The following is a 142864-nucleotide window of genomic DNA, read 5'->3' as shown; positions in this document are numbered from 1 at the left end:
ATTATATATGTATTTCGGGTTATGAATAATGCATTCACTTTTTTGTAGTTGACCTACCATATCTAATTTATTTATTTATATTCCTCCTTTCTATACGCATGTACCATGTATTAATAATTTAATATATAAAACAAATACGACTTTAAAATCATTCTCTATATAAACGGTTAAACAGACATTTTTTTTTTCTGTTGTTACAAGAGTTCTTTTATTCTTTATTTCCCACTAAATGATAGCAAAATTCTAAAAAATTGAGTCATTTTTAGGTGTTTATATCTAATCAATTTATTGTTAGAATTTTTTTAAATTTTTTTGACTTTAAAACCATTCATATAAAATTATTAAAAAAGAGAATTGCGAGCGAAATCATACTTAAATTTGTGAATATAATTAGATCAGAACTCTTCTGATGAAAAATGAAAGCACGCAGAAATGACTTTGATATATTAAAAATAAAAATTTTGAATTAATATTTATATTTGAGTGTGATATTTAGTAAATCTTAAAATTTTAATAAAATAGTATTTTTTTACTTTATTTTTGTTTAAACATAAATAAAAAATAATAATAAATTATTCAATTTAGTATTAATGATAATAATTGAGATCACCGTTATATAAGTAATTTAATATGAAATAATTTAATTGATAATTGTAATTAATATATGTATTATTCATAAATAAATTAAAAATTTAATAATTTCCTAATATTTATACAATAAAATAAATGATTGTTATAAATATTCATTAATGATTTATTATTCAATTAATATATCAATACAAGGATCATAATTTGTACAGAGAATACTTAAATTTGTTTCTAAAAAAATTGAAATACTTAGGCTTGGTTTGGTAAAATTTTTTGAAGAGGTGTTTGTACTTTTTAAAAGCTGAAACTCTTCATTTTGTGTTTGATAAATTAAAAAGACCATGTGCTTGTGCTTGCAGCTTTTAAAAGATCGGAGTACTTTTGAAAGCACCTAAGATAGAGCTTTTTAGAGTTGGTTTGTACTTTTCAAAATTTAAAAGTCTAATATAACGTCATATGTTAACTAAATTTTAAATTTAATACTTACATTTATGTCTATTATAATATTTTTAAATTTTAAAAGTTATTTTACTAAATGTAATTGATGTTGCTAGAATTTATTAAAAACTATTTTTAATTTGATTTATCAAACATAAATATTACAACTTTTAAAACGTTATTTTTTAAAAGTTAACTTTTATAAATTAATTTTAAAAAATAAAAATTTACCAAACTAAGCCTTAACACTATGGAAGAGAGAACTCTAGATCATGCAAGAGTATTGTCACGGCCTTAGACACACTCCAACGCTACCGTGCCGGCACTCGAACTTACTCAACCTCTTGAGCTAAGACCAAGTCAGCCTAACCCTCAATACTTAGCAAGAAAGCTAAGAATACAAGAGAACACAAGAGAAAGGAAGCTTTGGTGGAAGAACACTTTATTGCTCAAGTGTGGTTACAAATGATTCACACACACCCACACTAACTCTTACCTCCTATTTATAGCCATCCACCTCCTCAATGGATGGTTAGGATTAAATCTAATCAATGGTCTAGATTAATCATCTAGAACCTTCTTTATAAATATCTATCCTACTACTACTTTCTAAATACTTCTAGATTGTTCCATACAACTCTTCATACTTTTATATCAATCTACACTCTTCTAGAATATTCCATGATCTTCTAGAGTCTTCTAGAACCTTCTAGAGTATTCCGGAACCTTCTAGGACATTCTAGAACGTTCCGGAACCATCTAGAGTATTCTCAAACACTCCAGAAAACTATACAAACACTGTTAAATCTAACCTTCTAAAAATTTACCGTGACATTCTCCCCCACCTAATGCGCAGACGTCCTCGTCGCGTTTTGTTCATGGTAGCGCTCTAGGTGTTCTTGGAATTGCCACAGATCTTCATGAGCTTCCCAACTAGCTTCAGTTATCGGAAGTCCTTTCCACTTGATCAAGTATTGGATACTTGGTGGTACTCCTCTTCGTCGCACAACGCGATTAGCTAAGATCTCTTCGATTTCTTTATCAAAGGATCTAATCACCACAGGCGGAGCACGACTCGAATCACCTCTACTCGGTTCATCTTGGTCTTCGTGATATGGTTTAAACATACTCACATGGAAGACCGGGTGAATCTTCATAGAGGGAGGAAGTTGTACTTTGTAAGCAACCTCCCCAACACGTCCAATGATCTCAAATGGCCCTTCGTATTTACGGATTAAGCCCTTATGAACCTTGCGAAAGGCTTTGAATTGTTGTGGAAGAAGTTTGATCATTATCTTGTCTCCCACTTGATAGCTTACGTGCTTCCTCTTCTTATCTGCCCATTTCTTCATCCTCTTGGCAGCTTTGTCGAGGTAAGAACGAGTGACATCTGCTTGTTCTTCCCATGATTTAATCATATGATAAGCTCCAGGGCTCTTCCCTGAGTAAGAGGAAGAAAGAGAGTGAGGTGTAAGCGGCTGTTGTCCAGTCACAATCTCGAATGGGCTCTTCCCTGTAGACTCACTCCTTTGCAGATTGTATGAGAATTGAGCAATGTCTAGGAGTTTTGTCCAATCCTTCTGATTAGCGCTTACAAAATGCCTCAAGTAACACTCAAGTAAAGCATTCACTCTCTCAGTCTGCCCATCGGTTTGAGGATGGAAGCTTGTTGAGAAATGAAGCTCCGACCCAAGGAGTTTGAACAGCTCTGTCCATAGTCGTCCTGTGAAGCATGGATCTCGATCACTAATGATGCTCTTAGGCAATCCCCAGTACTTCACCACATTCTTGAAGAATAGTCGTGCTGCTTCCTCTGCAGTGCAGTCAGTAGGGGTAGGTATAAAGGTAGCATACTTCGAAAATCGATCCACTACCACGAGAATAGATCCAAACCCCTCGGACTTCGGTAAGGCAGAGATGAAATCTAGAGAGACACTTTCCCACGGTCGCTCTGATGGAGGCAGGGGTTCTAACAACCCGCTTGGTGTCTTGTTTTCAATCTTATCTTGTTGGCACACAAGACAAGTCTTCACATAGCTCTCCACTTCATCTCTCATTTTAGGCCAATAATAAGAAGATTCAATGAGTGCTAAGGTCCTTTGCTGACCTTGGTGACCAGCCCACTTGGTGTCGTGGCATTCTCTTACCAACTTCCTTCTTAGATTTTCCCATTTAGGAACGTATAGTCTTCTCCCTCTTGTGTAGAGAAGGTCGTTTTCTAACCAAAATCTTTTGGTCTTACCTTCTCTAGTCAACTCCACCAACTTCTTGGCTAATGGATCGTGATGCAACCCTTCCTTGATGGTATGCACAATATCTCCTTCAACCATAGAAATGGCCCCCATCCTGTATGGTTTTGAGATAAGCGGTTTTGCTCCTAACTCCAATTCAATGTTGTCATCCATCTTTCTTCTAGGTGGTAACTGCTTTGGCAACTCGAGAGGTATCACATCCTTATTTTCTTCAAGGACTTCCTTGATTTTATAGGGAACATCTTCTCCTTTGGCTGTTGACTCCTCTTGTAGTAAAGCCAAAGACATCATCTCCTCCTTCTTGAAACCTTTCTTGAGTTGCATGGTCGAGAGCATCGAGATTCCTCCCGCCTTTGAGATTGTAGGGACCATGCATGGAGACCCTTTCTCCATGACACATACTATATTGTAGTATGGCATAGGTATTATATTTGCCTTCCTTTGCAAATCGAGCCCGATGACTATTTTAAAATCGTCCATGGGTGCTACTGAGAAATCCACAAGGCCCTTCCAAGAACCAAGAGTCATCTCAACCCCTTTTGCTACTCCCTTAAGGGGTTCACCCTTGGTATTCACGGGTTTGAACCAGCCATTCTTTTCGGTGATCTTCAACCCAAGCCTCTTTGCTTCATCAGGCGTGATGAAGTTGTGTGTAGCACCAGTGTCGATCATAGCCATGACGGGTTTTTCATTGATAAAGGCTTTGACATACATCAAGCCTTTCTTTTCTGCGGTGATTGCCTCTTTGCCCTTCACAGCATTTATGTGTTGGATGGATCCAACACACTCAGTTACTTGAGTTTGAGCTTCTCGTTCCTCGGCGATAGATGCCAGAGTCCCTAGCTTGGGACAGTCCTTCATTTGGTGTGGTCCCTTGCACACGAAGCATCCTCCTTTGGGCACGAAAGCCTTCTTCTTTTCCTTGTACTCTTTCTTTGAAGAGTATGTTCCTTCCTTCTTGATTGAGAAACTCTTCCCCTTGTCTCCCCCACCTTTAGCAGAACTAGGCTTGGAGGAAGACTTGGGTTTAGAGTCTCCCCTATGATACTCAGTGAGTGATTCGGCCACCACGATGGCCTCATCGACATCCTTAACATTCCTTCTTTGTAGTTCTTGCTTTGCCCAAGGTTGGAGTCCATCAATGAAGAAGAACAATGCATCCTCTGATGCTAAGTTGGGGATTTGAAGCGTGAGAGTAGTAAACTCCTTTACGTAGTCGCTAATCGTACTCTTGTGCTTCAACTCCCTCAACTTCTTCCTTGCTTCATAAACCACATTCTCAGGGAAGAATTGTCTTTTCAGTTCCCTTTTGAAATCTTCCCATGTGGCTATGTTTCAAGTACCCTTCTTCATATCTTCGCACTTTCTCCTCCACCACAAAGTAGCATTATCAGAAAGGTAGAGAGCTGCAGTGCGTACCTTTATTGCTTCTTCGACCACCCCTTGGCCTTCAAAGTACCTTTCCATTTGCCATAGGAAGTTCTCCACCTCTCGAGCGTCCCTCACGCCCTTGAACTCCTTTGGCTTTGGGAGATCAATCTTTGTCATCTCCCTTATAATGGTTGGTCGAGATTTTGCCTCCTCGAACCAAACTCGAACTTCCTCAAATAGTTTCAAGGAATTCTCAAGCTTCTCTTCAATTTGGAGCATGCTTTCTTTGAAAGCATCTAATTCTCCCAACACGTGAGCCTCGAGGGTTTCCTTGTCATGTTCTATCCTTTGGAAGCGCTCATCCATAGAGGATAGAACATTTTCTAACATAGAAACTCTTTCTTCTAAGAAGTTAGAGTCCTTACCTCTAGGCTCACTTGAAGAACGGATCTTCTTACCTCCCCATTGAGAAGGAATAGCATCCCTTCCCCTTTGAGACTCAACATGCTCCATGGTGATATTAGAAGCCATTCCCACAAACCACTTGTGCTCCCTCTCAAACCTTGCTCGGATACCAAATTGTCACGGCCTTGGACACACTCCAACGCTACCGTGCCGGCACTCGGACTTACTCAACCTCTTGAGCTAAGACCAAGTCAGCCTAACCCTCAATACTTAGCAAGAAAGCTAAGAATACAAGAGAACACAAGAGAAAGGAAGCTTTGGTGGAAGAACACTTTATTGCTCAAGTGTGGTTACAAATGATTCACACACACCCACACTAACTCTTACCTCCTATTTATAGCCATCCACCTACTCAATGGATGGTTAGGATTAAATCTAATCAATGGTCTAGATTAATCATCTAGAACCTTCTTTATAAATATCTATCCTACTACTACTTTCTAAATACTTCTAGATTGTTCCATACAACTCTTCATACTTTTATATCAATCTACACTCTTCTAGAATATTCCATGATCTTCTAGAGTCTTCTAGAACCTTCTAGAGTATTCCGGAACCTTCTAGGACATTCTAGAACGTTCCGGAACCATCTAGAGTATTCTCAAACACTCCAGAAAACTATACAAACACTATTAAATCTAACCTTCTAAAAATTTACCGTGACAGTATGCTGCTTTTTTTTTTCTCTTTTTTTATTCACTTCAAACGACAATACTTCTAGTAGTTTTTCCAATGAATTATCGTTTGTATGATATGCTAACAATCTAAAAGTAAATAAATAAATAAATAACAAAAAAATATAGATAATCAATTTTTAATCAGTCAATTTTAAACATCAATAATTAATTAATAATAAAGACAAGTCTATATAACTCAAAGATACATCCATTAAAAATAAAGATACATTCACTTAAAACACAATTCACTTTTTTCTTGGACTATCGGATAACTGCAAACAATACTTCTATTAAAACTACACACATCTCCAGTGATGAATTGAAAAAATTTTATTAGTGGGGAGGATAAAATATGTATAATATGATAATAATTTTATAATTATATTTTATTATTATAAAATATAATTAATTTTCTAACTATTTAACTAATAAATTAAAATATTTATATAGTAATTTAAATAATAATATATAACTTAAAATTTTATTCTTTTAAATTTGATATTTTAAATGGATTGAATAATTCTTTCATTGTTAATACAATTAAATATTTTATTTTTTATATATATCACTAAATAATTATTTAAAAATTCATGTCTTATAAAATTACGAAATTGACTTTTTATAATATTTATAATTAAAGTTTTTTTAATTAGTGTCATTATTACTAACAAAACTAAAACTAACTTTAAAAAAAAATATCAATAAATATTTGTATATTTGGATCTTATTTTTTATTTTAACATTTTTTATTATTAGTTAATATTACTATATTTCAAAATTTATATTGCTAATGGATCTTATTTGGCAACAGCTTGACTGCAAGTGGGAGAGAAAGGTTATTATTCAAAATTTATATTGTTTTTTATTTTTTGAATGTTATGTAAAAATGAAAAGTGAAATTAAGATTACAATGAGATAAGATTTTAGGATGTATCTTAGGTTTTTTTTGAATAGTCCATTACAGTTGACTGATAGTTAGCTACTTAGCTGGTTGGGTGTTAATTACTTAGCGGAATTCATAACAAAATAGCATACCACTCAACTGTTGGAGTTATTGTTTATCTTGATATCATGAGTATTTTACTATTTATTTTATTCTCTAAAATTGATTACTGCCTAGTTAATTATAAAAGATATTAAAATTAATTTAAATTTTCAAAAAATAATAACATAAATATTTTTGGTAATTTAGGAGGCTAAATTATTAGTATATCGTTATGTATTAATGTGAAAAATTTATGTATACCTTTAAAGTATAAAATAAATAAATTTTTACTCTAAATTGATAACTTATGATTTAAAAAAAAAACTGTCTACATGAAACACAATAAACATATTGATAATTAATGAGAAGAAACCACTACATCCTCTAGCAGTTTTTTATGGAATGCTTAAAAGGCATAAATCGCAGTACTCCTATAACAGTTTATGTTAGGTATTAAACAAATGACACAGTAAAATATAGAAATGAAAAATTAAAAATTTGTAAAAAATATGAAAATAACTGAATAACTTTTTTTGAGAATTATAACTTCTCTCTATCACAAGGAGATTACCATAACACTCTCTCTTGACAAAAGGAGAATACACCTCTCTATATATATATAGGAGAAAACTTCTGAAAGAAATAAAACTCTCTATGTAACTCAATGTTACTATTGTTCTTGTTGGATGACTTGATTGAAATGAATTAAAGAAAAACTCAATTTATAGATGAGTTTTTTCAATATGAACCATCCGTCAACTAGAGATATATAATTCTTCTCTTTTTCAACCATTAAAATTCTAAGGTTATAAACTAGGATTGTTTATTACCTTTCATTTTATTTAGTTATTATTTATTTATTTATGTATTTATTTTTTTAAATTAGCTTTACTAATTTCACAATCTCCCACTTAAAGCTAATTTTGATAAATTTTTAAAATTCATACTGCTCATATATTCGATAGGCCATGTGAGGATCTACAACATTCAAACTTTTCTGTGTTGATTGATTTTGTCATGACATCTGCTAGGTTATCTTTCGTGTGAATCTTCTGCATAGCAACGCTTCCTTCTTCTACTACTTCACAAACAAAGTGATATTATACTACAATGTGTTTTGTTCTTGAATGAAAAGTAGGATTTCTTACAATGTGCAAGGCACTCTAATTGTCACAATACACAAGAATTTTCTGTTGTTTGTGCCTGGGTTCCTCCATCAATCTTTGGATTCAAATAGCTTCTTTACATACTTGTGTAGCTGCCATATATTCAGCTTTTGTAGTAGATAAAGCTACAACAGTCTGTAATTTAGATAGCCAGCTCACAGCTCTTATTGCAAATGTAAACACATAGTCTGTAGTAGATTTTCGTTTATTAAGATTACCTGCAAAGTCTGAATCGACATATCCATTGACAATGAATTCTGATCCTCAAAAACATAATGCAACATTTGAGGTCCCTTTGATGTATCTCAGGATCCTATTAACAACATTCCAATGCTCTTTACCCGGATCTACCGTAAATCGACTTATTATTGCAACTATTTGAACAATATCTGGCCTTGTACAAATCATGGCATACATAAAGGCTTTCCATCGCTGATGCATACGGTACTTGAGACATTTTCATCCTCTCTGCTTCACTACTAGGGCACATACTTGAGAATAATTTAAAATTTATAGGAAGTGGGGTTGAAATTGGCTTACATTCTTACATCTTGAAGCATTACAAGATCTTCTTCAAATAATTCTTTTGCGATAGCCAAATCTTCCTATCCCTTTTGTCTTGGTGGATTTATATCCCCAAAATCTTATTTGCTGGTCCCAAGTCTTTCATATCAAACTCCCTAGTCAACTGTGCCTTCAAGAATTTAATCACGCTGAGGCGAATTCTGAATTCTGAATTAAACATATTAAACAAGACAAGGTTAGATTAGGGGTGTATATGGTCTGGTTCGGTCTGAAGATTCGGTCCGGACTCAAATATTTTAAGGACTAATTTGGTATGATTTTATTGGATTTAGGGTCTTAAAAATAGACTCAGTCATTATCTAAGGTTGAATCGGGGTCAAAGCAAACCCAACTTCATCCAATTCATGTGCACTCTAAAAAAACTAAAATATGTATATATATTTTAAATTAATTATAATATTATGTTATATTAATTATAAGCCTATTATTTTATTTTTAATTACACTTGTTGAATTAAAAAATAGATCAAAGAAGCATCAAATTAAAATTTATGAACAGTTCAAATATGGATATATCAACTTCTCGGTAATAAGTTTGTTCTTTATAAATAATTTTTTTTATAAAGTATTGTTAAAACTTTAAAGGTATGGTTTTCATCCGGTTTAGACCTGATATAATTTTAGCTCGAAAATATTTAGATTTCATTAGATCTAGGATGGAGTTAGAATCTAAAAAAATAAATCTGATGTATATTTAGAGTCGGGATCTGGATAAAGACAAATCCGATTTCACCCGACCCATGTACATCCCTAAATTAGATAATTGGAAGTAACAAAAATATTTGACAACAAAAAAATTAATAAAAAAAATTGGTTTTTTTTGTTGTCTCTTTAGTATTATCATTGAAATAATTTTATCTTTTGTGATTATAGTCTTAATTAATTAATTATCACATTAATGTAGTTAATTAAAATATTTGTATATTTATCAAAATGATACTATATTATCTCTTATCATTAATGATAAAATATTAAGTATTTATATGTTATTTTGCTTGTCCTATCTTTGGTTTCTCACCTATAAATAGATTATATGTTGTATCATGTTTTTCACGGTAATTAAACACAGTCTTCTCAAATTTCGTCGCAATAGTAATATGGCTAAATTAGGTGCCACAATCCACTCCCTTTGTTGTTTCATAATCTTACTGCTGTTGCTGGGTGAAGGAGTCTCAGCAAGCAGGCAAAACTTGGCAAGCCATATTAATAATACAAGCCCTTCATGCATCAAATAAATCAAAGCAAAGCTAGCTAATAAACGAGGGCGTATTAGTAATTAATTATATGTGTATTTCGGCTAATGCATAATGCATCCACTTTTTTGTAGTTGACCTACCCATCTAATTTATTTATTATATTCCTCATTTCTATACGCGTGTATTAATAATTTAATATATAAAATAGATTTAGAGTGTGTCGCTGGCCGATTTGAACCCCCGACACTTGCTTAAGCGAACAAGTGAGCTGATCACTCGATCAATCCAAGTTAGTTAAAATCATCTTTTATATAAACAGTTAAATAGACATTTTTTTTTGTCGTTATAAGAATTCTTTTATTATTTATTTCCAACTAAATGATAGCAGAATTCTAAAAAATTGAGTCATTCTTAAGTGTTTATAGAATAAATAATTTATTCTCTCTAATCAATTTATTGTTAGAATTTTTTTTTTAATTTCTGAACTTTAAAACCATTCATATAAAATTATTAAAAAAGAGATTTGAGGGCAAAAACAAACTTAAATTTGTGAATATAATTAAATCACAATTCTTCTGATAAAAAATGAGAATATGTAGAGACGACTTTGATATATTAAAAATCAAAATTTTGAATTACTATTTATATTTGAATGTGACATTCACTAAATCTTAAAATTTTAATAAAATAGTATTTTTAATTTTATTTTCGTTTAAATGTAAATCAAAAGTAATAATAAATTATTTAATTTAATAATAATAATAATAATTAAGATCACCGTTATATAAATCATTTAATATGAAATAGCTTAATTGACGATTATAATTAATATATATATATATATTGTCTATAAATAAATTAAAAATTTAATAATTTCCTAATATTTTATACCATAAAATAAATGATTGTTATAAATATTCATTAACGATTTATTATTCAATTAATATATCAATACAAGAATCATAATTTGTACAGAGAATACTTAAATTTTTTTTTTCCAAAAAAATAGAAGTACTTAGCATGATGGAAGAGAGAACTCTAAACCATGCAAGCGTATGCTGCTTTTTTTTCTCTCTTTTTTTATTCATTTCAAACGACAATACTTTTAGACTTTTAGTAGTTTTTCCCTGTCATCAATCAATGAATTATCGTTTATATGATATGCTAACAATCTAAAACAAATAAATAAATAACAAAAAATATAGATAATCAATTTTTAATCAAGTCAATTTTAAACATCGGCAATTAATTAATAACAAAAACACTTCTATATAACTCAAAGACGCACCCACCCAAAATAAAGACACATCCACTCGAAACACAACTCACTCCCTCCTTAGACCGTCCAATAGCTGCAAACAATATTTTCGTCAAAACTGCAAATACCTCCATGGTTCCATCCCACTCTAAATACCCGCCTAAAGTAAAGGCACATCCATATAACTCAAAGATATATCTAACCAATGTTAAAAAATTTTCAAAATTTCTTAACCCATAGATTATCTATATTAAATAATTTAAAAATAAAATACTTGAACGCAGAAACGTACCTAAATTCATAAACATAAATCATGATTGGAAGAGTTTGAATTTTACAGTTCTTTCGATCTTCCTCAACCAAATTCTTCTGTATTTCTACGCAACTGAATTGCAACTTCTCTAATGGGGAAAGAGTTAATGAGGTGGCTTTGGTATATTGGAGACCGAAACCTTAAAGGCATTATTTATATTTGAGCATGACACCTATTAAACCCTAAAGCCCAAATAAAACAAGTGTAATAACCCGTGTCATGCACGTGATAAAACTGAAATTATAATTTTAAATTATTCTATTAAAATTAATTTGAATTTTAATAATTTAATTAATAAATAAATAATATGATGTGCATTGTTTGTATTTTTTTAAATATAGTATTAAATGTATTAACTCGAATGTAGCTATTAAGTGTATAAAAATTATGTTTGAATTATGAATTCTCTAAATGAAATTATCCCGTTTAAAATATTTAAATTATGATTTCAATCATAAATTATAATTATGATTTAAAAATTTTTTTGATATAATATTACATTTTTTCTTCATTTTAATATTAATATGTTGATATTGCAAGTCTAAATTACAGTATTTTACTTAATCTTGACTAAAAAAAAATAGTTACGTGTTTCTATCATTTAATTTATTTAATACACAATGTGCTAACACTAACGATATTTTTTTAAAAAATATATTGATAAAAATAGATATAATATAATTACAAATATAATATAAATAAATAAAATATATAAATAAATGCGAAACCAATATGTTTACCAATGTCTTTGTTAAATTTTATAAATTAGAGAATAAATTATGTATTCGATTGCTTGGTGATCACATAGATGATCAAGTAATTGGATTGTAAATTGATCTCATAGTGTACATCTTATTTTTTTCTTATTTTTGAATGAAAGCAGGAATTAAGGGAGTAAGTAGTAATATATAAAGAAAAAAAATTCAACCGCAACACATAATTATAACCTAAAGAAATATTCATATTAAAATTTTACATACTACAAATCATGAAGATCAATCAGAATGTACCGGTCACTTCTCTTTATTTTTGACCATGATATGAGTTTTTCTTTTCTAGTCAAAAATCTAATAACATATAATTGAACAAAAAAATTGAATTAAAACTACCAAATTAAGGACAAATGAGTAAATAATATAAGAAATTATAACTTCGAACATGTATAAAATAAAAAGAATTTACTGATTTATTTTATATTAAACGATAAAACTAACAATAGTATATTAATAAAAGGATATACCTTTAAAAAAAGTCACAATACAATTTCAAATATTTTCATAAATAAACTTTTAAAATTTTTGTTATCAATAAAATGATGCTATTATACAATTTTTTGATAAAACTTAAAATCAAAAGAAAAATAATTTTGTGTGGGTTAATATAAATTAATTACGTACCAAATAAGTAGAATCGTTCATTTGTTTGTTTCAATATATCAGCATGAGCAAGCAAATTAAAATGATTATCCAGAATTTTACGATCATCGACCAAATGTACTATACTTGACTCCGTCTTAAAAGATATTTTGCACGTGTGTACAGTCAGAAGATATATTCCGCTTGATTTCTCGATCTCAAAATTTGAGAAGACGTAGACTTTCCTTTCTACCAATTCATTCTCAAATATTTTTGTCAAATAATTCTTGATTAAACAATGAATTTTATCATATTGCAAAACAAATTAAATATAAAAACTAATAGCATTTACAAAACTATTAAAAAGAATTGTCTTTAACTTGATTGAACAATAAATTTTATCGTATTGCAAAATAAATTAAATATAAAAGCTATTAGCATTTACAAAGCTATTAAAATGAATTGTCTTTGACTTGTGAAATGGTGTACTTATAAAATTAACTTAAAATATGAACTACAAATATTTATAAGAATTTAATTTTGATACACTGCAGTGTAAAGTAGTTTTACACGTGTATCCAATTACGTAATGACACATCAATAAAAATAAATATATTTCACATTGACCGCGTGAATGGTCATCCAAAAAAACGGATGTGATTGCACGACTAAGTAAAATGCTTTACACTGTCAGTGCATCAAAATTAAATTCTATTTATAAATTGAACTTAGCATTACTTGAAAAAATTTAGTAAATGAATCAATTAATCTTATCATCTATTAGAACTATTTCTATGTAAACTGTCTTACTCTTGTCAAACTTAAATGGAACTTTTTATAGTCTTATAATTCTTGTCTTTATTTTTCATACTTTCTCTTCGTATAATCTACTATAGGTGATACTATTAACAGAATCATAGTAATTAGTCATTAGGTATGAAAAAAAAATAGAATAAAGACTATGTAAAAATTATAAATTTTTTAAATAATAAACATGAAAAAAAATTTACTGCTTATTATATATACTAATAATATGTCAATAATTTTAAAAATTTACTAATAATACTAATAATTTAAAGATAATTTTACTATAGTTATAATAAATTTAGTTATTACTCTAAATAAATAAAATAAATAATATATTTGAAAACTAAAGAAAAAAAGATTAGTGATAATCATGTTTAGAATGTTTCCATGTTTTTTTTTTCATTTTTTTTGCTTGTTATTTTTTCACTGCAATGTTAGATAAAAAAAAACTCTAAATTTAAAATATAATAATAAATATGTCATGTAATGAAAAAATAACAAACTATATATATATATATATATATATATATATATATATATATATATATTATTGCTATATAGGAAGTCAATGCATAAAGATATGTTATCGTAATAAAATATCACACTATGAATAATTATATTTGTCAAGTAAATTTATTTATACTCTATATCTATTATATTATTTTATGTAAAATTAAAATCTACTCTTCTAATTTAATATTATATATATATTTGCTTCTTACATTGTCTAAAATTAAATTGGAATTATGTCTAAAGACTTAACATGGTAAACAGAATATAATTAATATCTAATATTTTAATAATTAAAAACCTAAAATAAGTTAATAGATAATAATAATTAATACCTAAAATATCATATATATATATATTTGTTTTTTTATATTGTCCAAAATTAAATTGAAATTATGTTCAAAGTCTTAATACCGTAATTGAGGTATAATTAATACCTAAAATAAGTTAATTAAATAACAATAATTAATACATAAATTATTAAAAAGGAATTTTCAATAAATGTGAGGAATAAAAATAAAAAAAATTAATAAATAATATTAGTGTTTAAATGAAAGAGTTGATAAAAAATAATAATTATAAGTAAAAATAGTATTTTTATTTTGAAAAAAAAAACACATGAAAAATTGTTTAATAATCTGTGCCATGTACATGATAATAAATTGTTCAATAATTCGTACTATGCATGTGATAAGTTTAAAATTATAATTTTAAATAATTTTATTAAAATTAATTTAAATTGTAGTAATTGCGTTTATTTTTTCTTAATCTAGTGTTATGTGTATCAACTCTAATATAGTTATTAATCATTTTTGTTAATCTACTTTTTTTCTCTAAATTTATGATTTAAAATAACAATTATAAATATTAATAATTAAATAAATTATTATATTATAATTATTTACGTTTTATTTCCAAAATTGAAAACATACTATTTTTTTATTTAATTGTTTTTTATTTATACTACTAGTATATATTAATCGATTAGTCAATAGTTTTTTTATTTGTAGGATATATTTATTTATTTTGTTTTAAATAATTTTAAATCTTTCCTTATTTAAGTACACATATATTAAATCACATATATTAATTATTTTTTGAGTTTTTTATTATAAATAATTTTTTTAGCCTACAATAATTATATTGATTTTGTTATTTCATTAATACCATCATATGCGTAATAATATTCATAAATCATACTAATTTTCGTATTTATATCAATTGTTTAGTTAATAATTTTTTTATTTTTAGAATATATTTATTGTTTTAAATAATTCTAAATACTTCTTTATGTAGTTTATATATATATATATATATATATATATATATATATATATATATATATATATATATTGTATGTAAATATATTTAAATTGTATATATTAATTAATTTTTTTTAGTCTATAATCATTCAATAATTGTTTTATTCTTTATTATTAATGTCATCGTATGTATAATTTTTATAAATTATAATAATTTCTTTATTTATCTATACATACATATTAATTTTGTTAAATAATTCTAAATATTTGTTTATATATATATGATTATTTTTTATTCTATAATTGAGTAATAATTTTTTATTTTTTATATCCATGTATATTCCCCAATCCCTTTTCATATGTATGATTAACAATTTTTTTTTAAATGGTGATATTTTAATTTTTTTCTTTCACGTATTTTTATATATTAGCAAGAAAGCAAAATCACGTATTGTGACACTTTTTTATTTTTCACGCCTTAATCTTAATTAACTAATCTTGTGTCCAAAACAGATGTTAGTTAATCTTAATTGAACTTTTAATCATTTTAATTTATTGATGAATTACATTTCTCTTAATAATTGCATTACTAATCTGAAATACAAAAAAAAGTGATACATATATCAAAAAAGAAAATAAACTTAAAAAAAATCATATTAAAAAGTTTAAAAATAACATATCCATAAAGAATAGTCATAATATATAAATTGAGATAACAATTTAAATTTCTCTAAAACTAATTTAATCAACTACCAATATTAGAACTAAATTATTTAAATAATATTTAATCTATTCTAATCCTTAGATACGTATAGATTAGAGTCATTCTCGTAACAACCAACCGAAATAACATCATAAGATTGAATACTTAGAATCGGTACAAATTCAGACTATCTTCTTGTTAAAATTGTCAAATTAGAAGAGACTTTTATAAAATTATTTTTAATACAAAAAGCTTAAGAGAACAAAATTTAAATATAGTACCAATATTTGAATTGCATCTTCAAGGTTGGCAAGAATTTTTCAAAATTAAACCTAAATTGAGGAAATTCGATCTCATTATATGCTGCACTTCGAATATTTTTGGACAAACGTAGAAAACGTAGAGGGGATGTGACTTGAACTTGACCTACAAAACTCCTTAGAAACAATTGCCCAATCAAAAAAAATAACAGATTAGAAAAAAATGCTTTGATTCTTAGATTTAGACTCACTAACCACAAAGAAACACTATATATAACCTTTAGTAGTACAAAAATAACTATAAAAATTAATTATTGCAATATCAATTTACCACTACGAACGTTAGTATCATATTTATAGCAATTAGAATTATAAATTTATGTTTCACTTTTTATATAATTAAGATATTTTTAAATCAGTATAATTATGCATTATTCATTAAATGCTAATTGTAATATAATTCTAGTAAAGATATTTTTTAAAATAAATTTAGAAGAGAGAATAGTGCCTTTTTGAAAAGAAAATAAATTCATGGGAAATTTACACCTTACTTTCATTAGTTGGGAAAAAATCCAATTTTAGTATATTAAGTAGATTATTTTAAATAATTATAATAAATATATTTTTCTAAATTGGTATAATCATGCATTATTCATTAAATGCTAATGGTAATATAATTATGATAAATATATTTTTCTAAAAATAATTTTAAAAAAGAGAATAGTGCTTTTATTACATGAGAATAGTACTTTCTGAAAATAAAGGTATTTTCCTAAATTAGTATAATCATGCATTATTCATTAAATGCTAATTGTAATATAATTATGATAAAGATATTTTTCTAAAAATATTTTTAGAAGAGAGAAGAGTGCTTTAATTACATGAGAATAGTACTTTCTAAAAATAAAGATATTTTTCTAAATTAGTATAAACATGCATTATTCATTAAATGCTAATTGTAATATAATTATGATAAAGATATTTTTTTAAAAATAAATTTAGAAGAGAGAAGAGTGCTTTAATTACATGAAAATAATATTTTCTAAAAATAAAGATATGTTCCTAAATTAGTATAATTATGTATTATTCATTAAATATTAATTATAATATAATTATAATAAATATATTTTTTATAAAATAATTTAGAATAGAGAATAGGATAGTTCATTTTGGAGAGAAAATTGAGTCATGAGAGATCGACACGTCACCTTAATTAGTTGGGAAAAAATCCAATTTTAGTATATTAAGTAGAAGTAGATAGTAAATATGTCATGTAATGAAAAAATAACAATATATATATATATATATATATATATATATATATATATATATATATATATATATATATATATATATATATATATATATATATATATATATATATATAGGGAGTCAATGCACAAAGATATGTTATCGTAATAAAATATCACACTATGAATAATTATATTTGTCAAGTAAATTTATTTATACTCTATATCTATTATATTATTTTATGTAAAATTAAAATCTACTCTTCTAATTTAATATTATATATATTTTTACTTCTTACATTGTCTAAAATTAAATTGAAATTATGTCTAAAGGCTTAACATGAAAAATAGAATATAATTAATATCTAATATTTTAATAATTAAAAACCTAAAATAAGTTAATAGATAATAATAATTAATACCTAAAATATCATATATATATATATATATATATATATATATATATATATATATATACGTTTTTGATATTGTCCAAAATTAAATTGAAATTATGTTCAAAGTCTTAGTACTGTAATTGAGGTATAATTAATACCTAAAATTTTAATAAGTAAATACCTAAAATAAGTTAATTAAATAACAACAATTAATACCTAAATTATTGAAAAGAAATTTTTAATAAATGTGAGGAATAAAAATAAAAAAAATTAGTAAATAATATTAGTATTTAAACTAAAGAGTTGATAAAGAATAATAATTATAAGTAAAAATAGTATTTATTTTAGAAAAAAAAAAGCACATGAGAAATTGTTTAATAATTTGTGTCATGTACATGATAATAAATTGTTCAATAATTCGTACTATGCACGTGATAAGTTTGAAATTATAATTTTAAATTATTTTATTAAAATTAATTTAAATTGTAGTAATTGCCTTTAGTTTTTCTTAATCAATGTTATGTATATTAACTCTAATATAGTTATTAATCGTTTTTGTTAATCTACTTTTTTCTCTCTAAATTTATGATTTAAAATAACAATTATAAATATTAATAATTAAACAAATTATTATATTATAATTATTTACGTTTTATTCCCAAAATTGAAAACATACTATATCTTTTTTATTTAATGGTTTTTTATTTATACTATCAGTATATATTAATCGATTAGTCAATAATTTTTTTATTCGTAGGATATATTTATTTATTTATTTAAATAATTTTAAATCTTTCCTTATTTAAGTACATATATTAAGTCACATATATTAAATATTTTTTTATTTTTCTATTATAAATAATTTTTTTTAGCCTACAATAATTATACCGATTTTGTTATTCCATTAATACCATCATATGCGTAATAATATTCATAAATCATACTAATTTTCGTATTTATATATATATCTATATATATATATATATATATATCAATTGTTTAGTTAATAATTTTTTTATTTTTAGAATATATTTATTGTTTTAAATAATTCTATATATACATATATATATATATATTAATTGTATGTAAATATATTTAAATCATATATATTAATTAATTTTTTTATTATAATTAATGTTTTTTTAGTCTACAATCATTCAATAATTTTTTTATTCTTTATTATTAATGTCATCGTATGTGTAATTTTTATTCTTTATTTATCTATACATATATATTAATTTTGTTAAATAATTCTAAATATATATATATATATATATATTAATTGTACATATAAAAATTTAAGTCACATATGCTAATTATTTTTTTGTTATGATTATTTTTTTATATATATGATTATTTTTTATTCTACAATCGAGTAATAATTTTTTTATATCCATGCATATTTCCCAATCTCTTTTCATATCTATGATTAACAATTTTTTTAAATGGTGATATTTTAATTTTTTTTACGTATTTTTATATATTAGCAAGAAAGCAAAATCATGTATTGTGACTCTTTTTCCTTTTTCACGCCTTAATCTTAATTAACCAATCTTGTGTCCAAAACATATGTTAGTTAATCTTAATTGAACTTTTAATCATTCTAATTTATTGATGAATTACATTTCTCTTAATAATTGCATTACTAATCTGAAATACAAAAAAAGGTGATACATATATCAAAAAAGAAAATAAACTTAAAAAAATCATATTAAAAAGTTTAAAAATAACATATCCATAAAGAATAGTCATAATATATAAATTGAGATAACAATTTAAATTTCTCTAAAACTAATTTAATCAACTACTAATATTAGAACTAAATTATTTAAATAATATTTAATCTATTCTAATCCTTAGATACGTATAGATTAGAGTCATTCTCGTAACAACCAACCGAAATAACATCATAAAATCAAATACTTATAATCGGTACAAATTCAGGCTATCTTCTTGTTAAAATTGTCAAATTAGAAGAGAATTTTATAAAATTATTTTTAATACAAAATGCTTAAGAGAAAAAATTTTAAATATAGTACCAATCTTTGAATTGCATCTTCAAGGTTGGCATGAATTTTTCAAAATTGAACCTAAATTGAGGAAATTCGATCTCATTATATGCTCCACTTCAAATATTTTTAGACAAACGTAGAAAACGTAGAGGGGATGTGACTTGAACTTGACCTAAACCCTAAACCAAAAGATAATATATCTAAAATCCAAAAGATAATTATCTAAAGAACAAAAGATAATATCTGATTTTATTCTCATTTAATTCCAAATCAAAAGTAATTATGACTTATTCAATTTAGCATTTATAACAATAAATAAGATCACCATTATATAAGTCATTTAATTTGAAATAGCATAATTCATGATTATAATTAATATATGTATTGTCCACAAACAAATTAGAAAATTAAAATAATTTCCTAACAATCTCCCACTTGGGCTATACATATATTCTTTCTTGACACATAATCACATCTTATAAACTTTATGCGCGCATCTAAATGCTATTTCCCTTATTACTTTAATAATCTGATCTGTCTCATACATTAGATATGGAACTACCGCAGCTTTTATCACATTAATGTCATGACTGAACCACGACAATCACCATCCTAATATACTTGACGACATAGATTAAATTTGGATGAATAATATGAAAATTACATACCAAGTGATCTCCTACATGTCTATTTCCAATTGGTCCAACTTTAAAACTTTATTGAGATCAAACACAAAATAAATATTAAAAAATGAACATTTCACATAACATGAAATAACCACCAACTTAATTCTGCATAAAATAATTCAATATCTTTCATAGGACATATAGCATAAAATAAACTCCTACTAAATCAAGGCATCACAAATATTGACACCCATCCGACCAGTGTGCTCATGAAAGACTTTAGGGGTCAATTCCTTAGTAATGAGTCTGTTAGCATATACTCTGTTCCTATATGTTCTATAGAAATCTGTTTTTCTTAACCTTTCTCCTTGACAACTAAGAAATTGATGTCTATATGCTTCGATTTTGTCAAGCTCTTCTTATTGTTGTTGGAGTATATAGTATTGTTGACTTATTGTCACAAAATATCTTTAATGGTCTTTCAATGTCATCTATTATACGAAGCTCAGTGACAAAGTTTCCCAACTATATATGCCATGAAATCGGAATCAGAGTACCCAATGATCTCCAAATTTTTTCTGATTTCCAATAAATAAGCATGTAATCCTTTGTTCTCTTTAGATAACGCATTACGCGTTAACAACTATTCAATGATCTATGCCGGGATTGCTCAAGTATCTACTCAACACTCCTACTGTAAATGATATACCGGGATGTGTGCAGACTTGAGCATACATTAAATTTCCTAGTGCTGATGCATAAGGTTTATCATGCATTGTTGTCTTCTCAAGATTATTTTGGGGCATTGCTTGAGACTGAACTTGTCTCCTTTAGTTACGAGTGTGTCTATTGATCTACAACTTTTCATGACATATCTACTTAAAATCTTTTTTATATAGTTCTTTTGTGATAATCCAAGAATACCTTGGAAGCGATCTCTTAGTATCTCGATTCCTAATACAAGTCCTTACAAGTCACTGATATTTTTTACGTGAGCACGTTCTTCTTCTCCTCTTCCTTCGTTATCATCGTCACTAACACCTCCTCCTCCTCTTCCTCCTCTTCCTCCTCTTCCTCCTTCTTTTTTTCATTAGAATTTCTTCTCCTCTTTCCTTTTCCCACTTCTCCTCCATCATTTATCTCGTTGTTAAAGATGATGAATAAGTCAAGTTCAGATTGTCAATTGAATCAGAACGAAATTGATTATTATTTTGAATCAAATCAAGTGGTAGTTGAGGTGTGGTTCAATTCTAGTCAATTTTTTCGTTAGTAGTCTATGATTTTATATGTGAATAATGTTTCATCCTTGATGGTTTGAATTGAGTGTAATGTAAATGTTCTGCATTAGAGAAAATATTTTTCTGTATTTGTAGCTAATTTGGGTGTAATACGAAAATATTTGGGTGTAACATAAAGATATTTGGGTGTATTTTTTAATAATTTTCGGTGTATGTATGCTGATAAGTTCTGTATAATTCAAAACTCTTCTTCTCTCCCCTCCTCATCTTCTGCCGCTTCTTCTTCTTTTTCATCATCATCATCATCACGATTATTATTTTGAATCCAATCAAGTGGTTGAGGTGTGGTTCAATTCTAATTAATATGTTCGTTAGTAGTTTATGATTCTATAGGTGAATAATATTTTATCCTTGATGGTTTGAATTGAGTGTAATGTAAAAGTTCTGCATTAGAGAAAATATTTTTCTGTATTTGCAGCAAATTTGGGTGTAATACGAAGATATTTGAGTGTATTTTTTAAGAATTTTCGGTGTATGTATGCTTATAAGTTCTGCATAATTTAAAAGTCTTCCTTTTTCTCTTCTTCTTCTTCATCTTTTTATTTCATATTCTCATAATTCTTCTTGGGAGAAAAAAATCAAACAAAGAAGAAAAAAAATAAATAATGTTGCAAAATTAATAAAAAGAGAAGAGGAAAAATTTGTAGCAACAACGAGGAAGATGAAACACGCGAAGAAAAAGGAAGAAAAATCCAAACAAGAAGGAAAAGAAGAAGGAAGAGCATAAAGAGGAAAAACGCGCGCATTATATAAATGACTTATATGACTTGTATGCCAAAAAGACTTGTATGTATAGTAGTACTCTAAAATCAAATTATTACTCATCATGTACAATAAAAGACCAAATTATTGTCATCTGCATAAAAAATGTTTTAAATATATTACCTCTTATTATTAATTATAAAATATGGGTAATGCTAGGTAAACAAAAAAAAAAACAGCCAGAACTTGCCTTATTTAGCATTAATTAATTGTCACAACAATTAATGAATGCTAAATAAGGCAAGTTATGGCTGTTTTTAGCTGATTTTCTTTGGTTACCAACATTTCCGATAAAATATTAGGTACGTATTTATTATTTTAATTGTCCTATCATTTGTTTCTCACCTATAAATAGATTATATGTTGTATCATGTTTTTCACCATAAACACACAGCTTTCTCAAATTTGGTCGTAATAGTAATATGGCTAAATTAGGTGCCACAATGCAGTCACTTTGTTGTTTCATAATGTTACTGATGTTGGTGGGGGAAGGAGTCTCAGCAAGTCGACAAAAATTATTTACTTCTATGGAGCAAGAAAATAAGGGAATGGGTAATAATAAAGATGCATTCGTTGTTCTAAATAAGGGACCAATCCCACCACCATCAGGACCAGGCCATCGCCATAATCCAGAGCCACCGCCCTCTCTAGTTAAGGGACCAACCCCACCACCATCCGGACCAGGCCATCGCCATGATCCAGAGCCACCGCCCTCTCTAATTAAGGGACCAACCCCACCACCATCCGGACCAGGCCATCGCCATGATCCACTGCCACCGCCCACACTTGGCAAGCCATTTTAATAATACAATCCCTTCATGCATCAAATCAAAGCAAAGCTATAGCTAATAAATAATGGGCATGCATCGTATATTCTATGTATGACGACTTATTAATGATTAATTATATAAATATTTCGGTTTACTTATGCGTCTACTTTTACAGGGGACTCTATCTAATTTATTTATATTCCTCCTTTCTATATGCATGCAATAATATATATTATATAGAAGTATAGAACAGATACACGATTAAACGAACATTCTTTTTCTGTCGTTATAAGAGATGATACACAAAATTCTAAAAAATTAAGTCATTTTTAGGTGTTTATAAGCTAAATTTATTCTCTCTAATCAATTTATTTATTGATTGGATTGTATTGAATTCTTCATCCTTAAAATCATCCATATAAAATTATTAAGAGAGTTAAAAGCGAAAACGTACTTAAATTTGTGAACATAATTAAAATATTTTATTCTTTGATTTTTTTTAATCATAGCTTTTTTTTTTAATAGAGCTTATTTGATAACAAAAAAAAATTGTAATGCAATTTTAATATATCGGAAACGAACCAATATTCTGAATTACTAATTATATTTAAATGTAACATCTGTTACATCTAAATACTTAGATAAAATAGTATTTTTGATTTTTTTTTAATTCAAATAAAAATAATAATGACTTATTCAATTCAACATTTATGATTATTAAATCGCTTGTTTTTATTTTATCTATATTTGTTTTTATCTTATCTTATTTTTATTTATACTAAATTGATTTTAAATTTTAAAATAAACTAAAATAACAAAAATCTCTGATTTTAAATTTTAAAATAAGCTAAAACAACAAAAAATTTTAGATGTGGTAACTATCAAAATCAAACATAGAAAATTCAAAAGAAAAAAATACTAACTCACAGGCAGAAACGGAAAGAGAGGGATTCAAACCCTCGGTACAAAAATTCGTACAACGGATTAGCAATCCAACACTTTAGTCCACTCAACCATCTCTCCCTAATTGAAATATCTATATATATTATTTGGATCACTCTACGATATAGATGTAAGTTGGTATAGATATACAGATATTTTCTTTGTTTCACTACCAGATCGACAAGTGGAAATTGATGCCAGAGCTTGTCTGGTGTGATGGTAGCTGTGGCTAAGCCAAAGCTGTCCGTTGCTAGTGTGAGTTGGTGGGCTTTTAGACTGGACTGTGGCAGTATTGGAATTGGGTATTTTAAATAATGAATTGGACTTCAAATATTTGGATTTGTTAATAGAAAAAAAAAAGAGAGAGAAGTAGTTCATGTTCAACAATCAACGCCGTAGCTCACACGGCATTCCGCCCCTTCCTCATCTCAAAGGTCTCGGGTTCGAGTCCTATCAGCTGCAACCGAGAAGAAAAATTGATAAGTATATGAGGTATGTGTGGGTGTGTATTGTGTACCTAGGATTGGGGGTTGTCCAATCCACTGGGGTACCTAGGATTGGGGGTTGTCCAATCCATCGACCAAAAAAAAAAAAAAAACAATCAACGATAGCAATGGAACCTCAAATAAAAATTTACATTGTCTTCATGTTAATTTATTTTTTTAATACTTTCTAATTCCTTTTATATTTATCTGGTTTAGAACAGTTTATATTGATTTTAAAAAATGAAATGATTTAAAAAATTCATTTTAAAATAGCAAAATTTATATAACATTTAATTTAAGTTATAAAAATATTTAAAGATTGAAAGTTGAAACACAAGGATGGAAAAATTAATATCCAAAATTTATATATAGCTTGCAAAGATTTTTTTTGGTAAGCTTTTAAGAAAGTAGTTTCCAAAACTATTTTCTAAGATTATAAAGTTAGCATTTAATATTAATAATTTAAAAACATGTTATATTAAATTTATAATTATAAAAATGAAAATAAGTTTTTAAATTTTAAACCCATCATTGAATACATGACTCTTCAAATACTACCACAATATCAACCCCATTGGGTCAAGCTTCTCTACAATAAAATACAAACACATCAGCCATTGGCGTATAGGTCCAATGACCCATTAAAACATTTGGCCCATTACGGTATCCAAATCCTTATGAAGAACGCCCCCAGGCCAACACTATACTGATTAGACTCAGCCGCCGGAGGATCTTGTTCGCTACAGCTATAGAGTCGGTTGATTGAGGCATTTTGGTTGGAGTGGATACACACGTTACAATTGGGTGGTGCAGCAGTCGCAGATCCTTGCCCATTGCTGGCGACATCTTCACTGCTCGCTTTTGTTGGTTCTCTCTCCAATCGGGTCTGTTTCCGACTGCGTTTGCCAAGGAGAATACGACGCTATTTCTCTGAACTGTTGGACCTTCTCGCTGAAGCATCGCCCACCGTTCTGCTCGCCACCCGTGACCACGAGCGTCTTATTTCTTGAGCTCGTTGCCTGTCGTCTTTTCTTTGTCTTCTCAGCCACACTTCCACTGCCGTCGCGGTCAGTTGCTTCTGTCGTCGTCTGGTCGTCGCCGTGCTTGAAGTCTCGAACCCCTTTCCACATTCACCAATGGCAGCTCCTTTCTCGATCTCCAAGTCCCTCATCTGGATGTACCTCTGCTGAGTAGTGCTTTTGCCGCCGTCTGTCGTCTCGTCGCCGTCCTCCGTCGCTCTGAATTACCTTGGGTCATAACAACAATTATTAAGTACACATCAATTTGAGATAATAAATTAAAAAATAGGGTTAATAAAAATGGTTGGATATACATATGTTCTCAGGAATCAGATTCCAACTCTCCATGTTCTTTTTTGGATTGCCAAAATCATACATAAAATACAAGCATTGAAAGATTCATTTACTGGTCCAACAAAAGTGTCCAGTAGGCATCCCTTAACGGGCCAAATATGAGCCCATTAACTTGTCAAGTCACTCTCAGCTCGGCTTGCCTCTTGGTCAACATCCAGCCATGGCATACCCCCTGCAGCAACCTCTGCAAGCTGCTCCCTCACTACCAGCATAAATCCACGTGCCTGCATGACATTCGTTCCAGGAGAATATCTGTAAAGAAACATCTGCATACTATAATTATCCATATTATTTATGTTAGATTCCATAACCAAACAAAGTAGGGGTTGAAAAAAGACTTTTTTGTTTAGATCTTATATATATTTTTTCTATTTATAATGGATTGAATTTCTATTTAGTATTATATCGAACATTATAGATATAGAACCTTCCAGATAAGATACATATACTTTTCTATAGTATATCATTATTATTTCTATAGTATATCTATTAAAAAAAATAAATATAACAAATTTAAAAAAATGATAATTTAATAATGATAATAAATTATAAATAAGTTTATTGTTATATAAATAATTTAATATAAAATAATTTAATTAGCAATTATAATTAATATATATTGTTCATAAATAAATTAAAAAATTAATAATTTTTTAATATTTATACCGTAGATAAATGATTTTGTTATAAATATTAAATAATTATTATTCAATTAATATACCAATACGTGAATCATAATTTGCAGAGAGAATATTTAAATTTTTTTTCTAAAAAAATTGAAGTACTTAACATGATGGAAGAGAAAACGAGTAAATACCCATAGTCGTCCTTGAGATTCGCGTAAATATTCAATGTAAATTTCAAGATCCCGATTTTCCTATTTTAGTCCTCCAGATAAAGTTCCGAGCACTCAAAATGGTTCATGGGCATATTTCTAGTGATGAGTCATCATTGGAGTGCTGACGTGGCCTCTGTTTACCACGCTGGAGTGGTCCAACGACTATCTGAACTGGCCAATTTCTAATTTGTACCCATGTTGATCCCTCCCTTTATATCTAACCTTAAATTCCCAAATTTTCGTATGCATGAATGCTGCAGAGCTCACCAATTTTTCGATATTGCTGATTTCAAGAAATCTGAGGCTACGGTGTGGATGCCCTGTATCAAACAAATCAATCTATGGGCAAGCCACTAATGAGAGTTGTTCAAGTTGAGGTGCTGCCATCCATAGCGTTGCCACAGATTTCAAAATCCCACAATTGTCGATATATAAAAAACAGAGACATAAAAGAGAGCGTGACACTACAATAAACTCCATGTTTCCACAGTTGTTGATTTGAAGATGCACGAGATTCGGAAAGGAATCCAACAAGGAGTAGGATGCAAGTGAATCACAGCTGCTACATATGTATAGTTCCTGAAGTGAGTGGTGTTGGCCATCCATTTGGATTTCTAATTCTCTACAACCCTCGATCCTCATCTGTTGTAGTGATGGGAAAATAGCACTCATTGAAAACGATATCTGGGAGGAACAATTTGAGATGCTTAAAGAAGTGAGGCAACTCAATTGCGTGTTCGTAATGGCCTCCACTACGGATCCCACTAGATACTTTTCTGAAATTGAAAGATTGGTAATCTCAGGAGCCTTTAAAACACAACAACTCAGCTCATCGCACTCCTCAATCTTAAGTGATTGTAAAGATGTAAGTTGATTTGGCGAATCTCCTCTCAACATCGGACACTTCCTTATGGTAAGCTCCCTAAGTCAAGGAAATACATTGAACTCTAATGAATACCACTCCTTCCAGCGCCACATTGAGTGAATCGAAAGAGTTTTAAGTATTGGGAATGGTGGTGTCTCCAAACAAGATTCACCGTTCTAGTAAAAGTAAAACTCAGTACCCACAATTGCCAGACTTTCAAAATATAAAATTGATAGGTGCTTCAAAGAGGGCAACTGTTCAAGTGAAGGAAACATACAACAACTCCTGCAACGATCCAGTGATATTTTGGTGATGTTGTGGTAGGAAGAATGTCCCACCCAATCTAAAAATGTTGTATCCTGTAACCCTCGATCTGTAACTGTTTCAAATTAGCGTGCTCTTTCCATCTGGGAATCAACTATATCTTCGTCTACTTCATCAAACGACCAACCCAACATCATAGAATCAATGCCATCCTTATCAGACATTCTTGCCATCAAAGTTTCACTGCCGTTCACCACATTCTCCAATTTGGCAATGAAAATTGATTGCTGTAGAATGAGGAGAGTGTGATGAACAAGAAGAAGAGATGAAGTTTACAAAAATTTGGGGATTTAGGGTTAGATATAAAGGAAGAGACCAACATGGGTACAAATTGAAAATTGGCCAGCTCAGATAGCCGTTGGACCCCTCCAGCGTGGCAGACAGAGGCCACGTCAGCACTCTGGTGATGACTCATTACCAGAAATATGCCCAGGGACCACTTTGAATGCTCGGAACTCTATCTAGAGGACTAAAATGAAAAAATCGGGATCTTGAGGATTATATTGAGTATTTACGCAAATCTCAGGGACGACTATGAATATTTACTCAAGAGAGAACTGTAGACCATGCGAGTTTGCTGCTTTATTTTTTCTCTCTTTTTTTATTCATTTCAAACGACAATACTTCTAGTAGTTTTTCCCTATCATCAATCAATAAATTATCGTTTGTAAAGAAAGGTTTTAAGTATACTAATCTACTGGTATTTTAGTAATTTTAAATTATTGATCTTTGTTATATATTATACATATTTTTATAATTAAAATTAATGATTAAAAATTATTGAAACACAAATGTATAAATACACTTAATTTTTTTTATAGTTTATATGATATGCTCACAATTCAAAAACAAATAAATAAATAAATAACAACATCATTTTTTAGTGTACCACTTCAGTAATTATTTATCTTGATCCCATGAGTATTTTATTATTTATTTTATCGGTCTTAGTATATATTTAAGTTTTTTTTTACAATTAAATTGGGTTAAATCTAACAAAAGTTAATTTTATTAGTGAGAGTGTATAAACACGTTCCAACTTCCAGCGACATCGTGCGCTTTCTCTTTTTCGCATTCTTTCTTTTTCTTTGCGTTCTTTCTTCTTCTCTGCATGCAGTTGCTACATTTTTTTCTTTTTCTTTTAATTTTTCTGATAATTTTTTGCAGCATTATATATATATATATATATATATATATATATATATATATATTATCTTTTTCTTTATTTGATTTTTTTCCTTCTATTTTTTTTATTTTTTTCTTATTAAAAAGGTAAAATAAAAAAATTATGAGAATATAAGACAAGAAAAGAAAAAGATGATGATAACGAAGAAGAAGAAGATGATAAATTTTGAATTATAAAAAATTTATTAAAAAATAAAATCAAAATATCTTAACAATAACACTGAAATTTTTTAATTTTGATACCGAAATTTAACTAGAAAAACACAGCTTCTTTAATGCTGTATTTTTTGTGCTTCTTATGATGATGATGATGCTAATGATGATAGTGATGATAATGATGATGATGAGGAGGAGGAGGAGTAGTAGTAGTTTTGAATTGTTAAGATCACAACATAGCACCGAAATTATTTGAATGAACATATTTATACTATATTGCAATTTTATTTAGTTGAATGAATGTAACTTTATATTTATTCGATTGAATTCTTACCAAAAATAAAAAACACCAAAAATTTTTTAATTTTGACATTGAAATGTTGCTAAAAAAACAAAAAAAAACTTCTTAATTTTGACACTAAAATTTTATTACAAACACAAAAATGTCTTCTTATGCTTCAATGAGAGCTTCTTTTCTTCTTCTACTTACTAACAAAAGATAATGAGAATGAATATTTTAATTTAATGTTCTAATCTTGCTAACTAATAATGATAATCAAGATAACAAGAAATAAGAGGAGGAGGAAGAAGAGGGAGAGGAGTTATTCTTTTGAATTGTTATTCTTATTTTTTTATATGAGTATTGTTTCTCGTATTAGACTTGAATGAACATGTATTACAATCTTATATAATTAAATGAATGTAAAAAGTAAATTACATATTAAAAGATCATAAGATAAGACCGAAATCACTTGAATGAATATGTTTATACTATGTTAGAAACTTTTTTAGTTGAATGAATGTAAGTTTACACTTATTGGTTTGAATTCTTATCAGGAACAAAAAATATCGAAATATCTTAATTTTGACACCGAAGTGTTGCTATAAAAATATAGAAATATCTTTTTGAGTAAACTACCATTTCTACCAACGAAAGTTGAAGACGCTGACATATCTACCCATAGAAAAAGGAAATTACCATTTGTACCCATGAAATATGAATTTCGCATAATAAAACTATCCAAACACTAAAAAATAACTTAAAATTCCTAAATTATCCTTATCTTCACCACCACACCACCTCCTTCACCCAATCACCTTTCTAACCCTAACCCTCTTCACCCAGCCACCACCCCTCTTTCCCTTTCTAATCTCAAATTCCACCACCACCCTCTTCACCCAACCACCACCCCTCTTTTCCTTTCTAACACACTCTCACCTTTACTTCCCACTCAGTCCCCACCGCTACTCCAATGACTCCTTGCCACACCCTCCTCTCTTTCATCCTCACAGTCACAGCAACACTTGTTGCCGCTTCCCCAGAGAAGAAGAGCATCTTTATAATGCAAGTCCACCATAAAGCCAAGTCCTCCATCTTCCCAACCCACAAGCACTGGAATGAATCCTCTCTCACTTCTATTATCAAACATGCCACTGCAGCTGAAACCACCACCACCACCGCCTTCGCCGCCGTCCTTCACACTTACGACACTATCTTTCACGGTTTCTCAGCAAAGTTCTCACCTTTAGAGGCCCAGAAGATGAAATCCCTGTCCCACGTCATCGTAGTGATCCCGGAGCAGGTCCGCCAACTCCACACTACCTGCTCGCCGCAGTTCTTGGGTCTCAAAACTGCCGACAGGGTCGGCCTCCTCAAGGAGATGGATTTCGGTTCAGATCTCGTCATTGGAGTCATTGACACCGGTATCTGTCCTGATAGAGAGAGTTTCAATGACCACGACCTCGGCCCTGTTCCTCCCAACGGGAAGGGCAGCTGCGTCGCTGGAAGGAACTTTCCCGCCGCCTTGTGCAACCGAAAGATTAATGACACCTTTGAGTACAGTTCTCCCAGGGACTCCGATGGTCATGGCACCCACACCGCCTCCATCGAGATTGAGAGAGAGAGAGGAGGGGGGAGGAGATGATAGTGGTAGTGGTGGAGAGAGGGGTAGTTTAGGGATTTTATTTAATTTTTTAGGGTTTGGATAATTTTGCTTGTAAAAATTATTTTTTATGGATACAAATGGTAATTTTCTTTTTCTATAGATAGATATGTCAGCGTTTTCAACTTTCGTGGGTAAAAATGGTAGTTTACTCTATCTTTTTAATTTGTATTTTTGCTTCTTATTCTTTTTTTTTTTCTGTTGCTCTTACTTCTTTTAAAAGCATTGTTTCTCAATTAGACTTAAATGCATACTTATTAGATCGAAATCTTCTATGTGCAAAATTTTAAAAGAGAATGAAGGAGGAAAAGAAACACGGTAACTTATGTATAAAAAGAAAACGACATTGACGACGATAATGATGACGATGATGGAGGAGGAGAAAAAGAAAGAAGGGGAATAAATTCAAATGAAAAAGAAAGGAGGAGGAAGAGGAGCACGCACAGACCCATGCATAGTAGTGAGGGGGCACTTGCCCCCACTCTCATTTCATATTTTTCAACAAAAAAAATTATATATATATATATATAATATGCTCCCATTTTAAATTTTAAATGACCCCACTACAAATAAATAAAGTCCAGTTGTTAAAAACTCCAAACTCATTTTATCTTTCTATCATTTTGACTATTAGTTAACCTAATCAAATTTAGTCTTCTTCTATTCTCAAATCCTAGTCGTCACTCATTTATTCTTTTAAACCCTCTTCTTAGTTTCATATTTGCAACCTTCTTTTCTATTCCTTATATAGTGGTCATTTTTTCTTCATCAAAAGGTAAATTTTAAATTCTTTATTTTGTTTTATATAACTCTCTATGACTCTATTTATTTTTCAATTTCATTGTTTCTCTTTTTTATATTTTCAATTACAAATTTTAATTTAAACAATTATAGTTTAGGGATTAATCTATTTTTTTATTCTCTTCATGAATTTATATATTTTATTTTATTCTCAATTTAGTGATCCTTATTATTTATTTGTTTATCTTTCGTTCTATTCTATTATATGTAATTATGTTACATATAAATTTTTAAAGTCAATTGATCAATATACTAGTTTTAAATATATATTTTTTATTTTTAGAAATAATAATGAAAAAATATTTCAAAAGAAAGCTACCACTAGAATCTGAAGTCATTCCATTAGTCTTTTCTAATAAAAAGAAGTTCTTAAAATTGAAGCGAAAAAAGTTAGCGGCTAATGTAATTTTTGGTTTTTTTTATTCGAATAATTAATGTGCATTTTTATATTTTTAAATTTAAATTAATATATCTTTTTGATAATAATGTGTATCATTTTTGTCTCCCGAACATAAATTTTCTGGGTCCGTCACTGAAGAGGAGGAGTTGGTGGTGGTGGTGACGATGACGACAACGATAACAAAAGAGAAATATGACAAGAAAGGAGGAGAATAAGAAGAGACAGTAGCAGCAACAATGACAATAACGATAACGATGATGATAATGATGATGAAAGAGGAGGAAAATAAATTCAAATAAAAAATGAAGGAGGAAGAAGAAGAAGAAGAGGTGGTGGTGGTGACAACGGTAACAATAACTAAAAAGAATGATAAGAAAAAAAGAGGAGAATAAAAAAAGGCAATAACAACAATGATATATGAGAAAAAGCGCGTAAACAAAAAATATATTATAATAATTTGATTGGACTTGATTAGATAAATAATTTGAATGCAGAACTTTTCGTTATTTTATTTCTTAGAATTGATGACTTTGTGGCTAATTATAAAAGATATTAAATTTAAATTATAAAAAATATAAGTATAAATATTTTTGGTAATTTAGGGGCTAAAATATTAGGATATCATTATTACGTATTAATTTGAAACAAATTTATGTATACCTTTAAAGTATAAAATAAATAATTTTTTACTCCAAATTGATAACATGATTTTTAAAAAAACTGTCTACATCAAACAGAATAATAATATTGACAGATATAGAACAGTTGGCCTATTAGCTCAGTTGGTTAGAGCGTCGTGCTAATAACGCGAAGGTCGCAGGTTCGAAACCTGCATGGGCCATTTTAATGACACCTTTTAATAAGGAAAGAAAAGCCATAGGGAGATTTTTGCATAGGTGAATCGAACTAAGTTGTTTGGTAATTTGGATAGAGCATAAACCTTATTTTTGCATAGGTGCTTCTACTTGCTCACAGTCACAATAGTTGTTATCAATCATTCGAAATGAAAGCTATGGCAGCACATTGAAGAAAATGCTAAAATGGGTGTTCTCTGCTTTCCATGATAAGTAGCCCACAGAGTCAGAGAGATATTTACTAGGGGTTTGGTTACCTAGTTGAGAAATCACCAAAATAAAACTCACATGTAGGACTGTTTCTCAGTTATTTACTATGTCATCGTAAAACTGTTTTGTTTTGTTAGATAGATAATGACTTTTCTAAACAATGTGAACAATATGTTTTAGAATTGACCAAATCCTCAAATTATCTCCTAACCTATAACTTTAAGATAACCATCCAATTAACAATAATCAATATAATTATCTGCATACCTATTGAATTGAACATCTGACGTATTCATCGTTCACTGTTCACATTGTATAATATTCTCATTGTTTTCTATACTTTTCCATTGCAAAGATATATAATTAAATAAATTCAAGGTTTCAATGGAGTCTTAAATACATTATGATTACAAAGTACAAACCTTCTTTGTCTCTATACTCTGTCCATGTGCATGCCATCATTTGTTTGGAGAGAGTAGGATCAATTATTTCTCATAAGGGGCAATGTTTTCCAAACTAACAGTCAACTTCTTATTGCAAGCCACTTTATTATAAACAACTTGAATCTCTATCTACCTCTTTTATAACCCAAATAGAAACTGCAAGCTAACAGATTGTCACATGGAGTTGAACTTTACTAGAGGGTAAGCATTAAGCAAAGATGTTAATTGACTATGGTAATAATGGTAATTCGGAAATAATTATGAATTGTTAGATACACTTTACCTGTTCTAGGAAAGGTTTTAAGCATAAACCTTCTTGTTAATTAATTAGCTACAATATTCCTATGTTCAAACATAGAAAAGTTGTTGTGGTTTATTATTTCCTGTGAATTACATGAGATGAGAAAAATTGTTGATTCGGTCTTGTGATTGTACAAAGACATTAGCTAAAGGTTATAGCAGTACTTGTCCTAATAATGCATGTTAGATAGCAATCCCGTGAACTATAGTCAGAAACATCAGAACCTCCAAGTTATAACCCATCACCTGAAAAAAGAATGTGACATTTCCAAACATTGGTACTTGTCTTTGTCTACAAAGCCAACAACCTAACTAGTAACTACCCTCACTCATATGTGAGACCACTGTTTTATCTTATCTTTGGTTTAATCTAATCCTAATGCACTAATTAACATTGCTGTACTAATTATTGATAGTAAAACAATCATCAAAATATTCTCTCAAACTGCAACATTCTTATAAATCCATGTACCTTCCCTTCCCAACCACCTAGCCACCATCATGATCATGTCCCCTCTATTTGGCGCCAACCGCTTAATCATTATTTTGGCATAAGCAATAGTTTTAGCACTAGGATTTACTCAATTCAAACTTTCTCTGGCATATATCAAAATCAGAATAGTAATCTAAAGAGACTTGAGTGGTATGTACTAGAACAAAAGCTTGCCAAACATTACTCATTACTCATTACAATATACACTTGATATTGCTAATCATTTAAGCTACAAAGTAATGGCACCATACCATAAACAAATTTTTAAGAAAGTAAAAGAAAAAGAAACGAAATTTGACTTTTGAGACCAAATATATGCATTCTAACTCACTGGAGAAAGGTAAACCTGGCTCTGTATAACACTTTTTCCAATCATAAAACCTGGAACCACCGTGAAACCCACCCGAAGCTCGCCGGAATCGGAATCAGTAACTTCCTCTGAGGAGGTTGAAACTACTTGTTCTGCTTCACATTCCATGTAGGCCTCAGAGAATCTAGTGTTCTTCTTCACCTGAAAAATTCTGACATCTTCATCTAAAGAAAGTGCCAAACAGTGCAAACACCACACACGCTTTGCCATCTCCGCAAAAGCAACGAAGAAAGCTGAATCTGGGACACCACCATTGTTGAGTTTGAGTAGCTTCCTATGGTTAAGGTTTCCAAAGAAGGAACACTCCATTTTTTCATGAACCACATGAAGGTACTTGGATTTCAAGAATCTGGCAAACGATGAGTTTGGATCGTGTGCTGATAAGTAGTGTTTTGTGTTCAGAGATTTGTGCCTCTTGAAGTTTTCCAAGTAAAGGTTTCTGTTATGGTGTTTCTCAAGTGGTTCACTTGGAATATTGAAGCCTTCAAACATTGTCATGTTTACAAAAGATTCAAATGCGTAGCATTGATGGTTTTGTTTGATAAAAACTGCATCTGGTTGGATACATTTGGCTGCTAGTTCTAAATCCCAATTGGATGATTCCATTTCTTTGATCATCAACTTGGTGAAGCTCTTCATTGAGCTTAGGGTATGTTGAAGAGAATGGATGAAGTGTGTTGTGTTAAGTGCTGAGAGATGAAGATTCTCGAACTTTGATAATGAAGCACTTGAGTGTAGCTTCTTCTCAAGTGATTTGTTGAATGCAGTGCACTCATGAAGCTGTTTCTTCAGTGATGAGATTTCAGAATCTTTGGTATCAACCAAAGATTGGAGCTTTTGAATGGTGATTCCAAAGGTCTTCATTAGGCTTTGTTGTTCTTGAACCTCTGCAAGCATGAGAGTGACTTGTGGTGATGAAATGTTAAGTTCTTTCTTCAAGTACCTTTTCTTCAACTCAGAGATGGAAATGAGTTCATCAACAACAGCTTGATCAGCTTTCTGAATTGCTTCATTGTTGTAAGGTTGCTGAGCCATTTGCAGCTCTGCATAGGAAGCTTTAATGGTGGTGACACCAGCAAAGAGCCTTGCAATAAGAGCCTCCATAACAGCTCTTCTTCTTGTTCTTGCTTTGAATTCTTCATTTTTGTTCTTAGCTTGATGATGATGTGCTTTGGTTTCATGAGTAGTGAGGAAGAAAAGAGCATTGTTTGAAGCAAAATTGAGAGTAGTGAGCTTGTGGATTGTCTTGGAGAGTTTATTATTGCTTCTACCTTTGGTTACTGATTTGGTTGCAATGGTTTCCATCTCATGAAAATAATGCTTAGTTTGAAGCATGAGAATTAGAACAAGAGATATCTATCTATCAATCTCTCTCTAACACAATCAAATCAGACTCTATGGACTTGTCACTTGGGAGAGAAAATTTGGATTGGTTTGAAAATGCTCACAAATCTTTTTGACTAAACGTTGTAGCTAGTCATGTTTAATATATATAAATACAGACTGCTAGAGACAGAAAGTTTGTAATTTGTAATCATCAATTAGTTATTATTGATATTTTCAGTGGCGTAAGATTTCATTTAATAATGTAAAATTATTTATTTTTTTTTTACTGATTAAGTGTTGGCCAAATTTTAATAAAAGTGCTGTCCCTAGACTTTCTCATAAATATATTGCAAGCACAGTCAATTATTTTGGAGTTAAAAATTAAGGAAAAATGTGTAGCAGTATCTGCTTTTTTATGATAAAAATAAAAAGAATGTTATTATATATTATAAACACATGCACCCACGCGTAGACATAAAACGATTAATAAATATTAAATAAAATAAATCTAAATTATCTTTTTATTAACGCTACTGTATATACTAAATGATTCTTTAATTAGTGAGATTTATTAAAATGGGTGGCTAAAATGATGTAAAAAAATATGGGTTGATCAACCTACAAAATGTCAGAGATTAGTATTTTTATTAAAATTTAATTACTATTTAATTATTTAAAAAAATATATAATTTTATATTATTAGATATAATCTGAAACTATTAAAGATATTAATAGTTAATTAATAACTAAAAATCATAAAATATGTTGATCGTCTAATACTACTAATAAATTAAAAAAAAACACATACTATTTTTTACAATTAAAAAATAAGAAATGCAAAAAAAGATAAAAACTTTGTTTTTTGTAATATGCAAAAAACTTAGGTCCTTCTTAAAGAATTTAACCAATTTTAAAATCATATACAGATTTTTCAACCACATATATTATTTTTTGTATATTTCTTTTTGTTTTAGTACTAAAGTGATTAATAAAAATGAAATAATGTCTTTTTATACCGATAAAGAATACAAATATAATCTCTTCTAAAATAAATAGTAAAGTACTTGATTACTTGGAGAAAGTAGTCATGTGGTAGGGTTATAGCAGAAGGAGTTTTGCAATTTACATGTAAAGCCATTAATTTTGTCCTTTCTTTTTTAATTCTTTATTTAATTTTCCCCCTCTCATTTTTAATAATAATATACTTGTAGACTTACAAATTAGAATTATGTAGTGCTATACAGAAACATTATATGATCCGTGGGCCCTTTTGTCATACGTGATTGATGGCTACAATATTGTTTTGGACAAAAATGTGGAATATGAAATTTGCATAACATGAGCCTCAGATACATTAAATTATACAACCTATCTATTTGAGTTTTTGTTGCTTCAATATCAAGTTCCATGCGATCTATTATTTTTCTCTTGGGTGGGACCCATCTCCACATTCCATACACGCTTTCTGTAATTATATGTTCCACAGATCGCAACAATTAATTAGATCTGCCGAATACATACATTATTATTAGTTAATTAGTTAATATATATAGCATTGCCATATCTTCTTGAGCACACAACCTTATTAGATACTATATTAAAGTAACAAACTATAATTTGTATTAGTATTAGATTCAATCTTTGGCATGCACTTTCATGCGTAAGTACTAAGTACTGTCAATAGTTAACTGTGCAGTGAAGTCTATCTCAAGCTTAATAATTTTCACTGTGAAGGAATTAAATGCGAAAACATAAGATAAGAATACACCACATCCAACTTAAAAATCTTAAAGTGTCAAATTAATGGGTCTCTCGTCTTATAAACTCCTCACTCTTTTTTGCTTTCTTTAATGTGAAACTAACTTTAACACTCCTTACACTTGCAATACTAACATATTTAACTACTACATCAGATAATAATAAAAAAGGTTTCCATATAAAATATTTAATTTGTTGGCCTTGTCAATCTATCAACAGTTCAACACCGAATCTTATGATTGATGCATATATACATCCCATGATTAGCAATATCTTGAATTATAGAAGTCCTATAATAATATAATATTATCTAAACATTTGAAAATCCCATTATCTTTGATTATTATTATTATTATTATTGTATTGATTGGAAAAATTTAAAATTTTTTATTTTTTATAGCGCTCGACTCCGACCGACCACCTTAACAATCAATAAAATAAAAGAAATTATTAAATACCATCAAGGATTTGATTGGGTCAAATCCTAGAATAGGAGGTATGATTTTGGCGTTCTCAATAATAATATAGAGTTACTGGCTACAACAGTATATTTGCGATACGATGCCATTGTATTATTTCCACAATTTGATGCATATGTATTATATATATTAAAAATAATAAAGTCAAACAATTTAAATTTATTTTATTTAATATTTATTTATTATAAAATATATTAAATAAAATTAAAAATAATAATTTTTTGTAATTTTTAATTAATATTTTTTAACTATTAATTTAAAATTATTATATTTTAACGATATTTATAATTAAAGGTGTAAAATTTAAAATAAATAAAATAATTTTAAAAAATAATTAATATTAGCTAAAAAATATTGATTACTTAACCTTATTCTCTTTAAAAATATAAAATTTAATTAAGGCCATCCCGCTTTCTGCTATCTACATTATCAAAAGATCCAATAACACCTTCTCCATGCGCAGAAAATGCACCCTTTCTAACTAGTAATGAGTAAAAATTAAATACAATTTTATTATATAATACGGCTTTTTTATTTAAATAAAATAAGAGAATTAATCTGATCAGATTCTCATGCACCAAATTTTAAATTTTAAAATGTGAATCTTTTATTTTTATTAATATATAAAAATTATTCCAAAATTTAATACTTTTTATAATATGAAAATCACCGTATTCTAAAATAATTTATGCATTAAACTTATTCTAAAAATGCACATAAATCGTTCTAAGACTTTGAACTTTTTAAATTGAATATAATTTGTCCCAAAAATAACATGATTTATAGTATTTTTCACCTAAAGATAACACAATTTATGTGCAAAAGGTATCACAGTACCCTAGTACGATTTACGTACTATTTATTTTATTTAGTAGCTAGGCCAAAAATTTTGCTAGGAACTCAATGAGAAATCTTAACCATGTGTACAATGAGTTGGTTATTTAGTCCAATTATTTCATAAATTACTTAAATTCAAAAACTCTCATTCAATTATTTCACATCAAATTTTAAATCCTCCAATTTCAATTTTTAAATTTTAAAAAAATCCAGTTAGTTATTTCAAAAAATAACCATCTGAAATCCTAATTTACTAAAGCATTTCACTCTAATACTCTCTTCTTTTTCGACCCACAGCCACCCAATCTTCATCAATAATCATCCCATTTTACCGTCGCTGCTTGACTTGCCACACGCCACTCACCTTTAGTAAAAATAACCATTCACTTAAAGATAAAAATAATCATCCGCATACCTAGTGAATTAAACATCTAACATATTTTAATTATATATAACTAAATCCAATCCAATCAAAATAATCATCTACATAAAGATATTTAAGTAATGTTTTTTGTTTTGAATGATTCAAGTAGGATTGTTTTTGGTTTATATAAGTGTTTTAAAATTATAAAATAAAAAATTTCACTTTTTTTTTCTCCTACACCTTAATTTATGTTTAGAGAAGATTTATATGTCATAACTCATGATAATAAAATAATGAGTAGGTAAATGAATAATAATAATAATAATAATAATAATAATAATAATAATAATAATAATAATAATAATGTGTCCTCAACATGTTTACTCGAGTTTGTCAGAGTGTGTGAGTCAGCGTTGCAATTGGCAAAGGAAAGCACATAGAATACAATAATGGTCTAATATGAAGGATATGGTATCTTATAAGGTCATGAAGTTGAGGAATTTAAGACCTCAAGTGGCAGAAAATAGCTAGTAGTGTAGTGATGCCAATCTTGTCAAACCCTGCTTATTGCATTGTCTCCGTGTTTCAACATGAATTATTTATGCAATTTTGTAATATAAATTTTAAACTCACTTTTAGGATTGGACATATTTATTAAATAAGATAAAGGAAAGAACAAATAATTAAGTGAAAACTTCACTCGAAGGAATGATGTTAAGGTTTAGCCCTTAATCTCCATCATAAAGTATAAACAAGCATTACAGTTACCAAATACCAAGTACAACAATAAATCATCAAATGAATCAACGAAGACCCCAAAATAATTGGCATCAAAAGCAGCTTTTCTTTTGTCAAATCACTCTTTCAATTTTGGTTGGACTTTTCATGTTGGAACACAAGTACCGATAGCTCGTGAAAAAATGTACGGAAAGATAAAGAACTTGGGCTCGAATGAAGTTTCAATTCTTGTTTAGGACATGATGAAGTTCCTTTTTTCTTTTCTTGGGCTTTCTCGGAAAATATACAAAAACAAGAGACTCGGACCAAAAACAATTTAAGAGACACAATGACACATCCACTTAAGCAAGTGTCACCATGATTAAAGAGAAAAAAAAAAAAAAAGCAAGTGTTGAAAATTAAATTTCGTTTTGCGTGTAATAATTTACTAGTCAATAATAAACTCTTAAATAAAATTTTAATCTACGACAAATTACTTCTTAATCTATTGAGTTAAGAAATAACATAAAAAAACTCGAGTAAATACACCTAAAATACACTTAAAATAACCTCCACTTTTATTAACGACAAAAATACATCTAAAATATTGAAAAACACTACAAAAATATCCACCCGCAAATCAAAATCTATTCCATTAACAGAGTTGCCTGAGCTGTCAAACGAATTCTGTTACATCATTCTTCTGCTTCTCTTTCATTATCTCTCACTCCCTCCTAGGGGTGTCAACGGGGTAGGGCGGAGACGTGGGATGCCTTCCTGCTCCCCATTTCCGCCCCGTGATTTGCTCCCCATCTCTCTCTCCATTTTCTGCCGTGGGGGATATTGCTCCCCATCTCAATTCTCCACAGGGTCCCATTTTCCGTGGGGACCATTTCCCATCTCTCTAATAGTTTTGACTAATTATTAATTTCCATAGGAATAGAGTTGAAAGTATCCATTCTACACAAAAATAGCAATATTTTATACAAAAAATCTAAACAACAAGATAATGACTTCTTTCAAAATGACACAATGAGAGACGCCACGGCGAGTCAGAGTACAGAACAATGGATGAGGTGGAGGACGCGGCAGCAGAGAGGAGAATGGACACTGCGACAGAGTTGTGGAAAGGAACGCCACGAATATAGAGAACGACGCGATGAGGGAATAGAATGGTAAGGGGTGACAATATAGTGAGACAGGAGAGTGGCGAGAGGGTGGCTGCAGAGAGGTTGGATGGAGTATGGACGACACTAAGGTTCTATGAATTGAAGAAGGGTTATGCAAATAAGGATTAAGAATTTTGGATTTCTCTCTCTCTTTCTCTCTCTATATATGACATGTGAAATTATTAAAAAACATATATGCGAAATAAATTATGACGGAAAATTAAGTAAATTTATGAATTTTGGGGATTAGCGAGGACGGGGGCGAAGATCCCTGCTCGGGTTCCCACACCTATCTCGGGAGAATTTTGCCCCCGTCCCCATCTCCACGGAGAAAATTTTTCACATTCGGATCTCCATTCGGGGCAGTTCCTGTAGGGATCTCCACGTCTCGGAGAGTTTTGCTATTCCTACTCCCTCCCTCCCCCAAACCTCCCAGAAAGAGCTTACGCCTTACCTTCTTCACTCTCACTCTGAATCTATGGCTGTTGTCTTTCAATTTTCTCTGTCTCGCGCTCTCACACCCCACTCCCTGCTCATTTTTTCTTCTCCCTTCTTCTCACTTTCATTTCTCTAATACACAGAACAGTTGCTCATCAACTCACGCCACTTTCTCTTTGTCTTCAACGGCAGAACCTCGTTGTCGCTACTACTGCTTGCTCACCGCCCCTTCATTGTCGTCAGAAGTGGATCTCGCAGTTCCTTACCTTCTTCACTCTCGCAATAGATCTCTCGATCTTTCCTCTCAAGATTCGCCATCGATGTCGCTGCTTGCTTGCCGCCCCTCCATCGCTGTCAGAAACCTGTTTTGCACATAGTAAGCCAGCAGTGGACAGTCCCTCTCTCTCCAACTCCTTTCTTTGTCATTCTTTTTCTTTGGATTCTATTTTTATTAGATTATTTAAAAATCATAATGTAAAATTATGGAATTGCTGATTATAGGTGATTATTATTAATTATGGCTGATTATTGCTGTGGTTGAGATGAAGAGAGTGAAGCGTAAGGTCTATTTTGAGAGGTTTGGAGGAGGGAGGGAGTTACTAAGATGTTGCTTGTTGTTGTTGTAATTGCTTTGGGGAGTAAGGAAGGATGGGAGGAGCGGGCAGCATCACAGCAGGCACCATCGTTGAGGAGAAAGAGAAGCAGAACAACAAGGAGAGAGAAAGAGAGAGGCAGCGAGAGAGAAGAATCAAAGAATGAGAAGTGGATGAGCAAGATGACATTGACAAAGAGCAAGATCATTGTCGTACTTGAGGGAGAAAAACTGTGAAAGAAGAAGCGACATCGTATTTGAAGAGAGAAATAGTAAGGAAGATGTTGTTGTTGCAGGAGTTTCAGCTAAGAAGATGATGTTGTCGTTATTGCAATTTTGGGTTGAATGAGATATGTTGTTGTTGCAGCTTGTAGCGGCTTCTGGGAGGTTTGGGAGAGGGAAGGAGTGACTGAGATGTTGTTTATTTATAGTTGGATATTTTTGTAGTGTTTTCTAATATTTTAAATGTATTTTTTGTCATTAATAAAAGTGAAGATTATTTTTGTCAGCATATTAATAATTTGAGAATAAAATTAGTAATTTATCCAAAAAAATTATGACAAATAAAAGGGAATATACAATGAACATGGAAAAAAAAAGAGTAGATTACTAACTAGCACAAATTGCTTCTAAATTTCGTCCAACCAACGAAAATGTATAAAACCAAACACACTTTAATTTGTGTGGACCATTATTGTGTTTCCCTTCTCACCTCATGAGTATAGGATGTACCTAGTAGTTATAGGAATCATCATAATATCTAAGGAAACGTTTGCATGGATTTAGTCTTCTGATTGGATACTTGCTTCCCAGAATTGCATTGTATGGGTATACCTCTACTAAGCTCATAGATGACTTGATGGCTATGATTGATATCTGACATCATAATTACATAATAAGTTTATTTAATTTGCACCAAACTCCAAAAAGGTCTATCATTTTCTTTTGGGTCAAATATACTGATATCTGCCATTTGCACATATTCAGTTAGCACCGTTGTGAAAGATTCCCAGCCAACAACTATCTACAATAATGTATGTATGTTCTTTAATTAAGTGTAGCATATCTATTTATTTTTGTAATTAACCCAATTGCATTAGACAAATTCATCAAAATTACAAAAAGTCAGAGATAAGAGGGATGACTAGTACAATACATATCAAAATCCTATGTAAGGTAACATTTTGTTCATATGATGCTCGTCATGCTGACAGTTATATATATTAAGTTTATTGAGTATTATTACATATTAATTATCAAAAAATGTTTAGTAACAAAAAAATATTAACCAAAAATAGTTGAAACTTATTTTATTTAGCATTCATTAATTATTATTGAATGTTAAATAAGACAAATTTTAGCATTTTTTTTTTGTCTCTCTTGCATTACCGATTAATTATACTCTTAAGTATAGTAGCTAGTAAACCTTCTCCCGCCGCAAAGGTGCAAGTTATGGTGCTAATAATAATGATCAAAATCCAATGTAAGCCAGTTCAGCTTGCTTTTCTCAACATTATTAGAGTTTATTGTATCACTTAAAAGGATTAATTATTTTAAAAGAGATTACTAGATTTCACATATCGGGAAGTTAACTAAATGTTTACCCGGAACCATACACTAGAACTCTTTCCCCATGACTCAAAATGATTCCCTCCACCATATCCACTTAAATTATTCGGCTCCCTATAAATAAAAAAAATGTTAATGAGTCATCATCTAGCTACTAGAGTCAGCTACATGCATTGGGGGTATGTTTTTTCATAGTGTTAGCATTTAGCAGTCAAAGACAACATATATTATTCTATGCTAGACCAAGCTATAAGCCTTATTACAATATGATCACATGTTCCACCACTAATAATCTAAAAGATCATTCATTATAGTCACACATGCAATGGATGGTATCTAATTAGATAAGTCACTTTCCAATAAGAACAGTTAATTTATTAGTTTTAAAAGATGTGCTATATATCTTTCGTCATTTTTCCTCTATAATTTATAATATATAATGAAATTGAATATAGAAAAATTCTTGGGTATACAACCTTTAATATTTTTTTATTTGACTAACATAAATATTAAATTATTTTTAATAAATAAATTTTATAAATTAATGTGTATAAATTCTAAAAAATATGAGTATAAATTATATTGATTTATGTGTGTAAAATTTTAGTAAATATATATATATATATATATATGCATTTAAAATATATTGATAAATAAAATATAATCATTTTAAAGAATTTATTTAATATGTTATAATTTTACTATCACGAGAAAAATAAATAAATTTTAAAATAATTTACTTTTATATATGTACTATATATAATATATAAAGATTTTTTTAACATCTAATTAGATGTTAATGTTATTAAAATTCAAAATAAAAAAAAGATAGTGGGCTTAACCCAACAGTCACAAAAAAACCCAACAAAAACATATATATAGACTTTGCTTAATTAAAGTTCACACCAGAAAAAAATATATTCAAAACATTTTTGCTCGTCTTTTCTTTCTACCATTGCTTCTCGTCTTTTCTTTCTACCATTGCTTCTGCTCCAAGAAATTCTTGGAACTGACTAAATCATCATAATGAGGTAGGAAATGTAATGAATTAATGGTATTATACTCTGTTTGATTTCTATTTCTAACATTTATTTTTATCTTCTGTGTTAGCTCAAAAGAACTGCACAATATATCTAGCATTCCATTCAAGAAAGATATCAAGAAAAATGAAAGGTCTGCAGCACAAATAATTCAATTACTTTCTTTACTATATCTAATTGTCCCTTAAGATAATTTTCGTTTTATTTGTAGGTTTAAAGAACCTTTTTTCAATCCTAATGCTGAGGGATTGATGCATCCAAGGAATCAACAGTACAACCCAGAGGAATTGCATACTTCAAGATCTAAAATGTCCATATCAACTCTTGTAAAGAATTATACAAGTAGCATTCTGAACAAGAATGATTACAGGTCTGCAGCAGTAAGAATTCAATTACTTTCTTTTATTATATCTAATTGTCACTTAACATTTGTTTTATTTGTAAGTATACTGGTAAGGCAATTCTGGTTTGGATGCCAGGAATCAACAGTACAACCCAGAGGTTTATCATGGTACTATTCCCCGGGACCTCAATGCACCAGCCGGGAATTCCCATTCTAAAGAGGACCAACATTCTCATTCTCATACAGACAAACCACTTCACACTTCAAATTCGAATGTTTGGGAGGGTGATGAATCCAAAAAATGGATTTGCAAAGCTTTGAAACAAGGTGCCAAAGCTTGTGATAAAATTGACGATAAGAACTTGCCTATGGAATTGCCTAATCGCTATAACACACACACAATTGTCTAAACAAAGCATATGTAGGCTGGGTTTGGTAAAACTTTTTTAAGAGGAACTTGTGCTTTTGGTAAATTAAAAAGTCCAACTACTTATGCTTGTGGCTTTTAAAAGTTAGGGGTGCTTTTGAAAACACCTAAGCGGGAGCTTTTCAAAGCTGGCTTGTACTTATCAAATTTTATTTATTTTCTCGCATATATTTATATTGCCATTGAAATCCTCATATGTTTTTAACTTCTCATCCTAACATTCACAAATTCTAACACAGTCTTCATATATTTTTTATTTTTCAACCTAATCTTCACAAATTTCAACACAAATATATCTCTATCACATATTAAGTATGAACTTCTATCTATTTATATTATTTTTTGTGTGTTATTTTTGTATTTATATTAAGTATGAACTTCAACCTAATCCTCATATGTTTTTAACTTCTATCTTTGTATTTTTGTTTGTTTTTTATCTGTACTTTGAAATGTGAAGAGGATGACTTGGTTTATGAAAACCAATCATAAAATTTTTAATTTGATTTTACCAAATTCAATTACTTTCAAAAGAACTTGTACTTATTAAAAGTCATTTTTAATTTGATTTTACCAAATGCAAGTGCTGCAGCTTTTAAAAAGATGTCTTTTAAAAGACAGCTTTCATAAGCTACTTTCAAAAAGTAAAAACTTTACCAAACCAAGCCGTAGTAAGCACGATTAGTAGCAAAAATGAAAATAAAAATTAAATGAAGCACCAATCAGAAAATCACTTCACAAAGAAGTACAGATTTGGATATTCTAGATTTTATCTATAGTTTCTTATCCATGTACTCTGATTTGTCAAAACCAATGAAGCAAAGTAATCTACATGTAATGAACAAGAGAGTAGTCTCCAATTCATATGAATCTGTTTTTTTTCCTCTTACTATTTACTTGCACTCAATTTGATTTAAGAGAGACTTCAATTTGCAAAAAAGAAAGGATCATACAGATAGACCAATCCAAGAAACTTCAAATTCCAAAGAGGATAATGAATCCAAGAAACTTTGTGAGGCTTTGAAACAAGCTGCAAAAGCATGTGACAAAGCTAAAGACCAGAAATTGCCTATGAAATTACCTCAAGGTATCAAATTGCCACGAGGTATGAAATTGCCTTATATTAAAGGGACTAAAGAAACTGTCTGTGTACTTTCTAAGATTCTTGCTGAACTCATATGCTAAAATGTTTTTGAAGGGAGGGGGAAAGAGAGAGGGGTTATTATCATTGCTGAATCATGTATCCCTGTAACCAGATCATGGATTATTAGTTTTGTTATGCCTTATTAGTTTTCATTAGTTTTTGAAGGGAGGGGGAAAGAGGGGGTATTATAATTGCTGATTCAACTTCCCTGTAACCAGATCATACCAAAGATGTTGATGCATGTTGATTCAACTCTCTCTCTCCTCTCTCTCTCTCTCTTCACAAGTTTGTCTAAGAATAGACTTCAAATTTTAATGCACCAAAAAGAAATTAAAAAGAACATGTATATTATCTTTTCATGACCGACACAAACTTGACACACTACTTAATCACTAAATCAGTAATAGGAAATAACATCACCATATATAACGTTCACGAAATACTAATTATATCTAGTTTAATTTGTCTTCAAGAAAGTACTGACTCTTAATGAGCAAACACAAAGTTACCTGCATGTGTGGGCCAAGGGATGCATGTGTGGAGAATAGTGTGTGTGTGGAAGCACCAGTATTAGGAGGCCAGGAGGGGGAATAAAAGATAGCTTGTTACTTGAATCAGTTCCATTAGTATCACTAATATCATTTGATATTAATTTAAGAGAGTAAAATCAATGGGGATGCAAATTTTGGTATGAGAATAATTTAATGAATCTATTAGAATGAATAAATAGCAAAAAATATCAACTCAGAATCAGGTCCATACCCTCAATAATCACAACAGCTATCACGAAGCCACCTCGAGTTGGATCAAAGGCTACTGCTGTTACACCAGAGCCCCATGTCGTGGCTGCAGAAGATTGCGCTGCAGCTTCAGGACTCACATATGCTGAAAAATTCGAAACTGGGGAGCAGTGAAGTGGTATAGAATCCCCAATATTTTGGTCTGTTAGCTTTTTCCCTCACTTTTCTTCAGATATCAGATAATCTTGCCAACTAAACAAATAGGCAGCTAAAGGGGCAAATCCGCTCCAGTTTGGTGGACTAAGAGGTGGGGCACAGTTATTGATACTTGTCTTTGAGTTGCTTGGAAACCATTTCCAGGACCAGGCATAACCTCCCAAACAACAACGGTGGATGGATTTACAATTGGCACACCTGCGACATGCATGGCACCACTGTCCATGATGATAGCATCAGCATCCATAATGCCACTGGGTCCACAACCCAGTAGCCCTTTACTTGTGCAAAACCATCTAGCTGGTGCTGCATTCTGGCAATGAGGCCACTGTGACCAGTGAAGTTGAACGGAGCCTGATGAGAACACAGAACACACACAAAGAAAATTGGGCCATCTAGCTGAAATAAAAATAACTCCAAGTGTCAGATATATAAAAATGACGTATTTGAGCTCATTATTAATTAGAAACAAATGAACATGTAAAATGAAAGATTAAGAGAATAACTGAAAGAATTCATAAAACTAGGCGTGAAAAGAATTGACCTGAGGTTTGAAACTGTTGAGAAATAAACTTTTCCTCAAATATTGACTTTGAATTGGCGGCACAGCTAGACTTAGATGAAAGCCACCTATACTGATTTTTACAGAAAGTAATTAATTTATATTTAAATTAAACAAAAATTAAACTGCAAACACATACATGCTTGCTAAAGTGCAAACTTTACGCTAGTGCAATGACTTTATGGTTGAATTATGGATAATGGAATTTTCACTAATACCTCAAAACCTTTCTCTTCAATTTTTCTTGACAGTTACAAACTCCCAATCAGAGTTTTGGAAGAATTAAAAAAAATTACCTATCTGTTAGTAAAATTATTTCTAAAATGCTTTTTATGTAAACATTTTTTAAAGAAAATCTTCTTTAGAATCTTCCTCTCATTCCTTACATATCTACATAAGATTTAACGCCATCAAAAGTGTAACTGAAATGTTTATAAGAATTCTTGAAAAATAATGCAGAGAAACTATAAACGGTGAAAACGTAAGTTGCATACCAGAGGCACCCCTGATAGCCACTTTGTAACAACTGCAATATCTTGTCGCCACTCATGCTCAAGCTGCCAGTAGCTAGTATCACGTACAAGATTAGCTGGCCCCTGAAGGGACAAGAAAACAGTAACAATAATCAAACAAGCAAAGCATGTATTAGGAATGGAAAAGCAAGAGAAGCTGAAATGTAGGCCGAAAAAAAGTATCATCCCACCAGCAGACACAAGTATCAAGTCAATTAATTAAATTAGCTTCCTAGGACTAATCTATACTATATAGTCAAATCTCCTTTTCATCCAAAGATTTTGATAATCTGCTCAATCATACAGGAAGCTGAATAGAAAATGTTAACGAAATCTATGGTCATAGGAAAACCCATGGCAGAGAACTTCTAACTATATTATTATACTAAAACTACTAAGTTGTGCTATAAATTTTTATTGCAGTACCCACTTATGTAACCCTCACTTACTTGAGATGGTTGAGTCCAAATAGTTACCCTCCCATGAAAATTAGCTATCAATAATGCACGGGACAAGAAGTAGGGGACCACTCAATAAACTGTACAGAATCACGAGGAGAATCTGCGGAATGTATACAGTGTAACTGGTCAAATTCTCATAGACATATAGATGAAAAGATAGAAAGAATACAAAGCAGTTCAATTGAAAAGGGAAAAGTCCTAACTCTACTACTGCGTGGCTAATTATTCGGATTTGGTTGTGTGAAGAATAATAAGGTCAAACAAAGCAACCTGGCATAGGAAAAGTAGAACTCCTCTGGTAAAAGGAAGTAATGAAATTAAAATACCTGCTAGGACATCGAATACTGCACATTCAGTAGGCCTCTCTGGGATCACAATATGTATAGGGATCCAAAATGGTGGATTTGCAGTTGAGCTATGAAAACAAAAGACCAGAAAAAGCAAGAGCCATTACAGAAGATCATCAGTTACCCAAACTAATAGACATGTTGGCAACAGAACATTTAGTACATGATCAAAGATAAGGTGAGAAACACAGGCACTGGATAACAAGTGTACACTAACCTGGGAATTCTAGCACATGTTTCAGAGGCACAAGCTATAGCATTCAGTTTTCCACACCAGGAAACTACACTGCGAAAAAGACACGCGATCAATAAGTTCTTTCAGAAAATAAACACAACCCAATTCGCTCTACACAAGGTTCTTAGGAGATCAAAAACATAATCTCAGTTTCACACCAACAGAATCATAGACTGCAAAATCAGTCTACACTCTACACTACATAAGCATCAAATCACGAAGTTCTTATAATTTAAAATCAAAAGATGCCATAATAGAAAACCTCGGAATCCTTAAACAATATAACTTGCAGCCTGCCTGAAACTCCTAAAAGCAACAAAAGTCTTCATCACAGAAAATTTTCACAGCAAAATTACTTAATACTTACACACTTATCCAGTATCACTATCATCTCTACTCGAGCTCCCTTCTTTATTTATTTATTTACCTTTTTTTCAAGGATTATTTGAAAAAGGAAGAAAGGAAAACATACTCAAATCTTAATCTTACTGAAGATATGGTGATCCCAGTTAAGTGACACAAAAAAACAAGGGAAAAGAATGAGAAAATCAAATTACAAACAGTTCAACAGCAACAAGGCAAATTCAACGAGTACCAGGAAATAAATGCAGGGACTGAGATAGAATCTAGCAGTGCATATGCATATATACCTGAAATTGCGGCAAACTTCAGGGACACTCATCTTGTGGAGCAAATGGGACTTTGGTTGCTTAAGCCTAATGCAAAAAACTGTAGCAGGGGTGGTAGTGACTGAGTCTTCCTCCATTGGATTCTCCACAGGTGGCTGCTTCTGTTCACCACTAAATTCCACTGCTTCATTCTTCTCTTGAGCCTCAGCCACAGCCTCCGGCTCCTCGTCCTCCACCACTGGGCCCTTTGTCCCACCAACTTGATTCATATACACACGAAAGAGAAAGTTGCAATGCGGTAAAGTGGTGCAAACTGCAAAGTCGCAATTGAAGGTGACAGATATCACTATTGTAGAGAAAGCGAGAAAGGAGATTAGTGGGGTTCGTGTCAATTTTTTCTTTGCGGAAACTTTGATGTGATTTCTTTTGAGGGTTGGGTTTTTATTTTCGTTTCATGTGGTGGTAGGCAAAGCAGGTGTGAATGTTATTCCAAGCTTGGTGTTATTGGGAGGAAGCTTCTTTTTCAATTAAAGAAGATTCAATGTATTTTGAGGTTTTCAAAGTTTTGGCTTTTGAATAGTTGAATGGAATTGGAATTGGAATTTGAATTTGGAATGGATGGCATGCAACGAATTAATGGAGTTTTTGTTTGACAGTTGCAGCAATGAACAATGCAATGAAGATTGAAGAAGCAACTATGATAATTTTCTAATTTGTTTGTAATTATATAATCCCAAATTAAGTTATTTTAAATTAAATGACTTATATAATAGTGATTTTATTTACGGGTCTGCTACACATACAAGTAAAAAAGTTTTATAAGTCATACAAGCTCTCAGCCCATACTCCTTGCACACACGCACTGAATTAGTTTGAATGAAGCGTAACATTCACGCGCTCCACTTAACACTCGCGCTTCGCGAAAACCGCTTCTTAATGGCGCACTCTTCCACTTCTACAAGCCATTCAAAGAAAACACAACCGTTCCATTTTCGAGCAACATTGCAAACGCCAGAGATAGCAATCGTCGCAAAAATTCGAACTCTCCATCAACACAACATAGAACTCTCGATCAAGAATCTCCAGAAAAAGCAAAGTTATAATACTCAAGGTACGTTACGTTACTATTTTACTCATCCTGTATATTTTTCAGATTTTGAAAACGAAGAACTAGGTTTTACTGTTCTTCTACGTTGTTGTAGGTTTTACTGTTCTTCTACGTTCTTCTAGGTTTTACAGTTTTTAATATTCTACTTGTTATAGGTTTTAGTGTTATTCTTGGTTCTAGGTTATACTGTTCTTCTTAGTTGTTCTAGGTGTTACTGTTCTTGTTGTTTTAGTTCTTCTGGTAATTGATTTTTGGAAGTATATTGCTTGATTTGGTGGGTGTATATGGAGTATTTTATTCAGTGTATATTTCTGAACTGATATACTGTAATATAGTGATCACTTGCAGCTGTTTTAATATTTGCTTGTCCATAGGTGTATATTGCTTGACCTTGTATATTAATGCATGTTTGAGTAATATCTGACTGATATCTATGGGTGTATCTGACTCATACCTATGGGTGTATCTGAATAATATGTATGGGTGTATCTGAATAATATGTATGGGTGTATCTAAGTCATATCTATGGGTGTATCTGACTCAAATGTATGGGTGTATCTGACTCATATCTATGGGTGTATCTTACTGATATCTATGGGTGTATTTTTCATTTCAGAAACAATGGCAACCAGAAACCAAGCTGGAAAAAATGTAAGAACAAATATATGTCTTAGGCGAAATCAGTTTTATTTAATAGAAATATAACTGACTATAATTTTGCTTTGCTTTGTTTACAGCAAACCAAGGACCTTAAGTGTGCAACACACTTGTTAAGTGAGAAATTCACAAACATGAGTGAGGAGAAGAAAACAATAGTCAGAAATTTGGGATTTAGCGGCCTGATGCACATCCCACCGCTGAGGGTGCATCACCAAATATTAAGGGAGTTGGCTAACTCCTTCAAATTAGGGGAAAACAAACTGGAAACCGGCTATGGTTCATTTAAAATAAGACAAAAAACAATAGGGGCTGCGCTTGGCATCAATGCGTCAGGTAACTCGCTAAAAATTATAGGTGTATATGAGCCATATTCAGTTGTATTTCAATTGATGCTTGGGTGTATTTGAACTGATTTTCATACTATGTTATTTTTCTTTTTGTAGGAGATACATTTCATCAGAAAGTCAATTATAAGAAACTTTCTGAAGATGACAAACAAATTTTTAGAAGATTCCAAGGTAAGACCCTAAAAAATCTAACAAATGAGATGATGGCTATTGCCGTTGATAATGAACAGGATCGCCTCATGTTCAAGAGAATTTTCATCCTCTATATATAGATGGTGTTCCTATTACCAACGACAATAAACAAAATCTCATCTGTTCATCTGGCCCCAATTTTTGAGATGGACACAATAACAGAGCGAAACTGGGGAGGACATGTTTTGAGTTTTATCGTCAAGGGCATAACGGATTACAAGGTGAAAAAGAAAAAGGAAATTGATGGTTGTCTCTTTGCCCTGATGATAATTTACTTTCATCTTTCAAAAAACAAAGACAAGAAAAGGGAAGAAAGACCTCCAGAACCCTGGATTGCCAACTGGACTAAGGAACAGTTGGTCGAAAGAATGAGAGGAGAAATGGAGGACCATATGGTAAGTGAACAAAATATCTTAAGTGTATTTTATTTACCTGAATGCTGCTAACTACAATTTCTAATGTTTCAGGGGGTTGTAAAGATGGGTGAAGCAAAGGAAAAAATGAAAGAAATAAAGAAAAAAGAAAAAAAAGAAGAAAGCAAAAAATCAAAAAAAGAAAGGTAAGTTCAACATCATCATCTGAGACTGAAAAAACTGAAAGTGACCATTCTACTTCTGAGTCTGAAGCTGAAGAAGACTCAGAGGATTCAACAAGAAAACAACCGACCCGAAAATCCAAAAAGTAAGTAACATGCTTGGGTGTATTTTGTTTCTACATTTGGGTGTATTTTGTTTATCCATTTGGGTGTATTTTAATTCTCCATTTGCGTGTATCTTGTTTATCAAGTTGGGTGTATTTTGTGCATTCCTTTGGATGTATCTTGTACATTGATTTGGGTGTATTTTATCCCTTTTAGAATATTTTTAAAAAATGATTGTTTGCCTTCCAGAATCGAGTCCAAAAAAAGAAAGAAGATTGAGGAGAATTTTGATTCAGAATCTAAATCAACTGAATCTGAATCAACTGATAAGTAATGTTCTGAAATTATTACTCTTTTCCTTTGGGTTTATTATCGAGATTTCATGTATTATCAAAGTGTCTCTTATTAACTTATAGAAGCGAAGAATCATCACCAGTGGAGAAGCAAAAAACAAAGAAAAAGACTCAGAGAACACAAAAAAAGTAAACACTTCTTTGGATAGTGTTCTGTGATCAGATTAATTTTGTATTTCTGATTCATACTTGTATTTTTCCCCCAAGACACAATCCAAAAAGAAAAAGGTCATTGTGCGGGATTCATCTCCTGAGCAAACTCAATCCTATCATGGGTACAATACTTTCTAAACAATATTACCATCTATCATCAAAATTATATTTGTTAACATGTTCTTTTATGCATGTACTGTCAGATCTGAAATTGAAACTCAAGAATTAGATGAATTTTTTAAGGGAAAACAACGAAAAATCTGCTGCACAGGGGTATGTCTTGTTGGGGTGTATTTTTTAGATTTTAGGGGTGTTTTATTTGCTAATAATTGTTTCTTGTTTCGCAGGGAGAAACAAGCTGACCTGCGATCGACCGAAGGTCATTATGTCTCATCTGAAACGTAAGAATCTTTATTTGATTAAATCTTATTATCATGATTTAAAAGTATGGTATTTTTTTGTGAATAACATGTACTCTATTATGTTTAGAATACCGGACGTAAACTTGAAAAGTGATGATCCTTCCTCTCAAGGACACACAGAACAAAGTAGCGTAAACAAACCGGCAGAGAGCGTGTAATTTCTCTTTCAAATAATTGTTACTTTTATTCTTTTATTACGTTCTACTTCTAATTCTGTATATATATTTTTTTAGAAAAAAAAGTCCTTTATTGTTTTATTCGAGAAAAAAAAGGCAGGAAAAAAAAAGCAAAAACTGCAAGTATGTAAGTTCTCAAAAAACAAAGCCTGTCTTTCTTTTAAATTATTCGGGTGTATTTTTTGACTTTCTTAAGGTGTATTTTAGGTTGAGTCTGTTTGAAGAGTCAGCCAGTGAGCTAGCTGAAGAAAACATGATGGTTATAAGAGAAGAGACACCGTCCGAAGTGCTTGCGATGTGAGTTTTTCAAAAAAATTTCAACCTTATAACCTTTTTTATTTTCAAAGGCATTGTTAACTTTTTGTTTTTCTTCTTGTTTAGAGTTCCGATTCAAGTGTATTTACCATTGTCCCAAACAACCACTACACCTGAGACAGAAAATGAACCAACTCCTCTGCTACAAATTGAAGGAACTACAAAAAGGTAAGAAATAGTGTTGGGTGTATATTTGGTTACAGTTTGGGTGTATATTGGTCGTGTTGGGGTGTATATTTTGACGATTGATCCAGGACTAGTTTTTTTGCATCATGATTAAATTTATGTACCGTGCAGCACTCCTGAACCCCCCAACAACTTGAAGAAAGCACACCAACGCTTCCCCCAACACCATCTAAAATGTAAGTTCATCAAAGTAAAATCAATGTTTAGTTATCATCAGTATATTCTTATTCTTATAATACGTTATACATGATCACGCAGTAATCCAGCCCCAAAAGACGCTGCTGCGTTGATGACGATGGTACGGACAGTATCGTATGTTCCTAAAGCAGATCCGTTGCCATCATTCAGCCTTGGCTTGACTGATTTAAGCCAAGAAGAAGCAGCGACGCAGGAGGGGGCGTCAACGCAAGAAGGAAGCATGGAAAAAACTCCAAAAACCCCAAATCTGCTAGAACAATTAGGGAATTTGGTGAAAAAAATAGCAAACAGTGGGGTAAAGGAAGAAAGTAAAAGTCCACAAATTCAAAAGGAGAGTGGCGGAGAAAGTTCTGGGAAGTTTGAAACTCCTGTGAGAATAAATCAGAATACGGCTGAGATGAAAGAGAAGTGCTACATCTGGAGGACGCGATTGAAGAAATACGCAGATGGCAGAACTAATGAGTTTGACGACGTGTGCACTCTGATTGCCCAAGATAAATACATTCTGACAAAAATGCACCTTGCATCACTCAAAGCAAAAAGTTATATAGAAACTGAGGTAATATTAGAATAACATTAATGTTTTTACACCAAAGTTAACTGCAATGTTTATTAATCTAAATTGATTTCGGCATATTTTTCTAGATTGTATCTGCCATGTGCCTCATCCTCAACCAGAAAAATGATAAAAGATTTCAAGAAAAAATATACTGTCTCCCCCTGATATTGTGGTAAGTTTTACTTCTACGAATTTTGGGTGTATTTTCTGTATTTCTTAGGGTGTATTTTCTTTGATCAACTGGCTCTGTTTTATACTCATTTGGGTGTATTTTTTACGTTCAATTGGGTGTAACTGTGTATTTATTTGGGTGTAAGTTGTGTATTCATTTGGGTTTATTTAAAGTATTCAGTTGGGTGTATTTTCAGTATTTCATTTGTTGTTTCACAATTTTTGCAGAACATGGCCATTTCGAAGCATCCAAAGGGAGAATTCATATCACCTACAACCAATAAAGAATTCAGAGTGGAAGACTACCCAATGTTTATTCCCTTCATAGATGCAAAAAAATTAACATCACATCGATATGTAAGTTTTCATTTGTAAAATTTGTTAGTACCATTCTTTAGTTATATGCCAAATAAAATAAAACACTGTTGAAATGTCGCCATGCATCAGATTTTTGCACCTGTTTGCCACTCAAACCATTGGTGGTTATGGTTGATTGATACAAGAAAGCAGAGATTTTATATACTCGACCCGGTACACAAGAAATGTCCAAGCGATGAAAGAAAGGAGCTTAATAAATTCATTGTAAGTTGGCTCTGTGTTCTTTATTTTAATAGTTAGGTGTATTTCAATTCAATATAAGGTGTATGTATGTTTTGCTTTGGGTGTAAGTATGTTCTCCTTTGGGTGTATTTCCTTCGGGTGTATTACTGATTTGTTTTATTTTTTAAGGGATACGTAATTTCAAGAATGAGAGTATATGCTGGCGGGGCACCTCTGAAGAGAAAAGAGAAGGAGAAGGAAATTAGAGCACCATACGTTAACATCTCAGGCCAAAAGACAAGGTTTAAATTTGTGACTCTGAACATTAAAGTTTCCTAAATGAGATTTGTAATTTATTTTCTTCGTTTTCAGCTATGACTGTGCTATTTACGTTATGAAGTGACTTGAGTTAATTGAGCCCGAAAACATTAAAAGGGGAAAGTATGAGTGGAATAATTGGACACAGGTAACTGTCTTTAAAACTATATAACTCTGTATTACTTTACTGAATTAATATTGTTATTTAAACAGAATATACTTTTTAATTGTAGGACGAGGTGGACCACTATAGAGTAGAATATACTTCCCGGATACTATTAAGTAAAATGAATAAAGACAGAGCTGAAGCAATTAGAGGGAGTAATGCAATAAGACTGTCCAAGCCATCCTCAATATTATTGAGTCCATTTTGTCAGATAAATTCTAATGATATAGAAACTGAGTAATGTAACTGCTAGCTAGTTTGTAAATTGAACACATGGTGTAAAAATTTGCCAATTATAAACAACTTCTTTTCAATGAAATTTTTTTCCATAGTTAAACTGTCTGTGCTACATTCAAAAGCTCTGTATTACAGAAGGTAAAATATGAAGGAAAACATCAAATTAGATATAAACACAAATTATAAAATTTTACACCCAAGGAAAGTTTAATACACCCAATATTGCTTAATATACACCCAAACTTCTATCCCCCTAAACCCTAAACCCAAAACCCTAAAAACACTAAAAACCATAAAACCCTAAACCCTAAAACCCTAAAAAGCTAAACCATAAACCCTAAAATCATAGATCCTAAAACCCTAAAACCCTAAAATCCTAAAGCCTAAACCCTAAAAACCTGAACATTAAAACCATAAACCCTAAACCCTAAACCCTAAAACCCTAAACTCTAATACCGTAAACTATAAAAACCTAACCCTAAACCCTAAACCCTAAAATCCTAACCCCTAAACCCTAAACCAACGAAACTACTATACACTCAAATCAGTAATTTTTTAAAATTAACAGCAGATTATGAAGTGTGTGTATATATATATATGTAAAATGTCAAACACAAGAAAATTCACAAATACACCCAAAAGAACAGTTCTTTTACACCTATATTCTGTAACTATATACCTAAAGAGTTATCCGCTGCTGCTGATACCCTGAACTGATAATTCATAACACGTCCTTGATATTGGCTAGAATTTGAATGCACCATTGATCCAACATCAAAGAAGTTTAACTGAATATAACAAATTTACATATTAGCTAAACTATTAACAACAAAATTAAACTCAATTACCACATATTTAAAAAACATCACTTTTACCTCGTTTAAAGCTTTCGTTTTCTTCTTCTTTGAAGCATTTTTAATCTGTTTGTCCAACTTTGAACCTAGCTTATTTTTTGGACGTCCTCTTGTTTAAATCCTGGGAGGGCTCTGAAGCTCGTTAACGGATTCCAAGTTGGCGTCTTCGTGAGATAAAGAAGATGTCCCCTTCCTTTTGGCTTTCAATTCTTTCATCTCAACCATGACGGTACCGTACACACGGTGCAGAATTACAGTCAGCTCCTTCGATTCTGATGCAAATTCGCAAACATTTTGTGAACGAAAAACCAATTCGTCAAACCTCTTGCTTCTTGGCTCCAACAGTGGCTCGTTGTGGCTGCTCTTGATGTGTGTGTGTCGCCTCTTTACCTTCTTGCTCCATCGTTCCAGTATATATCTAGGTGACACTTGGCTTACTTGTTCAAAGCTTAACACGCTTAGTGCGTGACGACACAGTATCCCTCTTGACTCGAATAGTAAGCCTTGGCATTTTACATCGGCTGCTACTGAGTCGTAAGTAACCACAAACTTGTTGAATATTGAGCTGGAAACTTGTTCTCCAACTTCGTATACTGAATAGCCTAGAGCGGAATTCGTTAATCTAGTTATACAATTTGCCTTTCCTCTGAGTTGTGCTTGGACTTCCCTAAACTTTTAGGAGGTTTGGGAGAGGGAAGGAGTAACTGAGATGCTGTTTATTGTTGTTGTAGTTGCTTTGGGGAGGGAGAAAGTGAGGGAGAATGAAATAAAAACAGAAGAAAGGGTGTAACGAAATTCGGTTGACAGCTAAATTAATTCTGTTAACGGAATATATTTTTATTTATAATTGGATATTTTTGTAGCGTTTTTTAATATTTTAAATGTATTTTTGTCATTAATAAAAATGAAGGTTATTTTTGTCAGCATATTAATAATTCGATGATGAAATTGGTAATTTATCCAAAAAATTCTGACCAAAAAAAGGGAATATACAATGAACATGGAAAAAAAAAAGAGTAGATTACTAACTAGCACAAATTGCTTCTAAATTTCGTCCAACCAACGAAAATGTATAAAACCAAACACACTTTAATTTGTGTGGACCATTATTGTGTTTCCTTTCTCACCTCATGAGTATAGGTTGTAGTGTTGTACCTAGTAGTTGTAGGAATCATCATAATTTTTAAGGAAACGTTTGCATCGATTTAGTCTTCTGATTCGATACTTGCTTCCCAGAATTGCATTGTATTGGTATACCTCTAATAAACTCATAGATGACTTGATGGCTATGATTGATATCTGACATCATAATAAGCTTATTTAATTTGCACCAAACTCCAAAAAGGTCTATCATATTCTTTTGGGTCACAGATACTGATATCTTTGTTCATAAGAAGAGGGATGACTAGTACAATACATGATCAAAATCCTATGTAAGGTAACATTTTGTTCATATGATGCTCATCATGCTGAGAGTTATATATATTAAGTTTATTGAGTATTATTACATATTAATTATCGAAGAAAAATGTTAGTTGTTCTTTAACTTTTAGATTTTAATAAGTCATTTTAAGAATTTATTATTATTTAATTAATTTAAATACTTATTTTTATGTACTAGTTGTTGAAAAATTACTTATTTTTTATTTTTTTCTCTCCTCCAAAAGTTGAATAAAAAATTATATTTAAAGGATACCTAGTTGTATTCGAAAATATTTGATAACAAAAAATATTAACAAAAAATAACTATAATTTATCTTATTTAATATTTATTAATTATCACTGAATATTAAATAAGACAAATTTCGATTATTTTTTTTGTTTCTCTAACATTACCGACTTTTAAGTATAGTAGTAAACCTTCTCAAGCGTCAAGCTCCCCCGCCGCAAAGGTGCAAGTTATGGTGCTAATAATAATGATCAAAATCCTATGTAAGCCAGTTCAGCCTGCTTTTCTCAACATTAGAATTTATTGTATCACTTGAAAAGATTAATTATTTTAAAAGAGATTACTAGATTTCACGTATGGGGAAGTTAACTAAATGTTTACCCGGAACCATACACTAGAACTCTTTCCCCATGACTCAAAATGATTCCCTCCACCATATCCACTTAAATTATTCGGCTTCCTATTAAAAAAAAATGTTAATGAGTCATCATCTAGCTACTAGAGTCAGCTACATGCATTGGGGGTATGTTTTTTCATAGTGTTAGCAACTTAGCATTAGCAGTCAAAGACAACATATATTATTCCATGCTAGACCAAGCTATAAGCCTTATTACAATATGATCACATGTTCCGCCACTAATAATCTAAAAGATAATTCATTATAGTCACACATGCAATTGATGGTATCTAATTAGATCAGTCACTTTCCAATAAGAACAGTTAATTTATTAGTTTTAAAAGATGTGCTATATATCTTTCGTCATTTTTCCTCTATAATTTATAATATATAATGGAATTATATATAGAAAAATTCTTGGGTCCATAATTTTTAATATTTTTTTTATTATTTGATTGACATAAATATTAAATTATTTTTAAAAAATAAATTTTATAAATTAATGTGTACAAATTTTAAAAAATATGAGTATAAATTATATTGATTTATGTGTGTAAAATTCTAGTAAATATTAATAAAAATGATATATTTTTTATGTACAAAATTTTTGTAAATATGAATGTAAATTATTACTGATTAAATACTGACAAAAAATAATAATATTAACACTACAACAGAAGCGGGGGATGCCTGCGACAAACTACCTACGAATAAAGTCTATAAAAAATGCTACAACAAATAGCGACGGTTTGAAATCGCCGCAAATAAATTTCTTAAAAAACGCTTGTACAAATTGCAGCGGTTGAGGATTGTCGCAAATATGTGAGAGAAATCACTCTTGGATAATATAGCGGCGGTTATATGCGGTTTATAACCGTCGTTAAACTGATCGCCGCAAAATGTAACCCCGCGCCTTTATGTGCTGCAAACACCGTTTTGCTAGCAAGCTGTTTAGCGGCGGTTTAAAACCGCCGCAAATTAGCAATTAAACTGCCGCTATCCTCTACATGTCCCGTAGTGCTTGATTATAATGTAATATTGTTTTTAATTTAATTTAATCTAGTGCTTGATTTGGTCAATTCCCTAAAGTAACTTTAAAAGCATTGTTTAAATAAACGGTTTGCTTATATGGCCAAATCATAAAAGCAAAAGTAAAAGGCAGTAGTAGTCAAGTAGTAGTTAAGATTTGTTGTGATAATGAGTAATAATGATATCTTCTTCCTTAGCTTCTTCCGTTGAGAACTTAATTAAAAAACTTGTATGCTTTCATGAACTAAAACAATCAAAACAATTAGGGTTAGTTCAACTCAATGGTGAATGTTCTAGCTAGTGAAGTAGAGATAGATAGATATATCCCTCACAAGAAAATTGCTTTCAACCACCACCTTCTCAATTACAACTTCAGCCTTATTCCCATTTTATGGCACCACCATTTTCATCCATATATATATCATACCAATATTAATGAATAGAGGCAGACCCCAGTGTTATTCGCTTTCTTGCATCACGTGTTGTACTCATACTCACCACTCTCCACGTACACACATTAATATTATTTCCCCTATCCTATATAATAATAATAATAATAATAATAATTAATAAGAGAAACAAACTCTTTAAAGTTTGGACCTATATATTTGGACTATATTCAAACTCAATATATAGTTATATATACAACAAATACTTGAGGATGGTCCTAAGTTTCAATGCATAGGTCGGATTTTAATTTGGCCATGTTGGTTAATAAATACTACTTTAATAGACTGTTCGGCATTATTGCTACATTGGAATAATTAAATTGGGTATCTAGAGTTTAGCTGTGGAACAAAAAAAAAAAAGTCTCAATAAGATTCAAGTATACTTGTGTCTACTATAAATAATTAACAAGGAGGCTCTTCTATATATATAACTAGTTTAATTTGTCATTTGGTATGTAGATAAATTTACTTAAGCTCTAATTTAATATTGATCAATATGATTAGATGAAGTCTTTTGTTTTTTACGTGATTCTCAAGTTTTAATCTTAAAACGGTGAAAACTCAGGTGCAGTCGACTTCACGTGAAGTTAATAATTGAGAGCCGTTAAATAATTTGACTGATTTGACTAAATTTTCATCTAATGGCTCTCGACTATCAACTTCACGTGAAATCGACTGACCATCTTAAAATTAATCAAAAGACGCACGGTATCACCACCAAACCCTAAACGAAATCACTACAATAGCAGGTGGTTTCAACGAGTACGAGTTGGTTCAATTTTTAAAAGCATTTATTATTATCACTACAGCTATTTTTATTATTTTCGATTCATTGTGTGTGGTCCATTCATTTTGTGTTTATAGAAGTGGAAAATAAAAATTAAAAAAAAAAGACTATGATTTGTCTCATCTCATGTTATTATATTTTATACTTGAGAGATTTTATGACTTGCACCACCACACTTTGAATTGGACCACCGTCATAATAAAAGATCTAATAAGAATAACAATACATCATATATCACTCTCTCCTTTTCTTTTTGTAGAAGACTTATGAAAATAAAATAAAAGCGGATGCATGGCATACTTGAGGACAATCTTCTAGAATCTAGACCACTTGAAGCATCATATCATATCATATATATTGTCTTAAAACATGACACTTGAACATTGTGTGTTGAATTGGCAACATAGTTCACGCAGAGTGTTGGATATTAATTTAAAGTCATGTGAGTAATAACATGGTCCATGCACCATATATATGAATAATGACATTAAGGATTCTATTATGGTGAGTATATATATATATATATATATATATATATGCAAGAATATTTTTATATATACGGAAATGATGAAGATATAATGATATATTGATATCGGAAATGTTTGGTAACAAAAAAAATATTAGCCAAAAACAGTCATAATTTGTCTTATTTAACATTCATTAATTGTCACGACAATTAATGAATGCTAAATAAGATAAATTCTGACTGTTTTTTTTTTGTCTACCTAGCATTACCCGATTGATATATAGAGATGATGGTAAAACTCCATCCCAATAATTACACTATTAGTGCATACACACTTTTGAAACCAAAGATGCATGTATGGTGTCAATAAGTGAATAGAAAAAGTATATCCAACACCACAAGAAATTGTGTAATTATGGACGCTAGAAATGAACGGTCAGATTTTTTTCGATAATTTTTAACGGTTTGTCATCAATAAAATAAAAAAATTATTAAAAATAAAATATTAAAATAAAAATTTTTAAAATTTTTAAAAAATTGACACATTTAAAAGCGACATATCACGTCGTCTATTTTATCATCAATTTTAACCGTGTTTCTTGAAGTGAATGAATTTTTTTAGTTAGTTAATATTAATTAATTTTAAAATTTAAAGTGTAGGATTAAAATTGTATTATTTAAAATTTAAAATAAGTTTAAAAAATTGATTAATACTAGTTAAAAAAATTAATCTACTAGCGTGATGACTTAAAAGAATAATATGAAAAAAATTAAATATGTATGTGGTGTATTGTATGAAATGACTAGACTTGTTTATTATGTAATGGCGATTGGCGAATATAAGGGTATCTTATCTTCTCCGTATATGGAGTAATGGTTGGTTTGTTAGCATGCATGAAGACATTCAGAATCATTCATTGCTGCTTTCTGAAACATTTGATCAAATGACAAGTGATGGATGATGATGGCCACGTTATTATTAGTTGATATATCCCCTCACTACCAGAAAAACGGTGATTAGCCACGGAAAAAACCGTGGCTAAAATCAAGAAAATCCGTGGCGATCCAGCGTTTACAACGGATATACTTCCGTGGCTAACAAGGGCGACGCCTTTTCAATTAGCCACGGTTTTCGGCCGGTTAGCCACGGTTTTATGACCCGTGGAGACATCTAAATAGCCACGGTTTCTACGTTATTGGCCACAGACTAAACCGTGGCCAAATGACAACAGTGTAACCAATAAGTATAGTTTCGCCACAGTCTTTCCGTGGCTAATACTGATAGGCTGGGCTTTTTTGCCACGTTTTTTCTGTGGCAAAAAAATACTGGGTTATTTAGCCACGGTTTTTTTCTATGGCAAAAAATACCATGCACAAATTAATATTTGACAGACTGGGTTTTTTTCCCACGCTTTTTTCCGTGGCTAATTTTTTCTTTCAATTTAAAAAAAAAAACTCTCAATTATAATTACCAATTGAATATTTTTTTTAATTAATATTGCATATATTTATTTCTATATATATAGTAACATATTAAAATAATGTTATAACAATATAAATAATCAAAGCAACGATAATAAAATTAAAATAAAAAATAGCAAACTAAGTAATAAAAGTATTTTAAAGCATATGCATTGTTCAAAGATATAGTAAAGAAATAACAGAAATCAAGTTGCATAATTCTGTACAATAAGAAATAAAAATATCTCTAATCACAGTATAAACTAGACATAAATTAAAAATAAAATAAACATGACATGAGGTGCATCATTCCGACTCAATGTGTGGCACAGAATCAGATAAGGTAGGTACTTCATCACCGTATTTCTGTTGTAGAAATCTGTAAAGAGTTGCCACTTGACCTTTAGCTTCTTGAAGTTGCTTTTCTAATTCTGCAACATGCTGTTGCGATGCACCGCTAGAACCTCCGCATATTGCCCCTCCAAAGATGCGCTTTGACTTGCCAAAACCACTGGGATATGCAGCATTACTAAAGCCACGTACACGCTTACCATTCTCAGGACCGCAAACTTTTCCAATTGCATCATCCGGATGAGCCAAGACCTTTGAATGAATACCTTCAGCGGCAGCACGCTCTTGGTCTTCAGACAAATGCTCTGCTATCTTTTCCTACAAACAAATGCACATCATATTGGAGTAAAGTATTGACATAATCAAGGCATATTAAAAACTATACAGCCATATAAAATATAATTGAGACACTCACAGCTAATCGTTGTCCTTCCCCGCTTACATAACTCCCATCTTTCTTTAGCAAAGTTGATACAATAACCTCGCTTCGACATACAGGCCTTCCCAATTTTTTTTCCTAATACAATAAATAAAATATTAAAGTTAATCTCAAATTTAGTTAAAACTGCTAATTTTATAGTAATAGTAATAATAAAAAAATAATACCATCTGAGTTGCTCTTCTAGCATTGCTTTTACTTCCACCGGCGTGTGAAACTATAAGCCTCTCACGATTTCTGGCATTTTGCAAACATTGTTTCTATGATTTTCAAGAACAAGAAACAAGTAAACAAATGTTAAGAGATAGCCATTATAAATATTCAATAAAAAAATAAAAAAACATAGATTAATTATTTACCTTTGTTTTAGGATCCATATAATGATCCACAAAAGCAATCCATTCAACAGGCGGTATGTCTGAGGGATTCGCAGCCAGAATTTCTGCCTTTCTTTTGTTAGGAAAGAAGTATTCTCCCCGTAAATTATACTTATGGGCCTTCCATCTATCACCTAAGGTCCTCAGAGCCCATTTGACGCCAGCAGCATAATCAAACTCAAAATTTTCCTTAAAATATTTCATAAACGAGATTAATTATTAAAAACTATGCAATTTGATTACCATACTGCATATTATATCGTAGAAAGATAATATTAAAAAAAAAGACTTTTTAAAGCTAATCCTAACCCATGCTTACTGTAGTTTATCCAATTCTGAAACATTCATAACAGTGTACTATAACACAATGTTCTGTCAAATAGCTGACTAGCCCCAACAGCAGATATTTGAAAATAAAAAAAATTCAGAAAATGAATGATGCATAACAAAGGCTTATTATAAGTTTTTACAATGAACATTCTTGCTGTAATGTGATCATAAACATGTTTGACCAAAAACAGGAAGGAATCCAATATACAAACCTAGTTGCAAAAAGACTGACCACCTCAAATACATAGCCCCTTTTGAATTCTGCTAGGGTAGAGATAAAGTTTTTCTTGTTTTAATTTTATTAGTTTTTATCAAACTGAGACAGGTATATATCTTAACAAAGTTTTCCTCTCAAGTATTTCTAATTCCAAATTTTCATTTCACAAAATTCATGACAATAGCAATTGGAACGGGAAAATAAATCCAGGAAGTGTCTCCCAACTCCTAAGAATGAAATGCAACTAACTTAACCTGCAGCAGTACCTGTTTAATACTTAATCAATTCATAAATCATAGAGCAATGGCATCTTGTTAAACATTACTTAAAGTACCTCCAAATGAATCTATCTACACCAAGATTTTAGCTCTTACACAATTTCTTTTTAACAAGAAATAACAATAATAAACAGAAAATGCAAACCTAAATATAGGCAAGCTAGGAGCTAAATTAGGATGACAACAATTTAATAAAAATGCACATCAAAGTGAAAAAAACTTACTTCAATAAGTTCCCATTGTCTTTTTGTGTTATCTTCTGGCATCTTATCCCATCTTTTGATTGATATGGGACAAAATATAATTCGACGAGCTACCTGACCAAGAAATCTCACAAACAGGTTCGAGCCGTTATCTCGACCTTGTCCATCTGCATCCAACTCCATCATAACTTTTTCACTCTTTTTCAAGGCCCAAACCTGAATCGCTGTCATCTTGCGAGTGATAATTTCTCCACTAGAGATGTCTGAATTAATGGAAGAACGTCAAGTCAAATTAAACCAAAATTTAAAAAAAAAAACCAAAAGGCATAAATAAAAAACTTACATGGTTCAAATTAATTACACACATATATATCAATAATTAATCTAAATTACATACTCATCTAATAATAAATTATATAGACATATCAGTACCAAACTGAATAGAGTATCCGACAATAACAGCAGAGTGGGCTCTCAAAAAATTATCTCTAGAAGTCTGAACTTATCAACTAAACAAGGCGGCTTTAATGACTAAGGAAATTAGATTATATGGTTCAAGGCAATTCTACCAACCTGAATGCCGAATGAATTAAAATGTCATTAATAACATTCATTGTTCTCAATCAATAAAAATACACATAATACAGATAAAACTATCATAACTAAAACTCTAAAACCCTGTTCATAAATATATAGCCTTTCTCTTTCTTTCTTTCTTTTATTTATTATCTATCATTATTTTAGTATATAACATTAGCCATTGATACAAATAATCTTACAATCTAAGTATGATTGTCCAGGATAATAACAATATATAATAGAAATCAGATTTCTCAAAAAAATTAAATTCTGACATAAATCTGAGAGAAGAAAATTAAAGAAGCTAAACTTCGTATTAAAATAAAAAATACTAATAATTTCTAAAAAAGAATGATAAGAATTTAATAAAATTACGTCGTGATTTATTTTCTAAAATCAGTTTTTTATTTTTTGTTAATATTTTATTTTATTTTGTGTTTGATTAAAATAATCAAAAGTGACTGCTGGTATGTTTTTTTATGTCTTTGATCACGGACAACTGATAAGTTATAAATAACAAACCATAATAATTACTCAAACATAACAATGAAAAGCAGGGACTTATTTAATTCCAAATTCAATTCTGGTCCAAATTTTTAACTTACCAAAAAAACTTAATCTGCCTATTTAACACTTTCATTCAAAAATTAATTTCGATTAATATTTAATAGAAACAAACAAATTACTACAAACTATCTTGTTGTTTAGCCAAGAGACTACAAGACCTTATTGAACATAGAGTACAATACAGAAGGTGTCCATTTTTAACAGCTTCCACCTAAGTTCAATATGTATAGAAAAAAATTACATTCTACACCATAGAATTCACCATCCAATCACTTTAAAATATATATATAGTTACACATATCCAAGAGACGACAGAAAATTCACAAGTATGCTTTGTGCAGAGCAAACACAGAAGGAACCAAAATGAAAGGGAACAAAAACTGAGTTGCGTAAACTAAAAAAAAGAGTGAAAAAAAAAACAACCAGCACAAAGTCAATAAATTGGACTGAGATAGTAGTTAGAGTCTGAATAAACTTACCTTTAACTTTCACAAGCAGTGGCTCATTTTCATCTCTTTTATTCTTAGGTGCAGCACGTTCCGGTAGATCACCACCACTTTGATTTAACATCTCCGTCTCTGAAATTTCATCCCCATCATCATTGAGCCTAATTTGTTCCAACCCATCTTCCGAACTCAAGTTTATGTCTTCACTTTGTCTTCGTAACTCTTCGAGGATTGACTGTCCGGAGATATTATGTTTACGCGTCATAGTATTCTAAATGCCTGCAACACAGTCATCGACATCATAAAAAGAATTCAGAAAAAATAAAAATCATGTTACCGTATTAGGGATATCAAACTATTTGCTTAATATGCGTCATGTTACCGTATTAGGGATTCTAGTGCTAGGTTGCTGCTAGTGTTATGGCAATCTTGGCTTTGCGATTGCTGCTCTGTACGAGGCCGGCAACAAAATAATAAATCCTTACAACATGAATCCAAATAATATAGACACATGCCCATTTATAAATCATCATCTAATCCCTTATTTTTTCCGGAAATACAGAAATACCAGATAACACAAAAATTTACAAAGGATTAAAATTGTAAAAAAAAAAAAACCTGGAGAAGTTCTCGACGTTGAGCAGTTTGACCGACGAAGAGCTACCACCAGTGAACGCAAAGCACGATTGTGACTGTCGCCTGAAGTGCGATGTCGGAGGCTACTGGAGGTGCGAGGGTTGAGATCGGAGGGGGCGACCACAGGCAATAGGTACAGCAGCGTGAGCGAGTGATCTGTGCGCGTGTATCACGAGCGTTGGTGTTGCCAGCGGCACGAGATCGGAGGCTGGTGGGGTTGCGAGATCTGAGCCCGAGGAGAGGGAGACATGCAGAGGCGGATTAGGGCCGGCTAGTGAAATGTTGAATGAGCTTCGAAACTAAAAGATAAGGGGCGGTTTTTAGTCAAGCTTAAGGTTTTTGGTGTAGATTAAAGAGTAATTTGAATTAAGCTCGGTTTTTTTGGCGCAAGTTTCCAAATTGAAATAAAATTAGGAGTTTAGTTTTTTTTTTGTGTATTTATAAAAAATTATCTTTTATGCCAATATGTTATGATTTATTTTGCATATAATATTATGTATTTATCTGAGTTTATTAAGTGGTTTAAAAAAATTACATTTAGATAATTGGTTTATCTTCTAAATATTTTATATTTTTGAATTCAAAATTTATGATTTTTATCTTTATTTCAAGGTTTTTTATATATTATTCTTATCCTGTTAGTCAAAAGTATGAATATTAATTTTCGTTTTTTTATTTTTAGGATAAGCGAAATAATGGCATTCTTTTTATAAATTAAATGAATTAAAAAAATATTTATTATAGAATAAGTTAAGTCTATTTTTTAACTTTAGGAGTACATATAATTTACTCTTGAAAGTAATTAAAATACGTATAAAATTTTTTATTTTTATAAAATTTATGTTAACTATTAAAATTATGATATAATGGATGTACTCCTATAAAAAAATAAAAATAACTTCACAAGCATCCTTTTTTTGGAAGTAAACATAACCCAATAAGTAAGAACTTTAACTTAAACGAGTAGTAAAAAAAGTAAAATATATAATAAAAAACGAACATAAAATTTAATTTTTTTCAAATATTTGTTATAAAAATAAATGTAATCAAAATAAAAATTAATAATTTAAAATAGAAGATAAAAGTAAAAATAATTAAAGATGTTTAATATAAAATTAAAGAAATAATTTTTTATCTACTCGAATTTTGCATAAAGATAAAAAGTGTTTTGACTATAAATTTTTAAATTTGCTTCAAATTAAATAAAATGAAAAAATAAATAGATTTAATATATAAATAACTAACTTATAAACCATGTCCTGGATCTCTATGTTACTTTTATTATATATAATAATAATAATAATGTAACTTTTTATTTTTTTCAATTTAAATTTAATTATTTTTTGTTTTCTACATATCTTAAATAATTTAAAATCTATTTATTTTTTTATAATTAATTGTTATTCATTGATGTTAAATTTATGTTTTTAAAAATAAAAATATGAAAATATTTTTTATGACCCGCTGGTATAAGACAATTACATAGTTTAAATTATATTTTATCTAATTTTTTGCCAACAAATTAAAAAAAGATAAGATTATAGCATTACTGCCTAAAAGACAAATTTTAGAGCATTAGTACTTATAAGATAAATGTTAAAAAATCACATCTAAATTTAGTTTGCAATCATTTGAATTAAGTTACACATTTAAATATTCATTTCACATTCTAATTGACACATTTTGAAATTGAATCATAGCGAGCAAAATTTTTTTTCTAAGTTATATCTAACTGAAGTTATTCTAGGAGAAAGAAACTTTATTTTGGCGCTAAAAATTTTGTACATTTTATTATAGATGGTAATTTGACTTTTGCAAAATAGAGTAACTATAATTTTTAATTTAGAGTAAAGTTTACAGTTAAATAAAAAGATATCAGATTGTAAATTTTATAATCTTAAACATCATTGTGAACAATTAAACATAATTACTAAAATTTGGAACTCTGCACGTTGGATTAAAAAAACAAGGCGTCAATAAAAAATTAGAGTAGATCAACTTAAAGCTTAACAATTTTCTGCCGTTTGATTAAAATATAATAAATAAAATTTTGCACATTGTTAGAAAATGAATTTCTGTGCAGTTAATTTTAATCTATCTTTCTAATAAATTAATAAAATAATAATAAATAAGGATAATAAATACAATATAAGGGTAAAACTAATATTTTAAATTTTAACAGTTAAAATTCTCCTCGTTACTATTGTGGTAAATTAATGTTGAAACGTTCATTTAAAAAATACATAAATTAAGTATATACCACTAATTAAAATCCTGCAAATCACCAATGCCAATTTCGTCCTCAGAAACATTGTGATTGTTTTCAGCAACATCCACTTCATCTGATTCTGGATCGTTAATGTCGTCCCGTACTAATGGAAATTTTTCTAGATTCTCTATTTGCTGCTCACAAAATGGTATGTCCTCCACCAAAGACTCATCTGGATCCTCCTCATTCAAATCTCCCATATCATATAAATCTCTGGGTTTCATGTGACATACAGAACACCAACCTTCGTCAACTGGATCGTCAACATAGTAAACCATTCTCGCATCTGTTGCAAGAATAAATGGCTCATCTAGTTCAAGAGCACCCGTGTGTATCAACTCTGAAAACCGTACACTCGTGATCCCAAATTCATCTACTTTAATGCCCTTATTAAGCGTGGTATCAACCCAGATACATTTGAAGAGGATAACCCTTAGTTTGCCAAAATAGTCTAACTCTATTATATCGATCACTTTTCCGTAGTATGTACTGTCAAATGATACTGAAACAGGATTCCGTCCACGGCTAATACTAGTCGTAATTGCAGACATGACTACACCACTATTTTGTGTTTTAAGTCCTTCATCTTTATTTACCGTGCGAAACTTGAATCCATGAATGTTATACTCTTCGAATCTCTTTACAACATCATTAGGTCCTTCTGCAAGCCACTTGATTTCAGGAGTAATTTCGTCTGCATCATCTGTATACGCCACCTGCATGTGATAGATTATTCTGATTTTAAAATGCTTTCACAAATTAGAATATAGAATAGGAAAAGCATTAAATAAACGTAACTAACTCACATAATCCCTAAACCACTCATGGAATTTGGCGTGCATGTATTCTTCAATGAGTTTAGCTGCATTTCTTTTACCGCGGTGTAACTTGGAAATTTCACCTCTGCATATCCTGTTCAAGTAGATAATACTTACACATTAATTACTTAAATATAATTAAAAATTTAATCAAAGATTGCCCTAGGAATTACTCGCGAAATTTGTCCAGTAATGAACAATTTGTCAGCACATAGCGATGAGCCTGTGTTTTCTCAATTGGTGTCAACAAACTGATCTTTTGCGATCCACGAGGACTTCCTCTTGCCGGAAAAATTTGAGAAAGAATGTTTGAACAGCTACTAGGAGTGTTGTCAATTTGATCGTCGTTACGATTTGGTCGGTTAAACCTTGTCTCAATCTCATCTTCCTCTAAATATCTGGAGCAAAAAGTTAGACATTCCTCCATCAGGTAACCTTCAGCTATACATCCTTCAGGTGCAGCCTTATTTCGGACATACGATTTTAAATGGCCTAAAGTCCTGTTTGCAAGAAGATAAAATAAATCTACAAGGTCAACAAATTACAAATAAATCCAACCAATTTAGTGATAACATGATGCACAAAATATTAACATAATAGGATACCTTTCAACAGGATACATCCATCTGTACTGCACTGGACCAGCAATCATTGCCTCTTCTGCGAGATGAATAACTAGGTGAACCATCACGGTGAAAAACGAAGGAGGGAATATCATTTCCATGTGGCATAGTGTCAACGCAATTCGATGTCGAAGTTTTTCTAAGTTATCAACGGCGAGAGATTTGCCAGACACTTCTCTAAAATAGTTACACAACTCTATTAGCACAGACGTCACCTCTTTAGGAAGGGATCTTCTAAAAGCGATCGGTAAGATGTGCTCCATGAGAATATGTGAATCATGGCTCTTTAGGCCAAAGACCTTCCTTTTCTTCAAATCAATGCATCTAGAAATATTAGAAGAATAACCATCTGGAAAAGAAACACTTTTAAGAACACTAAGAAAAATATCCTTGTCAGCATTTGTCATTCTGAAACAGGAAGGCGGGTACTTGGAAGAATTAGTGAAAGGATGGAGCTGTTCTCGGATTCCCATCAATTGCAAGTCCTTACGGGCTGCCAAGTTGTCCTTAGTCTTTTGTTTGTCATCAAGTACAGTAAACAAAACATTGTCACAAACATTTTTCTCTATGTGCATCATGTCAAGACAGTGACGAATGAGATTATCCTTCCAGTATGGTAAATCCCAGAAAATACTCCTCTTTTTCCACTGCAAAGGGTTGTTGCCAGCATTGAGAGCCTCATGTGATCTTTTGCGACTGCTCTGAATTTGAGACAAAATAGCACTGCCTGATAATGTTGACGGAGGGCCTCTTAGTTCGGTAGTGCCATCAAATGAGTGCATGTTTTGTCTATACTCGTGGTTATCGGGTAACCACCGACGATGTCCCATGAAGCAATATTTCATGCCATGCTTTAACCTCCTGGATACTGTATCAAAGTTACATGACGGACATGCAAGACTAGTATGTGTATTCCACCCAGACTGGTTATCAAGACCTGGAAAATCACTTATGGTCCAAAATAATGCAGCATGCATGCGAAAAAACTTTCCATCAACAGAGTCGTACACGTCAACACCCTTCCATAGTTCTTTTAACTCATTAATAAGTGGTTGCAGAAAAACATCAATATTATTACCAGGCATCTTTGGACCAGGAATTATCATAGACATAATAAGAGAGGCTTGCTTCATACAACACCATGGAGGATAGTTGTATACATACAACATCACCGGCCATATGCTAATGTTGGAGCTGAGAGTCCCAAATGGATTGAAACCATCGGAAGCCAAAGCAAGTCGTATGTTACGTGGATCTTCAGCAAACTCCGGATATAACAAATCAAACTCCTTCCATGCTTTGCTGTCTCTTGGATGCTTTAACTTTCCATCTGAGTTAGGAAACTCTGAATGCCAACGCATTAGTCTTGATGTTTTAGAGGACATGTATAACCTTCTTAGCCTAGGAGTGAGAGGAAAGTATCTCAATACCTTTTCCGGAATTAGCCTCGGCATATGTTCAGCTGTGTCCAAAACTCCTGGATTGCTGCTGGTGTTATCATCTGCTTTATATCGAGATGCATTGCATATTGTGCATTTACTCTTGGTCTCATTATCTGGACCCCAGAAGAGCATACAGTTGTTTGGACATACATGAATTTTTTCATATCCCAAGCCTAGCTGCTTAATCATTTTTTTTGCTTCATAAAATGAAACAGGCAGATTTGCATGAGGAAACGCTCTCTTTAGAAGATCAAGTATCATCGAGAATGTCTTGTCAGTCGCACCGCATAGCACTTTGATATGATACAGCTCAACTATAAATGATAACTTGCTATACTTCGTACACTCGGGGTATAATCTGCGATTTCCATCCTTTAGCAACTCTCGAATCCTATCAGATTCCTCTTGAGTATCATCTTCGATATGAATTGGAAAAGAGTTGTTCCTCTCTTCAACGGGCTCATCATCAACCCCATCAAAGTTGTTGGCAGCTGAACCGAAGATATCGTTAAGCATATCCTGTAGCGGAGCTCTTTCCTCTGATTCGCTAAGGTCATGGCTTGATGATGCTTCTTCATGTTGTACTACACTTTCTCCATGCATATACCAAAAAGTGTATTTTTTTGAAAAACCTTTTTGGAGTAAATGTGCTAACACCTCAACTCTAGTCCTCATGTTCTTAAAACCACATCTAATGCACGGACAAATAATTTTTCCATTTACGGCAACCCTTTGAAAGGCAAAATCTAAGAAATCAGCTACACCGCATTTGTACTCCGCTGTTGTAATTGATTTATCAATCCAACTCTTGTCAATCATAGTTAGACACTCTGGTCTAAATGCCGAGATATGCAAAATGTAAGTATTGAAAAATCAGAAAAATAACTAAATCTAAAAAAAATTTAAAAGATAATAAGTTAATGCATAGTTGACACCAAATTTATGAAATTCTAGAACCGTAGTCAGAGACAGTGACAGATCCAAAATTTCTTTCAATTGGGGGCATTAATTAAAAAATTAGAATAATTTTATATATTTTTTTACTATTGAATCTTAGTATTCATTAGCTATTAATCATGTTATAAAAATATATATAATAATATTTATACAAAATAAAACAAAGCATGATTGTTTGAATTGAAAAACATAAACAGGAATATTTAACTAAAAAAAATTAAAAAAGGAAGTTAAGAAGTCTTACTAGGAAATGGAAAATCAGAAACCTGCAGAAAAATAGAAGAGAATTAAAATAAAAATGCGAAATGGGGTAAAATGTATTGATTGAATGAGGGGAAGGGTGCAAATAAATTTTTATCCTATATAATACATGGTACGTTATAAAGTGTCAGAAGGGATATTTATCCTACAATCTCCTATCTAAATTTGTCTTTGGAACAAAAAAAAAGGAGTTTAAAGGGTACTGACTTAACTAATTTGAATAAAATAATTTGCTCGAATTAGCAAAGTATGACTTGAATGGCAGGTTAACAATATGTTAATAATTTTCTAGAATTTTGGATTGAAAATTTGCCTTTCAGTATCATATGAAATAATTATATTAGAATAATTAAATAAATATAAAAAATAATAAATGTGATTAAGGTATTACTTTGGAAAAAAAAGTTTAATTTAAAGAAGAATAAAAAAAACTTTAAAATACAAATTCATAAAAATTCTGAAAAGTTAAATTTATTCTTGCTCGTATTAAAATTAGAATGCAGGTTATTCACATGTATAAAAAAATTTGATGGCATTTATAAGTATTAATTAGTATGTTTTAATGATAAAAAACATTAAGAAGATAAAGACATACTATAATAACGATATAGTGTGTGTTTGGATTACAGTTTACAAACGGGAGTTTGAATAAAATTGATTTTGCAAACTTGATTTTGATGAAAAGTAAGATTGTGTTAAAGTGATTTATGTTTGGCAATCTTTACATCAAAATGAATTATAGTAAAATAAATGTTGTTTGGATTATACTACTCAAAATCACTTTTAGATAAAAAAAATTACTAAAATATACACCAACTTAAATAATTTTGGTATATTATCTTATCATTTTAATTTAGATAATTGAATATATCTTATTAATTAATTCTATAATAAAATTAACATTTATACACTAAAATAAAATAATATATAAACATTGGCAAAATATATTTTTAATTAAAACTAACAAAATATAAATTTTATAGAGTACTAAGAATAATTTAAAAATTAAATATTTATTTTGGTAGTAATTGAAATAAATAAAAAAAATTTATGATATTTTTTATATAGTATATTTTTAATACTCTTAATACTATTTTTTAGTATACTATAATTTATTATTATTATTATTATTTACAATTAATTTTTTGTTTAATTTACTTTACCTAATAGAATCAATAAATCATATTATAAAAAGATAATAAAAATAATACAAAAAATTACAATTATAAAAGTGTATAATATTAAATAAATAATGAAAAAAAAATAAAAATAATAAATAATAAAAAAAGAAAGTTCATGTAAACAAAAATAATAAAAATTTCATAAATAATATAATAATACGTATAAAGGATAAAGTTGGTAAAAAGTAAATAAAGATGGAGTATTGATAGCTAGAAGTCCGTTGGTGAAACGCGGAAGCTTAAAATTGTAGCTTTTTGAAAACCATGGTTTTGAAAGCAAAATCACTTCTGCTTTCATGAATAAAATATTTGCCAAACCAAAAATTGAAACTTTCAAGAAGGCTAAACGTGCTTCTTCTTTTGTAACGCATTTGCCAAACACACCCATAGTATGTTTTAGTGACTAAAAAAATTAAAAGATGAAGACATTTATAATTATTAAATAATATGTTTTAATGATTTTAAAAATAAGAAGATACCGAAACAGTTATCATCAAATAAAGACTTACTTGTCCTTTGATCTCCTTAATCTTATCTCTTCTATTCTTTTTTCTCGGTTGCAACAAAACAGATGTGGTAAACTCTATGGAATGAAATAGAAGAAATAATACTAATGACCTATGAGTAAACCAACGGTGAACAAGTATTGTATAATAAATTTTATGAATGATTGAAAATATCAGCCCTTATCTATATAACACTATAAACTGCACAAGTTTAGGAATTAGTTACTCAATTATGTTAAATAGATGACTAAGTCTATTCACATATCTTATCTTGGCCGTTTTAATCTTAATCTTTTATATAAAATATATCTTATCTATTATCTGTTTTATTTTTTCTTTTATATTATTGTTATTTGTTTTGTACCTGAATATTTAAATTTTAAAAACGTAAATTCTAAAGGCCTCAACGCAGCCACCAAATTGTTATAGCATTTTATGATTCATCTCTTTTATTTCTGGGCACCCACATCTCAATTTTCCCCACCCTTGTTTCTTATCGAAACAGGACGCTAGGAATGAGAAGAGGAATGCCAAATAACAAGCCATGACTACTTTCTAATTTCTGCAATCGAATAAGGTATGCATCTCGAGCGGCCTTTGGTTTTCGAATTCAAGTTGTTCTTCCTCTTGTTCTTCTTCTACTTCGTCACTATTTTTCTTAAATTCAAATTAGAATTTGGGGCTGGAATTAAGAAAACACATATTACACATGCAATTGTACAGGCTTCCCCAGTGGCTCTGGTGGTGCCTAATCCCTCTGCCGCTGGATTCATGGCATCTCGGAAGGCAATAATAACTACGGGCGCCGCACTTGGACGAGGAGCTGCCGCCACAGGGTTTATCCACTTCTTGGCTCTAACTGAAGCCTCCAAATACAGGAAGGATGGACCTTTCCGGTATCTTTTTCATCCTTAATAAAGAGTGGGTTTGAACGAAAATGTTTGTCAGAAGCTTCTGGTGGGTTTTTCGTTGTTCCGTTAGTCTTTGCAATCAGGGCAGGTGCAATTAAGGTTCAAAATCATGGCATGTGCAGTTTAGCTTCATAAAATTAAGCTTTCTTTGGTCTTGAGAAGCATTTATTATTGTTGAAATATCTTTAATTAAAAAGGAAATACATTACTGGTGTTTTCATAAACTCTGTTGCTCTAAGGATTCACGTAACTATTTGATAAGCTTCTGTGAAATGGCACTGCCCCTTTTTTACTCTCAAAAGCAAGGGGAAAGACCAGAAGAGGAAAAAAAATTATTGGCACGTCTTAAGTTTTTCAGGGTCACGACAATAAAGCGTCTCTTTTGAAGTGTACACAACTATCTTCTTAGATCCCTTACAAGAATCTATCATGTATTATATACAAACTTAGTTGAGACTTTTTATCGAGAAAATTGTCCATGTTATAATTTAGTGTTGTTAATAAGTTTTCTGGTGTCACTTATATTAGGAAATTTTCTCAACAAATTCTGTATAGATGTCTAAATTTTTGCAGTGATCGTTGGGGGAATAGCCAATTTTGCAACTTATGCAATTGCACATGCTATTCTTGTAAAAAATAATTGTAGTTGCTTTCTTGTTGCATACCATTGGTTATGAGCATGAAAGCAGTAGGAATGGTTTTGAAGCTTACATTTGAAGGCACAAATCAATTCTAGGAATTTCTGAGCTGATTTTTTACAATGATCTTGTTAGGATGTTATATTTTACAGATTAACTACGTGAACAAGGTATCATATTTAGCAGTGATGACGTAATGTATTCTGTTTGCTGCATATTTGAGAATTAGAAATAGAGTCATCTCTGCTGTTTGTAGAATTCTCAGAATATTCATCTCCGGTCTAGATGAATATGTCTATGGCTTTTTCTGAATTAAAAATAGTATGCAGTCTCCCTCTTTCACAACGTTAATGTTACATACTATTTTCATTTATGGAATTAACAACATTACTATTAATATCAAGTATAAATAAAAATGTTCACATGGAAAATAAAAGAAATTAGAAAACAAAGCATAGAATAGCATAGTAAATTGAATTGGAAATTTCAAGTACTTCATACATTGATGATCGAAAACCAAATGTGACATTAAACATAAAGAATAAGCCTATATAAAATTGGAACAGGAAACTAAAAGAGCTAAAGAACTAATAATATAGTGGACTTATGTTAAACGAAACTAAATTAGAAGCACACTAGACATAATATTCTCCTGGATACCAAATTTCACAAAATTGTCTAGCCTTTTCACGAGCAATAGGATCCAAATTATCCTTCCAAAATGGTTTTTTGTTGAGATCAAAATCTTTTACCGCAGCCTGGGTCTCTGGTGATTCAGTTGTAGAGCGAATATATCCTTTCTTTTGAAAAAACCTTGCAATGTATTGTTTAATGATGATTAATTGTTTTCGACGTGCCCACTCAAACTCGCATGATGGCTTGGTTTTAACGCTTGTCTACATACATAAAAAAATGCACTATTTTATCTACAGTGTTATATATAGGTGTGAGCAAACAGTTTTGAAAATAGTAAAAAGGAAATAACAATATATTTTTGTTACCTTTAGATCCATTAGTATAACATCTGCATCCCATTCAGAAGAAATAGTAAAATATGGAAATCCATGCTTTTGCAGATACTGCACGCTAAGTGCATATATCTCCTACAAAATTATTCAAACAGACCGAATAATTATAGAGAATTATTAAATGATAACATTATGTTAAATTGGATAATAAAACACATATAGAATATTAAAAGCAGAAAACCTCTGTAATAGAATCCATTGGGGTATTAGTGTAGAATGCATGTGAGAAGGGCGATTTTTCACAGATATTAGTGTGAGCATTGAGTGCTATCAGCCAAGAATGCACATTAATCTTGTTACACCAAGTATTGGAGGCCACATCGAGTGCGTGTTGCAACGAGGAGAATGGAGAAGCAGAAGCCATCTCCGATGCAAACTTGATGCTTCCACAGCATTCAAGCAAATCGCGCTCTTCCATAGTAATCCAAGTTGAATTTTTGTTGCAAGGTCGTGCAATTGTCATTTTGTGTGACCTACTAAGCAACAAATACATCAAGTTTTGAAAGCATAATTAGTAATATTTTTCATAATTTGGACAATCAGATTCATATAAACACATCAAAAATTTAAAAATTACTGAAATATACTGACCAAAAATTAGTTCTCATTCACTTCACACCCCAATTCAAATTATACTCTTTATCAAGAGTTAAAGATGGAATTCAAGACAGAATGTAAACCTGACAATGAAAATTTTTTTGCATGTTTTTTATTATTTGTATTTCTTACCTTTTTTATTTTTTATTATTTATTTATGGTAGAGTTAAATTTGGATTTACATACTTAAAGAACACAGACACTAGTCACCAAAAAAAAAGAACACAGACACTAGTCATAACAATCATCACTTTCAACACTACAATAATAATCCATAGTGTATATGAAAAAAATAAGTAATTTAAAAAATTAGTTTCTTTTAGTACTCTCTTGTACTCTTCATATAATTTTAAGATATTTAACATTCAGCATTATTATTGTAGCATTAATTTATTTTCTAATAATTTGATCAACATTGTAGTAACTATTATATCAAACATGCATCTCAAACAGAATCAGATTTAAACTCCGTAAATAAATAATAAAGAGTAAAAAGATAATAAATACAAACATAACCATGATAAATAAATAGGAAATAATAAATTATATTTGATAAAAAGAAAAAATGTGCATAATAACAATGAAAGAAAAATTGAAACTGCAAATTATAATCCATCTAATTTTTATACTCTTAATGAACAACATAGCCACTATTTAATCAAGAAGCCAAAATTAACCACGTTTGCAGAATTATAAATCATGAATCACCTCTAAAATTAAATAATTAACCTACCTTAGTTATTCTCAGCGGCACTGGAAATGAGGGAGAAGAAAGCAACTATCTGGATTCTTGAGAAAAACTGCACCTTAATTACGGTTTAAATTTAAGAAAAAGATAAACTGCATAACAAAGTTTTGAATGAGTTGGAGGGAATGACCAAATTAAGCGCGGAATTGAAAGTGAATATCGTTTAATTTTTGTCACGGTAATAATTGGGTCTGTGGCAAATTTTAAAATCCATCTCAAATTGGCCACAGACAAACGGGAAAAATTCCGTAAAATTTGGCCACAGAGATATAATACGTTGCCATTACATATCACGGTCCATAAATTTTGCCACTGATTATCGTTCGTGAGTACCTTCCCGTTGGTAACTCCCGTGTTTTTGGTAGTGCCTAACGTTTTTTCATCAGATACTCTTTTTTATATTCCTTAGTTTTCCTTGTTACATCTATTTTCCTCATTTTATCAACTAGTAATTTATTATCACAAGCACTACTAATTTGGGACATTCTTATATATATATTTTTTTAAAAAATATATCGGTATTTGGACCACAAATGAAACTTCGCGCTTTAATGGTTTTGTATAATGATTAATGAAAATACTCATTTTCGTCACTATGTATACTATTCTATCTTCATCTATATTAATCACATATTAAACTTATTTCTTAAGAAGGTCAACGAAGCTGCAGTACGAGTAGGACCTAGATGCTTTAGATGGATTATTATTATTATGGGTTTCAAGATATAGTTCATCCTGCTCCATATTTGAATTTGTTTCTTTTTCGGTAAGATGAGTTATATGTTAGCTCTTAAAAAACAAAAGTGAGGGTGGACACCTATAAAAATATTCCAATATTTAAATAAAAAAAATAAGATAATGAAGATGATATTCAGATTTTAGAGTTAATAGCGGACCTGTAATCTAATGAGTCACTTATATTTATGGGATTTTAAAGATAGAGAAATTCGACCTCACAATTTTTAAGTGAGTATAAAGATTGGAGAGATTATGTCAGGAGTGTTCAAATTCAAACAGATCCAAATTAAACCGCTTATCTAATTCAATCTAAACTAAAAGCCGATTAAAATTGCATTAATTCGAATTTGATTGGATTTTATTTTTTGCAATCCGCTAGATCGGATCTACTTTTTATAACCGATCCAATCCAATCCAAATCGCACAATGTATTATAATATTATTATTTTTTATTATATTTATAATTATATTTATAACATGTTCAATTTTTTATATATTTTTATATTATTCATGTATTATTATTATTTAATAAATATTTTATGTTCAAAATGTTATTTATTTATTTATTTTAACTAACCTATAATTTTATTTTTATTGTTATGTTATCGTTGGCCTCTTAAAATATTGTTGAAATTTATTATGTCATTGTTGATTTTTTAAAATTTGATGTTGAAACTTGTTATATGTATTTAATTTTTTTTAATTTATAAAACCGTAAATCCAATCTAATCCAAACTGTTTGAAATTGGATCGGATCGGATCAGATTTTTTTTTTTAAAAAGCATTCAATCCAAACTGCACCGGAAGTAAAATTAGTATTCGAATCGGATGAATTTTTAACTCAAAATCGATCCAAACCGTACTACGAACACTTCTAAATTATGCCATTTAAATTATAGATTATTACACCAGTGAAAATCATAGATATTGTGTTAATAAATTACAATAAAAGATACGAAGTGAATGTTATGTTTTTTATATGATAATATTACTCCTGATTAATAAAATTTTGTTGTAGACATATATTTTGTGCTAATAATTAAAGTAAATATCATATTAATAATTTGAAACTGACAATATTTATTTTTTAACTGTTAAATTAAAACTGTTTTAACTTCTTATTATTTATGCGGTAATTGCTTAGCCTTTATTTTACTATTGATAGAAAACTTGTTCAATCACACTTAAACTTGTAACATAATTAATAATCTACTACAGGAATCCATAGCTGATTTACAGTCTTTCCAGTAGTGATGGACCTGGTCAAATTCTAGTACGACCCATGACGTAATAATGCACAGAAAAGTAGGATATATGACGTCATCATCATTTATGCCCGACATCCTCCGATCCGTTGAAAATTTCCTGTAACGTCTGTCATCGATCCCCCTATTCGTCAGCTATGCAACAATTTCAGAGATTATGACGAAGATAAATATGATCATCATGAGTGTTAGTTATTCAATCATCCAAAGTTTGTAGGTTTAATTTCCTTATGTGTTGGAAAATAATTGTTAGTGTAAGCAACTATGCCGTTGTACATATTATAACATTTATCAATTATGGTGAAAACTTATGAGTTTTGGTTACTCCAAGTAATATTTTATATTATATGGGTCGGAATGGGACAAGATGTCATGTGCAGGGAAAGTATCCAATGCAATACAATGTAACATTATAACGGTTCAAGAAGATACTCCAATTTCTTATGCATATAATAAAATAAGGGAAAGTACGAGGACATAATAGAATATTCATACAATGAGTACAATAAAAATTTATGAAGTATTATAGATATAATTATTAGTGTTACTTTTTTTCAATCGGCTAAAATTTTTGGAATGAGTGGTATTATGACATAGTATTAGAGTTCGATTCTTGTTGAACTCCAAAATTAGTTTAAACTTTTGGAAAGATGTTTATTATTCCTAGTACTTGGATGGTTATTCTAAATAGTATGCGGGATATTCATTTTGTAACTCATTAACCCATTGTATACATTGTACAAATAGTCTATTGTCTTCCTAGCGGATCCAATAAAATAAAAAATAATCCATGCACTTACCACACTTACCATGCAACAGCTAGCTAGTAAGAACTAACTCAAATTAAAGTGCCATTAATGCATACTTGCTTTTGCTTCCATGAGCATCCACCGCTGTAAAATTCTTGCATGAAAATTGAACAAGTACCAAAACCACTAGATCAATAATGAGTGTACGGGTTTCTGCACTTACATTTTTTTAGTAGCCAGTTATTGGAGCTAGTAATAACAACTGGTTGCATTGAAAATGAATCAATACTAATATTTTTTTAGTACATATATGTCATTGTTTTCGGTGCAAAATGTATATATATGTTGCTTAGTTAGAATGCACTATATATGTTACTTAGTTCATGTTTATATTTCTTTTTATTTGTTAATTAATTAGAATCTCATCTCAGAAGACTTCAGATTAAACTGTAGATACAATTATTATGTAGATACAATTATTATAAGATGGAAATTCAGGTGCAGTTGACTTTACGTGAAGTTGCTAACTGAAATTGTTGACTGATTTGACTGATTTGACAAAATTTTTATTTAACAACTCTTAACTATTAACTTCACGTAAAATCGATTATACCTAAATTTTTACCTAATTATAAAGTGCATGAGAAATAAGAAAGTGTTTAACTCTAAAGCAACAAGCAACCAAGAATTTCAACGGGACGGGTTGATTGGCCCCTTTCAAATTTAAGCATCCACAAACTTCCAAAAATCATTTAATTTTGTTCCTATCCTTCGCCAACAATAATCAGTAGAAAAGATGCGTACGTACAAAATGCTGGCCTAATATATATACTTACCAATAACCCTAAATCCTAAAAAGACGCCATTTCAAATTTTAGGAGGTTCCTTTTCTATAACAATTTAGTACAACTTTGAATTTATAAGAATGAATCTCCTTAAGACTCAATTTAAGAAATAAACCTTATTTCACCCCAAAAAATGTTGCTTTTCTAATTATTCATAATAAATATTTTTAAAATTTATTTTGGTGGAGAAACTCACCAGTAAAATTTAATCTGACAAATTTGATTAGATTATCATCTAACGAATTTTTAAATATTAATTTTATATAAAGTTAATTGCACTGCACTTGTATCTTCACTTAGATAGCATAAATTTAAATTAACTTTTAAAATACGAATAAATTACCATTTATATTCATGAAAGATATAAATAATAACAAATGTATTCATATAAGAATAAAACGATAATAGTACCCACAGAAAATAACTTTTGTGTGCCAAGAATACCTTAACAAACCAATTGTGTAAATACTCTTGACACACAGAAGTGAAAAGCCATCTTTCATAATTATAATTATTGTTTTATTCTTATATAGATATATTTGCCGACATCTGTATCTTTTATGAATACAAATGTAATTTATTCTTTAAAATATTGACTTATTTTTTAATATTATGTAGTTGAAGGAAAAAAAATATAAAATGGAAATTGAAATTGCATGCTTAGCAGCAAATGGACACACCGCTTTATTTGCAGAGAGTGTCCTGTGTTCACTGTCCTCTCTCTGTCCACAACGGATCCATACCTCCCTCTCAAGTTTCAACCCTCACCACTCACCACCCCTTTCTCTCTCTCTCTACACTGCTGAGTGAGTGTTTGAGTGAGATATGGGTTGGACTATCGTTTTCTTTCCCTCGTGAAGTGCATGTGAACCTTGCTGATGAGAGATCTGGACACCTTAATAATCCAAAAGGGTCATCTTCCCCTTTTCTTTCTCTCTCATTCAGGTGATTCAACTCTTCTTCCTCCCTTCTACTTCCACCTTTAGCTTTTATTTTTCTCTCTCTCTTTCTTTTTTTGCCTCCTACTGTTGGAAATGTTACATCATTTTCTTTATGCTCCTGCTGCTTAGTTAATTCTCACCTCTCATTTCTTCAAACACTGGCCTGATTGGTGCTTTCTGTGTTTTTTGCACTTCTTTTGAGCTTTTTGGATAACGGGGTCTTAGATTCTTCTCTTCTGCATGCTTGTTTGACCCCAAAATTGTTCCTTGTTAGGTGCTTGAAATTTGAACTTCCAAGCTGGCTTCTTTGCTGCACCAGCATAAAGTTCACTCTTTTAGCTTTTTCTACCTTCGTTTAGCTCAATGGGGTTAGAGGAATACTTGGTTTTGTTTATGGAGTGTGCCGTGTAGCAACAGGGAAGTTCTGTTGAGTGTTGATTAATAATTCCTCCACTTGAAGTGTGTTTCTTGTGTCTTTGTGGAGTTAAGTTTGCTTAATGGGATAATTGACTGCAAGACCTGGTGTTTCTCCCCCTTTTGGTGAGTTCAATTCTAACCTCATTTTTGGCATTTTTGCAAGTAATTAAAGGGTGTTCACGAATGTGCATTTATTTTTCCCTATTGTTTTTGCTGAAATATTTGTGAAAAATTGGCTCATGTACAGGTAAAAATGCGAGATTTTTTATCTTATGTCTTTAATTTAGAAGAGATATTGGTGTCAGAAAGGTTGGTGTTCTGATCATGACTAGGGCTGTCCGCAATAGGGTACTCAAGGATGCCAATGGTGATGTCAGTGATCATCTACGCAATCACATACATTTAACAAATTGCATTCACTTGAAGAACCACATGCACAAGAACAGCCCTATCCTGGCTGATAGGTCCCTCATGAGGGACCTTGTTGTGCTTCAGAGGTCACGTTCCCTCAGGGACCCTTCGGCCAGCCCTCAATCATGGAACTCACCTTCTGTGGTTGATATGCTTTTCAAAAAGGTTGAAAATGATGTCATGCTTCATGGAGGAAGAAGGTCTGTGGGCGGGGAGCGCAGGAAGGAAGGGAGGAGGTTGTCCGGAACCTCGCCGCCCTTGGTGAGCATAGGTACATCAAGAGTTGCTCCAGGTGATGCTAGTAGAGGCAATGATGGGGTGCCAGCAACTAGTGAGCGTAGTAGCAAGAGTGGAATTGGGGATGGGAAGAGAGTTGGGAGAGAAGAATCTGGTAGAAAGAGTGATAGGCCTGATTATGTTGATGTTAGTCAAGAACAGCATCTAAGTCAAGCTGCCAAAACTTTGTCTGAAGATGTTGCTTCAAGGCACTCTGAATCTAAAGGGAGAAAGAAACATAAAGGGAAAAATGTTCGAGATGTTCAAGTTAAGACCCTTTCTGAACAGCTTAATGATATTCCATTGGATAGTGATGATTTAGCATCATCAAACATTCATTTTCGTGGAAGGTTTCCTAGACAAGAGAAAATCATTGAGGAGGCAGAAGCCAGTGTGCGTGGTCATGGAAGTCGGGTAAAGAGGCGTAAATTTCGAAGTGCAAGAAGAGCTCGTGTGGCTACAGCATCAAGAGATACTGGTGCTGAGAATGAATTATCTGTGGCCTCCAACTCATTAGCTCATGGTTCAGCCCACCAGAGATATCACTCAGAGGAGGCTGATGAGTTCCTAGATGGAAATGTTACTAGAGCTCCAAAAAATGGTTGTGGTATTCCATGGAATTGGTCCAGGATTCATCATAGAGGTAAAACATTCCTTGACATGGCAGGGAGAAGTTTTACTTGTGGTTTATCTGACTCAAGATTAAGGAAAGGGTTAAATGGCAATGGAAGAAATATTTCTGAAATGCCTGTGGCATCTGAGCACTCAGGTTCATCTACTAAATCTGATGCAGAAGCAATGCCTTTATTACTTGATGCATCTGGGAGCACTGAAAATGCTTGTTGGTCCCATGACTATTCCGGGGAACTTGGTCTTTTTGGTGATAACTTGTTCAACCGTGATATTGATTCTGACCTTGCTTCTGAAGCTAGATCTGGTGACCAACATAAGTTGAGAGGGAATGGTCATGGTAGACATCAAAGCTTAACACAAAAGTATATGCCGCGAACCTTCAGAGATATGGTTGGACAGAGTTTAGTGGCACAAGCTCTTTCGAATGCAGTAATGAGGAGAAAAGTTGGGTTGTTGTATGTGTTTTATGGTCCCCATGGCACCGGAAAAACTTCCTGTGCCCGCATATTTGCCAGAGCATTGAATTGTAACTCTTCAGAACACCCGAAACCTTGTGGCTTTTGCAATTATTGCATGGCACATGATATGGGCAAGAGTAGAAATATAAGGGAAGTTGGCCCAGTCAGTAATTTTGACTTCGAGAGCATCATGGATCTTCTTGACCATATGATTGTATCCCAGCTCCCATCACAGTACAGAGTGTTCATTTTTGATGACTGTGATACCTTATCAGTGGATTGTTGGAATGCCATATCAAAGGTCATTGATCGAGCACCTAGACGTGTGGTTTTTATCCTTGTCAGTTCTAGTCTTGATGTCCTGCCTCATATAATAATATCCAGGTGTCAAAAATTCTTTTTTCCAAAGCTGAAGGATGGAGATATTATATATACATTGCAGTTGATTGCAACCAAGGAAGGCCTAGATATTGATAAGGATGCCTTGAAACTCATTGCATCAAGATCTGATGGATCGTTGAGAGATGCTGAGATGACCCTTGAACAACTTAGTTTGCTTGGGCAGAGAATATCTGTTCCTCTTGTTCAGGAACTGGTAAGTTGTTTTCTATTAGCACAATTCTGTTTTTCATTGATCACTATATTCTGCTATCAACTGGCATTAATATTTTTTGTTGCTATGGATAACTTGCTCTGAACTTAAATTCTTTCTTCAGGTAGGGCTTATCTCTGATGAGAAATTGATTGATCTACTTGATTTGGCATTATCTGCTGACACAGTCAATACTGTGAAGAATTTGAGGGTGATCATGGAAACTGGTGTTGAGCCATTAGCTTTAATGTCACAGCTCGCCACAGTAATAACTGATATACTTGCTGGGACCTATGACTTCACAAAAGAAAGGCGAAGAAGAAAGTTCTTCCGGAGACAGCCGTGTGAGTAAAAGTTATAGATTATCAAAGTCATAAATTCATTGCAAGCTGAGATGATACTGATAATCTTAGACTTAGTTCTTATATCTGAAACAAATGCAAAACTTTAATGCTGAACAATTCCAAAACTGGCTATCCTTGAAAAAATGTTTTTCTTTTTGGTTTTATACACTTGTCGGTGTGGAGACAGAAGAAGGGAGACTGGGAGAGCCTTAATCTGTTTTCATGTTGAAAGATATTTATTTCATTACTATCCTTTTACAAACTGCTGATGTTGATTTATGTATCAGTGTCTAAAGAAGACATGGAAAAGCTTCGCCAAGCACTAAAAACATTATCTGAGGCTGAAAAGCAGTTGAGGATGTCCAATGATAAGCTTACGTGGTTGACAGCTGCATTGCTTCAACTTGCTCCTGACCAACAATATGTGATGCCTACTTCATCTGATAATAGCTTCAACCATAGTCCCCTAGCTCTAAACAATTCTGGTGTGAGAGAAGCAACCAGAATAAATGGAAACCCTGTTGAAATTTCCAGCAAAGCAAGACAATTATCAGTAGATTCTAGATTAGAAAACTTCCATGCGGGACACTCAGCTAATGGTATGACAAAGGATCCTAGTACAGAGAAAAGAAGACTCAGTGTGTCTGGTTCTGCCACTCAACAAACTTATTCCCATATGGCCAACAAGAGTAGAATGAATGAAAGGCAGATATTGAGTAAAAACCATAAAGGTATTGAAGAGATGTGGTTAGAGGTTCTTGAGAGGATTCAAGTTACTGGACTGAGAGAATTTTTGTATAAAGAAGGCAAGCTGATCTCTGTCAGTTTTGGAGCAGGTAAACATCAATTCCTCGCTATTCATTTTTGCATGTTGCTTTGTGAAGAATTATTTTAAACTGGTTTATGTATCTGATTACACTTAATATTAGTCAACTGAAGGGCCTTGTAGCAAAATGCATTGAAAACTTGCTTTTGGGTTCATCATAAAGTTAACAGTGATTTTTAATCCAGTTATGTAGCTTTTTATTTGCTTACATAAGTAGCTTTCTTTTTGGTTTAATGGGTTGATATTGTTGTTATTATTATGGTAGGTTGCTTATGTGTCTCACTCCTGTTTTTGTTGTTTGTATTGACAATTTGTTACCATTTATCTAATGATAATGGATGCAATATTGTGCAGCTCCAACTGTGCAGCTAATGTTTAGTTCTCAAATGACCAAATCCACGGCTGAGAAGTTCACAGGTCACATTTTACAAGCATTTGAATCTGTCCTCGGAACATCTGTAACGATAGAAATTAGATGCGAGTCAACTAGAGATGCGGGCTCAGCTGTTCAACTTCCTCTTACATTGCCTGCTACCGATGATAGTTCGTCACAAATTAGAGAATTAAGTGGTGTCGGTGTCGCTCGAGCTCATCCAAGGGGTGAAATCATAGAAGAAGCAGCCTCTCCAGCAGAGCACAAGAATGATGCACAGCAAGTTGATGCTCATGCAACATCTTACAGAAGTGTAGAAGGTTCAAGTATAGGGCAGGCATCAGCTTCCCAAAGAAATCCAATAGTTAAGTCTCACTTGGACCGCAGAAAGCTTAGGGAACAAGGTCAAAGTAAAAGTATTGTAAAAAGTAAGGTATCTCTTGCTCATGTAATCCAGCAGGCGGAAAGCCAGCGAAGTGGGTGGTCGAAACGCAAAGCAGTTTCCATTGCTGAAAAGCTTGAACTAGAGAATCTGTATGTTGCTTCTTTATCAATTTTCTTTCTATGTGTAAACTTTGTAATTCAAGGATGGTAGCTTGCTTAGAATCTCCATTAGCCTGGGTACTAGTAGTGTTTTTCTGTTTCAGTAAACTAGTAGTGTCTCTTTTGTAACTGCCTATTCATTCTAAAATTCTTACTCTGCAGGAAACTGGAACCAAGATCAAGGAGCTTACTTTGCTGGAAAGCATCAAGAGCAACCCGTCAGAAGGTAATCATATTTTGCATGATCTAAATTTAATGTTAGAATTCATACATGAACCTTTTTTCTTTGAAGTAAATAAAAATAATAATATTTTATCCACCATCAAGAATATATTCAAACTTTTCAGGCAAGACTGTTAACTAGAAATACAGCAGTGTTGATGCATATGTTTGTAGTTTTTATGCTTCAGCTTCATATGTTGTGATTGTGTTGGTGAAAGTGCATATTTTTAGATTTTGTTTTGCATTTGCTTAATTATTATACACATTATTGATTTATTTAATTGCATTGGCAGCTGTCCCGCTTGAAAATTCGAACCCGAAAACCAAGAGCATTGCTGAAGTTAGTCTCATGTGGGAGATGTCTCTCTTCAAAATCTCCAAGATAGTTTTTGGAATCTCTCAGAGGATCCATCCCACTGCCATTGTAATTTGTATTTGTCTGTATTTAGGCCGGTTTTTTTTCCTCCTCATGTTATAGGGTCCAATTTCATAAGGCCAATCCTTATTTTCATTTAATCTAATAAAAAGCATGTAGTTATATATCTAATGAAGAAAAATTAGGAATTTAGTTGATGTAGTTATTCCATTTTAGCGATAAGATGTTGTATATTTTTCCTTCCAGGCATAAATTTGATGAGAAATTTAAATTTAGATTCAATTCAAAATTTTATTAACTACTGTGGCAGTATCTTTAAGCTCTATTAACTGGTCTCAATTATTTCTTTGGTTGTTCTGTTGAACAGAAAATGTAAGCAAGAACTTGTCTTATTTCAAGACAAATCTGTGAGTTCAGTCTTGTGTTTTGAACCCATTTTTGTTAATTAGGTTTTATATCATATTGAGTAATGATAGAGGACTGTAAAAGCGTGCATATCAACAGGGTTTTGAAATAGTGAATGGTAAACAATACCTTTCAAGATCTAATGCATGTATATAAGGAAGCATATACTTTTCTGATTCTATTTAGAGGGAAACAACATAGTCAATATATATTGTTCATGTGTAGTTGTGTACTTAGATTCCATTTTTAAAGGAATGAATCTTAAATGAGTACAGAAAAAATGACTATTCAAACATTTTTCTGTATGTAAACAAGAGAAAATTATCATATAATATGACAAACATTTTAACACAAACAGTTACAATAAGCTTATTATATCTCTCTCAAGTGAATTGATCTAACATCTTTCTACCCAATAGAAAAAGGAGATGCTGCCTTATCTGTAAAACTGGCATCTTTTTTAGTATCATCTCACAACTAATTGGGGTTCATTCACTAATCCATTCCCTGCATTTCCAAGCAAAACTGTCATGACAGATAAGATACACAGCCTCACTCCCCTTTATAATAGAAGTCATTTTCATAACTAAAACATTTTACCTAACCCATCATTTTACCATCTATAAAAGCCACTTCCACCCCTTCAATTCCCTCACAGCAAACACTCAATTGCAATAACAATTAGCCTAATCATTTGCATATTACATCTACCCCAAAAGCAGCAAAACAATCTACAAAACTTTCAAGCTTCAATTACCAATAAGAAAATGAAGCAAAGTATCATCTTTTCACTTCTTTTAGTACTACTTTCTCCCATATTTTCCACCTTCACTTTAGCACAATCACCTGCTGCAGCTCCTAAACCCCCAACAAAACCAAAACCTGCACCAGCAGCACCAGCTGCAGCACCAGTGAAGCCATTAGTCCCATCACTTCCACAGTCACCTACATCCGATACTTCTTCGGGCGAAGACATTGTCAAGATCCTAAGAAAAGCGAAGAACTTCAACACAATGATCCGTTTATTCAAGACCACCCAAATCATCAACCAAGTGAATGCACAACTGGTGACATCAAAGACAGGAGGCTTAACCATCTTCGCACCGGACGATGGTGCCTTCTCTAATCTCAAAGCAGGGTTCTTCAACTCCCTAAGCGATCGCCAACAAAAGGCATTGATACAATTCCATGTTCTTCCGGTTTACGTATCAAGCTCAAATTTTGATTCTCTTAGCAACCCTGTTTTGACTCTGGCCAGTGATAGCCCCAATGGTTACCAACTTAATGTGACTGCATATGGTAACAGTGTGAATATCTCAACTGGGGTAGTGAATGCAACACTCACAGGGATTGTTTACTCTGATAAGGTGCTTGCTATTTACCATGTTGATAAGGTGCTTATTCCCTTGGATTTCTCTAAGCCTAAGCCTATAGCTCCGGCACCGGCTTTGGCGATATCACCAAAAGCTGATAAGGATAACTCCTCTGCAGAAGATACTGATCAGGGAGATTCAACAAAGGAGAATTCTGGGGCATTGAAGTTGCTTGGTGTGCAAGGAACAATGTTGGTGTCAATTGGTGTTGCTTTTGCTGCAGCACTAACGATTTTCAGTTGATGAAGGATTGAATTGAAGACCCGTTTGGATCATGATGTTGGTCAAAGTTATTAGAACAAGAACTGTGCATGATTTTTGTGAATTCTCTATGTTGTTTGTTTCTTTTTCTCTTTTGGTGTTGAAAGCTGTATGTGAACCCCTTTGGCATCTTTCCTTCTTTTGTCTTCCAATATAATTTACAAAGAAAAATGATTGTTTTGTTGTAAAAGGTTTTGAATTATGCATTCAATCGTTTAATCTTATTATTGAAATCAATCTTGCGGTAATAAAGTACAAAAACCTGCTACTAAGGTACCAAAATGTAATCTTAATAAGATATTTATTACCTGTTAAGTGAGTATGAACAGACTATGTCATTTGACATATAATTCATTGGCGATTTTTAATATATATATATATATATATATAACATTTTTTATTTCTTCCTATAAGATTTTCGTTAGTATAATTTGATCTATCTGAATAACTTTTCACAATGAGTTTGCGTAAATTCTCAAGTGTTTTTGCATAAAATGAAGCAAAATTGCTTTCTTTTTTAGGTGTGACTTGAAAGGATATCTTTATTGAAATAGCTACTTCCTTATATCCAATTGATGATACCTAAAAATAAGAACATCAATCACTCCTTTCATGTCGCTGCCAAAAAAAATCACTCCTTGTAACGTTAGCAACAATGATTGGAGAAAAAACAAATGATTTTATAGAGTACATTAATGTAATTTTGTTCCATGTATATACATATTGATACATCCTTCTTAACGTTCTAGTTATTATATCGATAACGCTAGAAATATAATACTACAACAACAACAACAAAGTCTTGTCCCATTAAGTAGAGTCGGTTACATGAATCAAACGACGCCATTGTGCTCTATCATGTATCATGTCTACAAAGAGAGCGTTTACATGTAAATCTCGTTTGACCACTTCATGGATGGTTAGGTCTTCCTCTGCCTTTCGCCCTTTATCCATCTTCCATCTCATCTATCCTCTGACTGAGTGTTCCGTCGGTCTTCTTCTCACATATTCAAACTATTTGAGACGCGATTCAACTATCTTTTCCACAATGGGTGTTACTCCAACTCTCTCCCTTATATCTTCATTCCTTGTTTTATCCAATCGCGTATGACTACTCATCCATCTCAACATCATCTCTCAGCTTACGTTCGTGCTCCCCTTTGGCCGCCTAACACTCCGTACCATAAAACATAGCCGGTCTTATAGCAGTGTGATAGAATTTACCTTTAAGTTTTAAAGGCTCTTTTTTGTTAATGCACTCCACCATTTTGACCAACCTGCTTGGATCCTATGATTTACATCCTAGTCAATTTCTCCATTATGTTGTATGATGTATCCAAGATACTTAAAACTTTTAACTTTTGGTAAGATGTTTTCTCCAATCTTCGCTTCTATATTAGGATTTTCCCTTCTCAGACTGAACTTACATTCCATATATTCCGTCTTACTACAACTTATGCACGATCCATGAAATATTTTGAACAAACTGGAAATAAAATTGCAAAGAAAATATATGTCGTTATGGTTATTGTTGATGTATCTCCCAAGTCCCAACACATCAATCTCAATCTGATTAGGATGGGATATATTATATCAAAATATAGAGAATTAGGTGGATACATCGGAGAAGGTATAGTAGGTCCAAAGTGTGATTCTTAGTTCCTCAATCCTTTCCTAAATAATCTTTCATAGGGTGCCACTTATCTAATGATTTGATTTGGTTTCCCTTTCTTCCCTGATCGATGGATCTGAGTAATTAACTCACCCTATACACACACCAATCATGAGTTGAGAATTATATTATATTTCCAACTGCACTGTTATATTTAAAAAAATGATAAATAATTAAACATATCATTATATCTAAATATATACAAATAAGTTGACAACAAAAGCATTTTACAAACATCATATCATATCAAAATATATATGATGTGAAAGCAAAATAGTTGCATGCATGCATATTAATCCTAATAATGCACCATCATTCACAGCTAAGAAATGTTCCAACTTAAGTTCTTTAATCTCACACGTAGTTATAACTAAGCCTTTTTAAATATCCAATTAATTAATGGTAAAAACTCAGATACAGTCGAATTCATGTGGAATTGATACTTGAGAGTCGTTAAATAAAAATTTAGTCAAATCAGCGTCAAATCATCAAACGGCTCAGATGTCAACTTCAAACTCAGATACAGTCGAATTAACGTGAAGTTGATAATTGAGAACCGTTAAATAAAAATTTAATCAAATCAACGCCAAATCATCATCTAACGGCTCAGATGTCAACTTCACGACTGCTTAGTTTCCACCTTAATTAATCTCTCTCATTACTACATGCATCTGTCCTCAATATATAAAGGCAACCCCTTCTCTCACTTTCCAAACAAATTAATTAACACTAACACAAAAGAAACAAATTAAACTCTCATCACTGAAAAGTGAAAAATGAAGATCACAAAACAACAACAACCTCTCTTCTTTTCTGTCAAATTTCTACTGCTATCACTAGCACTCACCACCACCACCTTAGCACAACTCTCCCCAACCCAGCCCGCTCCATCTCCGCCTACAACCACCGCACCATCCCCAGGATTCAGCACAGTCCCCCTTGTACCGGTTTCACCAAGCGGCGCACCCATCGCAGCGGCCCCAAAAGCCCCCACCATTGATATCATCCAAATCCTGAAGAAAGCAAAAAGATTCTCCGTCCCCATCCGCCTACTGGAAACCACACAACTCATCAACCAGCTCAACTCGCAGCTCGTAACTTCTGGTTCTGGAGGGTTAACCCTCTTTGCACCCGAAGACACCGCCTTCTCAAAACTCAAACCGGGGTTCTTGAACTCCCTGAGTGACAGAAAGAAGGTGGAGTTGTTGCAGTTCCACACGCTCTCTTCCTTCATCTCTATCTCCAACTTCGACACGCTAACCAACCCGGTGCAGACGCAGGCCGGCGACGACCCTCAGAGGCTTCAGCTCAACGTAACCACCTACGGCGGCAGCCAGGTAAGTATGACCACCGGCGCCGTCAATGCCTCCATCACCGGAACCGTTTACACAGACAGCAAACTCGCCATATACCAGGTGGACAAAGTGCTTCTCCCTCTCGACGTCGTGCTTCCCGCCAAGGCTCCGGCGCCGGCGCCAGGGAAGGCTAAGGCTGACAAAACCAAGCCATCCTCGTCGTCGTCCTCCTCCTCCTCCGGTGAAGGGAAGGCTTCGCCCACAGAAGGTTCATCAAATGGTGGTGAATCGAAGGGAATGTGGATGGGTGTTGTTCTTGTTGTCGTTGTTGGAGTGACTACTATAATAGGTTGAAGATGAAGTCTTCAATGGTTTTGTTGTGATTTGATTCTCTTTAAATTTATCTTGTTTTGTTATGTTAAGTTAGGTGTAGAAAGTTGATAGTCGAGAGCCGTTAGATGATTTGATTGATTCGACTAAATTTTTATCTAACGATTTCTATTTATTAACTTTATGTAAAGTCGACTGAAACTGAATTTTGTTGTGATATATATTTTTCTTTTCCTTTTATGCTTTTCTTTATCCATTTATACATCATATTTATTTTTTAAGTTCAGAGTAAGTGCGCTTTAATTTTGTTGCTGGTGAAACCCACTCAAAGAGAGTATACACTGGACTTATTTTTTCGTTTTAATATTAGTTAATTTTTTAAAATTATTTTTTATTTTAAATTCTTAGATTATAAACTTTAAACTCTTAGATTTTCAAAATAGCAATAAAAAACGTTAGTTAACATGACCAATGAAAAGTTCTGATTAAATTATGAGTCATGCTTTAAAGTTTTGGGCTTTCCGCACAATAGTCCACTACTATTTCTTGGATCAATTATTCATTTTCCAGCCCAATAACTTATTATATCACTAATCTTTGCCAACACTTCTATTCCATGACTAAGTTCATTTATGGTTTTACTTATTAAACATATAAAAATGATAAAAGTGAAATTAGTTGACTTAATAAGTAATGTATAATTTAGTTAAGAGATTTTAGAATCTAAGTGTCAGAAACAAGAAAATAAATTATGAATTATATATGATAAGAAAAATATTTTTTTAAAAATTGTACACCAATTCTTTTGATATGCATACTTATAATAATATAGGATAGAGTACAGATAAAAGGCTTCTGGCTTTTAACTTATGTAATCAAGGTTTAAAATCCGATAACTATTAGATACACATTTCATTTCATTAGGGTTTTATGACGGTATTTGTGTTAGAATTTGGTTGAATTAGTCCCATATTATTTAAAATAGCAAATGAAGTGGGTGGTCTAGGCTATAAATATGAGGTTAAGTTCTCCATATTTTTTGCACCAGTCAGAAACACTTAAAGTTTGTATCTGACTTTTCTTTTCATCTATACCTTTTGATTAGAGAGTGTTGTAAGGTGTAGTTAAATATTTGCTTTGAGAGTGTGGGTGTACTGGGGTGCCGGTGTTAGAGAGAAAGACGTCTATGTGTTGTAACAATTTTCATATAGTGATATTATCTGGTTGTCATTTGACAACGGTCGTGGTTTTTTCTCCAGTAATTGGAGTTTCCACGTTAAATTCTTGTGTTGTGATTGTGTCTATTTTATTTCTCTATGAAAGGTATTTTCTCAAGGAAAAATGGTGTATTATTCCCAACATATGGTATCAGAGCTTCGGTTCGGTGGGATTTATTCTTAGTATGCTCTGTGGTTGCAGCCTAGTCTGACCTTCCACATCAGAAAAGAATTTTGTCCTGTGTCTTAAGGTTGATCTTTGGTTGCTGTTGTTGTTGCTGGAAGACAGTGTGACACTGTGAGAGTGCAGTTTGAAAAGGTTTTGGCTAAGGAAAGACTTGGTATTTAAGTGTGTCCATTGTGACCCACCTCTCTTTCCTGGGGACCCTTCCTAGTGCACGGTCTACAGTTGAGTTATACTATTCCAGTATACGGTTGCAACAATGTCAGGATATTCAAGTGCTGTGAAGCTTGAAATAGAGAAATTTGATGGAAGAATCAATTTTGGCTTGTGGCAAATACAAGTCAAGGATGTGTTGATACAATCAAGTTTGCACAAGGCGTTGAAGGAGAAGATCTCTGGTATGAAAGATGAAGAATGGGATGAACTAGATTTGAGAGTTTCAAGTGCTATTCGCCTGTGTTTGGCTAAGAATGTTCTTGCAAATGTGCAAGGAATGAAAACAGCCAAGGAACTTTGGGATAAACTCGAAGGGTTGTATCAGGCAAAGGGCATCTCAAATCGGTTGTTATTGAAGGAGCAGTTCCATAATCTACGCATGGATCACAATGTAAAAATCTCCGACCATCTTAGTGCTATCAATGGTATTGTCTCTAAATTAGAGGCAATTGGAGTGAAAATTGATGATGAAGATAAGGCACTGAGGCTCATATTGTCTCTCCCTTCTTCCTATGAGTATATCAAACCTGTTTTAATGTATGGGAAGAAAACTCTGAATTTTGAAGAAGTTGCCAGTAAGCTCATTGCTGAAGAAAGAAGAATGAAAAAATGAGGGTAGCATTTCATCAGATTTGGCGCTTGTAGCTAGAAGTGACAATTATGGAAAAGGAAATCGTGGAAGGAGTGTAACATGCTGGAAATGTGGAAAGCTTGAGCATGTAAAGAGAAATTGTCCAGGTAATGCGGTTTCAGAAAAAGGCTCTCAATATGATACTTGCAATATTGCTCTCTCTATAAGAGAAGATGATGTTCTCTAGAAGACAAGAAGTATCCTCATGGTATTGCTGCACTGCCATGGATAAGCATAAGTTGTGGCAATCGGGTCCACAATTGCACACAGGCATTGGTTGGCGTTGAGATGCAAGGTGTGTGGTAGAGTTATGTCGATGGCTGAAGAACTTCCAGTAAAAGCCAATTTGGAAGTTGTACCATGAATTTTCAGCAAGGTTTCGATCTGTACCAAGGCGAAATATTTGGAGTGGTCTAATTCCAAGTGAGTATACTTTCATGGTGGAGTATGATATAGTTCTCTGAACTATGATTGTCGGTATATACAATGGCAGCAAAGAATTGTCGGTGTTGACTATGGAAGCTGAAGATGTGTGACTATTTCAATCAAGGTGGAGATTGTTAGAATTTGATTGAATTAGTCCTACATTGCTTAGGATAGCAAATGGAGTGGGTGGCCTAGGCTATAAATATGAGGCTAAGTTCTCAATATTTTTTGCATCAGTCGGAAATACTTAAAGCATGTATCTGACTTTTCTTTTCCTCTATAACTTTTGATTAGAGAGTGTTGTGAGGTGTAGTTAAATATTTGCTTTGAGAGTGTGGGTATACTGGGATGCCGGTGTTAGAGAGAAAGAAGTCTATGTGTTGTAACAATTTTCACATAGTGATATTCTCTGGTTGTCATTTGATAACGGCCGTGGTTTTTTCTCCAGTAATTGGAGTTTTCACATTAAATTCTTGTGTTGTGATTGTGTCTATTTTATTTCTCTGTGAAAGGTATTTTCTCAAGGAAAAATGGTGTATTATTTCCAACAATTTGTAGTAATACATTGCTTTTAGAATAAACACTCAATTCGATCCTTATCTATTTTTATGAAGGACAAAACGATTTTTATCTAAAAAAATGGACACTTCAACTTTAACTTTTTTATTTTGAAATAATACGACCCTTCTGTTTAAAAATCCATTAAATAATAACAAAAAATTAGTTTTATGGGGATTTTAAACCTCTATAAATTTGTTTTCTACAATATAACCAATTACTACCACTACTACCATTATTACTACCTTTTTCATCCTCATTATTATCACTCCTACCTCTATTATTTTTATTGCTTTATCATCATCATTATCTCTTCTACCGTGATCATCATCAATACCAATATTATCAACATTAAAGTTCTCTTATTTCATTTTTTATTCGATGTTATTTTTTTCTTTAAAATGTATTTGTACTACAATTCCTTTCTTTTGCGGCATTATTTTCATCAATAGTTTTTTTTTACATAACTACCATTGATAAAGGAATTTGTCAAAAACAAACTTATTAATAGTTTGTGGAGGTTTAAAACCTCCACAAAATACAAATAAAATCCTTATAAAACTAATTTTTGTTATTATTTAATAAATTTTTTAACAGAGAGATCGTATTGTCCCAAAATAAAAAAGTTGAGGGTCGAAATATCTTTTTTTAGACAGAAATTACTTTGTCTTTCGTAAAAATGGATAAAAACTGGATTAGATGTTTACTCCTACTTTTATTTTTTAGATCAACTTAATTCTATTTAGTAGATGAATAAATAGAATCATTCATCATGTCATAAAATTTCTTCCCAATCCTTGCTAATCATAATTTTGGAGTTGGAAATGTTTTATTGGTGTAAATATACAAGTTTGCCGTATCAAAATTAGGGACACACTACTATTCACATAAGAGCAAGTGAATAAACCAACTAACTTATTATTTGGGCACCTATCCTTTTAAAGTTATATATATATATACACCGGAGTACAACTTTAACACTAGTTTAATTATTTTGCATTGACCACTTCCAAGTCCAAGATAGAAGATACATGCATTTTTCACTTCAGTACTGTTCCTATGATGGCAAATTAAAAACATATTGATTTCATACATCTCCATTAATTGGTTTTAGATTTGTAGATTAATCAAACCGTTATTTAGGGTAGAAAAAGACACTAAGCTAGCGTGTAGTTCAGAGTTTATAGCCACATGAAAAGACAAAGCAAAACAGCTAGCCACTACTAATTTCCCACCCTACATTCCTTCTTGCTTCTTGTGGCCAATTTGGTTCCTTGATTTTATTGATTTAGCGCTATATATTATTTAATTAATTTATCATTATTATTATAGCGCGTATAGCAGCAATATTTATATTATTTTATTGAAATAAAATTGTTGACTAGTTGACTTTGGCATTCCTTCGGGTATAGGTAAGAAAATTGTGTGTTAGCAACGATCTCAAATCTGCGTGGTCGGTCATTTTATTGGCCGCGAAGAAGACAGCAACCACACAAATGAATCCCTTTTCCTTCTGCCTTTATCATAAGCCTACTATATTTTATGACAAAGTTTTTGTTTTTGTTTGGTTTCTAGAGGCATTCCCTGCTGCCACACGTTCTCATTAATCTTTTCGTCGCAAATTATTTGAGTAGTTGATTTCAAAAAATAGCTAGTTCTATTCAATATTTAAATTTGTTTTTTTTCACAGAATATATAATAATAAAGATAATATTTAAAGTGAATGAGTCACTTGTATTTATAAAAGTATTGGGCCACCATGGAGAGCTTTCGACCACTGAGGAGACTTCAGGGAGGAATCAAGCGAGAGAACATAAAATGAGAATACACTACACCTAACTCAAAACCTTAAAGTATCAAGTTAATGAGTCTCTCATCTTATAAACTCCTCACTCTTCCATACTTTTTTTATGTGGGACTAACTTCAACACTCCTCACACTTGCAATACTAACAATCTCACCCTCAAGTGTGAGCCTCCACATCAAGCATCAACTCCTCTCTAACTCCTCCACCACTACGAGTATTCGTCCATCACACTGCCACAAAATACCGCGGGATACGCCGCCCGGACCGATTAACCATCGGCTCTGATACCACTTTGTTGGGCCAACCGTAGAGAGCTCTCGACCACCGAAGAGACTTCGGGGAGGAATCAAGCGAGAGAACATAAGATAAGAAGACACCACATCCAACTCAAAACCTTAAAGTGTCAAGTTAATGGGTCTCTCATCTTATAAACTCCTCACTCTTCCATACTTTTTTTTTATGTTGGACTAACTTTAACACTTCTCATACTTGCAATACTAACATAAAGTTGGGTAGTTTTTAACTTTGGTTGAATAGATTTAGTTCGTTTTTACTTTTTTTTTTTTAATATTAAGATGGATTAGTTTGTTTTTACTTTATTCAGAGATGTTGATTGATCTAAATTTCAGTTTATAAATATATTTGAGTTGGACTATTGCTAATAGATCAGATCAATACTAAAGAGAAAGTTTAAAGGCCCAATGATTTTTATGTTTTGTGATCAATATTTAACTATTAAAAAAAATGAGTTATCTCTCACTATTTGATTTAATCTCACACCATTAAAAATATTATTAATAGTTAATTGATGATTACAAAACACAGAAATTAATAACCTCCTAACACTCTTTTAGTACTAAATTTCTGTTTTTTTTTTTTTTGCAGCTTATAAAATGCGTATAAATCTTAGAGAGATAAATAAACAAATAACTTAATGATATTACTCCTTATAAAACATAAGAACAATTCTAATACTATTTGTTACCGTATGTGCTTAATATTTGCCCAAAACCCTAAAATAAGGAGAAGCACCCCGAATCTTCATGTCCCAACGCTTGCCACTTGGCAAAATTTCACGCATACAGATAAATCTTATTGCACCCTTCGTGTGTGTTGAACAAGCATAAAAAGCTCAATTTTAATTAGTAAAATTTTATGAAAAAATAAATCTTTTTCAAATTAAACCTAATTTTGTAATTGTTTTAAATGTCATCACTAAAGAACTTTTTTTCTTCATAACTTACAAAAAATATATATGAAAATGATTTAACATTTAAGACACCAAACAACAACCCTGCATGGTTTGAATTGGTTTTCTTACGTAGATAAATATTACTTATTATTAGCTTCTCGTATCAATGCGGTGACTTATTGATTTATTTATTTATTAAAGATGAAGTATTAAAGAGATGAATAGTCCATAGTCAGAGATAATAATTCACGTGGTTTTGAGTGTGTATGACGTTTTAGTCGGCGGATCCGGTAAGCTAATACCAAGTAATAACCGGAATCAGTTCGGCAGTTTTTTATTTTTCAAGAAAAAATAAATTATCATTTGTACTTATGAAAGATATAAACGCTGACAAATGTGTTTATATAAGAATAAAATAATAATTATAACTACAGAAAATAATTTTTGTGTGCTAAGAACCTAAGAGTATTCGAATGTTAGTTACGTAATTAGTCTGTTATAGTATTTTTGACACACATAAACTATCTTCTGTGATTATAATTGTCGTTTTATTCTTATATGAGTACATTTATTCTTATATCAACATCTGTATCTTTTATGGGTATAAATGATAATTTATTCTTTTAACAAAAATATAATAGCTGCATGTGCTTATAACAAACAGTTTCATAGCTAAAAACTTCGTTCGAATGTGTCCCCTGATTTTGGGTGTTTAGGGTTCTTGAGATAAACGAATTAAGAGCCAAATGCCACCAAGCAATAGGCTCGCCAGCAGCCACGGATTAATAAAAAGAAAAGAAAATAAATGCATAGGCTTGATAATAAAATTGAACGCATATTATTCTATTAGTGATATTAATTTTAAAGTGTATGTGATAAGCAGCATGCATTATCGTTATTCTTCCACAACGTGCTTTTGTTGTTACGTTGTTATCTATGTTTGAACACTTAAAATTAATGGTGAAAAATAATGAGTATAAATATACTAATGAATGAATTAATTAATTAGTCGGCTAAGAGCGAAAGGATATTCAACTAATATATTTATTATTCATTTAAGCATGTGATTAGAAAGTTTTAATATTGTGACCATCATGAAATCACTCTTCTTAAATTCTCTAAAATTGATTTTAAAAAAAAATAATATAAATAGTTATATTTTTAATATTATTTTAATCAATTTTTTTAAATTTGTTTAATTTTTATATAATTATTTTTTTATTTGTCTTATGCTAAATTTTTTATTTTTAAAATTCAACAAATATCGAAATTTAGACTTTTCGATATAAAAATCTGATATTATAACATAAAATCACTCATTCCAAAAATCTAAGAGGATAAAAAAAACAACATAAATAATTATATCTCTAACACTCTCTTTCAAGTAAGAGCTTCAATTCTTTTTAAATTTGTTTGATATATATATATATATATATATATATATATATATATATATATATATATATATATATATATTCGTTTTTATTTCTCTTATACTATTTTTTTCACTTTTAAAATTGACCAAGAATTAAACTCTATAACATAGAATTTATCATATTAGAAATCACTTCTCTTAAAAATTTAAATTAATAAAAAAATATAATATACATAATTATATTTCTAACCTTTTTTCAAACAATAGTCTATTTTTACACTTATTTAATTTTTGCATAATTTTTTTATTTATTTTATATTATTTTTTATTTTTAAAATTTATTAAAATTTAAACTCCAAATTTGTTGGACATATAATTTATCGTATTATGAAATTATTTCTCTTAAAAATTTAAAAACTTAATTTAATAAAAAAATATGAATAATTATATTTTTAACTGTTAACATAGTTAAAATTAAAATTAAGAAAAAAAAAGCGAAGAGGTGAATTGGCACTGGCATGTTTGTATGTTTTCCCAGAAATTACAGCAAAGCTAAGTCTGCAGTCTGCAGTCTCCACACACCCATTCACATTAAATGGCGTGGTGGCCCCATTACCTTTCTAAGTCAACTCTTCCCTTCTTGGACTCTTCTATGTATCTTCTATCCAAACTTTTACGTACCAATTAAAATGTAAATTTAGGACTTTTGAGTTATTTCGGTCAAGTAGTTAAAAATATTATTATATTAAAATTAATGGAATTAGAAACAAAAATCAATATAGTTTATTAGTGAAATTCCTAAAAGAAAGAGTTATACAGAATTTACGGAAATATAAAGAAAAACAAAAATATCAAAATTTTTTAAATAAACAGAAGTTACATTTTTGTAATAAAAAATGTTTGGGACTATATATAGTTTAAAATTTATATATAGCTATAATTTATTTTTTCTTTTATTTATATTTATTGATTATTATTCGAATAGGTATATATTATTAAATATAAAAATATATATTAAATTAAATTAAATAATTTTAAATTATTATTATTATTATCTAATATTGCTCTTTCTAATTTACCACTCATATCATCATACGTATATCATTAATGAATGACATGCAACGTTACTTATTACTATAATTATAAAAAAATTTTAAAAAACAATAAAATTCAGTCTAAAATAACTAAAAAGTTTTATTTTGTATTAATTAATTATTATTTAAATAAAAAGATAATTTTAAATATAATAAATACATAATTATAAATATTATTTATATAAAATTATAAATATTAAATTAAATAAAATAATTTTATATTATTATCTTTTTAACATTACTATAAATATAATACAGTTATATGTTGAAATTGTTTAATTCTAGATTCTTAGTCCTATACCATATGCAATCCGTTTGATTTCGGAACCCAGTTATTTTTAGTTTATTACCATATGCAGGTCTAAGTAAGAAATTTATAGAGTTTTTGGATCAAAACAAATATATAATATTTCAATAATGCTTTATATCCATATAAAATATCTATCTTAGTTATCTAAATACTTTTTTTTTAACGCATCTTCTTTTTTTTTTAAAGTTACATGAAATATATGCATGTTCCTTCTCCCTCCTATCAACATAATAGATTTACTTAAATCTCTTTTTTAACGTAAATATTCTTCTTCTTCTTCTCTTCTTCAACATTAATGATTTGCATTATAATTTTCGAATCTGTAATCTCTATTGTTCGTCATTCTTCTTCTTTTTTCTTATTTTCTGTTCGTTGTTCTTCTCTGTTATTTGTCCTTCTTTTTCTTTTTTCTTTTTCGATTTTATGAATTTATCTTCTTCGTTTTCAGATTTCAATATTCTATCAAAATAATGAATGATTCAAATTTAAATCAATTAAACGAGAGCATTTTAAATTATTCTTCTCATAACGAATCAAACGGACGAGGTTTGAATTTTTTTAATCGAATTAAATGGAATGCTTTCTCTTCAAATTATATTTTTGAGTTCTTGTATATGAATCTGTTTGCTTTCTCTTCTAGATGAGTTTTATTGTTATTAATCTTTTAAAATTGTAAATTAATTTGTTGACAATTTCAGCGAATTGAATTTTAAAATTATGGATTCTTTTTTCTAATCTATAAATTTGGAAATGTCAGGATATATTAGCATCAATTAACATTTATTAGAAATATTTAGTATATCTGAATATTTATAATAAATATTACATCTTTATTATTACGATTCTCTTAGTACCTATAAATACCCTTTTATATTGTATCGTTCTAGAAACTAGAATACACTCAATAATACATCTCTCTTACCTTTCTAACATGGTATCAAGAGTTTAGGTTCCTTTTTTTCCATGAACATTTGTTCATTTTTCCTTCTTCCAGCAGCCTTTTCGTCCTTATTTTTGCTCGCCTTCCCGATCTTTTTATTTGTCATCGACCATATCATTGTCTTCGTCTCATCGTCACGAGTCTAGAGAGCCCAGCCCCGCCATCTACCTCAGCCGGACGCACCGCCACGTGCCGCCGCAACGTCCCTGCCCACTCCATCGTTTCTCCTCTCGACGTTTTTAGCAACCGTTGGATCTCCGCCAAGATTGTACGGTCTAAGAGCCTCCACGTGTCGTGTCGCCAAGACTCCCACCCACCCGCGTTGAGAATCGCCCGTGACCCAGCCCGATTCACTGGCTAGCCCGCGTTCCAGCTCACTCGCCAGCGTGTCTTCCCATTCCAATCAGGCGTCGCCACGTGTCACCCGTTGCTGACATGGCACTGACGCAGTATTGACGTGGCAATCAAGTGGGGACCCCTCTAAGATTTTTTGGTGAGCTCTTTTCGATTCTGTGCTCTATTTTTTCGATTTTTCTCCCGATTTTGCGGTTTCTTCTCTTTTTCATCTTTGTATCTATTATCATGGCAAACTCAGATATTTTTTCTACCATCGACAGAAAGGATCCATTCTATCGAAATTGTAACCGTTTTGGGAATCTCTTCTCAAACTGTTCTTCTGTTAAATATTGCACATGCCAACAGAAAGGTCACATTAGCTATATTTGTCCACAACAGTTTTGCCATTACTACAAGTTCTCAGGACATGTTATTACTGCCTGTCCTACTCACCCATCACGTTCCAATCAGAACAAGTATCATTCTCGTTTCATTTACACTAATCAGAATGTGCCTGCTTTTATTGCTAGTACTGTTGCTACTGCATCCTCTGCTTCTCTCAATTCACCTTCTTTTTTCCATCTAACATTGAGTCTCTTCTTAAGCTACTTCTCTCATTTTCTGGTAATACCTCTTCCACTCTTTCCACTCCTCTAGGTAATCTACATGGTATTTTAATTCTGGTTGTTTTAATTACATGTCTCCTTTACATAATCTTTTTTTCTCTTTGTCTACCACCACAAATGTACCTTCTGTCAACACTGCTAATGGTTCCCTCTTGCATGCAACACATAAGGGTTTTATTTTACAGTCTAATCTTCATCTTCCTGATAATTATTTTATTCCCAACTTACACTTTAATCTTATCTTTCTTGGTCAACTTATTGAACTCAATTTTGATGTCACTTTTTCTATCTCTGGTTGTCATGTGCAGGATCCTCAGACGGGACAGATCATCGAGACTGGACACAAGGTTGAAAGGTTGTTTAAACTCGAGAATCTTCATATTCCTGTGTCAACTCTCTTTGCTGCTTCTTCTCCATCTACTCTTCACTTGTGGCATCACCGTCTTGCCCACAGTTCCTTAGGAAAATTGCGTCATCTTGTGTCTAAGGGTGTTTTAGGTCAGGTTAATCAAGAGTCTTTTGATTACATCTCCTGTCAAATTGCCAAACAACATGACTTATCTTTTCACAATAATTCTTCTCTTGCTTGCTCTCCTTTTGACCTTATCAACTCTAACATTGGGGGACTCGCTCCCACCGCTTCTATGGGAGGAGCTCGATACTTTGTAGTTTTTATTGATAATTATTCACGCTTTATTTGGGTTTATTTGATGACTAATTGCCATGAGCCACCTTAGATTTATATTAACTTTGCCATTATGATTAAAACTCAGTTTTTCAAGGTCATTAAAATTTTTCGGCGTGATAATGCTATGGAATACCATGACTCCAAACTTTTAACTTTCCTTGCTGAATAAGGTACTTTGTCTGAGTTTTCTTATTCCATTATGTCTCAACAAAATGGACGGGCTGAACGCAACATCGTCACATCCTTGACTCTGTTCGTGCAATGCTTCTTTTTTATTCGTGTCCTGAGTGTAATTAGGGTGAAGCTATCCTTACTGATGTCCATGTTATCAATCGACTCCCTTCTTCTGTCCTTTGTAACATTACTCCCTTTGAGCATCTTTATCATACTTCTCCAGATTACAATTCTCTTCAAGTTTTTGTTTGTGTCTGTTTTGTTCTTCCTTAGCCTCATGAACATACTAAACTTGAACCTCGGGCTCGCATGTGTTGTTTTCTTGGTCATGACTCTGAACACAAGGGTTATCGTTGTTGGGATCCTCTTTCTAAATGCATTCGTATATATCGTCATGTCATATTCTGGGAGCATCACATGTTTTCTAAGTTCTCCTCCTTTGAGTCCATTCCTTCTACCCAGTCACCGTTTTTCACTAACCCCAATGTTGATCTTTTTTCTAGTGATAATTCTACAGGTTTTGTCTCCAGTCAACCTCTCGAGCCTTCTACTCTTCCGCCTTTTCCACCTCCCGGTGATTCCAGACCAGACGATGATCCTTCTCCTACTGTCATGCCTCCTCCCTCCAATCGTTCTTCTAGGGTAAGAAATTCACCTCCTCATCTTCTTGATTATCATTGTTTTTATACTATTCTTTATTACCATGAGTTTCAGATATTCCGAGAAGCCTCCACAAATCCAAATTGGCAGCAAGCAATGAAGGAAGAAATTCAGGCACTTGAAAATGCACATACTTGGGACTTGGTTAATCCTCCTTCTGATCATGAAATTGTGGATAGTAGATGGGTATACAAGGTCAATATTCGCTCTGAATAGGGATTTAAAAAAGAAGGTCTTTATGAAGCCATCCCCAGGATATCCTTGTTCTTCTAATAAAGTCTGTCTTCTTTGCAAGGCACTCTATGGTTTTAAGTAAGCTCCTCGTGAGTGGTTTGATAAGTTCAGCACTACTATATGCAATCTCGGCTTCACTTGTAGCCCTCATGAGAATGCTCTCTTTATTCAGATTGCCCATAATGATGTGTTTCATGAACGCACCAAACATATCGAGATTAATTGTCACTTTGTTCGGTAACGTCTCCTTATTGATGCCATTCGTCTCATCACTGTTGGAACACTGTATCAGACTGCTGATATCTTCACGAAGGCTCATCATCCAACTCATTTTCAAACTCTGGTATCCAAACTCAAGATGGTATCCTTAGCTCACACTTGAGTTTGAGGGGGGATGTTAGAGAGTAATTATAGAATTGTGTGCTTTTATTACTTTGATTCCTCTAGCACCTATATATACCCCTTGTACATTCTACCTTTTCGATATACTCAATAATATACCATCCTTTATATAGGTGCTAAGAGAATCGTAATAATAAAGATATGACATTCTCTCATAAATATTCAGATATACTAAATAATTCTAATGAAGGCTAATTGATCCTAATATATTCTGACATCTCCCTTAAACTCAAGTGACAACTTGAGTTTGAAACATTTTTAAAACAACGAATTAAAAAATGCATAAACTGATAAAACGGGTACAGATAGAATTGCCGGAAGGAAGCGCATATGAAACTGTCACTGTCTGAAAGAAGCGCAGACGGAACTGTCGCTGTCTAAAAGAAGCGCAGACGGAACTGCCGTTGTCTGAAGAAAGCGCAGACGAAACTGCCACAAGAAACACAAACAGAACTGCCACAAGAAAATGCAGAAAGAACTGCCACAAGAAGAGCACAAACGGAACTGCCACAAAGAAATGCAGACAAAACAGAAACAAGAAAACACAGACGAAACTGTCAGAATAGTGGCCAACTGCCAAAAAACTACTAAAAAGATGGCAAACTGCTGAAAAACTGACAAAGTGTAAAGAGATAGCAAACTATCAGAAGGTGACGAAAAATATATGGTTTCTCCATGAGAATAAGTAAGTAGTGGATTAATGAGATAATCGGTGAGATGAAAAAATATCAAAGTATTGACAAATGGGAAGGAAAAAAATACCACGGAAAAAAGTATGAAAATACGGTAATTTCAACCGAAGAAAAATAACATATTCTTCTCATGAAGGATAACCTGACTCTGATACCATGTTAGAAACAAGAGACTAAACTGGAGAAAGGATGATATATTATTGAGTTTGTCGAAAAAGTACAATGTACAAGGGGTATATAATTGTGCTAGAGGAATCAAAGTAATAAAAGCATACGATCCTATAATTAATATACATATATACTAAATAATTCTAATAAATGCTAATTGATCCTTATATATTCTGACAGGGTAATTAGAGTTTAGCAAAAGTTTTCAATCTGTAATTCACTGGATTAGAAATCAAGAAAAAAATTTTAGGTTTGAGACAATTTTTCAGGATTCATAGAGTGAGAGAGTAAGTTGGGGATTGAAATTTTGAAAAAATTAGGGTAAATTTAGTTTAATATGGAAAATTTTTACCTATTGTTGTTTTAATTTAATTATTAATGACACATAAGTAATTAGTTTAGGGATGCTGCCATCTCAATAAAATACGGTGGCCAATTTAGCATTATTTTCGTCAGAGATGTGCTCCAACGAGTTTGAGGGTACATTTGTCAAATTTTAAAATCATTTAAGGACCATTTTGTTAATAATAAAAGTCATGTACCATTTTTGTCAGCGACAAAATCTTTCGGATATCGAATTGGTATTTACCTTAAAAGCGTAAATAAAAATAGTAGTCAATCTATTCCTATTATCTTACCCTGTAGAAAAAATTATAGGAGTAAATTATTAAAATAATATTTGAAAGTTTATATTGCTGAAAAAAAAATTTCAAAAAATGTTAAGAAAAAAAGATAAATAGATTCCTAAATTTTTAATTCGAAGATACATAAGTTCTTAATCAATTAAAAATATAAAAACGTCATTTATCTTCTAAAATATAAGACATTTAAGTCTCTCCATCTAAAATATAAGGACAAATAGGTCCTCCAAAAGGACTAAGATGTCTTATTTTTCAAAAAGTAAATGACTTTTTTGTATTTTCAATTCATCGATAGCTTATTTGTCTTTTGAGATAGAAAGTCGAGAATCTATTTTTCATTTTCTTAAATGTTATTGATAAATATGGCTCTAGAATTTTTTAAAAAGAGACCAAAAAAATTAAATATTAAATATATATTCTAAAAATAAATTTTAAAGATTAGATTTTGATGTATATTTTTGTAATTATTATTAAAAAATATTTTTTATTTTTAAAATTTGATAATTTTATGTCAAATAAATTTTTTTAAATTTTTTTTAATGTAAATGACCATATTTTTTAAAAAAAATCTAAAGATCAAATATTATTTTAATTTTTTTCTACTTGTTAAATATTTATTCAAATATTATTAAAAAACCTGAATAAAATAGTAAATTATTTGTTAAATATAAAATTTTTTAATTACATATAAAATATATAATATTTATTAATTATTTTTATCTTATTTTTAAATTATTAAAAATTATTTTATTAATAATATATTTTAAACGTCTTTTTGTGAACCACTAAAATCTTTTGGATTGGAGCTGTAGTTAACTTAACCCAAAGAAAGCAAGCATGTTACACACATATCTAGGAGTTTGCAAACACTGTGGACTTTAAGGCAAGTCTGAAGTCATAGCCCAAGAAAAGCAAGTAACATGGCATCATCAGAGGGTACCACACACCATGTTTCACTTCCAAAGTCAAAACCAAAACAACACTTATACATTTCCCAATCCATCCTTTGCCTTTGTACTGTTTTTAGGTCATGTGTGATGTGTCTGACAAAAGTAACACTCTGCCTAAGTCTATCCCATGAGCCCATAATTGTAATTTCATACAAAAGCTAACCTATCTTTAATCTTCATCTATTGCAGCTAAGATGAGGTGATAAAGAAAAGGAGCGAAACATAACGAAAGGACCAGAATCTGCATATAATCAAAAATCAATCCGTCAAACATAGGAAAGTCATTTTCACGAAGGCTGCAACCTGCAACCTATAGAGAGAGAGAGAGAAAAAAAAAAAGAAAAATAAAAATTAGAAATTGAAGTGAGAAGACAAAATAAAAAGTCTTTGGAAATTCAGTCCCTATTTTTATCTTTCTCATATACGCGGATTCGGCTGAATTTTTTTATTCTTGATATCTCTTGGGAGTTCCGACTTGTTCATCCTTCTTCTTCTTAACCCTTTCAACATTCAAACTCTCACCAAACAACAACTGTTTCATAATCCCTTCTTTTTTGTGCCCTTTGGCAACCTAGAAAATTATTTATTTTCCCGGAAAATCCCACAGATCTGAAAGGTTCGCCAAGTTCTTTCATTTTCCTGTGCGAATTGCTCGTCTCCTCCAATTACCATCTGGGTCTCGAACGAAATTTCACACCAGTGAGAGATTCTAGCTGTTTGGCTTCGTGTTTTTGAATTTTAAAATCCCTAGTTCGCCGGTTTCTATGGCTTCAGGGGCTATATTCTCGTCGCTGCGGCGGAGAAGGTCACCGTCGTTGGAAGCATTTCTGGCCCCCGTTGACTTGACAGACGTTGCACTCGTCCAAACGCTCGCTCACGTGGCCACCGAGCTCGTCACGTGCTTCTCCGATCGACCCTTCTTCTTCCAGCGCAAGAATTCCAGGTCCCTGATCCGAAAAGTGGAAGTCTTTCAGCTGCTCCTGGAGTACCTTAGCGATTCTTCAGGCGCGTGTCTTCCACCTACCGCCGTGCTCTGCCTCAAGGAGCTGTACCTGCTTCTCTATCGGTCCAAAATTCTTCTTGATTACTGTGCTCAATCGTGTAAGTTGTGGCTTTTGCTTCAGAACCATTCGATTTCTGGCCATTTCCATGATTTGAACCAGGAAATTTCAACCCTTTTGGATGTTTTCCCAATTGGGGATATTGGGTTGAGTAAGGATGTTAGGGAACAAGTTGAGCTCTTGCAGAAGCAATCGAGGAAGGCTAGGTTGTTTATAGACAAGAATGATGATGCACTTAGGATAAGATTTTTCGCTTTTTTTGATGAATTTGAGAGTGGGAAGATTCCTGATTCTGCTGAATTGAGGGATTTCTATGTTGATAAGCTTAGGATTTTGGATGCTAGGAGTTGTAGAAGTGAAATTGAGGGTTTGGAAGAGCAGATTGTTAATCATGAAGGGGACATTGAGCCTACAATTTCTGTGCTCAATGGTTTTGTGGCGATGACTCGGTATTGCAGGTTCTTGATCTTTGGGTTTGAGGAGGATGAACTTGCTTTGGATAATGGGGTTCAGAAAAAGATCAAGAAGAGATTGATTACTCAGGAAATCGCCGAAACATTTATGACTGTTCCAAAGGACTTTTGCTGCCCAATATCATTGGATTTGATGCAAGACCCGGTGATAATTTCCACAGGGCAAACATATGATAGGAGTTCCATTTCCAGGTGGATGGATGAAGGCCACACGACTTGTCCGAAAACAGGGCAAATGCTTGCCCACAATCGCCTTGTTCCGAACCGTGCGCTGAGGAATTTGATAGTGCAGTGGTGCTCTGCACATGGAATTCCACTCGAACAGCCAGAAGTTATGGATCCAATGGCTGAAACTTTTGCATCAGCTTGTCCATCCAGAACTTCCCTTGAAGCCAACAGAGCCACAGCGACACTTCTCATCCAGCAGCTCGCTAATGGGTCGCAAGCCGGGAAGACTGTTGCTGCTAGGGAGATAAGAATGCTAGCCAAAACTGGTAAAGACAACCGCGCTTTCATTGCAGAAGCGGGGGCAATTCCTCATCTTCGAAATTTACTATCATCTCCTAATGCTGTTGCTCAGGAGAATTGTGTAACTGCATTGCTCAACCTATCCATTTTCGACAAGAACAAAAGCCGGATCATGGATGAGGAAGGGTGTCTTGGATCGATTGTCAATGTCTTGAGATTCGGCCACACAACAGAAGCAAGGGAAAATGCTGCTGCAACATTGTTCAGCTTATCTGCAGTTCATGACTATAAGAAGAGGATTGCAGATAAGACGGGAGCTGTCGAAGCTTTGGCAGGATTGTTGCAAGAGGGGACTTCAAGAGGAAAGAAGGATGCTGTAACGGCTTTGTTCAATCTTTCCACTCACACGGAGAATTGTGTTAGAATGATAGAGGCAGGCGCAGTAACGGCTCTAGTTGGAGCTTTGGGGAATGAAGGAGTCGCGGAGGAAGCAGCAGGTGCCTTGGCCTTGATCGTCCGGCAGCCGGTTGGAGCCAAAGCAGTGGTGAAGGAAGAGGCAGCAGTTGCCGGATTGATTGGCATGATGCGTTGTGGAACACCAAGAGGTAAAGAGAATGCAGTTGCAGCATTGTTGGAGTTGTGCCGGAGTGGCGGTGCAGCTGCAACAGAAAGGGTGGTTAAGGCACCATCTTTGGCCGGATTACTTCAGACCTTGCTTTTTACCGGAACAAAGCGAGCGAGACGAAAGGCAGCTTCACTTGCAAGAGTGTTTCAGAGATGTGAAGCTTTACATTATGGTGGATTAGGTGTAGGGTATGCATTTGCCAGCAATTCTGCAGCAACTAGGGATACAAGCTTTGCTGGTGATGTTTCAGTGCCAATGTCCATTTCTGTCCCAGTTTTATAGTGGTCATAATCTCCAGTGTTGTTACATTCCCAATTTTTGTTGTAAAAGTCTTTACAGATTCTTTCATTGAAATTTATAAATGATAAGAAATTATAGCAATACCATATGTATTTATGAGGTCCACTGAGTGTTGTTGTAATGAGTTATATGAAGAAAGAAAAAAATATAGACCATTTCTCTGCATGTGGTTTCTCTTCTTTTTTGCTACTATCCACAATGAATCTATGGTTATAGGTCTAACAAAGAAAATGATATTAGTATTAAATACAATATACTAGCTTTGTAATTTAATATAATGTAAAACTAAGCATCATGTTTCTACCAAATGTGAAGCATGCACGATTCTTGTTAGCACACTCCACTGGTTCTGTTCCAAGAAGAATCTAGACCACGCGGCTGAATGTTCCATTCTTCTTTCTCAGTCCATGGTGACTTCAACATAGCACCTTTTATTTTTATTTTTCCATCCAAAAAGTTAGAACCAAATTTTGATCACAAAAAGATAAAGCTGATTTATTCTTATTCTTTTATATGTTTTCTTTATTGGAAACAATCTTATTTAAATCATGCATACATGCTTATTTGATAATATTGTTCCTTTAAAATTTTAATGCATCTACATATTCGAATCTAAATTGAAAATGTCTAGTTGAATTCGAGCATCTTCTTATCAACACATTCGTTGGTAGAAAATTCTTCATTTTAACGAGTAAGATGAAAAAGGAACTTAAAAGTAATTTGACACCCGTGAGTGGTGCAAGATGGTCCTAAATCCTAATTCAAGATTCATCACATAATGGCACAGTCGACCGAACCAATTTTGTTCAAACTAGATTCTGGTGCATGTCAGCTCAAGCTTCTACCAGGCCGTGTTTGTTTTTAGAAACAGGACAGAACATGACACTGAAACGGAGACAATAGGACGGAGACACTAAAAATTATCTTTTGTGTATTGTGTTTGGATACGATGGACAAGACACTAATGTAATGTCTAGTATTATGTTTGGATATACATGGACAAGACTAAAATATTATATGAAATGACTAAAATAATCCTGTGATTCCAAATTTTCTACATCAATACAAATTAATTTAATAAAAAATGAGAGTACGTAGGAGTACAGATGGAACTTGAAAAAAATATTTGAAGAGGCAACAAATTTTAATAAAAAAATATATTAGTATTTATATTAAAATAAAATTTATAAATATAATTATTTTATTTTAAAATTTATTATTAATATGTAGGAATACATGTTTTTAAGATTAACAAAAAAAATAAATTTGAGTTTGATTAATAAAAAATTTTGTTTAAGTTAATAAACCAAATTAATTTTAAATAAAAAATTAATTTTAAAAAATCTATTTTTACATGAAAAAAAATTAGTTTTTGCATATAAAAATCTATTTTTATTTAAAAAAATAATTTTTTATCTAAAAACTGATTTTTCTTTATAAAAAACTGATTTTTTCTTTAAATTATATAAAATCAATTACAATTTATAAATTATTTTTTAGCATTTTAAAAGATCAATTTTACTTTTAATAATATTTATCTTTCAAAAGTTTTAAAATTAATTATTTTTGTTATTATTTTTATTACAAATTAAATAATATAATATAAGGTTAAAATGGTATTGAAGTAAAACGATAAAAAGAAAAGAATTATCTACCCCTAATAAAAAATTTTACTACCTGGAAAAGAAAGAGATAGAGAAATAACAGCAATAAAAAAGTATCTCTAAACAACGCAATAGGAAAAATAAAAAGGGATAATAGTGGAAAAAAAAGAAAACAAAATTTATAAAATTGTCCGTGTCCACTCTTCCAAATCTCGTGTCCATCATTGTCCTTCGTGAAAGAGTGGACACAAAAGTATAAAAAACTGTCTCGGAGACAATATGTCCACTGTCCATGTCTCTGCTTCCAAACACTTTTTAAACAAGTGTTGTCCATGTCTCCGTGTCCTGCCCCCGAAAACAAACGCTACCCCATATACTTTCTAACGAAATAAAGAATATTAATTACTCCGGAGAATAAATAATATTTAGCAGTAATTGTGAATCCCTTATTGTATAAATTTGAAATGCCTTTCTACACAGACTTTTTTTTTATATGAGAAACATGTGTGTGTTGTGTGTTATTGTGGAGAATGTGGGTGCTAGACATGGATGTGGGACAGTTTTTTCTGAAACAAGGGATGAAAAAATCGGACTTTTTTATAAAAAAAAATTAAACCTACTAATCGCACAGTCTTATTAGTGTGGAAGAGAAAATTTAAATTTTGGCAAAGGTAATCGGACGCTCAGATTTTTTTTTTTAAACACAAGTCGGACTCTCCGATTTGTGTACCCAAAAATCGGACGGTTCAATTTTTGCTCTTGACTAAAATACTTATACACTTCATAACTACATCCTACATATTTTCCCTTCCATATCTAAATTAAAAAGTGTTTTTAGACATTCGGAAGTATATAAATTCTATTTTAGTCAAGAACTACTAAGAATTTTGACGATGAAATTAGTCTAAAGTTCAAAAAATATAAGAATTAAGATGAGAAAAGATACCTGATAAAAATTATCTCTGATATTTATAATTTTTAGTAGCTAAAAATTCGAAAAAAAATCTCTTATTTTAAAAAATATGATCTCGATTTAGACGTATCCTTAGAATGTTTTTGTATGGTCCAAAGAATGCATGGAGAAATATGTCACCATTGCCTTAATTAATTTCTTCTACCAACTATCCCTTAATGAGAAGTGATTGGAGCCACACTTGACTAGTATTACTATTTTCAGAGTTGCCGTCACTGGCATTCCTTAACCAATCTTGAGGGTATCAATTACACACACATATATGCATGTTTCATTGCCTAGGAAAATTGCAGCTTATGAAATAGTGCGTTTTTAAATAACGGTCTATCTAGATAAAATAGTATATTAAAAAATTATCATATTTATTATTTTTTTAAGTATTAATTTATTTAAATGTAAAGTATTAAATTGATCCTCTTACATTTGGGTATAATTATGTTTTTGTCTTTAAAATTTAAAGTGCCTTATTTGAATTCAAAAAAGTTTCATTTAACTTCAATTTAGTCTCACCGTGAGCTCAAAGTTAAATAATTAACAGAATGTTTTTACGTGACAGCAGTACAAAAATAAAGTCGATAATAATACAAGCTCCAAAGACACAAAATCAACAGTGGATGTATCAATACATTTATTTATTATTATCTTTAGTTCTATAAAAAATATTTCATTTAAATCGTAAGAAGAATGATAAATAAATGTCTTAATGCATCTACGGTTGATTTTGTACTCCTGAAGTTGAGTTTGTACTTGTTCTCCAAATTATCAATCTTATTCTTATACTGCTATTATATAGAATATTCAATTAATTATTTAACTTTGATCCTATATTAAAACTAAATAAAACTTTTTTAAATTCAAATAAAATTTTTTAAACCTTAAGAATCAAAATAGAATTACTCAAATACAGGACCAATTTAGTACTACCTTTGTTTAAAATGCCTTCACCATTAATTAGTTTATTTAAGTTTGAAGACAAAAATGGATGGGAGAGAAAGTGGAGGCATAAAGCGCACATATGTGGAAAACAATTGGATATTTTTGGTATATAAACCTATATTTAGTGAGAGCATGGTGGTGGTTGAGCTTATCTCATGTGATATGATACCGTTAGATTAAAGAATAGAGGAGGAGAAAGGAAGATTTTTAATGATGACAATAACACTATGACAATCAAATATCAATAAATATTATAGTTTTAACTTGAACAAGTAATATAATGCAATTAATTCATGAATAAAACTGATCCTGAAAACTCTTCTACTTCTTAGCATCGCCCCCTTGATATACGGGTGAATGTTACAATACTCTTCTAAGGTTTGAAGTTTTGAAATTTTTTTAAATTATTAACATTGTAATGTACGTTAGTGCAATATCATAGAAAATTCTATTAATAAAGTTTTTAATGTATATTGATAAAATTATTAATTAATTAATTAATATATATATATATATATATATATATATATTTTAAAACTACCAATACATTAATTATAACTTTTAAAATATATTTTTAATAAAATAGCAATTATGATTATTATAGAAAATTTTTTTGATGACTTCCTATTAAAAATTTAATATATTCTATTGATATATAAGTTATTAAAATTATTAAATTCATTTATAAATTCTAATTAATTAATAATTTTATTTTTATTTATTTTAATTATTTATTTGATATTATAATTTATCTCATAAAATTTGAAATTTTTAAATAAATAATTTAATTATTTTAATTATCAAAATAAATAATTTATAACGTACTTACCAATTTACATTACGTTTATTTATTTCGTTTACATATGTATATTTTTGTCAATTTTTATATATCTTGTTTACACATAAAAAATTATCTCGTTTATAGTATAAACGAGATATATGTATTTATAAATAATTAAATATAATTTTTAAAAATAATAAAAAACATTAATAATTTAAATTGGATTAAACTTTGTAACAAATTTTGTACAACCAACTTAAATAGAAAAAAATTTATATCCAATGCCAATAGAGTCGTGATCTTCATTAACTGTGTCATCAAATAAATCACCTATATTTAAATTATATTTCAAACTTTTATACACTCTCATGTGACAAACAAAATTTGAAATATATAATTTAAATTTAAAAATTAATATTCAAGAGAGTATATAAAAAATTTAAAAATTTTGTCATTTAAAAATTTGAAATATTATCTAAATTGCTTTAGTGTAAATTCTAACTAATTTTATCTTAATAACTGTGTCAACAATGGACAGTTAAGGTTGCACTTATGTGCTTTTATAGTAGACGTGTTAACGTGTCCATATTTTCTATTATTTAAAATAGACGCTTTATCTTTTCTATTATTTAAAATCTTTTATCTTTTCTATTATTTGAAACATTCCATTTTTACAAAATTTGGTCTAATTTAAATTATTAATATTTTTTATTATTTTTAAAAATTATATTTAATTATTTATAAATACAAATATATCGTTTTATACTATAAATGAGATAATTTTTTATGTGTAAACAAGACATATGAAAATTGAAAAAATATACATATGTAAACGAAATAAATAAATATAGTGTAAATTGGTAAGTACGCTACAAATTATTTATTTTGGTAATTAAAATAATTAAATTATTATTTAAAAAATTTTAAATTTTATGAGATAAGTTATAATATCAAACAAATAATTAAAATAAATAAAAATAAAAATTATTAATTAATTAAAATTTATAAACGAATTTAATAATTTTAATAATTTATATACCAATAGAATATATTAAATTTTCAATAGTAAGTCATCAAAATAAAAAATTCTGTAATAATCATAATTGTTATTTTATTAAAAATATATTTTAAAAGTTATAATAATGTATTGGTAATTTTACAAAAAAAATATATTAATTAATTAATAATTTTGTCAATATACATTACAAATTTTATTAATGGAATTGTTTAAGATATTACGCCAATATACATTACAATATTAATAATGCAAAAGAATTTTAAAACTCCAAATATTAGAGGAGTATAGAATCAGTCCCGTGAAGGATATTGATCCCTCCTGCTTTAACTTCAACTTGTCTTTTAAGACTTTTCAAGTCATAAACATACTCACATATGTGCTCACTTTCTAAATTGCTTTTTCATTACCAAGTATAATAGAAAAAGAAAAGAAAAAAAGGATCTTGCATTCTTGCTCAACATCAACGGTTGAAAAAGAATATATGATACGTAGTGCCATGATATTTGTTTTAAAAAAATCTTTGCACAATATCTTAGATGCCTAAATTAAGCTCTATATATATGTGTGTTGAATTCAACTAGTTGATTAATTAATTTACCTAGTGATCTTGGCAAATTAAATTAGTCAATAATAATAGTCTGAGGATGACTCCAATATAATTAACTAAGGTATGGTCATTCTCTATATCTAAATAAAAATTAGAGTGAATATTTAATTTGGTCCTTAAAAATTACTTTAAAAGAATTACGAGGTCTATAACAAAAAAAATATCTAATTTAGTCTTTGAATTTTTTTTAAAGACTGATTAATAATATTGACTTTTTTTGACATAAAGACTAATCAGTCTCATAAAAATAAAGCTTAGGACCAAATTGAATATTTTTTTTGTCAAACATCTCGTTGTTTTTCGAGACCGTCTAGAGTTTTTTTATGGTTCTATGGTTTCTTATTTGTAGTTCAACAAAACTTGCTGTCATCTTCTATATTGCGGACTTTAGGGATCAAGTTAAAAGTGCATGAAGCAAAATTATTCAAAAGTAAATTGAGACAAGTTAGCGGCATATTAATTGATTAATTGAATATTTGAGTGAACCGTAATGACACTCGTTTTCCACTTTAATTACATTTATTTTACAGTGTCCGGTTGGGCCTACATTACTGTGGGTTTCAAAATAGAGTAATAAACGGGCCTTAAATATACTACTGTTACCCTCACGACCACCTAAAACATAAGGTTACCTAATGTCCAAAAAAAAAAACCATAATGTTACCTTGTACTAATGTTATGTTCATGATTAGGAGACCGATGAAGAGTCTTGTATGCACACAAGGTCTGATTTAGTGGTGAAATTCCTTGCATTGTAAATAGGTATATTTTGATTCAAGATTTGGCTGAAGTAAATAGTGGATTAAAATTCTTAATGTTGTGTATATGAGTGTGTATTGTATATAAATATTGTGATATTATAATATCTAGAGTTGGGAGTTGTTCAATTTAATGTAACCATAAAAAAAAGTCTTATATAAATCTTTTTAGGAATTAATTAGAACTAACTTATAAAAGAAAGCAGTGGGAAATTCGAAAAAAATATTAACCACTTTTGAATCATTTATTAATAATAGAAATCATTGGTCAAGTTAATTGTTATTAGCAGTAATCTTTTTAAGTTTAGGGGGCCTTTATCTACAATAATTTAGTTTCAATCTCCCACTCAGAATTTTAAAGGATTGTACCGCAAAATGGGTTGCGGGAGTAGAATATTAATGTGTGCTTAGTTGATTTATGTTATCTGACAAAGACAGAGAAATTAACTAATTAATGTAGGCAAGAAAAATGGTTTAAGCTTTTCTTCCTTTGCATTTCCATACTCATTATTTAGTTGGTGAAAACTCGAGTGCAGTCAGTTGATAATTTAGAATTGTTAGATAAAAATTTAGTCAAATCATTCAAATCAATTTAACGCTCTTATCTATTAACTTTACATAAGTTTTCACCTATTTAGTTGCTAACAACTTCCTTCTATTCAATTTTTTACCAACCAAACGTAATAAGGATAGGGAGTGTCTAGTTAGTTTTAGCCTTTTTGATGAAAAATTTCCACACAAAAAATAGGAAAAAAAAAAAGCAAACCTAAGCCTCCTCTTATTATTATTATTTTTTTTTGTTCTTTGATAATTTTGTATCTCTTCTCTACAATATCTACATCTACTTCTACTATATATATACTAAAAGTATGAAAAAAGTTAGTGTACAATATTCTGTTTTAAATATTTTTTATTATATATATAATTCATAAAAAATATATTTTAAAATGTCTAAAACTTAAACTCATGATTTTTTAATTTAAGTATAAAATATTTATCATCTTAATTAACATTATATTTGCCATTATTATATATATTTAGGATCTGTTTGAAAAGTTTTAAAAGTAATTTTTTAAAGTTTTTTACTTATAAAAAATAGTAGTATTAATGTATGGTACAATTTTTAAAATTAAATTACAATTTTTTAAAAAATTATTTAGAAATTTATAAAGAAGTTAAAAAAAATGACTTCTCTCATAATGTTACTATTTTTTTTATCATATTTCTATAAAATAAGTACTTTTAGAACTAAAAATCTAAACACAAAATAACTTATTCATAAACTACTTTTAATATAATTATTTATTGTTTAAACTGTTTTTTCAAAAATAACTTAATTAAGTTGTTTATCCAAACTGAATCTTAAACTAAAGGTCATTGCTAATAATTAAATTCATGTTACAATAAATTATTTAGACTGGCTTAGCTTATATATATATATATATTGTCATGGTTGTTGCACTAAATTTAGCTATTAAAGACAACCCCTTATATGATTGAGTACTGCATGCATGAACCCTGGCCTATAAACAAAGCTCGTATTATGTCAAGTGGATGTCATTAATTATATCTATCTATTTCTTTATTTTCTCCAATCTCATCAATGGTGTATTAATTTGCCAATTATAACTAGTTAGAAAATTTTTTAAGTATATCAGTACGCCTTTGTTTTAATAATTTTTAACCTAATTATATATACCAAGCACATTTGAAAATTTAATTTTCCCACTAGTTAACTACCACTATAGTGTATCACTGTATAACCTTATATGAAGGTGTCAATCAACATTTGTTTAGTAAGTCGTTTGGAAAAATTGAAATGAGTGAGAGGTACACTACTATTATTAGTATATTTGACAAAGATTTTGGTTACTGTGCTACATAGCGTTGCTCTCTTAATTTTTTAAAAGTATAATAATCCAAACTAGAAAGCAGCAAAAGTGGGTAAGTCATCACAGGAAGTGGAGGGTTCTCTCCTTTTTTTTTTTTTTTAAATAATGCATGCAAAATAGCAATATATATTACACCTAGTTCATTTACCACAACTAATCGTTGGCACATGTCAAACTAAAAATTACTATAAATAAAAAAAAATATTATACTTTTTATGATCTATTTTTTTATTTTTTATATTTTATTTTTATTTAACTATTTTTAACTTTTATTTTTAGAAGAAGACAATTTCGTGTGAATAATTATATTTATGAAGGTAAAGGTTTAGGTGTAATTATCTTTATTTAAAATTAATAATTAAAATTTATTAAATATATTTAATTATTAACTTAATATAAAAACAACTATAAAATTTTGGAAAACATTTTAATAAAGATATTAAAAATGTCTTTTTTTTAAGACGTTCATACATGTTATGTTATTATTGTACATCCTTATTAAACTGGTTAATAATTTATTTTTTATTATAAATAAGAACAAAATCGGTTTATAATAGCAACAATAATAAACTCAATTATCTGCATTATAATTATTAGACTCGATTTGATCCGATTAAATTATACCATCTAAATCGAATATCTTAAAATTTTTGATAAAAAGACAATTATATTCTTAATTTTTTGTTTTTCAAACATTTAAATCCCTAAAAATTAAAAAATATAATTAAATAATCTCTAAAAAAGATTGGATTTTTTGTTATTATTATAAAAAAAAATCGGTTTTATTCTAATTCGTTAAGAAATTCAAAAATAACCGGTTCATTAATACGTACAATAATAATACGACAAATTCTTTAAAGAAAGACGTTTTATGCATCTTTATGAGAGCATCCCCTAAATTTTGACGGCGAAACTAGGTGAAAATTTATGTACAGTTAATTTGACGTGAAGTTGATATTTAAAAATCGTTAAATGATTTGATAGATTTGATTCTCAACTATCAACTTTACGTAAAGTTAACCGCTGAGTTTCGACAGTGGAATTAATATTAAACAGTAAGAAAGCCACGTTCTTCATAACCGTCTTCTTCCTTATTATTGTTACAGCTTTCTGCTTTATGTTCTTTGTATCTCTGTCTACCATCTTCTTTGCAAAAACCCTAAAGCAAGATAATGATGATGAAGTGGGGAGGAAGAAAAGCTGGTTCTTCTTCTCCTTCTGTGTCTTCTCATCACCATGCTTCTTCTTTTTCTTGGTTCTCTAAATTAAAGCACATGAGAATCAACTCATCATCATCCGAGCCAACTACTACTACTCATCATGCAAACATCAAGAAGCAGAAGCCACCATACCAGAATCATACTTCTGATGCTGTTACTACTGCTTCTTCTACTCTTGCTGATGATGCTTCTTCTTCTTTATTCCACGATGAAGATGATTTTATTGACTCTTCTTCAAGTTTCCCTGCTGCTGCTAGAAGAAACAGTAGTGCTATGAAGCATACAGCAAGAGAAGGTGCTCTCATCAGCAACAACAAGAACAAGTTGAAGAAGGAGAACAAGGAGAGTGGTATTATTCCAAAGGAAGAAAGAAAATTTGTGGATGATAGGAAGGTTGAAATGGAGATGCAAGAGTACACTAGAGATGACAAGGAATATGAAAACTTAAGGAGGAGATTTGAGAGGAAAGCTCAAAAGGTTTTGCAAGAACAACTCTTCAACTTAGAAAAAGAAAGAGGAAGAGAATCAAGAAAATTAGTACAAGAGATCAAAGATGTGGAGATGCAGTTGGATTCACCAAGAACAATATGCACACCAAGGATACATTATTCACTTCCATCTTCATCTGATTCGAAGAGTTCGAATTCTGTTAGAAGTAAGAAGAATAATAATATTTTGGAGAAGAAAATGATGATGAATCCTACTGATGAGGAGTTGAACTTAAACTTGAACTTGAAGGTGAAGACCAAGAAAAAGAAGCAAGATGGAAGCAGCAGCAGAGAAATTATTCATCAGAGGAGGAAATCAAAGCATAGCCCCAGAATCAGAATACATTCTCCAAGGATGTCTTCTCCCAAGATTGATCAAGTTTGCAGAATAAAGGCTATAGAAGACATGAAGAAAGCAAGACTGAAGATGAAGAAAGAAAGAGAGGAGATTATTGTGCAGGAAGCACTACTCACAAAAGGGTCAGAAGATAGATTTGCTGTTATAAAATGTTCATTGGATCCAAGAAAAGATTTCAGAGACTCTATGATTGAGATGATCATTGAGAAGCAGATTAGAAACCCAGAAGAAATGGAAGAGCTTCTGGCATGTTATCTGACATTGAATGCTGATGAGTATCATGATCTCATCATTCAAGTTTTCAGGCAAGTTTGGTTTCAAATGAGCTATGGTGCTTAATTAATTACATTAAGCATGTATTCTTGTATTTAAAAGAGAGTTAGCCCTTGTTATATATAATGTTATCATGCTTTGGTTTTACTTGATAACAATAATATTATTATTATCTTCCTGGATTTTTGCAGTTACATTTTAATTCAAGATTAGCTGCATCAAGATTATATAGACAATAAATTTTATGTAATAACAAAGTGTAGAATAATCTTATGAAGAATAATATATGATAATAGATATCAGAAGCAATTAAATTGCATTCTCTTATTGGATCACCTGAATCATGCTGCAAAGTAGTGCAAGCTGGCTTCTGCTCAGCAGCTTAATATTTTGAGTTACACCTTTGACAAATACATATTTAATATTGATATAATGAGCAGAACTAACTCCGTGATCATGTGTAATAATAATGTGATTTTTCTTGTCACAGTAATACTTTGCATGAGGTGGAAGCAAAAATAGGAAAAAAGTTAGATAGGCACATGGTATAGCTTTCTTATAAAATATAGCATATATTATTTTCATTTACCTTATTTTCAGAGTTTGTTTAAGATGATATCCACAGATAAATGATACAAAATTATTATGTTCTAATTAATTAATCTAATTGTAGAATGCATTATTTGCCTTTTGGGACCAATAAAGAACCAAAGTCACGAGATTTATCACTTATAATGACACCACCATGGTCAGAGTCCAAGGTCTTGTGTCTTTGATGGGTCATCACTCACTAACATCTATTATTTAATTTGACAATTAAGAGAAAATTAACCATGGGATATGTTGGTTGAGAACCAAGTTAAAACAAACGAAAATTGCTTTGATTTTCTAATTTACTTACAACACCCGCCAAATCAAATCAAATTAAAAGAGAAATAATAATAAAATTAAAAAAAAATTCTTCCCTTATACCAAGAAAAGAAAAAGTTCTTCTATTTTGCAATATTTTATAAGATCACATCCTCAATCTTTCAATCTTTCTTTCTGCAGATGCTTGGTCAAAGAATTATCTCAGATTCCATTTGACCCCAAGTTGAATAGTAGCCACTTAGAATAGTCAAAGGCATATATGCTCATAATAGTGTAGTCAATAAAGACTGAAATTATTTAACTACCATTGGATTAGTAAATTCTATTGTATGATAGATTGGTAAATCCTACTTAGTTACTGATCTATAGGTGGTTAATCTCTTACTATCTCACCTTACATAAAAAATCAAAGAAAAAGCAGAGACAAATCTGTTAAAATGACTGTTTGTGAACAGAAAAGAGACTGTAAACATGTAAAATGCAGAATCAGGTTGCATCCAAACAGTTTCAATGCATGCAAGCAAGTTTCCAGTTTCCACAGCATCTTCTAAGACATTCCAACATATTTTAATAACCCAAGCAGAAGAAATGTAATAAAACTAGAAACTAGAAAGTGATTTCACATCATGGTAGAACATGCCATGTCTTGCATCCTGTACTCATCTGTGGTTGCCTTGCCTTACATATAGCTTTCTGTAATGTCACAGCACTACAGTTTGATTGCCAATTAACAACATATAATATAATATCTTATATTTCCCAAAATGAAAAAATCCTAGTTTGAATGTAACACCTTCAAGTCTCAATAAATTCATTATTATTATTCAACAATTCTTTCTCTTATTAGCAAACAATTCAGTGCAGGCATCCAAAATATATATATATATATATATATATATATATATATATATATATATATATATATATAAAATACCGACTTCAGAGGGGAATCATAATTTAGAGTCAAGTCCATCAAATGTGCATTATACAAATGCCATTATAGATCAGTTTCAATTATCAATTCCAGGACCTATCCCTGTGAGGCATCTGAAATCCTAGATCAAAAACAAATATTCACACTTGATATTAAGTATCTCTCTGCAGCACATAAATTATGGGTCAAAAAGGGTGGGGAAAAAAAATAACAACACGTAGGGATGCAATGCAAATCACGCTTTGGTACTGGTTTGGCATAGTAGAAATTGAAGAGAATGGCAAGCAGTAAAATAATAATTTACTAAGTTCTACAATGGACAAAACATCCAACCTAAGATATTGAACATGTATCTATAGCAGATTGTATCATGCTTACCTACAATTATTACATCTAATTCTGGGGGCATCAGCATCACAAGATAGAAAGAACAATCAATTTCCACAATGTTTTATCAGCTTAACTAAGAATGACCCATCTGTTCTGGAAGATTATTTACATTCCTCATGTTCCACCAAAACTTGCCATGTGCACTAGGCTTTCCTTCATTCTTTCTGTTGTCCGAATCCATTCTTTCTGATTGTGCCTCTTGCAGTTCTGTTGAACCAGGATTCTCTGTCAAGAATTGTTCCCAGAATTTGTCGTTAACACCAGTAGCTGCAGGGGTAGTTCCAACAGGTTGTTCCTTCAATGCAACAGTATCAGAAGGTAAAGCTGGCTCAGAATTCATGTCTATCCCGGATGACTTAGGCTGAACTTCATCATCGAGTTGCACACTAGATAGTGCTGGACTGTCTGGACAACTTGTGGATTCATCAACATCCAAGTTTGAATGACTTTGAACAAGGGTTTCATTCACATCTTGTGCAATATATTCCCAAAATACCAGGGTTGACTCGAGCTGATTCATTCGTTCTATGCATGATGTGACGAAGTCACTACTCTCTGCATTTTCACTAGGTAACACTTGGGATATTTCCATAGGATCTTCAATGCTAGCTTCATCAGTAAAGTGACTGCTGCCTTTTGGCAACCTTCGTTTTCTTTCCATGTTTTCTGTCAGTGTCAACAGATTTAATGCAGCCCCAGGTTTATGCAGCACTTGAGAAATAGAAGAAATCATATTTTGTTGCCTCTTTTCCATTGTTTCCAAACGCTCCTTTGTGCAATCTATTTTTAACTTAAAATTTTCCCACTCTTGTTCTTGTCTCTGTAACTCCAGAATCTGTTGTTGTTTATCATGCTTAAGCTTTTCAATCTCATCTTTCAGACTCTTCCGTTCTGACTCGGTTAGCGGAATAGCCACTTGTCCATGTAGAGTCTGCAAAGAATGGCTATGAACCGGTTTGCGCCTATGAATATTCTTCATAAGATTTGGTTGACCTCTTACAAAATCATCATTGGAAAATTCCCATTGTTCAGGGTCAATCTTCTTAAAGCCCTGATCATACAGAAGCCATAATACAGTTCAAGCAATCAATACAAGAATGAGGAACAACAACAATACAAAATCTACTTATCAAATCCAATTGAACTAGAGGATTGAATTTTTCTTACATAAGTGTTGAGCTGTCTGATAAAGCTTGAGAAGTTATTGTGCTTAAAGAATTTTGGTAACAAGACCCTTGCAAACTCTGGTGGATTCCAAACAACAAAACTCCTGCTGCTGTCACTCCATGATACAATGGAATTGGTGGAAGGATCATCCACCATCTCATATGTCTTTGTGAGAAATGGAGGTAAGGAACTTGAACTTCCCTGAACTTCATCCATCAGGCGCAAGCACCAAGCCCCAGTTACGCAAATCTAAAAAACAACCGAATCCTCAAACACCCTCTTCCTTAATTCACAATTCTCGAATCTAACACACACAAAAAGAATTAATAATTAAAAAAAAAAATCCTTTTTTTCCCTCCCCCCTTTTGTTTCTAGCTAGGTTGCATGAAATCCTAATAAATGTCAATGAATCACAACCAAACAGAGGATTCAGTTTTTCCCAATTCAATTCAATAATCGCTTTCTTCAAGCAAATAAAGCTCATATGCTTACCTGCACTGTACCAGCTGGCGATGAATTACAACGCAAAAGGTGAAAAGGTGAAACCTTTTACAGATTCAAATGCTCAAACACACCAAAGCTGAAAGTGGGTATAAGCAAAACCCACCCATAGTTGTAGGAAAAAAATATATATATATATATTTAAAAAAGAAAAGAGAAAAACTTTTTTGTCAGCTTAACGTTCTTCAATCCAAAAATGCACTCTTCATGTTTATCACAGAGTTTAGCTAAGAATCTAAAAGGATTCCGACCCCTTTTTTTTTAACCAATAGTGTCAACGGTGGAATTATTTGTCATTTGTAGAACTTTTTTTAGAAATAAAATAAGCTTGCTGTTCAAGAAACAATAATTGGGGATGTAATGTCCATTGAAAATAAAATATTGAAACCTTACTTAAATAATAAAGATAATATTTATTTTACAGAGATAGTTAATTTAATAATTAATTTTAAAACTGCATAACATAATTTTAAAAATAACTCAATGACCGTTTTAAAAGAAAGATAGAAAATTGTAGAAAAAATAAAATAATTTATAAGGAAATTTATTTTTTTTTCCTTATTTTTCACTTTATTTTTCCTTTTGGTACGACATATTTATTGTGGTTGATTTAGTTGGAATTGGAATATGGAAATCTAAAACATATCTTTTTTTTTGGAGAAAACAACATTTAAGAGCTTAGAAATGTTAGAAACAGTACTTTTGACTCTTTGACCTTAGAAATTTCATTGTTTTGAGCTTATGTACATAGGAAATTATTTTAACATAATCTTCCAATGAGTAAGCAAATGTGATTACTATACTTCATCTGATTATCTGAACATATATAACCAAAAAGAAATAAGAAACAGCTATTCTTACATTCTTCAACGTATTATAGTATCTTTGCTGTGCTACTAAAAGCCTTAAACAGAAAAGCATTTCTATTCTATTTGCTAATTCATTCAATACTTATATAATGAGAAAATATTCAATTTGATCCGTGAAGTTACACTCAAGCCTCAATTTAGTCCTTGAAGTTTCAATTGCCTCAATTTAGTCCCTAAACTTTTCAATTGACTCTGTAACGGAAACCACCGCAGGGACTAACATAACTAAAATTTGAAAAGTTTAGGGACTAAATTGAGGTAATTGAAACTTCAAAGACAAAATTGAAGTTCGAGTGTAATTTCAGAGACCAAACTGAGTATTTTCTCCTTATATGACATATATGACTACACTTCTTCATAAGTTTATTCCATTTACGCCATTGAAGCATACAACTATACAAGCAGCAATCAAAGATTGTGATAACAAAAAATAAGAAAGGTTAGTTGCATGATAGAAACAATTGATGCTGTCAAGTATCTTCTCACACTTTACAATATGATCTCTGAAAACACATAAAATAGCAACATAGAAAATTCACATGGAAATTAGCATCAATAGATGTCTTTTCCTAGTCCTACTAGGGGAAGATGGTTACAAGAGGGAAATTAGCATCAATAGAAGTCTCACAAAATTAATTTCTTAGAAGAATTTTCATTTTTGAATCTTAAGGCTGGAATACCTTACTACAAATCATAGTTGATTAATATTTTAAGCAAGAGGGACAGCATATATATTGTGATACACAGTGGCCAGTGCTTCCTTGTTATCAAAATGAGATATGTTTCTCATTGCAGACATTTGTAGATGTAACATTATTTTGGAACAAGTCTCACGTTATGTATTGGTTTGTGAAATGTGCATGTTTCACAAGTCACAACATAAGATATTAATCCTCCACACAATATATGCTGGGATAGATTCTCTTTTCCGATGCAATTTTCTTTCAAATCATATAGATTTGAAGGATGATAGAAGAATATGAATTAGTAGAACCTTCAAAATGGGGCAAATCACAAGCACTAGCAACAAATATATGTTCCAAAGCAAAAGCAAATCTCTAACTTTAATTATTCTCTTGCTTGTATACTATACACACATACACTTTATAAATTAATTAAGCAAGGCATATGCTGAATTGCTGATATGCTCAAACACATTGCTCATTTCTGATTCTTTTTCCACAAATATATAATAATTAACACATTGGGAAGCTAGTGAGTGAGGGAAAGAAAGAGAGGATGACAGGATCAATAGAGAAGATGAAGAAGGCATATATATTGGCAAAGAGATATGAATGGGAAGAGTTTGGAAAATTCTTCCGGGAAAACAAGGAGCTATTGGACAAGGAAATTGATCTGCACAAGAGCACTGCATTCCACTATGCTGCACACTGTGGGAGGCCAAGCATGTACAAGGAGATGCTAGAGATGGTGGATGATCCAGTAGGAATCCAACACGTGCTGAGGTTGCAGGATGACATGGGGAACACGCCACTTCACGAGGTTGCCTTTGTCGGAGAGGTGGAGATGACTGACCACATACTAAAGTACAATGATGATGATAGTGAACAGTTTAAACCCTTGCTGTTCATGAAGAACAACCTTGGTGAGACTCCTGTTTATAGAGCTGCTGCACTTGGCAAGACCAAGTTGCTTCAACACTTTCTTTGTGTCTTGAACATTGACTTAAGCCCACATTTTCACCGAAATGATAGTATGTCCATTCTTCACACTGCTGTTATTGACCAATTCTTTGGTATATCTTTCTCTCCTCAACTTCATTTAGGAATGTGCACCATGCATGCAGCAATGTTCAACTACTGTTGATTTCAATTGCAGGCACCGCTTTATGGCTATTGAAAAGGTATGGGGATGAGCTTGCTGATCTAAAGGATGACAATGGACTAACAACTCTTCAATTGCTAGCAACAATGCCTTCTACATTTAGGAGTCAAACCCAAATGGGAGCCTTCAAAAATTTCATATATCCTAGTAAGTCTCTGCCAACTTCAATCCATCTAGAATTTCAATAACAAGCATGCATGTCTCACTGATAGATTCAATATTGTGACTCCTAGTGCTTCCTAAGTATCAAGATTATCAATTCTACCAAGATGAGGAACCTATTAAGAGAAGGGAAGACTTAGAAAGTGGTGAGAAAGGCATAAATCAATGGTCTCACCCATACCAAGGGAATCACTCAGGTACCTATTTCACTCTACACTGTATTTTATGCACAACCAGAGAACACAAATATGGATTATTAAGTTGTGCACATTCTAGATATATGGATACATCTAATCTAACCATGTTACATGTCAATCAAATTTACAGCTTTCTTTTGGTTGTGGTATTCTATGTGGAAGGCTATGGCCAAAGGTAGCGCAAACTATCATGATTCTCACAAATGCTAAATATTTTCTATTTAGTCTGTTTTGACATTCATCATATCTTCCAATGCTACTTCCATGTTCTGTTCTTGTTCAGAATGGAAGGGGATTGAAAAACTTTGGAGGAAAAAAGAAATGCACAAGTTAGCAGAGGAACTTGTTCGCTTATTAGCAGAGAAAGACAAATCATGGCAACAGACCTCTATTGCAACAGACAGGACAGTTTCCATGGGAAGTGCAGGTTCTTTCAAAAAGGAACAAAAAGGAAAAGAGAAAAAAGATCAAGCATCAGAAAAACAAGAAGAGAAATCAAAGGATCAGCAAAAGCATGCTGAGAAACCTGCTTATACTCCATTGCTTATGGCTGCTTGCAATGGAATCCTGGAGATAGTTGAAGTAATAATTCGTTTTCATCCTCAGTCAATCGAGCACGTTAGTGACGACGAGCAGAATATACTGTACATGGCTGTCAAACACCGGCAACTGGAGGTTTACAGGCTGTTGAAGAAACTGAAGATGGTGAGAAGGCTTGCAGGGAAAATAGATAAGTTAGGGAACACTGTCCTACATTACACTGCAGAGTTTCAAGGGGGACACCAACCCGGCTATGCTCTCCAGTTACAAGAGGAGTTACATTGGTTTGAAGTAAGTACCTTTAAGTAACTACTTACATTCGTCATCTAGAATAAATAGAAGTCTTCATATGTGTTCTAGCATTCCAGCATTAAGCATTCTCTTGAGAGACTTAGTAAGAGTGAATATAAGTGTTTACATGAGTTTTTTTCTCCTTAAAACTAGAGAGGTTGTAATATTTTTCTTTGTATGCTCAAAACAGCGCATAGAAAAGAGGCTGCCTTACCATTACACCATCCACTACAACAAGGAAGATAACAAAACAGCAAAGCAACTTTTCCAGGAAAGGCATAACGACCTGTTGAGGGAGGCTCGCAATTGGATAAAAGAAACAGCTCAGTCATGCTCTGCGGTGGCTGTCCTTGTGGCCACCGTGGTGTTCGCAGCAGCCTACACTGTCCCCGGAGGGACGGACGACAATGGCCTCCCTAGGTTCCTCCATCACCCCATTTTCTTGGTGTTCACAATCATGGATGTTGTGTCTCTGGCAAGCTCATTGGCTTCGGTTGTTATGTTCCTCTCAATCCTCACATCTCCCTGTGAGATGTGGGATTTCCGGAGCTCTCTGCCGCGAAAACTAATGGCAGGTTTCGCCTTCTTGTTCTTCTCAATGGCCACAACAATGATGTCGTTCAGTGCAACTGTTCTTATCAACATAAAGTTGGAGAAGAACAAATGGACTTCAACATTGACTTACAGTGCAGCTTTCTTCCCTGTCAGCATATTTGCAATGATGCAATTCCCTTTGTATGTTGCCATGAGAGGATGTCTTAGGAGCACCCTCAAGAGGCTTAAGAAGATCACTCCTCGCTACATCCGCAATCTCCTCAAAAGGAGTAAGAGAAAGAAAATATGGGATATTTGAATTGGATAGATTAATATAAGATGCAAGAATATATGTTTCATTGGAGAGTAGAAATATATTGTCATTATATAGTGTTCACTTTTCTTCCTTTCTTCTTTTCAATCATAATTATTTTGATTGTCTGCTTAGGGTATATTAAAAAATTTTCAAGATGGACATGGAGAGGGAACAATAGTCCACTGTATAAATTAACCTCAACAAAGGTCCACACAATATTTACACGTTTCATGTATTTACATGACAAATAATGACACAAGGACCCTTTACACACTAGAGTGATTTAGCAGCTGTACAAATTATGGAAGATCCAATAATCCTTTCATCAATGACACTGTCCAAAAAGATTAAGGTATGAAATGCAATGTTGAGACATTCGATTAACCATTAATCTTTGAATACAAATCTGCAAGAGCACGGTAGAGAATAGCAGCAGCAGGTGGTCTAGGCAACGAGCCAAGTAATATATCTGTTGCAGTTATGGACTGGCTGCCATAGAATCGCGAATTTTCTTGTGCCCGGGTACTCACAATACTGCTTTCAAGTGAACACCCAACAAATGCGCCTGCAAGCAAAGCAATAAGGTTATCAAACACACAGAATTGGCATCTCTTCCGCTGCTAAATGTGGTACTAAGATTGTTTAAACCCTACCTAGACTATCAAATGTAATATCTTGTAAATACGAGTTCAGTCGAAGTAAATGAAGTTCTATTCTAAATTTCAGAGTTAAAAACATGAAGGTTTCCAATAGTATATGATCATAAATAACTGAAATAAGACATATACCTTTACTGCAGCTGTAGGTATAACAAGCCGCATAGCCACCATCACCAGCGCGAACATCAGCTTCAGCTGACCTTCCAACAATGCCAAATGCAGCACTCAAACCAGCTCCAAGAGAAACATGCGCATTACCACTAAATGTCTTGACAGCTTCCGTTGTTCTCAGAACAATAATGAAGTCGGTTAACTCTCCTCCAGCCTACATTTAGGGGGTTACACAATTAAATGGGTATCAGTAAGTAAATTCTTCAGGCATGCTCCATATATATGGAGCAGAAAATCAAAATCTGTGCTACTTTAGAGGCTAGGAATGAATTTTAATTTGGTAAGCGTTCATTCAACAAAAATAAAATTGGGCAACAGTATGTAGTATGTACATCAACAGTAATGGGTTCTTCATTGATTCGCCATTATAAGCAAAGCAATAACTAATTAGACTGTTAATGACATAGCTATTGTTACAGATTAGATACTTCACCTGAGCTCCCCAACCCACACCAAATGTGGAAATAGCAGATGGTGGGGACCATGAACCATCTTCCCTAAGTGCGAGCACAAGTCCTGTTCCAATATTATATGTAACCATCATTCCTACTTTGACCACAGTGATAATTGCAAGGCCTTTTGCTTGCCTTAGAATGAACTCTGGGATTGATTTCTCAGGCTTCAAAGAACCTATCTGCAAACATGAAATTCTTCATTAAGTAACATATAATGACATGACATGATGATAAAAATAGTATCACCAAGAGCTTAAAATTTAAAGCTTCAAAAACATAAAATGACGATGACATTGAGCTATATACATAGTCGTCCAACCTAACATCTAATGCAATCAGGCTGAGACAGAGATTTGCAATTTTTCTTTTAGAGAGAATAGCACCATATATGATCAAATAGTCTAGGAGATGGGCTAACTATAACTTTCAACTGTCACCAAATGATAACAAAGAAACTCTGGCCCACTGGTATGCAAGATTAGCCTTATTCCTTTAACCTATGCCATCCATCACTAATTTAATCAAAGCAACACTACAACAGATCCAGTTGTTCAGTGTGATAATAAGAAGAATACACTTTCCGGAAACTAAGAATCTTACACAGAGAGGCAATGACTAATTTAAAATGCTTGTCTTACTCTTATTCAGATCAACATTGAAGAAAGTTCGTTATAGACATAAGTCCCATCATTAATATGCATGCATTATAAAGGATAATGATATTGCCACTCCTATTTTTGATAATGCCACTCTACATATGATTTGTTTGCATTGTAAGTTCGCATGAATTTGTTAAAAAAAGGAGTGTATTATCAAAATAGGAGTGGCAATATCCATTTCCCATTATTAATGGTTTCTGCAAGGAAATCAAGGGGAAAAAGGTTGAAAAAAATGATGTAATTTACACCAACCTGATTGTAAGCTTTGATAGTATTCGTTGCTTTGTAAATTTCATACTCCATGGACCGTGCCCAAGGAAAGTTAACCCATGATCGTAAAGTGCTGAGGTCTGTCAAGTCATGGGTTGGTAACTGAGCAGCATTACTTACATGATCCATCAAATAAGGCTGTACAGACTCGAGTCGAACACAGCAAACATCACAGACTCTTTGGGGATCAGAAACTCGGAACTTTGATGGCAACAAGCTCCGTCCTTTGGAACATTCACCACAAAATATTCCTCCACAAAACCGGCAGTGATGTCGGGTGCACATGATGGGATGGAACCTCACGCTACACAACATACAAGAAGCAGCAGCACTATCTGCCAACCACTTTGGGGGCTCTGCTTCAAGTAATTCCTTCACGTTACCAAAGTTGGCCTCTGTAAGAGTTTGTGCCATCTCTCTCCAACATTGTTCAAGTACATTGTTGGATATCCATGAAAAGCTACATGTCTGAAGATCTCCTGATGCTAAAGAATTCACTTTTCCCCTAGCTGCAAGTAACATTTCTGCTAGAACATCCCACATAGTCAATTCTCTTTCTTCTCCAAGGCATTGATTCCATCCCATGTCATCATCAGGAAAGTAGCCACCATTTGAGTGAAAACCTTTGGTCCACTCTTTGTGCTCATCTTCCAACATAGGAGGAACGGAAACCGGGATCCAAACACCAGTATCTTCGCACAGTGAAGTGTCATAATAGAAGAACTTTCCACGTTTCTGAAAATTACCCGATGAAGGTTCATTTTTGTCTTCACTTTTCTCCAAAGTTTTCTCATATAATTCAGGATATAATCTGGATGAATTCATGCTATCACCTTCAATGCCAGATGGGGAAAAAGAGTCGTAATACTCTTTGTTAACATGATTTGTCCTATTACCATCCACCTCATCATCCTGTAATCATGATCAAATCAAAACAAATAAACAACATAAATAAACCAGTTTTAAGAAGAAGAAAAAATTCAATATAAACTATAATCATTTAAAAAATTGAAACCTAATTAAATGTTTTCAATGATCCATGATTTCCTAGTTTAAATGCAATCCCAGCATACCGAATTAAATCATTACAATTACAAAGACAATCAAAGTCGAATCCCACAAATAAATAACAGAGTCAAAACAACGCAAAATCCACAAATTACGAAAATTTCCAGTTCACCAAACAGTACCTTGTGCATATCAATCAGGAGTAAGAAGGAGAACACTTACCTTAAAAGAATTGGAATTGGATATCTGGTCACTAACCGAAAAACCCGACACCCTTTTAGATAAAGTTTCTACATCCTCAACCTGATTCTTAGAATCTAAATTATTGCCCTCCATTGATACAGCTAGAATATGACCAAACTAGGGCATATACATGTTATCGGCCAGAAAAAAATTAAGTGAAAATTTCAATTTCGTGTCAAAAGAACGAAACTTCGATAATAGAAACGAAAAGGGTTTCCGATAGAACTCGAATTAGAGCTCTCCTCTAATGGAGTATTATCATAGAGAATTTGCCCGGGGGTTTACGATACCTTTTGCTTGCGTTTTCAATCTTTCTTTCCCAATTCTAATTTTAGTTTTCTTTCTGTTTATTTTATTTTTCGCGTAGCAATTAGAATGGAACAGCAAAACGACGCCGTTTCGAAGAGGATTCTGTTGACTTGTTGAGATTAGCAAATAAGGGGTGTGTTGGTTTGACTTAAAATTTTAAAAATATATAAAAATATAAAAAGTTTCAAAATATTTAATCTTAATTAGTAATTTTATTTTTTATAAGATAGATTATCTAACTTCTTTTTTGTTTTAATTTTTTAATTTGAATGAGCTTGGTTTAACAAATTTAGTTAGGTTTAGTTTTCAACTTTTGATGTTGACGACGCATACAGCGTAGTTCCAGCCGTAGAAAACTAAGCTTTTTCAGTTCCATCAATCTCGGAATGAATCTGTGATACTCTCACTCTCACCGAGTTCAAAGCTCTGATCTTTCATCCTCCATGGCGTTGTTCTCTCTCTTGAACCACAACCAATGTTCAATTTTTCTTGTTCTTCTTCTCTTGCACAGTACTATGTACAAACCCTCTTACCAAACTCGAGGGGTATTAGGGTACACCAGCAACTGTGGGGAGCACGTGGTGCAATCTCAGTGCTCTCGGAACACAAGGTGCAGTTGGTGTACCAGCGAGGTTCTTGATGACATGTGCTTCACTAAAGCTGAAGCGTGGAGGTTGCCCCACCAAGTTTACTCTTGTAGGTTGATCCGGTGAGACATCCATTCCTGTTTTTTATTATTATTATTATCTATCTGCATTTCGAGATTGTGCCATTGATGTGGCAACTCCTTTCTATTCTGTTAATTGATAGAGTAAATATTGTTGTAATTGTAGACACCAGAAAGACTTGTTGTAATTGTAACAGTATTTCTATTTTTTTATCGTTGTGGTTGTATATTCATTCAATCTATGATTTGTCAAATTGACATAATGGGAGTGATGTATAAATTTGATCTTTGATTTTTAGAAGAAATTGACTGTATTTAGATCTGATGATTTACCAAGTCCAAACACACCTTTACCAACAATTCATGATGTGTGTAAAAAGTAAATGAAAGTGCAGTTAGTCTAAATTTGGGTGTGTCATGTGTGTGTTTATCTGCACGCTGTAAAGTGATAGGAAGTGTTGTGAACTGATGAGAGTGCATAGTGATTGAAGTGAGTGTGATTGCAGTGAGAATTCAAGTCTGTGAAGTTTCCTATGAGTGTAGTGAGTATATGTTGTAGTCTAAAGTTTACAAATAAATAAAATCCATGCTCTTAGTGTCTGCTTTTCTGATAGTGCAGAATGCAGATAGCGCTTGGTATGATTGTAAACATGAGGAGTTCAAGTTAAGTCTAAACTGTAAACGAATTGTTAAACTTCATCTTAAGTTAGTATAAGAAAGAGGCTGTGGTTGCGACATGTGATAAAAAACTTCGTCCCAAGTTATGAAAAACCCAAACCAGGGTTACAGAATCAGAGATAGATTGAACAATATTGGAATCAATGTGCCAGAATTCTCTATTCATGTGTCATCTTTGAGACAAGTCTATGATTTCTTAAAAGGTTCAATATTTGCTTCTACCTAATTATAACTTATATCCCTATCCCTAATTGTGTTTCTTGGATAAGTTCTTAGATGATCTATGATCTTGATATTTCTCCTACCCTGTGCTGTTGTTGCGTGTATCACTTCTGTTACAACATTAACTTAAGTGAGAGATAGTGTGGCTGGTGTTGCTGAGGCGATACTATTTTTTCTTACTTCTGCACTTTAGAAGTTCTTATGTTTCTATTTGAGGATGCCTATGGTTTAAGACTTATCTATTTGCTTGGAATTCGACACGGCTTAAATTTGGCGAATTTCATCCTGATTCCCCTCTTTTGTAAATAAATACATGGAAAAGTCTAGGGGGCCAGCAACTTTTGTGTTTTCTGGCCAGCACTTAACCATCAAAAGAAAAGTGAGTGATTTCTCACCATTGGATGTAATCTCACACCATTAAAAACACTATTGATGGCCACTTGATGGTTACAAAATACCAAAGTTGCTGGCCCCCTAGCATTGCTCGTTGCTAATCCAAAACGAATTGTCCTCTTAATTTCTTCACTAGCTATATAGGTACCTTGAGTGTACAAAATGGTTACTTGTGTGATTTTGCCCCCCTAACTTGCTGTGTGGTTAATACATTGACGAAATATTTTGCATGCTTCCTCTCTTATACTATCAGTGCTGGAAGCTATGATGTTTCTTCAACCAAGAAGACTGCAGTCAAAAACAATGCAATGGAGAAAGACAGCAAGAAACTTCGTTTGGGCACTCGATTATCAGTTTCAACTAGTTGGGGGATTATCATGCGGAATAGTGGAGGATTAATGTTCCTTAACATTAACAAGTTACAACTTAGCAGTGATAGACAAGAAAATCTGCCAAATTCCGTTTCAGTCATGGGTGTGGTTGTGACTTAATATGGCAAAAATCTGAAATAAATTGCAATGATTTGAAGTAATGATTTTGCATTTCCAAGCTTTAAACACATGGAACAAGCTAAGTAAACATAACAATGAAAAAATATAAGATGGTAATACAACACTTGGCAATAGTGCAATACCTATTTTCACTTTCACCTCACTAATCAGGAATCACATTGAACAAATCATTGTTCAACTGACACTTAAACCAAGCAAAGAAAAAGAAAAGGGGAGTTGCTAATGATGGTGCAATTTGATGGGATAGTAGTGACTGATAGCTTCTCTCGTATCATCAAAGCAATCGCAAGCATCAAAGAACTTTCTAAGCTTCCAAAGCTCAGTGTCCCAAAGATTATCAATAAAAGGCTTTATCATGATCGCATTTTCGGGTTGTTTCGAGAATGAGTTCGGGTTATCGTCTACTATCACCACCCGATCCAACTCCCGACCCGTTTCCGACAGATCCTTCACTAACCTCCCGTCTACCGGCCGGCACGAGTCCCGGTAAAGCCTGTGCGACAGGTACCGGTTGTCCTTATCAAGCCTGTCAAGCACCAGCTCCGCGTACTCCCGCAGCGCCGCCGTGAAAATCACCACCTCGAACTTCGCCGCCAGTGCCGACAGGAACTCCTCCAAGCCGGGACGCTTAAGGACGTAGAACTCAATCTCCGCGCCGTCGATCACCGGCCTCACGACGAAGTCGTAATGCTCCGGCGCTGGCGAGGGCTTGGAGTGGACCAGAGTCTCGTCCAAGTCGAGGAACACCGTCTTCCTTCTCCGGTGGGACGGCTGCGGCGGAAGGTGGCAAATCTTGGTGCTATCGACGTCTTGGAAGGATAAGGTTTTACGAACGGATGCGAAGGGATCCTCGGAAACTTGGAAGTCCAAATCGTTGGGCGCCGGTGCTGTTTTCGTCTTCTTGAGGAGTTTGTATGGAACGTTCTTGTTGTTGTCTTTGATCTTGTGGTTTGGGGTGAGTTTGGTGAGCAGCCTGGAAATGCGGCGGTGGATGGAGGCGAGTATGGCTGTGGAGGCGGAGACTGCTTTTCTCAACGGCGATTTCTTCCTCCAGCTACGGCGGCTTCCGCGGAGGTCCTTTAGCGATTTAATTGTTGTTTTCTTTGCCTTTGAAACCATTGTGTTTATTTCTTCTTCTTCTTCTTCTTGGTATGGTTCTTTTTCTTTTGGAGATGAAAACACAGAAGAGAGGGATGAATGTGTTTGATTTAGATAGCGTGATTTTTAAACCTTGGTACGGCGCAACGGTCACCACTAGGTTCGGAACCGAAGCTACGTTTCTTGCCCTTTTTGTTGTTTTGGGCTTATTATTACTGCCTTTCTTGTTTGTTAATTGGATAAAATTGTTAGGGATATCTTTTTTGTTTTGTTCGTTACAACATTACTTCTTTCTGTTTTGGTTTTATAATACGGTTGTTATACTGTATTAGTGTATTATACTATTATGAACCACTTTTGTGTTGTCACCTTTAATTTGTTTTTTCTTTTGTTAGAGTAGCTTTATGTGTCTTCTCACAACCATATCTTTCTGAAAAACTTTCAAGTATATTAATATAATTAAAATTAACGATTAAAATTTACTAAAATACCAATATATTGATAGACGTTAAAATTTTTCTATCTTATTAGTTATATAAGTTACTTTTGTTTCGTAAATAAGGAAACAAAAAATGTGTCTAAAACAAGAAATTGATTATGTTAATATCTTCTTAGAATCCAGGCAAGCATAAATCAATTTAAACAATCAAGCTAACTAAGAAATGCCACAAAAGCATTTAACTAACATCTTCGTCTTTGTTAATTAATCTTTAAGCTATTATCTAATTTAGTTATTACTTAAAACAAAATACCGATTAGGA

The 142864-nt window shown here is 31.8% G+C and overlaps 14 protein-coding genes, 1 long non-coding RNA gene and 1 other non-coding gene across 31 annotated transcripts; 8 read left to right on the top strand and 8 right to left on the bottom strand.

The window, feature by feature from the left end:
- Positions 1-33382: 33382 nt before the first annotated feature.
- On the top strand, positions 33383-33456 carry TRNAI-AAU (transfer RNA isoleucine (anticodon AAU)). Its single transcript has one exon. It is a non-coding gene; the product is annotated as a tRNA-Ile (tRNA).
- A 1781-nt stretch (positions 33457-35237) lies between these two features.
- Positions 35238-36590, bottom strand: LOC112714423 (protein GRAVITROPIC IN THE LIGHT 1-like). The gene has a single exon (XM_025766015.2). The coding sequence runs from the start codon at positions 36588-36590 to the stop codon at positions 35238-35240; it is 1353 nt and encodes a 450-aa protein (XP_025621800.2).
- An 11481-nt stretch (positions 36591-48071) lies between these two features.
- On the bottom strand, positions 48072-51886 carry LOC112714422 (mediator of RNA polymerase II transcription subunit 16-like). Of its 9 annotated transcripts, none has more exons than XM_072204364.1 (7): positions 51209-51886; positions 50541-50609; positions 50303-50391; positions 49965-50076; positions 49498-49599; positions 48986-49071; positions 48072-48840 (listed from the first exon to the last, which is right to left on the bottom strand). In XM_072204364.1, exons 5-7 carry the CDS (start codon positions 49551-49553, stop codon positions 48494-48496), a joined length of 489 nt encoding a protein of 162 aa, XP_072060465.1. In that variant the 5' UTR covers positions 49554-49599; positions 49965-50076; positions 50303-50391; positions 50541-50609; positions 51209-51886; the 3' UTR covers positions 48072-48493. The 9 variants fall into 8 exon arrangements, with proteins under 9 accessions (XP_072060469.1, XP_072060465.1, XP_072060467.1 ...); XM_072204368.1 differs by having other exon boundaries at positions 48986-49076; XM_072204365.1 differs by having other exon boundaries at positions 50541-50604; positions 51209-51660.
- Positions 51887-65186: 13300 nt separating this feature from the next.
- LOC112714420 (uncharacterized) lies at positions 65187-69875 on the bottom strand. 3 transcript variants are annotated; one of them, XM_025766013.3, is made up of 8 exons: positions 69446-69875; positions 69210-69271; positions 68861-69106; positions 67257-67498; positions 66190-66396; positions 65998-66090; positions 65807-65908; positions 65187-65709 (listed from the first exon to the last, which is right to left on the bottom strand). In XM_025766013.3, the coding sequence occupies exons 3-8, from the start codon at positions 69090-69092 to the stop codon at positions 65347-65349; spliced, it is 1239 nt and encodes a 412-aa protein (XP_025621798.1). In that variant the 5' UTR covers positions 69093-69106; positions 69210-69271; positions 69446-69875; the 3' UTR covers positions 65187-65346. The 3 variants fall into 3 exon arrangements, with proteins under 3 accessions (XP_025621798.1, XP_025621797.1, XP_025621799.1); XM_025766012.3 differs by having other exon boundaries at positions 69210-69276; positions 69446-69872; XM_025766014.3 differs by lacking the exon at positions 69210-69271.
- Positions 69876-71636: 1761 nt separating this feature from the next.
- On the bottom strand, positions 71637-75434 carry LOC112718415 (uncharacterized). The gene is made up of 4 exons (XM_072205711.1): positions 73156-75434; positions 72724-73050; positions 72539-72662; positions 71637-72448 (listed from the first exon to the last, which is right to left on the bottom strand). The coding sequence occupies exons 1-4, from the start codon at positions 75432-75434 to the stop codon at positions 71726-71728; spliced, it is 3453 nt and encodes a 1150-aa protein (XP_072061812.1). The 3' UTR covers positions 71637-71725.
- A 2120-nt stretch (positions 75435-77554) lies between these two features.
- On the top strand, positions 77555-78655 carry LOC112714419 (uncharacterized). The gene is made up of 2 exons (XR_003159241.2): positions 77555-78097; positions 78244-78655. It is a non-coding gene; the product is annotated as an uncharacterized lncRNA (long non-coding RNA).
- Positions 78656-79704: 1049 nt separating this feature from the next.
- LOC112718414 (uric acid degradation bifunctional protein TTL-like) lies at positions 79705-80515 on the bottom strand. Its single transcript, XM_025770178.1, has 3 exons — positions 80279-80515; positions 80071-80172; positions 79705-79965 (listed from the first exon to the last, which is right to left on the bottom strand). Exons 1-3 carry the CDS (start codon positions 80513-80515, stop codon positions 79705-79707), a joined length of 600 nt encoding a protein of 199 aa, XP_025625963.1.
- Positions 80516-85701: 5186 nt separating this feature from the next.
- LOC112714418 (protein STICHEL-like 4) lies at positions 85702-91752 on the top strand. 3 transcript variants are annotated; one of them, XM_025766009.2, is made up of 8 exons: positions 85702-85984; positions 86255-86520; positions 86645-88770; positions 88892-89111; positions 89399-89947; positions 90292-90844; positions 91016-91079; positions 91369-91752. In XM_025766009.2, the coding sequence occupies exons 3-8, from the start codon at positions 86722-86724 to the stop codon at positions 91459-91461; spliced, it is 3528 nt and encodes a 1175-aa protein (XP_025621794.1). In that variant the 5' UTR covers positions 85702-85984; positions 86255-86520; positions 86645-86721; the 3' UTR covers positions 91462-91752. The 3 variants fall into 3 exon arrangements, with proteins under 3 accessions (XP_025621794.1, XP_025621795.1, XP_072060463.1); XM_025766010.3 differs by having other exon boundaries at positions 85704-86520; XM_072204362.1 differs by having other exon boundaries at positions 85983-86520; positions 86745-88770.
- A 750-nt stretch (positions 91753-92502) lies between these two features.
- Positions 92503-93680, top strand: LOC112714417 (fasciclin-like arabinogalactan protein 11). The gene has a single exon (XM_025766007.3). The coding sequence runs from the start codon at positions 92624-92626 to the stop codon at positions 93470-93472; it is 849 nt and encodes a 282-aa protein (XP_025621792.1). The 5' UTR covers positions 92503-92623; the 3' UTR covers positions 93473-93680.
- A 1920-nt stretch (positions 93681-95600) lies between these two features.
- Positions 95601-97031, top strand: LOC112714416 (fasciclin-like arabinogalactan protein 11). The gene has a single exon (XM_025766006.3). It carries the CDS (start codon positions 95939-95941, stop codon positions 96809-96811), a length of 873 nt encoding a protein of 290 aa, XP_025621791.1. The 5' UTR covers positions 95601-95938; the 3' UTR covers positions 96812-97031.
- A 15213-nt stretch (positions 97032-112244) lies between these two features.
- On the top strand, positions 112245-115400 carry LOC112714414 (U-box domain-containing protein 17). Its single transcript, XM_025766005.3, has one exon. It carries the CDS (start codon positions 113073-113075, stop codon positions 115215-115217), a length of 2145 nt encoding a protein of 714 aa, XP_025621790.1. The 5' UTR covers positions 112245-113072; the 3' UTR covers positions 115218-115400.
- Positions 115401-124791: 9391 nt separating this feature from the next.
- On the top strand, positions 124792-126457 carry LOC112714413 (uncharacterized). The gene has a single exon (XM_025766004.3). The coding sequence runs from the start codon at positions 124977-124979 to the stop codon at positions 126207-126209; it is 1233 nt and encodes a 410-aa protein (XP_025621789.1). The 5' UTR covers positions 124792-124976; the 3' UTR covers positions 126210-126457.
- A 1758-nt stretch (positions 126458-128215) lies between these two features.
- On the bottom strand, positions 128216-130373 carry LOC112714412 (heat stress transcription factor A-4c). 3 transcript variants are annotated; one of them, XM_025766002.3, is made up of 3 exons: positions 129997-130371; positions 129505-129753; positions 128216-129388 (listed from the first exon to the last, which is right to left on the bottom strand). In XM_025766002.3, exons 2-3 carry the CDS (start codon positions 129718-129720, stop codon positions 128411-128413), a joined length of 1194 nt encoding a protein of 397 aa, XP_025621787.1. In that variant the 5' UTR covers positions 129721-129753; positions 129997-130371; the 3' UTR covers positions 128216-128410. The 3 variants fall into 3 exon arrangements, with proteins under 3 accessions (XP_025621787.1, XP_025621786.1, XP_025621788.1); XM_025766001.3 differs by having other exon boundaries at positions 129505-129808; positions 129997-130314; XM_025766003.3 differs by having other exon boundaries at positions 129505-130373.
- Positions 130374-131991: 1618 nt separating this feature from the next.
- LOC112714409 (uncharacterized) lies at positions 131992-135030 on the top strand. Its single transcript, XM_029289502.2, has 6 exons — positions 131992-132630; positions 132714-132866; positions 132953-133078; positions 133209-133253; positions 133362-133909; positions 134100-135030. The coding sequence occupies exons 1-6, from the start codon at positions 132114-132116 to the stop codon at positions 134760-134762; spliced, it is 2052 nt and encodes a 683-aa protein (XP_029145335.2). The 5' UTR covers positions 131992-132113; the 3' UTR covers positions 134763-135030.
- On the bottom strand, positions 134923-138649 carry LOC112714411 (uncharacterized). 2 transcript variants are annotated; one of them, XM_025766000.3, is made up of 5 exons: positions 138515-138649; positions 136956-137885; positions 136023-136223; positions 135548-135743; positions 134923-135324 (listed from the first exon to the last, which is right to left on the bottom strand). In XM_025766000.3, exons 2-5 carry the CDS (start codon positions 137796-137798, stop codon positions 135140-135142), a joined length of 1425 nt encoding a protein of 474 aa, XP_025621785.1. In that variant the 5' UTR covers positions 137799-137885; positions 138515-138649; the 3' UTR covers positions 134923-135139. The 2 variants fall into 2 exon arrangements, with proteins under 2 accessions (XP_025621785.1, XP_025621784.1); XM_025765999.2 differs by having other exon boundaries at positions 138204-138625.
- A 2353-nt stretch (positions 138650-141002) lies between these two features.
- LOC112714407 (uncharacterized) lies at positions 141003-142282 on the bottom strand. The gene has a single exon (XM_025765996.3). The coding sequence runs from the start codon at positions 142122-142124 to the stop codon at positions 141225-141227; it is 900 nt and encodes a 299-aa protein (XP_025621781.1). The 5' UTR covers positions 142125-142282; the 3' UTR covers positions 141003-141224.
- Between the last annotated feature and the right edge of the window lie 582 nt (positions 142283-142864).

Source organism: Arachis hypogaea, chromosome 10 (genome assembly GCF_003086295.3).
Source record: "Arachis hypogaea cultivar Tifrunner chromosome 10, arahy.Tifrunner.gnm2.J5K5, whole genome shotgun sequence".
NCBI lineage: Eukaryota > Viridiplantae > Streptophyta > Magnoliopsida > Fabales > Fabaceae > Arachis > Arachis hypogaea.
This window is presented reverse-complemented; position numbering and strand designations above follow the sequence as displayed.

Coding starts and splice junctions, on each gene's coding strand:
- LOC112714423 (XM_025766015.2), bottom strand. CDS start 36,590: ATGGAAACCATTGCAACCAAATCAGTAACCAAAGGTAGAAGCAATAAT.
- LOC112714422 (XM_072204363.1), bottom strand. CDS start 50,328: ATGTGCAGTATTCGATGTCCTAGCAG. Junction 49,600..50,302: donor AGTATTCGATGTCCTAGCAG/GTATTTTAATTT, acceptor TTGTCCCTTCAG/GGGCCAGCTAATCTTGTACG. Junction 49,072..49,497: donor GGCTATCAGGGGTGCCTCTG/GTATGCAACTTA, acceptor AAATCAGTATAG/GTGGCTTTCATCTAAGTCTA.
- LOC112714420 (XM_025766013.3), bottom strand. CDS start 69,092: ATGACGCGTAAACATAATATCTCCGGACAGTCAATCCTCGAAGAGTTA. Junction 66,397..67,256: donor GACAATGGGAACTTATTGAA/GTAAGTTTTTTT, acceptor AAATATTTTAAG/GAAAATTTTGAGTTTGATTA. Junction 65,710..65,806: donor GGGAAGGACAACGATTAGCT/GTGAGTGTCTCA, acceptor ATTTGTTTGTAG/GAAAAGATAGCAGAGCATTT.
- LOC112718415 (XM_072205711.1), bottom strand. CDS start 75,434: ATGATTGACAAGAGTTGGATTGATAAATCAATTACAACAGCGGAGTAC. Junction 73,051..73,155: donor TGGATGTATCCTGTTGAAAG/GTATCCTATTAT, acceptor TCTTGCAAACAG/GACTTTAGGCCATTTAAAAT. Junction 72,663..72,723: donor TTACTGGACAAATTTCGCGA/GTAATTCCTAGG, acceptor TTAATGTGTAAG/TATTATCTACTTGAACAGGA.
- LOC112718414 (XM_025770178.1), bottom strand. CDS start 80,515: ATGGAAGAGCGCGATTTGCTTGAATGCTGTGGAAGCATCAAGTTTGCA. Junction 80,173..80,278: donor CAATGGATTCTATTACAGAG/GTTTTCTGCTTT, acceptor ATAATTTTGTAG/GAGATATATGCACTTAGCGT. Junction 79,966..80,070: donor TTATACTAATGGATCTAAAG/GTAACAAAAATA, acceptor TTATGTATGTAG/ACAAGCGTTAAAACCAAGCC.
- LOC112714418 (XM_025766009.2), top strand. CDS start 86,722: ATGACTAGGGCTGTCCGCAATAGGGTACTCAAGGATGCCAATGGTGAT. Junction 88,771..88,891: donor TTCCTCTTGTTCAGGAACTG/GTAAGTTGTTTT, acceptor TTCTTTCTTCAG/GTAGGGCTTATCTCTGATGA. Junction 89,112..89,398: donor GTTCTTCCGGAGACAGCCGT/GTGAGTAAAAGT, acceptor TTTATGTATCAG/TGTCTAAAGAAGACATGGAA.
- LOC112714417 (XM_025766007.3), top strand. CDS start 92,624: ATGAAGCAAAGTATCATCTTTTCACTTCTTTTAGTACTACTTTCTCCC.
- LOC112714416 (XM_025766006.3), top strand. CDS start 95,939: ATGAAGATCACAAAACAACAACAACCTCTCTTCTTTTCTGTCAAATTT.
- LOC112714414 (XM_025766005.3), top strand. CDS start 113,073: ATGGCTTCAGGGGCTATATTCTCGTCGCTGCGGCGGAGAAGGTCACCG.
- LOC112714413 (XM_025766004.3), top strand. CDS start 124,977: ATGATGATGAAGTGGGGAGGAAGAAAAGCTGGTTCTTCTTCTCCTTCT.
- LOC112714412 (XM_025766003.3), bottom strand. CDS start 129,720: ATGGATGAAGTTCAGGGAAGTTCAAGTTCCTTACCTCCATTTCTCACA. Junction 129,389..129,504: donor TCAGACAGCTCAACACTTAT/GTAAGAAAAATT, acceptor CTGTATGATCAG/GGCTTTAAGAAGATTGACCC.
- LOC112714409 (XM_029289502.2), top strand. CDS start 132,114: ATGACAGGATCAATAGAGAAGATGAAGAAGGCATATATATTGGCAAAG. Junction 132,631..132,713: donor TGTTATTGACCAATTCTTTG/GTATATCTTTCT, acceptor TTTCAATTGCAG/GCACCGCTTTATGGCTATTG. Junction 132,867..132,952: donor CAAAAATTTCATATATCCTA/GTAAGTCTCTGC, acceptor TGTGACTCCTAG/TGCTTCCTAAGTATCAAGAT.
- LOC112714411 (XM_025765999.2), bottom strand. CDS start 138,317: ATGGAGGGCAATAATTTAGATTCTAAGAATCAGGTTGAGGATGTAGAA. Junction 137,886..138,203: donor CCAATTCCAATTCTTTTAAG/GTAAGTGTTCTC, acceptor TCATGATTACAG/GATGATGAGGTGGATGGTAA. Junction 136,224..136,955: donor CTATCAAAGCTTACAATCAG/GTTGGTGTAAAT, acceptor TCATGTTTGCAG/ATAGGTTCTTTGAAGCCTGA.
- LOC112714407 (XM_025765996.3), bottom strand. CDS start 142,124: ATGGTTTCAAAGGCAAAGAAAACAACAATTAAATCGCTAAAGGACCTC.